Genomic DNA, 110,504 nt, shown 5'->3' with positions numbered 1-110,504 from the left:
TAAAATGATTGTGAAAAACAGTATTTTCTCTCAATTTTCCATTCTCACTCTGTTCACATACAATATTTACATCATATATGTACGTACAGTATAAGAACAACCAGTGTTCATGAACAGTGACTGTTGCTACATGTTTCATTTGAAACTTTGTATTTTTCTATTTGGGAAAACCTTTTCTGTCAGCATTTTTCTGATGTTGTTTGGTATGTACAACCTACTAATGAACTAATTGATGTGAATTGGGTTAATGAGTGAAAATGTGGCACTGTTGTAGGAGAAAGGATGAGAGAGTGAAAAAAGAGTGAGAGTGATGGTTTTGTGACAGTGTCAAAGGAATGCATGTGATTATTGAGAAAGTGTGAATATTGAGTGGATTTGTGTGGGCGAAAAAGATCAAATGGAAGATGGAGGGGGAGGTAATGCTTGAAGAGCAGTCTTTCTAATAAACAATTTAACAGACAATATACAAAAAGAGAGGAGAATAGCTTTGAGATCTATCCTCTAGGCCCTGTTTAAGAAATCTTGAGGTTTTGGAATCTCCAAAAATGATTTCTTGCTCTCTACAATGAAAAAGTGATATCGTAATCTCGCTTGCTACACTAGAAATGTGTTCAGAAGAGTATGGTCATCATTATTGTGGTGTAGGAAAAGCTGAAATCTGTTCTTGGCTGTCTGTTACTAGAAGTGCTGATTACGATGAGGTGAAAATCTAAATTTCATCATTCTTTATTTCAATTACCCATTATTAGTTAATTATGATTGTGAAGCTTGAAGTGTATTCACATTTTTCTGTGGAATACAAGAGTAAGAAAGATTTTGTTCCTTTACCTCTCAATAAAAGCTCCAAAATACTTTCTATATAAAGAACAGCAACATTTTAAGTCATTACTGACCAAGAAAATCTGCACTTTTGGTGTTTGACATGAACAAGCACCCGAATCATGATAGTGATATGAAATTCCAACCTTTCCTGTAGTATCAATCATATATCATATAAAATGTGTTTGTATTAAAACACGTTAAAATACAAATTCAAAACAAGTTCTCAAATTTTTCGTTTTTTGTTGGTTGAACCTTGATTCAAAGTGCAGGAAACCAAAAATACATATTTTATACAGTTTTGATGTGACGTGACATGCAATTTGGCCAAGTATGGTTACTTATACTTGGAATTTGTGCTCTGCATTTAACCCATCCAAAGTGCACACACACAACAGTGAACACACACACACTGTGAACACAAAACCGGATCAGTGGGCAGCCATTTATGCTGCCTTCATTTATGTATTATGAGACAAAAGCACATTGTATTAAAAGAAACAGGTAATACATTATACTTGATGATTTGAGCAGTTTTCCTCAATGGACCTTCTTGAGATCTTCTAAAAAATAATGAGGTCATACTAAATGTATTTACAATTGTGTATTATATATATATATATATATATATATATATATATATAATTTTTTTTTCAGTCATACATAGAAATCTTATGGATCATCAAATAGTGGCAATACTTAAATGATCAGAAGCTCAGATCTTGGTGGTTTTGTTGCTTTGACTGAGGATTGTGGGTAATATGCTGTAAGAAGGTTCTGTACAGTAGCTCTAGTCCCTGTGGCCTGTAAAAAATGTGTTTGAAAAATTGATGTCCTAATAAGGGAGTCGAGATCCAAGGTCTTCGGTTATGAGTTTGGGTTTCTGCTTGCTGTTGGAATTGCTTTGACGTTGGCGAGATGTGAGCGCAAATGTGGAGAATTGGAAAGGATCTGTCACTCTAAAAAAACAAAGATACAAACCATAACATCATATAAAGCATGCTTTGAAGTTATTGCCAAAAATATTAAACAATAAAACATTCTGCATTCGTAAAAAAAAAAAAAAAAAAAAAAAAAGAAGATGTCTGAAGCCTAATATTTGAGGGAATATAAATATAAGGAAATGAAAATACACATTTGAGATTATTCATGCTATAAAATCAGACATGTTGATTGTAATTCAAGTTCAGTCTCTTCCCTGAGTCAATTATACACCTGTGGCTGCTCAAAAGATTCATTTCAGAGACACGATTTTGAAAGTCAGGAAATGATTGCATTATATTTTGCATTCAGATATGATATTGTACATGTAAATTGAATTCTTTAGAAAGCTAGAGCTTTATCACACAGCCTGAGGAGGAAAGAACCTGAAACTGAATTAAAATCAGTTATAGCATAGTTTGACATGCTATACATAATATTAAGAGACCCAAAAGGTATTTTGAACACTTAAATGTGGTCGAATAATTTCACAACCACCAAAATATCTAAATTTTTATACTACTTTTTATATATTTAAAATGAATGAATAAATAATCCTATTTGTTTCTGTATTTAATGGAACGAGATTTTGATATTAAGCATTCAAATACATGTTGAGCCCATTTTTCTAAGTTGAAGATTTCCAGTTGAAATAAATATATTCAGTGGTGTCAGAAGCATGCAATTTTCTTTAACATGTTTTCCCCTATACCTTAATATTATAAATGATCTGCATAGTTTACTCACTCAAAAGCGTTCAAATTCAGGAACCACACTGAAAAAATGAGAAAAGGCCTGGAGTTTGACTATTTGCCTTATTTAATGAAATAAACTATACCATTAATGTTTATATAACAACTTTTTTTTTTCACATAAAAAATGTAGTAAGCACTTTCACAGAAAAGGGTACAAAATAGAATCTGAAACTGATTTTATATGTATACATCTATATAACTTCAGAAAACGCTGATCACCAACTACAGAAGGTCAAACTTTTAACAGTGAATCAGGTCAGCAGAATTGTGAAAGCGTTTCAAATCATGAGATCAAACGGGAATAAAAAAAAACCTCACCATGTTTATTATGAGTAAAATGAGTAGCATCGTGAAAGCTGGGTTCTAAATAAAGACTGTAATAGAATTACATTTCAGATTGAGTGTCTGCAGTGATCAATCTGAGTACCATGAAAACTGCACAGACTTTAAGACAGGGATGATTAAAAGAAACCATCAACTGACAATTACAGATCAATTTAGAGACCTATGAGTTAAATTGTTGACAATTACAAGGTAATCAATATGAAATTAAATTATGACAAAGAGGTCATGAAATCAAGTTAATAAATGACTACACCGCTTTAATCTGAAGAAAAGTTTATTCATGGTTTCAAGAGTAAAAAGTCACATGGTCATTTAGCAACATTACACTGTTCTGGTGTCGCCCAAAATACATGCACTTTGAAGTTGATATACTTTACTGTACAACTATTGTACTTTCTCTGCTTTTTAGATCCACAAAGTGGCCATTCCAGAAGAAAAGGTCATATATAAAGATCATGACAGAGGTGGAGCTCTCTCTGAGTGTGGCGGCTGTACCATGGCCTTTACTCTAGTGCAGAAAGAAGAAACACTGGCACTGGCTTCCAGTCCGTGACACCTTACTGCTTTTGTCTCTAAATTCATCAAAACAGAGATGGAGAGTGTTGGCAGAGCTATAGCAAGACGTTGGTTTAGTTACACATAGAAAATAACAAACAGAGAGCAAAAGTGAAAAAAAATAATAATTAAAAAACTATAGTAGGAGGAGAGACAGACATTAAGAACCTGGCAGGATCTTTAGTGACGGAAAGCATGAGAAAAATTAAAGTGAGTGTACAATCTGGACGTCTTCACGCATACTCTGTGGCAATAATGAAGGTGCTTTTATTTAATTGTGCATCACCTTCATGTACAACAATAAATCGACTTTTGGAGTACAATACAGAGAAGATCTAAAGCAGTGCACCTTTAAACAATTACTAGAGCAGACAAGCAACGTGGTGTTTCGATCACATCAGAGAAACCTGGTCTTTCTTATAGCTTAATCATAAGCATTTTGTTTCAATGAAACAAACTGGAACTAAAAGATTTCAGCTTTCACTCCTGTGAAAAAGGCTAAAAAAACTCACACAAGGGGTGTGTAAGTGTATCTTAATTAAGCATAGAACATAATGTTTAAGTTGATACTAAACAAAAAAGTATGGTATCAAAGTTGGTTAATGCTTTTTTTACATATGTTTTGAATCAAAAAGCTGTACAGTGATCCACATGGATCTTGTTGAACCAAAATATGCAATGTATCCATGTCAAAATTAATAGAAATACTCATAATACAATTCAACATCCAATTTAAAGTTCTAGTATTTACAAATATGATGTGCTATGTACAAGGCACTGGAGCACATCGTGAATATGGATGCATCACTTTAATAACCGCAACATACATCAGTGCAGAAAATAATTTTTTTTTTAGAAATAGTTCAGATTCTACAATCTGATTGATTTTATTCTACATTAATAAAGTTGAGACGTTGCTTGGCAACCATAACTGGCCTAGACTAAAACTATATTGTTCATTTCTTTCTGCTTTTCTTTATACAAGCAATGAGTCACCCGTGGCCATGTGTTACAGTGATTGATCATGGTTACACCTCTTATCTGTGGTCAAATCATTAACACACAGCTTCTCACTGCTTATAGCTTCATGCGTGGTTGGTGATGAGATATGGATATTATGTAGGTACCAGTTGTCTTTTCTTTCATGCATGAACTATGAAGTCCAGAAACAACTGATTTTTTGTTCTAATTCAATCTTCACTTGAGACACAGGGAAGGTCAAATATATACTGTACATCAGATTTCACCGTCTTGCTCTAGCACACTTGATGCATTTAGATAATTCATTAAACGGACTCCAGATGAGATATTATGAGATCACGGAGTCCCTTTGCAATGACATAGAAAAACACTGAAAGTTACTGATAATTAGTTAAATAAAATTCAAAGGAATGATTAAAAAAAGTAAATATTTTTCTTGTTTTTACTTCTCAGCTGTCGTTTATACTTTGATAAACCCACGGGTATTGTTACAAACAATACAATTAAACATATTACTAAATTAAGATTTTTTTGTTCAATAAAAAAATTAATTTACTGGCCCTCGTGTTGTTCCAAACCTATACAACTTTTCCTTCTTCTACAGAAAATAAATAAATACATTTTGATTCCTGAGCTGCTATCTTCCCTAAAATGAAAGTGGATGGGGACCAGTTAATGTTTAACTCCAAAAAAAAAAAAAAGAATAAAAAATAAGAAAAGCATTTTGGTTCAGAAAAATTCTGATGACCATTCACTTTCATTGTAAGGAAAAAAAAACTGCTTAGGTATAATAATATAAATAAGCCTTTTTGTGTTCCGTAGAAGAAAATAATATAATACAACAGAATTGTAATTTTCATGTAAACTATACATGGACCCCTGGATGGCAAAAGTTATGCATTTAGTTTATACGTCGCTGACATGTACTTGCATGAAAGACAGGCAAGAGATACATACTGTATGAACAATTCAACATATTAACTGAATAATTTCAAAATCCTCATGATGGAAGCGTATAATGAGGAAGGTCAACATGGAATACTCAGCATTCCGGTTCCATTAGGCTGCTTCCAACTGGGATAAAATTAGGGAACAAGAAGGTGGGAAGGGTGGATCTAGATCCTCTTCCTCTGAGGGTGGAGTGAAGGGGGATGGATTGTTGAGAGTTAAAGGAAGACAGGGGAGTGTGTATGTGGACGGAGGGGAGGGTGGTGTCTGTGTGTTTGTCTTTCCTCTCACACTGTCGAAATCAATTTGCCCTCCGCACTGTGGAACAAAGAGAGGGAGATGCTGCCAGGTTGGCTTTGGACACAGACACATTAAAGCACAGAGAGCATAAAGCCCTGATGTTCAAGGAATAGTTCACCTATAAATGAAAATTACCATCATTTACTCACACGTTCCAAACATGTGTGACTTTGTTTGTGAAACACCAATATAGGACTGCAGCTTGTCAGGCAAAAGCACCATAAAATAATAACAATTAGTCCATATGACTTGTGCACTACTGCAAGTGTTTCGGAAAGAAGTCATTTAATGATATTAGGGTGAGTAAAACAGAACTTGTATTTTTTGGTGAACTATCCCTTTAATGTTACTGCTCAAAGTAATCTCAATTAATGCACATTACAAATGTGATGGGCTGCATTTGCTAAAAGCAAAATGTAAACAATTGTAATAAACGAATGTATACTAATCAGAAAATGCTTTACTTAAGACCCATACACTTTTATTGTGAAAATGGAGCCCATTTTTTCAAATGCATCATGGGGTCAAATCTAAATGGTGTGTACAGCAAGATGTAAAGTGAACTACAGATTTAAAATATTGGGGGTTGCATGTGAAAAACTGCTTCTCATGAGACTTTCACTACTGAAAAAAAAGTTGGAACAAATGCCACTAAATAAGACAGACACACATGGACAGCAAAAGCAAGAATGGAATGGAAACTTAAATGGAAAAATAAATTATTTAAAATATTTGATCTATACCTCCTTTGAATTGTGTGATGCTAAGGAATTAGCATTAGCATTAGCAGGAATAAAAGCTGGGAATGGTCTTCTTCCCCATAGATGCCCTAGAAAGGTTTTTGTTTATTGACTTATTTTATTCATTTATTGTCTAAAGAAATGTCACACAAGGTGCTTTGTACCATACAACAGAAAAAGAAAGAAGTTCGTTCAAATTGATAAAGAATGCTACAGCATTTTTGAGAGAGTAGATATGTCTCATCTATGGGAAAAGACCATAAATGACTGACTCTATTGCGAGGCTTATGAAACCCATTTAAACAATCAGAGGTTTCTCCTTGTTCAACATGGGTTTAGGTGCCGCTTGGTCACCCGTCCACCTTATGTTTTGGCTAGACCTTCAGAAACATCAGCTATGTTCGTCTGCTCCGGCTGCAGGTCAAGCAAACAAGATTCTTTTTGCTTGCCATAATTAAAATTCTAAATATTTATATGGGATTTTTGAATTCAAACAAAAACAGAGAGGAATCATTCAAATTAAAGGAAACACAGAAAGAACTTAGAGACAAACTAAAACACCTTTTAAATTGTTTCTCTTTAGGGGGCATATGAGTAAGTGAAGAGTTGGGTCTTACCTCGTTAGGAACCGAGACTGGTACTCCTCCAAACCTTGCTGTGAAGGAAAAAAGAACTTTTTTAAGTTATCTGCTTTCTACAAATGTCCAGTAGACGGCAGTAGAAGAATGCATAACATTTATCAACTGTAGTATTGATGATAGCTAAAGTATCTTTATTGTAACCAGGTATAAAAAAGGAGGTCATTGATTGCATCCTGAACAAGTTGAACTACTGTAACTAATAACTGACTTAAGCAAAACTCAATAAATACTGAATGCAATAAAAAGAGGGGACTCCTGGGTAATGAGGAGAGTTAAGATGAGAGATGTTTGTTGCTGGCTTTGTTACATAACAAAGACCTACTTCTGATGTATTTCAATGCTGCTCCAAAAGTATTTGCATGCTTATTCATATATATTTAAGTCTGTAATGTCATTGCAAGTGTAGTTATTTCAGTGAAGTATAGTACACAAATATGTTTTGCTGTGTATACAGTATATATCTTTACCTGTATGAAAATGTAAAGACCTCCACAAACAGGGCAATTCTTTTGTAAAGTGGGCTCAAGCTGCTAAAATAACACACAGTCACAGGCAAAAACTGATTTAGGGTAATGTCCTGGAACATCCTCCATGCGGTTAGCTGGAGAATGGGCAGCTCTAATTGAACTGTCGCCCCACTATATTTCAGCATGTCTGATAAATGCCTTCGGAAGGTGATTTAATGCTTTAGTACTATTACAATTTTTATAGAATGCTATACTTATATCTGCATACATCTGACAAGGTTAATCTGTGTGTGACACTGCACTGCACTGAGAATAGTGTGTGTGTGTTTGGGCATGTTTTTGTGACATATCAGGACTCAACTCTGTATAATGTTTTTTTGAGAAAGTAAAAATGCACAAAGTTTCCTGTGAGGGTTAGGGTTAGGTTTAGGGTTGGTGTAGGGTGATATAATATACAGTTTGTATAGTATAAAAACCATTACGCCTATGGGAGGTCCCCGCTTTTTACAAAAACAAACGTCTGTGTGTGTGTGTGTGTGCATAGCCTACTTGTGAGAATCCTGGCATTGCCATGCTGTATGGTCTCTGTCGGCTGTGTGCTGTGCTCTGCTGCTGGGTGAAGAAGCGTGTAGGCATGCCGTAATCAGGTGTTGGCAACATCATGTCTCTCTCCAGAAGATTTCCTGTGCTGCTGCTCCTGGTGTGCTGCAAACTAAAAACACACATATACACACCTTTAAAGTCACTGTGATGTTTGCTGCTCATTTTACTTCTCTAACGTGACATTTCTAAAAACAAAATGTAGTCCGGGACTTTATTTTATCCATAAAATAAAGGGAATGACTGGATCAAGAAAGTGGACATTGTATACTAGAACGGAGCCGAATGTAAAGCAGAATTTTATTAAATGTATACCTTAATAGCTAATTATGGCATTATGACAACAGTTAACATTATCCAAGTGACACCAGTAAAAAGGAAAAGAGTGTCAGAGAAAGAGCAAGGAATTATATTTTCAAGGTTACAAAGACATTTTTTCTTTGGAATAACATGCACTGATGAATCAACGACAACAAGATTATAAATGTGCACAAATAAAGTAAACAAGGCCAGTTTTGATTGGTCTTGGTCAATGTTAACGTCTTTAATGCACATGCATCAAGCTTTCTCAGTTGTATGCTTTATGGTGTAAAGCAGTTCATGACCGTAGTTGTGCCAGCACAATGGTATTTAAACAGTGAAAGGGCTTTTGTAAACTCATTAATATTCAGACAGACTCACCTAACGTGGAGTTTACTGCTGTCTGGTTCAGGAATCATGCGGGTATAGGAGAACGGGAACCAGCCTCTCCTGAAAGGACACATATAATGTGGAATTTGAAGCAGATCTCTTATAATTAAAAATCTTCTTGTTTTTCTGTACACATCCAATGCACCAGTAAATTTTATTTTGAAGTTAACCACAAGATACGTACATTCTGTTTTTCTCGTTTTCGCCATAGTGCCAGCCGTCTCGGGCTTCAGGCACCAACAGTGTGATGATGTCTCCTTCCGTAAAGCTGAGGAGTGTGCTGTTGTCCCCGGCGGCATGAGAGAAGAGGGCCTGAACGCGTGTCCGTCCATTTCTCTCCAGCCCAGCTGCCATTGAGCTTGACCTGGGCAGGGTTTGTGTCTCTGCTGGGGTTAGAGATCAGAAATCCATTCTGAGCAACTTGTTTTTATAATTATGCAAGAAGAAAAACATTTAATTCAGTACATATCGTAAAATCCAATAGATTAAAAATGAAGTTGCCTCCTTCAAAACGGTCACTTATGAGATTTTATTTTCAGTTACAAAGCTGCCTAATTAGGCAACAAGGCAGCTCAGTAGGTTCAGGAACATATTTAAAATTCCACCTAAAGGTCATGTACAGCATTCACTAAGCGCACTCGTGCTTCTTAAAAATACTCCCCTCAAAGAGAAACTATACCCTTCACCTATTTTCTCTCCATTTTTAAAGCGGTCCTCTCTATTCCCATCTGCTCTGCCCTGTTTTCATTTCCAGCAGTGTTTGCCCTGTTATTGTCCACTCACTACTTTCTCAAGGAGAGAGAGAGAAACACAGGTGCACAGACACTGACACAACTATAAATACAGACGGCAGATTATTAAGTCATATAGAGACACAGGGTATTGAAAAAGACTAAAAACTTCCAAATGGCGTGATCAGAGAGTTACAGTTTGCATTGTTGAACTTAAGTTCCTTAAAGGGAATATTCAACCAAAATTTAAAGTTTTACCACAACACATGCATGAGGTGCTGCTGAAGTAGAACACGCATGCGCTGCGCCTTGTTTACAAGCAGAAGAATCCACATGCATGCGTTGTGGTACTCTGTGAATTGCAGCGGACACTGACAGGGAAGAGAAGAATTGTTGAATAAAGTTTTTTTTATTTCTTTGTACACAAAGTATCTCATTGCTTCATAAAATTACAGTTGAACCACTGATGTAACATGGCTATTTTAATGATGTCCTTTAATGATGGTAGTTCCATTGCTGTCTATGTAGGATCAGATATATATATGTTATATTATATTATATCATAATTTGTGTTCCAAAGATGAACGAAGGTCTTACATGTTTGGAACGACATGAGGGTGAGTAATTAATGACAGAATTTTCATTTTTAGGTGAACTATCCCTTTAACTCACCCAGAGTGTTCTTGGGCTTTACAGGCGCAACCTTGCGGACAGGCAGGGTGTTGGAGAAGGTCTCTCCACCGTGTCTGTGGGCTGGTTTCTCATGTGCGGCTCTGGTCTCCATCCAGCGTTGGTAGTCTTCAGCCCCATGGACCCCTGAGCCATTCACCATTGGAACACTACCTGCTCCCATCATCCTCTGCAAGATGCAAGTCACATTTTTTAGAAACAATTAAGACACCTAGTTTCCATGTATACTTGAATACATACATCTCTTAAAAAAAACGACAGCAAACTCGACTTATAAGATTCCGCTTTTTTTAACCCATGTCTTCACACAGTTTTAACCCCGGTGTGACTTCATATAGTGAGAAAACAACAAAATCTCTCCTATGTAAATCAGAGATTTGGTTCAATCCAGTTGCAAACACAATGATGAACAGAACATGCAGTTATGCCACTTTCAAATTCCAACAACATTGTGTGGTTATAAATATGGTTGTGGTGTAGACTAATTTTAATTCACATTTAGAATCAGTTTTAAAACTTTATCTTTATCGTTGGAGTTACCATTCTTGGTGTGAACGGGCCTTAAAGCTGCATTAGGTAACTTTTGTAAATATATATTTTTTACATATTTGTTAAACCTGTCATTATGTCCTGACAGTAGAATATGAGACAGATAATCTGTGAAAAAATCCAGATTAAAACCCTCCCAGTGGTCCTATTGCCATTTGCAGTTACGGACCGCTCCCGGTAAGAAATCAACCAATCAGAGCAGTGCATGGTCCGTAACTTTGTTTGTGTTCAAAATGTAGAAAAATTTATATAATAAGTGAGTACACCATGAATCCATTTACCAAACCGTGTTTTTAGCTTGTCCTGAATCACTAGGGTGCACCTATAATAAGTGTTTATATTCGGACTATTTTAGATTGCTTTGGGGGTACCACGGCGGAGTAACCCAGTACTTTTGTGATTCTTCATAGACATATACAGAGAGAAGTAGTTCCGGCTGCGATGTTCTTCCATAAGACGCAAGCAGTTCTGTTTATTAACCGCTAGAGCGTCAAAAGTTCCCTACTGCAGCTTTAACTCCTTGCACCAGCTGTGCCACATGAGATGTTACTACACTCTGATAAACTGTAAACTAAAGAGAGCTGTAAATGCCAGCAGGTTTTTGATTATTCTTTTCACAGCATTGTGGTCATTATGAAACTGTATTTTAACGACTTCATCTATGCTGAATTCTCTCATTCCTATGGCCGCGAGTGTGTGTCCCCACTCTCCCAAACACCCTCAGAACTTAATTATACACATCATTAATGCAACCATTTACTAATAATCTAGCTGCAGTTGAGACACTGGATTATTTTGTGGCTCAAATTATAATTTTTTTGGGGGTCAGACTGGGTTTCTAACTCACCATCTGTTGGTTTCCCATGAGTACTGCAAGCTCAGGGGGCACAGGAAGTGGTTTGGCCCCAGGGATGGGGTCTGAGATGGTCAGGTTAGACTTAGAGGTGTGGTGGACACTGGGACCCAGCGTCCCCGTCACTCCTGAGCCCATTTGCTGAGCCAGAAGCATCGCCCGCTCTGGGAGTTTATTTGGGTCGGCACATGCTTGTTGCCACAATGGTATCTTTTGCGTCAGCAAGTCTCTGCCCTAAAAACAAACAAACACCGCCACAACTAGTATTAGCACCCATCATGAGTGATGCGAGCATTAAACACCTGTGAGAGAGTAATTTAGATTGGTCTAGAAAACCCATGTGGGCAAATCAAGGATAACTGACCAAATATAGAGACTCACTGTGAAAATAAACTTAGTGAGGTTTCAGGGGTGAGCTCTTCAATTGATGGACTGATAGGGAGAGAGAATGCGATAAAGTGATCCCTCCTCACTTCGCATTCCTCTGAATCTCTGAAACATCCCTCTCTATCCTGACAACCTCCCCGCACTGTTGGTTGAAGCCTGAAATAGCCTCATTACACTGCCTGATGCACATGCAGTGAGCCTGGCTGAGCTCTACGACCAGTAGCAGTAAGAGAGATGAGGAATGCCTAGAGACCTCCGAATGTAGAGCACAGGAAGTGCCATTTTATCTTTGGACACTTTTCTGTAATTCAGATCATCTGTTTGAGCAGTACAGGAATGTTTATTTAAAACTCTGAAGACCCACATTTCAGAGAGATGTGACAAATGAAAAGTTCATCAATTTGTGTTGCGGCATTTTAGTTTTTTTAAATCTACCTGCATCCTCCACCAAAATTTTGGTTCAGTGGAAAGTTCCTTTAAAACACGAGTGGTTAACGTACTACACACACTGAACTGGGTCAACAGTCTTATAACATGTCAAAACCTTTCATCTAATCTTTTTTACTCACTCTCCTTCACTCTGTACTCATAATACTCCCTCCATAGTCTGTATTTGGCTGGCAAAGGTCAGTACCCTGTCTACTTTGCCCCTATGGTCCTTTTCCAAGTCACAACCACATACCACCCCACCCAAATCAATTATCACCTGCCTGCCTTCCTGAGCACCTGTGGACTTTGGCACAACCTCATTGGGTTCATAAACACCCTCTTCAGGAGGGCAAATTGCCAGATCTTAGTCACTTAGGGAGTATTGCTGCATAACACACTGTATGTTTGTCCATATGTTTTGGTGTAACTCGTTTGTTTTTGTACTGTCTTCTGTTATGTTTATTTCTAATAAAAAGAAAATTGACAAATTCTTATTTTTTATGGAATATTACAGTGTTCATTATAAATAATTTGCTCTTCTTATCAACTCCTCCCTCTGCCAACCCTATGTTTTTTAGAGAAGCCATTTTTCACTCTGATATACGTCACAATAGAAAATGAAATGATGAGCGCAGTTTCCATTTTATCCAGAAAGTTAAATGCTGATCCAAAAGTTTCAAGTCTAGCAGGACAGTTCATGTGTAAAGTCACAAGATTCAGTAGTCACAGCTCATTAAGCTAATGCCAAGCTAAAGCACTGGCGATATTAACATTGTTTTAAAAGTACAGTTTACCTAAAAATTAAAATTCTGTCATAATTTACTCACTCACATGTTGTTAATTTACTCACTCAAAGTAATGAAATACTAACAAAGACCCTTCAAAGTCTTTGTTGTAGCTCTTGGTACTTAAAAGACATGTTGTGCCGGGTTTATCAAAGATGCTAAACAAGAATATGTAACAGCAATTTATATTTGGGAGCTCTGAATACATGTGAATAACTAATAAAACTATAATAATCAGCATAAGAAGACTTGAAATACAGAGCAAAAAAAAGAAGAATAAATATGCTGCGAAATATGTTGATCTCCTCCTTTTGTGTTATATGGTAAAAGTTTGGAAGGACATAAGTGAATGTCAGTTTCATTTTTGGGTCAGCTTTGGTCATTGTTCAACATGTAGCATATTGGCTGCTAACTGGCATGTTGCTAGTTCAAACCCCTCAAAGAGTAAAGCACTACTATTATTACTTTGGATAAAAGCATATAATTTAAAAAAAAGCATAAAAAGTTAATAGGCGGTTTGTAGTGGTCTCAGAATTGCATGTGTGAAAAGGCATCACACAAATGCATTTCTGAGACCACTACCTAACTGCCTATTAGTTCCCAATAAATCTTTGAACCCTTCAAATGTGCAAATTTCATTACATGTTTAAGATGTTTTTTTCCATTTTCATCCCAGTGGTAAAATCTCTTAGTCATCTGAGAATGAGAGATTTTTTTATGCTCTCTTTGTTCCTTCTGCCCTCAGTTGCAGACAAGTGAATAAGTCTCAAGAACCATGACTGGTGTGGGCGACGGTGTTAAGATCCAGCCATGACAAACTCTGGCAGATGGTCATTTTAATTCAGGTCACTTCGCTCTTCCTGTTCTCACAGAAGAGGATAATAAAGTAGTAATGCATAGAATAGACCCCAATATAATCTTCCCCTTAGGTAATGACTTTGTCTAAAATGTTTCTGGAGTTGCCTACAGAGACATTTCTTCAGTATGAATCTTCCTACACGCATACATGAAAACAGTGATTATCGTCTGAACAGTCTGTTCTTGTAAAAGTGGGCCACTCTCTGCCTGGCCCTCCTCTTTTTCTTCTCCTTCACTTGCCATCGTTGCTCCCAATGCTCTGTCTATCACCAACTCTGAAGCGTGGGCGTCACAGTAGAGGAGTGAATCTCGCTTACGTGGGAATGACTGGTCTTCTGCATGTTGGTGAATCCAAGAGATATCACCAGATCTCTACTCTATTTTTGTTCAGTGTGGATGTAATGTTCTAAAAAGAATAATCACCCTTCACACTTGTGTTTTATATATGGGTGGCACCACCTCCTTGATACAATTAGTAAGCAATAAATTGTAGTCTTGATTATAAATCATTTTGCATTGTAAAAAACAAACAAACAAACAAAAAAACACAATTTTACGGCACTAGCATGAGTGACTTTTTGACCCAATCTAAGAAACTTTCCCAATACACACAGTATAGCACATTCTCTAGCAAGCATGATGGAATGATCAGCACTGAAATGAAATGAATGACTTGACTAAATGGGATTTGGGAGCAGAAACAACTGAACACAGAGTGTGAAGTTGATATGAGTATTTATTTTACTTGGCTAAATGGATACTTATAATTAATAGTATATGATCTGTATTAATACATTACATGATTGAAGGTTAAAGACAACATGTAATCAAATTTGAACTTGTATTCTTTTTTAGATGTCTTTGTAAAGTTTTCTAATGTAACAAAAGGTTAACTGACTCAATGACCCAACCAAATATTGATTAAACCAAATGAACCCTACTAATTACTCCGCTTCACATCAAAATATATCACATTGCGGAAGCTAAATGTTTTGTATATGGCATTTCATGTTGTCTTTAACACATCTAAATGTGAAAATAATGGCTAAAATGCATGCTTAACACAAGTTTTATTTAAATTAACTGAATTTCAGTGTTTCTGCTACCCAAATTTTCTTCAGCATGACATGAATTCTCACCTTGGTGTAGTAGGCGTTGCTAGTTTTGGCCGCTGCACACTGACGGTCAACAAGGAAGCAATACCTCCGTCTCTCTTCAGACAGGGCATTCTTGTAGCTCTCAGAGATGTATTTATCCAGCTCATTTTGTTTGCTGGTGATGGTCTCGACGTACTGAGGGACAGGGAAGGTGGTGTGTAGCAGACATAAAAAAATGACAAACAATGCCCCAGTTTAACACAGCCTGATGTAATAAAGGCCATGCCAGAAGAAACCACACATTTCAAATGACAACCATGTAGGCTTGCTGTTACTCTCATTGTATGGAAGCAAATGGGAATGCTGAATCTCAATAATACATAGTAAGCAAAGCTGGTAAGGGCTGAATTTAACTGGCCTAATAAAAAATTAAATTAAAATAAAATAAAACTCAAGTATCCCAACATAAAAATGACCAAGGCTGCTGCCTCTGTAAAGATCACGCCACAACCAAAACAACATCTAACAAGGACATAAACCTTGCAGGAATTGGATGCAATCCAAACTGTGCACACACAGTGACACACATCATAAGGTTATTCAACCTGTGTAGATATTGTAATATCATAGAGTTTTGCTGATTCATTCCCACCAAGTGTTAATGAACAATCACTGTTTGCAAGTATATTATTAGTCTAAAGTTAGAAAAGGTCATTGCATCATGCAAAAATGTATTATGGGTTCATAGTGATGTATGAAAATTAAAAACTTAAATTAAATTTATGCATTTAGCAGACGCTTTTATCCAAAGCGACTTACAGTGCATTCAGGCTATCAATTTAACATATCATGTGCTCCCAGGGAATCAAACCCCCAACCTTGCGCTTGCTTGCTTGCTATCGCAGTGCTCTACCAGTTGAGCAACAGGAACACTGTATGAATGTGTACAATGTTCACACAGACTCTCAATCTTAGAGTTTCATGGGTTAGGTGCCTTGGAAAGCTGAAATGAATAAAGCAATGTCTCATCCAATGTTTAAAACTGATTTGGTACACATCTGGTCTATGACACCAGCACCAAAACACAGTTTTGTAGGTTTATTTAATCTGATGCACATCAGATAGACTTGTTTATAATGCTTTAGCATTTAACTAATGTGAAAAAGAACACGAGAGATGAAAGAGAGGAAGAAATAATGAAATGCAAAGAGCTACAATACCTCAGCTTTTAAATAGGAAACAGATGTTATGTCAAATATGAAAGTAGGTACTGAGTTGTCAAGCTAGTTTATATTTAATCAGCCTGTAGGTAAAACACTAAATGTAAAATGTAGCATTTCCAGGAAGCTCTCTGATCATGAGCGCGAGATTGGTCACACTGCTGAATGCACAAAAACAGCTGAATGCTAAATATTTCGGCCCATAGCATCAACTCCAAAGAGTGAGTCACATCACATCAAGCTTAAAAGACATCTACTTTTGACATGTTACTTTATTTAAAGCGACCTGGGAATTGCTCAGCAAAAAAATTCTAAGTGACAGGAAAGAAAACGCTGAGGGCAAAGCATGGTTGTTACACTTTTCCTCAAATAATATCTCTTCTCTACAGGATCTGACAAAGTTAGAAACTACAAACTTTGCAGGTCCAAACTCTCTCCCAGGTCCTCGCCACTACACCTCGCACATCTGTTGCTAGTGCGTATCTTGAGATCAGGGAGTGAGGTTTACCTGCACAGCACCTACTTGCTGGCTTCCGTTACACTCACCCCCTTAAACCTCACTGCCATCCGGGTCACGGCACCAATGTAACCCCTCTCTCCCGGGTCCTCACCACCACACCTCGCACTCGCGTCGAGGGGGGTTCGAACCTGGGTCTCCGGCATAAGAGGCGGACACAGGAGGCTAAATGAGATCAGGGAGGCCTATAGACTGCATGTTTTGTATGCTAATGGATCAGATATGATGGTCTATCTTTTTCTTTTCAGATAATGACAGCACTATAGCAAAGGATCTTCTTTGTATTTAATGACCCATGGTCAAGACCTCTTTTCTGCTCCTTTTAAATGTTCTTGCAGTGTCTGAGTCATGAGTACATTTACATGTGCAGTTCAAGTAGAACGCTAAGATTAAACTTTGTGCACTTACAAAACTTCAGACATAGAACCAGCACAAGTCCATTGCCAGGTTGGTACAAGTACAAAAATGCACAGGCAATACTCAAATGTATCATATATTTCTGCATCTTACAATTACAAGATGACCCTACACTGGCTAGTCTTCACTTTTAATAGCGAATGCTGCCAGTAATTAATTAAATTCTTCGTTCCTAGTTGTTAAGAAAAGTGGATGAAACCAATGTTTTTTTCTGTCAGAGAAATGAGTGCATTACACTGGTCACAGTAGTAATATTGGCAAAGGGGATCTGGAACAGACCTGTGTTTCTCTATTAATCAGGGAGAATGATCCAAAAAAATCTCTAAAATAGGCCAAAAACCGTTATGGTACCATGTAGTGAGTTTTGTAGTATTCTGTTCATGCCATCTCTGAAAGCAAACTCTCCACAGCATGACGCAGAGCAGGGACCACATGTAAAATTCATCCATGGTTCAAACCGCTAAGTGGAATGAAAACATACACACACCTATAAATAATTGACCAAAGCTATTACAGAAAAATAAAAAAAAACATTATAGAAAACTGACATTTAAGAAATCTCATGAGAGAGTTGACACACGTGGGGAACCATGGGAAGGGTTTACACATACACAGTGTTTTCTCAGGGCTAAATCTCAGCTTTCACACCTAGTAAACTGCTCAAAAAAAATCATGGGGATTGTCTGGGGTATATGAGCTGAGGCTCACATCGATTCATACATCTTTTTTCTTTCTTTTTCTATTTTTTTTTTTTACCTGAAGCCCTTTGCCACACAAAGCTATGAAGCACAAGCTAAACTAACAATCAGAATGTAATCTCCATTTCCAATCTATATGCACTCCTTACATCAGAGCTGCATACTGTATCAAAGAAAATAAGTAGACCTAGATCAGCACCTCTGTTTCTGCTTGGCTCTGAATTCGTTGAGGTCTACCAAAGGCCAAGATTTGCAACATAAAACCACATAATCAGAACATGGTGGTTTCAGGCAGGAGAATTTAAATGGAAATTCAATTAAAAGAAATGCCTATAGCTGCTTAAATATTGCATATAAATTAATCTAACGTTTTATTATATTTTAAGTGAATAAAAACAAATCATCACTTAATTAGCTGGTGAAAGAACACCAAAATGTTTTTCCAGTTTTCATATTGGAGCCACTCAACATGAAACAGCTTCTTTTCTTTCAGTTACAGAAATTCTTTAAATTAATTTCTTTGAACTCAATCAATAAGTTCAATAAATTACATTTTCCTGCCATTCCAATTTAAATTTCTCAACTCAAATTCAGCTTCCCGTTGACCATGGGCAATTGAATTCAAATGTAAACTCACAAATTCAAGGGAAGCTAATTTTTAAGTTATGGATTTTGGCCCACCCTGATCCAGTATAACAAATCAATCATCTCTGATGTTTGGCTCACTGATCCTCCTACAGTTTTTGTTAAAACCCGGAACAGGAAGTTCACGTTAAAGCAGAGTCCACAGCATGTTATGCAACAGTGTGTTCCACGCCACTGTGAGGAGCACACCTACTGCTAATGGCACAACACTCCCACTTTCCCCTGACCTCGCACCTGGTGACGACGGTAGCGAGAGGCGTACGTTCAAAACAAACAGCGATCCCGACAATTCAACCCCCATACAATAAGGCCTCGATGAGCAAAAGCACAAGGACACCACACACAATGCAACCCACTCAAAACAAGAACAATATTGTATGAAAGGACTTCAGCCAAACAGAGTGGGATTTTCTTTAGCACCTAAAAAGCCAAACAGACTAAAACTGGAATCATTTTTTCGGTTCACAGCTTATTGCCTGATTCAGTGCAAAGCAGGAGCATGAAAAGAGCAACAGCATATCGGATTATAAAAATATTCCTTTATCGATATCTCTGAATAAAGCTTGTGAATAACCATGATGTCTGCAAGTTTTTTATGAATCTTTTGTTATGAATAATATTGTTATTGTAGCAAAGCAAAAATATGTCGGAAAATCCTGTGTGAATATCCATCAGCACTTTAGCCAGTGTAAAAATACAATCACACATTCTGATAAAGTTTTAACATATATACTTATATTTAATTTTCTCATTCTCTCTCAAATCTATTCAAAGGTGTATGTTCAAACTGTACTTCCAGAAATAGACAAGTTTACAGAATTCTAAAGTCAGGAACATGTTTGTCTTTAATAGCATTCTGTAAAGAAAAATATGTGATGGAAATTACATTTTACATAAGGCAAATTTCAGTCATGTATCTTAAAATATGTATCTTAAATACAAATAATATTTTATCCCAGCATGAAGTATCAGAATGCACAGACATCACATTTCCAAAACTTTGATTTTAAGACTAATTGATTTATGTCTGTCTTTTGTACACTGAGGGAAATTTTAAAGAAATAGTTCATCCACAAATAAACTCTCTCATTTACTCAGCCTCACGTTGTTCCAAATCTGTATTACTTTCCTCCATGCAACAAAAAATTACAAGATATGAAGACTAACATTTATAATTACATTGAAAAGACTTGACACTCTATTCCAAGCAATTAGAATTAATGAAGACTAGAGCTTCCAAGCTTTAAAAGCGCCATAAAAGTATCATAAACATGGTCAAGCCAAATGATTTGTAATATTTCAGGTCTTCTAAAGTCATACAATAGAGCTTAGAATGATAAAAATAAATAAAAGTTGTTTGGTCTTTGGGAAAAAGTTGTTACACAAAAGAAGGTTTTAAATTTTTTAAATCATATGAGGCAGAATAAATGGTGCCAGCTTTCTCATTTTTGGTGTACCTCCACCAAAATTTTTGGTGTACCTCCACCTGAAATTTGAAGAGCAGCATTGACTCACCTGCATCTCCTTGTCTCCATATTTGGAGGGGTTCTTGCTGCCCTGACTCTTCCTGCGCAGTTTCTTCAGCTCGGCCTGGCACTTCTCCAGACTCTCTCCTTTGCTTCTGTGTTCCATCTGGTATTTCTTCAGAGCTGCCTGCCAGATAAAATAAAAAGGCTCTCATCGCAATCGACCCCTAACAATATCCAAATGGAAAAGACGGGGAACTAAATAGTTGTATTTAAAAAAAATGAATCAAACAACTATTCCAGAAAGACCTCAAGTGGCTAAATGCCAACAAGAACAGAATGAGATTGGGCTCTCTCGAAGTATGCTTTATTTCTTTATTTTCAGCATATCCTGAGCTTTAAAGATTCGAATAAATGTTAAAAGTGTGCCAATTGTGAATCGGCTGTTTCTTAACAATGCTTAACTGACCTGAACCAAGCATCTAAGAACATGAAGGTCATCACGTGTTCTTTACTAATGGGAACTTGGATAAATCAGCCCAATCAGGTCTTTTATTGTCCTCAAAGGGTCTTCCCAGAACCCCCTGCTTGACGGATTCATTGTGTTTCAGACCATACATCTTTGTTTGCACTAGTTTTCACTGCCAAAGCTGCCTTCCACATTTGATTGAGCCTGACGCAGTTTATTTTTCATCCTTACTATGTGTGGGACAGAAAGCATGGGAGTGTAGTTCATTATTTCTGTCAACGCTGGAAATGGGTGACCGAATAAATGTGGCTTTGATTTCTTGCCAAGACGCTGATGGTCAATCTAATGCATATACAAACAAGCCTGTTAGACATCCCAGTAAGAAGACTTCTCAATCTATGATGCTGAAAGTCTCATTTCAGATGCCAATCTGATCGCTCATGCATGTAAAAAGATTTCTCTGTAGTAAAAACACAGATGAGAAGAGCCTTTTAAAGGACAATGGTGTAATGCTGCTAATACTCTTGCTTTCATTACATTCAGTAAACTCAATTATTGCCTTTAAAAAATGTGTTATTTGGATATGGATAAGGACAATTAAGTAAAAAGGGGAAGAAATCTAGTTATGTTACTGGAAGTGACTTTATGCATTTCAATTTAATAAAGAAACAGAGACAGAGACAGTGCTTAGTTCATTGAGTCAGGTGAAAGAACAAAATATTATGGGAAAAAGTTAACATGCTGTGTTTTTGTAAAATTCAGACATTGCGATCGGGAATTTCATGTAAGGGTGAAGGACTTCCTCATGCTGATTTCGCAACTGGTTCAAGCTGTGATGACCAATTGATTCTGCTTGGTTTGTAAGTGTGTGTGTGTGTGTGTGTGTGTGTGTGTGTACATATATACATATCACCACACTGTTGGCAACAGAAAACAGCCTTTTTTTCATCCGTGAAATGTTAGCAGAATGTTGCAAATGTGATCACAACTTAAATGTCTGTGTATGTTTATAAACTTACATTTAAGTAGCGAACATCCAATTCCACTTTTTTCTCCAGTTCTGTGAGTAGTTCATTGTGGAATGATTTCAGCTGAAAATTACAGTAGACAAATACATTTTATATCATATACACGAGCACTACAGTGAAACATACCAGCAATTTTCCTCTCATATGACAAATTAATTCTGCATTTGATTACACATTTCACACCCCAAACTCACTAACACTGCCAAAATAACCTTACAGAACTAAAACTGATGTCCTATCAATAATATACTAATTAACAGACGTTTAGTCAATTTTCAGAGGGACTAAGATATGGTTTGCATAACATCTGCAGCTGTGTGTTTACACATGTAAACTAGTAAAAGGGACTACTGCCCTTCGTTTATATACAGAACGTCTAAGTCGATGTGACATTTTGAGCTGCCACTCCCTTTCATTTCCTTATCCTGGAGGCTAATGGAGCTTCTTAGATACAGCCTGATTGACTCAGTCATGTTGTGAGAAAATGTAATGAGAAAATGTGAGCCTATGAGGCAATTCGATCTTCATCAAGTTAATGATACTCACCATGTCCTCCAGCTGCATCTGGATCTGTCTGTGAACCTCCGCCATCTGAAAAAGCACATCCCCTTGAGAGAGAGAGATAGAAAGAGGAAATAGATTAAACTGTCACTGTAATACTTTTGCACCTGATATCAGGACACCATGCAGTCTGACAAAGGTGCAGGGAAGAGAAAAAAAGAGAAAAATAAAGACAAATGATGAACCAGATGGGCCGTCAGTCAAGCTTAAGGTGCAAGAAAATATCTGATGAACAAAATAGAATAAATTAAATAAAAACACCACAAAATATCAAACCATATAACCAAATAAATAAAAGATCACAGACAAAAAAAAGTAATAATAAAATATTCTTCATAAAAGATGCATACCAAACAAAATAAAATAAAGTATTCATGTAAACAGTAAAAGCATATTGCAAGTGCATGAGAAACAAATCATGTCAAAAAGATGTCAAAAAAAGAAAATGTTGTTAGCACACAATTTTTTTCATTTCAACATCATTTTGTAGTACAAGAGACAGAAAAATGAAGAAAAGAATAAAAAAGGACAAATAAAGAGAGAAGAGGTGATTCATGCAGCCATTTTTTGTGAGTGTGTTGTGTTGTGTCAGGGTACCTACATGCTGCCTCTTCTGTTTAGGCAATGCATTGTAAAAAAGAAAAGAAAAAAAAGAAAAGAAAAAAGAAAACAAAGACCTAGTTTGAGCAGGAACAAAAGTACAGTAGACCTTAATACAGTGTGAAAGAGAGAAAGAGTGAGAAGCTACCCAGGGAGAAGGAGTCAAATCTCAAACACTAAATGCATAAATAACACAGGCCAGAGAGCTGCACTAGTCTCATGAACACAATATCAAGCAGCGTTTCCTACACCGCTGTTAGCTGCTGAATCCATAACGCCACAGTGAAAGAATAAGCCACACAGCACTGTCATTTTATAACACCCATGTTTAATTAATATGATTTTATAACTTATATTTTGAGTTGTGAGCTTGCAATCTACTGTATAAATCAAATATTAATGACTCTTACAAGGCAAGTCTTTTTAGTATGTTAAAAAAGTAGTATTGCTTATATTATATAGCCCCTTTACAGTGGGATCAAACATCTGGCTTCTGAAATTGCTTATTTGTTTGGTTTTTTAACCAATGCACAAATCAAGTGCAAGGATTTAAAAGGCCATAAAAGCTCAAATTGGCTGGTGGTGGCATCATTGTAGTTGTGCTTGTACATTTCTAAGTCATAACAAGTTAGCAAAGCTGCCCTGGAACACAACTTCCATTCATTACATTAGTACTTCAATGCACATTTCCACAGGAGCAGAAATGATTATAGGTGCTGAGACATCTTCCTTCCATGCATCCATCAAACTTGTCTAACTCTGCATTAATCAGGTTTAAACTGGCTTAATAGAATAATACAATTAAAATAACAAAAATGCACACAGTATGTAACACAGGGGCAGCATCAGTGCAGACACTTTGAAAAGACAAGGCACTTACACAACTTTTCTGTTGTAAATGAACAATGACAGACGTACATGTACTCACATGACATCCAATGGGCATGACGTCTCTCTCTACCTCCTCACAAGGTAATAAACACACTTTCTCTATGTATAGAGGTGTATAGTCAAGGCAATACGAATGATAGCTCAAATTGTGCAGCCTATTGTTTTCTATATCACTACACATTAAATACCTTCAATACACACTCATTTATATTTGAAATCCATGCACGTCCCTCATAAATCTGAGCTACTGAGCCAAACAGTGTGTTTTATAAAGCGTGACCCTGCCTGTCTTTGAATCCTTCATGCCTGACCCAGGACAACTGCACCAGCCTGCAGTACATATCTAATCAAGCCTTCCTCTTAAGCCCTGCCTTCTGAGAAATAGAGGGACAGTCTGTTTTATTCAGTGGTTTCAGTTCAAGGTCGGCAGAGGCCATCCAGCCAGTAACATCCATTGAAACCGAGATTAATAATGGTGGATATACACACACACACATTACACATATGCTAATCTCGCTGTACCCAAATTCAGTCTATATATAATAAAAGAGAATAGCAGGAAACGGGAAAAACAGTCACGAACATGACACTTTCTAAGCCCACCGCTGTCCAATAGGAAATCATTATTCAGGAAGAAATTGATTAGATATGATAGTAATGCACAGAATATCAGGTGTGCAAGGGATGTTGTGATTAACAATAGGAGAGAAAAAATGCAGACCTCTACAGCTCAATCTCACAATTTCAGACTTTAGCTGAACAATCAAAGGAACATTTTATTGGTTATTCTTCATTTAAATATCTCAGGTGTTTCTCCTAAAATTCCCTACAAGAAAAAAAACAAAAAAACAAGGCAATTGTCTAAATACAGTAAAGGCCCATCAAAAATGGTTATCATAACAATGACTATAACTATAGCATTCATATCAACACACAATAATGTTCTGTTTCTTATGTTGTCTATCGCTTCCTAGAAACTTAAACTTTAACTTTAGTAAAAAAAATTACCAAAAATCATGCACCTTACAACCCTAGCCTTAAGAGGATAGAGATATGACATAAATGTGGATAGATCATTAGGCCTTTGAGAAAAGGTTCACAGTAAGTTCATCTTAAACTGCCAAGTCTGCAGTTTCAGACACTATTGAGAGCTCTTCTGAAAGTCTAAGCACATGTGAGAAACAACTGAGAAATTAAATATCATCTGAGGTATTTCTTTCCTATGGGCATCAATCAGGTTCACATTAGATTGTATATGTAACATGGATTCCCCTCTGCTTCTGTCCTTGCCCTAGCCTCAGCCGTCCAGATCTCGTCTGTAGGTCGACACACTCTCAATTCCTGTAAATCAGCACAATGGTCCCCGTCCTCATCCTTCCCAGTTCCCACCCCCATCTCTCTGCTGCAATTCAGCCGTGCTCGGCAGGGCTTTAAACCGCTTAGCCGTAATCAGCACGGATCACAACATCTGCAACTTTGATTGAAAGATTTAAATGTATTGTTGTCCGCTCTTTACAGGGCCAAATCAATTAAGAGACACTCTAAAGAGACAATGTAGCATCTAGTCAGCACCCTGTCACATGTGCCTTAAAAAAATGTTTGGCTTGTTTGACAAATCATCAATTATCAGTACTTAGTAAGCTACATGATACAAAAAGAGCTTAAAAAGAGAATGATTTTTGATTTGCAGTGCACATGCAGGTCAAGTCTGAAATGAAGCAGCTTCCGAAAACCATTTTATTTTCAAAATGATGCACTGCAGATGGGGGGCGGGAATAGGACATTTGGGACACAAAGAATTTGTTCCCTCGACTTAATTAATGAATTAATTAATTCACTCATTTCCCATTATTTAACTAAATTAAAACGAGGAAACATAGTCATGATTTCATTAAAATGAGGGAATTAATAAATAGAAAATCAGTACAACATGGTCGCAATTTAACTAAAACAAGGGAGCAAAGTGATGAAATGTGGCCACAAATTTAATAAATCGTGGGAATGAATTCTTAAATTGTGGCCACAATATCTACTTTTTCTTCAGCGCGCAGGGCTCCAGCCTTTTTAAGGTAAGCATGATATAGGAACGGATTTAAAGCTTGATTGGATTGTAAAGTGTCCTTTTCGTACTAGAATACAAAACCTTTACTTGGTTCGCCCCCCCCCAAAAAAAAAACCTTTACAAAGACCTATCAGCAGTCATGATGCAGTATTACAGTGGTATAATTTGTATGACACAGTAGAGTCTCACTGGGTCAACCTAACCTTTCCAGAGAGATGAGCCCTATGCGCTCTCATCAGAGCAAGAGGGCAAAAGAGAGAGAAAACCTACTTATTGGACGGAAAAGATTGCTACTCTCCATTTTTATCCTTGTATTCTTTTTCCTTTTCCATTCGTCTGTTGTACAGTCTCTTATTAAACTAGCCCCACTCTCCTGTCCATCTCTTGTTTTTCTTAAATTATTTCACTCTTTCTGTGACCTTGGTAGAAGTAATAAACATCAATACTGAGGGGAATTATACAGCACATAGATGTATGTGACAAACTTCAACACATTTGGACTGAAGTCTCCTCCACTGAATTCTCTGATACACTCTGCTGCAGAACTTTTATCATTAAATATGATATTAATTATTACTATTCTGTTTGCGATAGCATCTGTTGAAGCAATCAGCTCTGTGATTCATTCCTCAGAGGTGTTTGAGCCATTTGCATTTCTCTTTTTGTATGTGTGCTTTGTTTGTGTGTGGAGCGAGAGATACCCAGAGGGTGAGACAATGGCTTTCAATGTGGTGAGGAAACACTCAAACTATGTTATGACACTACAAATTCCACCGACTTGGAGTGAAAATGAAAGTTTGTCTGTGCCAACCTGCTGCTTCGCTCCAAACATCAGGATGGAGTCAATCACATAATAAAGTGCTATTTCTAGGCTTCCTGTGGTGAGCTGGAATTGAAGGCTTGAGAATGGAGAGAGAGAGAAACAGCTGTGCATATCCATACAGAAGAATATTCCCACAGTTTATAAATGTCTTGTTTGATTAGTAATGCATAATATTATCAGAACGTTATTGACATCGGCCGATAATGGCTTAAAACGAAATATCGGCATGGGCGCGGGTAACTCACATGTGCTCATGCTGTGATAGCAATTTTTTTCTCTCATTAAAATGATCATTATTCAGCATGGTCAGAAAAGGCTAATAGTTTTGCAAATTTACCGGATTTATTTTCACTGTAAATAAATAAAATGAGGGACTTAGCCTTTGGGCTATTCTCCAAACATAAAGAGCATGCATTGTGATGTGCCACAGTGGCAAAGAAGCTAAACATACAAAGTCTCAATGTTTGGACTGGAAATCTGATCTGTGAGGCATATTTTGAGGGATTTATTTGAATAGCTTATCAAAAATGAGACCGCATGTGTTGCTGGAGCATTTTAGTTTGCACCAAGATTTGCCAGCATTAGGCCTAATTATACAAACACCCCAGAGTTATTTTGTGACTACATCGAGAGGAAGATGCTTGCGGATGCAATTAAGCGTGTTTAGTCAGAAAACACACTTGCCTTTCTGCAAATATTTGTGTTCAAGCGAGAATATCCAGGATTAAGAATAATTATCTGCATAAATGGTTGTAATTTGATGGTAAACTCCTAAAGCTAAAACTACAGACGTGACGACAACCTACTGGTGTCACACAGCCGTGACAACTGATACCCATATTTAGGCAGAGGGAAGAGGAAGCTGTTTAGTATTCCACACACACTCGTGCAGCATTGAAGAGTCAGACAGGGGAAGCTGTTTTTGGAAACACTGACATCACCAAGGAGGCATTCTGGGCCTCTAAATTCACAGCACGGGCCGCATTCACATTACTCTTGCTCTCTCATTCTCTCTCTAACGGAACTTCTCCTGTTAAGGCAAGCGTTTCATCTATTTTTAGCTCATGGCTCCCTCTCTCTCCTCAGGCCGGCTGCGTTCCTGCATCAGTGTGTGGGCTGACTGCAGGCGGTGGGTGATATGATATGCACAAGTGCTGCATTGAAGAATCACTGCGTATCTCTTCACAGCAAGAGACTCCGAGTTATTCAGAGTAGAGGATGCAATGAGGAGGAAGATAATGACACTTAATGTAATCCCACCATTATCCAGCATCCTGAGAGCAAAGCTCTTGTAATGATATAATGTAATTTCATACATTTTGATCACTTCCGCTCATTTCATTCTAACTAGTCGCTTCCTGAGATTTGACATCATTGTAGGTGCTAATCTAGTCCTGTTTACTTGGTATTCACTTTCATCTCAGGTGATTCAGTATGTTCTGATGAATCACATTTGACATCAGGTTGTAAAAATTTAACCAACCAGTTGACATTATTTTGTAAATCAACTAGTCAGTGGATTGCATGAATGACTAGCTGACTTAAGCCCCGTTCACACCAAGCACGATAACTATAAACATAACGATAAAGATAAAGTTAAAAAAATCGTTCTCCATATTAAAGAATAGCGGAGTCCACACCACAACTATAACGTTAAAGGCACAGAGAAACGATATCGTTGGAATCACTTTCAGAACAATTTTTTATTTTTTCTGATGAACGATAAAAACATTGCCAACCAATCAGAATCAATCCTGCTGTAACGTGCTCGAGAATTTAAAGCAACAGACGCGCGTCCGCTTAGAATACAAAGACAATATCATTCGCTGGTGTGGACGCTCTCGTTATCTTTATAGTTAACTTTATAGTTATCGTTCTTGGTGTGAACTGGCCTTTATTCTTAAAGGGATATGTCTCTCAAAAATGAAAATTATGACATAATTTACTCAACCTTTAAGTGATAAACAAAAATATATGAAAATCGTGAATTTGCATTTTCATTCAGCTTTTCTGCTTTTTATACACAGTCTCATCAGACTGTAAATAACAGAAAATGTAACCGAATTTCTTTGTTCAGAACATTGGTACGATCAGGCCTTCAGTGGGGTCTAATGTTATTTTGGAGGCCAGGGTTTTTCAATATATCTTCCATTTGTGTTCTACAGAATAAATATATGTGTGTGTGTGTGTGTGTGTGTGTGTGTGTGTGTGTGTGTGTGATATGAGGGCGAGAAAATTCTGTATAATTGGGCTGGGCAGTGTCTTATACTTATTAAAAAAACAGTGTGAGATGCAATGCAATTTGAGAGATTATATTATTATTATTTTTTATGTTTTTGAAACTAAAATACATAGAATATTATATAACCTTAATAAATACAAATAAAAGAAACCAGCTTATTCTACATACATAAGTCAACTGCACTAGGTTGTTGGACAAAAAGTCGACATCCATAAGCAATAACACAACAAGTGCACACATACCTCAGGCATGTGAACGGTTCTACCCATTAAGCTTCAGATCGTACATTATTAATACACATGTGGCCGCATTTGTGCAACATCCTTTAAAACCCTTTGGTCCATCTCATAGACATGCTAAGAAGTCAAAGAAGACAGGAACATCTTCACATGGGGCTGACTTTGACGGGCAAAAGTGTTTCACTGCGACTGTGCGAATGATTTTAAATATTAATGGCCATCATCATGATGGTCCGAGGCCTGTGAAGCCTCCAACCCTCAAAACTGCTTTCCTTATAGCATACAATTATACTAAAGCCAGAAATATGTCTGTATCAATTATTAACACTGGGACCTCACCCACACACAAGTCTGCATGTGTATAAATTTATAACACAAACTCTTTCTGCCTGTGGCCAAGCTGGATAAAATCTTTCACTTCATGCCACTGTCTTGCTTGCTCATTCAAAGCATCTAAATAACACTGACATTCAACATCTGCTTAAAGAACAGAGTCAGACCTGATCCTAACAAAACCTGTCACTCAACCATGAACACACACTTCTTTGTCTTGCTCATGCAAATCAATCATAGTACTCACTCAGAGAGCAACCAGACAAAAGGAACAGATATGTTTTGTGGTTATGACGTGCATCTGGAGTGCTCTTGGGTCACGTGAACGGAAAGACTCGATGGCAACTTTTATTAGTGTTGATAAAATGTAAGAAAAGAATTGACTTTATAGGGAAACATAGACACATGCACAAGCAACAAACTATCAACAAATGTGAAGCACTGATACTTATGGGATGCACATATATTTAATCTCTGGCTGATGTTTATTGATTAGGCTGTGTCCCATATCTGCTGCTACTATAATAAAAAGAATACATATTTGCAGATGGTGTCAACATATCATGCATTCCTAGTAAAAGCTGCATGATGATTCTAGTGTAGTTCTCTCATGCTTGACATTCATTGTAAAAGAACAGGCACAGATGACATGAGCATTACTGGAACAGTGGTAAAAACAAAAAGATAATCAATCCATGCATGCACATATTAAATGCACTATTGAGAGAGGGGGAGTATAATGATGTCTGACTTATGTAACACTTGAATACCAATAAACCGAACAGCAAAATAAGTATTAGCACACAAACAACTATTTGCTTGGGTCACACCTTATTCTGGATTTTTATTAATCCATGTTTATTCCTTGTCACCATCATAATAACATATTATTTCTGATATCTACCACAGTTGCAGTATAGTAAAATATCTGTCAATGGACACATTCTAGTATGGGAGGGAATACACCTCATACCAACCAGTATTATTCATTTTTGAAGATTATAATATATATTTTCTGTATTATCATGAAGGTACAAATCAAACACAGACATGCTTTCATTTGACTAGTGATTTTAAAAGTCTCTGGTGAAAAGCCTGAAAGACATAAATCCTCATAAAACTTTTCTCTTTAAACTTTTCATACACAGATATTGCTGCTTTTTGTTAACAATGCTAAGACAGCAGCGCTCTAGATATAGCTCTCTTCCAGATTAAAATATAATCTCATAAAGACTCCAGCTCCGCCTAGCTATACCGTTTTGATATTGAGAATGTTGGAAATCAGGTAACTAATTTCAGTATAAGATGAAGCTGAATTCATTCAAATAATAGCCTTTTACTGATCAAATTCGAGCCAGGATTCTGAGCTTCATTGAATATGTATTCAATGAGACACCAACCAGTGAAACTGAAAAGATGAATGCTCAGAAAACTTTTTCTGAGATGAGTGATGGCAATGATGGTAGTTTAACCAGCTTTCTTGTCCCTCTGTAAGCCTCTCCCCTCCAGTCCTCTTTTAAAGAGAAAATATTTGCTGCTGCCAATCTGATGTGCTTTTAAAAAAGATTATGCTGTAGATTCAACAGCCAATCCTATCAAGAGTCTCACATTCCACTGAAGTCCGTCTGATCAGACTCAAACTATACCTCGAGTGAAGCACTGGACAAACAACCGGACAACAATACTTTGAGCACTGAGGCTCAAACCCACACTGTTCAATAAATTTCCCCTTTGAAATCAAAAAACATACCTAACCTGATATAGATCATATGATATTCAGACTTGAATGCTCTTTTCAGCAGGATACAAATAGAAAAGAACAACTTTTCCTGGAAAGGTAAATAGAATTGAGGTATTATTTGTATATTCTGATAAGAATTTGGTGCACCCATTTTACTATTAGTTGCTAATGTGTTTACTTATCAGTTAGTCACTGCCACACAAGGCACAGTCACTTATAAATAATCAACTGACAGCAACATTTCCGAGGAAAGAAAAACATACTTGTACTGGGACTTCAGATGTGTTTTTTGAATGTCATCTCAAAAAATTCTTGAATATTATACTTTTCATTGACATTGTGAAATCATTCATGGGGCATAATTCATACAATGTCTGGAAGGAAAATAAGTGATTTGCAGATGCTTTCTTAATGCACAAAATTCATAGCGAATTCAAAAAAAACATTCATTTTAAATTAATAAATTGGAAACAAAATTTGTAGCGTTTTATGTAGCAAAGTTGGGACAGATGTCATCTGAAGCGGAATGTATGCTAAAAATACATAAATGATTTAATATGATTTAAAGGTACAGTTAATGCACAACATTTGTAATTTGCACAAATCACAATTAAAAATGAATCTTTTTGGTTCTAATGCAGAGTGGAATTGCAAAGTTTATGGTTGTGAAACAGCAATTTTGCATATTTTACTGCAAAATAATTAGAACACACTTAAGACTGTTACTGAAAATTTGAGATGTGTCAAGAATTGTTTTCCAGTCTCACTATGACTCCCTAAATCTAAATACTAGTTCCTACAGATTAATAATTTTTCATAGAGAGACATTGAAATAAGACAACAGGATAGAATGAACAATGCAACAAATCACCTATAAGCAAATGACTGAATCTGCAGAGTGTGTACATTTGTACAAAGATAGTGTGTGTTATATCCAAAGATACAGTCTTAAATATGCTGTACTATTGTACTCATACATCCAAAGCCATTCACACTGAAACCATCAAGTTTTCTATTTTACAAACCCCCTTCCCAACCACAGGGGGCACTGCAGCTACAGTCTATAACTCACCAAGATCCTTAGAGCCGTGACTCTCGCTGGCCATTTCTCCCATCCGCACCAGTGCGTCGAAGTAGCCTTTTGCTGCAAATGTCACACCTGGAAACATGGAAGCATTGGGGACATAAGAATCGGGAGTGTGCTAACGTGCTAACCCGAAGCTTCCCTCAACCCAAAGGTGCCGCATCTATGGAAACAGGAGTGGTGGATGGGAAAGCTTTAAGCTCTATATGTTCTATGATGGCTTGGCCGGAGAACTGGGGGAGGTGGGGGTGGAGCTTGTGATTGGTGAGCAATGAATAGCAAAAGTACCATTACTTTCAAATAAAAAAAAACAAACAAAAAGCTTGATACCCTTCAAAACTTAACATTCACACCAGATAGCACATTACTGAGAGCAATCACTCATTCTGTGTGAGGTCCCAACACAGGGACAGCTGTGGTTCTTCTGCTTCACCAGGGCAGAGAAGGGCTGGCTCTCAATCAGGCTCTCTTGAAGCCAGAGGATCATGGCAGTTTAGTGAGGCAGGACGGTGCCAAGAAGCACAAAGTGTCTTGGAACACAGTGAAAGTTAGAACCAGAAGGTACAGAGCAAGTGGTTAGCCATGGTTAGCAAACATAGTAGTAGAATAAGACAAGTTCAGCCTTGACTTCATAATTTCAAAATCAAGTATCTGTTAAAATCAGGTAAGAATCCTATAGACCAACACATCATATTTATTCTGATGCAAATGTATAAGGTTGTGAGGGACAGAAGTACATCAAATTTGTTGTAATATAGTATCCAATATTTCAATAATGTTTTTGAGTATGCTTTGCACATTTGTTTCATGCATTGTTGCAATTATACTCCAATCAAACAAAGTTGCAATCATGGATCTTGTAATTTTCATTAAAAATTAAGGTGATCATTAAAAATAGTGTGTATATTTTATTAGTAATTATTTTTTGTTAGTTCATAATCTCACGTAGACAGACCTTCAGACTGTCGGCAGAAATTCTGGGAACCTTGGCAGCTTTGAAAGACCAAAGCCCACCCCGGAGGCCAAATGACTGACAGGTAAAGCAACCAATCATGTTTCTTTTTGTGCTGCATCATATTTAGGGGCGTGGAAATGTCCCGACAATAACAGACCCAGTGTTTCCCACAGACTTACACTCTATGTGTGGCAGCACTTCCCCTGGGGGTAAAATATATGTTTACAATTTAAATATAAAACAGCAGGCTTACTGAAAGTGCAAGTTCACTCTCTGCCAGCAGGAGGCACTTAATAGCGCCGGAAATAGCGGTTTACCCAGTAACGGCCTTTAATAAAAACAGCACTGTGCTCATGAACGCTACTTTATCAAGGCATTATAGGAAAGATAAAATGAAAATGACATCAACATTTTTCTGAATACAATCGCTTCCATTAAAAAATGATGCATTCATATAAAAACACCCGTGCCATGTTTTGATTTTGAAACGTGCAGTGCTCATGTTTGTTCAACAAAGTCAAAATACTTTCGAACGTCTATTTGTGGCAGTCAGTGGCGATATTGTGGTAGGCCGCCACAAATAAATCAATGTGTGGGAAACACTGAGATCGGTGTGTAAAACTCTTGGACATATTTTAAAGATTATAAGATGCAAACTTTAAATATTTCACATAATTCAAATCCAGCGTTTAGTTGATCCGGAAAAGGGCTTTCTGTCACAGCTGTAAACACAACAGCTTTCTTCTGCCATGACGGAGTTTGGCATCACTGTATCTTTGATTCCAGGTGGAACGTTTTAAAGAAGGCAACACACACACACATCTCTCCCATATGTTATAATAAATGATCTGTGGGGTATTTTGAGCTGAAACTTTACAGAAACATTCTGGAGATACCCAAGACCAATATTAAATCTTGTAAAAAGGGGGCATAATAGGTTCCCTTTAATGTTCAATTATGTTTGACATTTGAAAGAATTTCTGTTATGTTGAATTTCTATTGTTATCATTGTGCAGAAGAGTAGAACTTATTGTTAGGTTGTGGATAACTGCATGTACTACTACTATGAGTCATGATGCTTTGTTCAGTGAGCAGTAGCTTTGCCAATGCTAGAGCAGTATTAAACTTTTTTTCCCATTTTAAGCTGTCTAGCTGTATACAGTCTTTTTGTGAAATGTTAAATGTCAAAGTAAAATACAAACAGGCCTTTACTGAAAAATCGCAGAATTTGAGAATCAGCTTAAAATAAATTAGGACAATTCAATAATCATAATATTAAGTTCACTGGGTCATAGATCAAATTATTAAGATTTTACATGATTTTAATTGATTCCATAAATCAAGAAATCAAGCCCTAAAAAAACTACTCAAAAATATTAATATTGTTTCATAGCACATACTATTTTTTCAGTGTAGAAATGATATATCTGTTCCCATATTTAATTTTTTTTACATTTTATATCACTTTTGTTGCCATCTAACTTTGGCATCATTAAAACACTCAAATTTAATAAAACTCTAAAACACTGTATTCTTTAGGTAATCTCAAAATCAATATTCACGTTTTTATACTGTACATTATAATGCACAGAAATGTGATGCCCAAATTCAGTTAATAACATTTTATAACATTTGATCTTAGTGTTTTATTTTTCATTTATTTAGACATAATAATGTAGCATTTAATATCAGCCATAAAATTAAAGTCCGCTTATTGTGTATCAAAGTTACACAATTCTGTACCAGAATTTTAATATTGGTGCATCTCTGTCTCAGTACACAATGAAAGTACGCAAGCATTGCATTCTCAGCACTGCCACATGTAGAAGATCTGCTTCTGGCCTCTGACATTTTGAACAAACTGTTGTACTTCTATCCCTAAAAGCCTTATTGACAATGACATTCACATCAAATTCAAAATGCCACATGACCATTCCAATTCAGTGCAGTTGGAGTGTTTCGGTGGAGGTAGTACGGTTACACCAATGGCAGCCCAATTCCAAATGAATGTATAGACTTATTTGCTAGTGTCTGTGCAAATCCCAGGCTCGGGATAAGGTGCGTCCTGGTTGTGAGGGATTAGAGGAGGAAATCTGGGGGCTTTGGTGCTCCAGCGGTTAGGCTGAGTGGTGAGGGGGAAAGGAACGAGAGAGGCAGCAGAAGGAAAGAGGATTACAGAGGTCTGAAAAATAGGATAGAAAGTCTCTCCAACCAACTCTAAAGAAACATTGATCAGCCACAGGAGACAATCCAAAGTTAAAAACCACCGAAAATGCCAATCTAGACCCAGTTATCACATGGCAGGTCTGTATGTGATATTCTCTAGCACAGTGCAGACAGAAATCTCCAATGTTAAGGTCTTTGGTCACTAATTATTCTTATTCTTAATTTTTTTTAACCTCCTAACCCTTTCAATCCTTCATTTCTAAGAGTTCTCCAACACTTCCAAGAAAAAGGCAAAGGAGGACTTTAGGCTTAACAGCTGCTTATGAACAAGACATCTCGACATAATCATGTACTCCAGGGCATGCAAATGGACCTCCAAAAATCTCTGTTGAACAATTGCAGCCAATATTTTTCTTTTTTTTTTTACTATATGACATGTTAATGATCTATTAGTTTTACAATTGGTTTCTTGCATTTGCCAAGCAGTCCAAAAACTTGTAAATGCCCAGCGGCCACCATCTGCACTAGTCATTAGTGGGTACTATGGAGGGTTTCCACTCTGCTGCCTGCAAGACCTGGCATATTTACAACTCAAGCAAATCCCCATGATGGATTCTGTGAACCTTCGTAGCTGCAGCCAAGGCTGATCTACAAGGATGGTAGCCCAAATCTCACTCAAGTTGGGTCTATTTTTAACCTTATCTATCAGACTTCACACTCTCGCACACATACACACACTCTCGCGGCCTCTAGAGCGTTGGTCTTTTTCTTGTATTTTCTGCCTCATAAAATATAAGATGAACTCTGAAATGGTGAGGAAAGTGATTGGTTCTCTGCAGTACTTTGCACAGTGCAACTCTACTGAGATTCGATGCTCATCCTACAGCTTCTGCCCTGTCTGTGGAGCTAAACTGGACGCAAGAAATCTGTATGCATTATACTCTGAGATAAGACAATGTGGCAGCATTATTTACCTGAATATAACACAAATCGCATTGGGGTAGCATCTGTAGAACACCCTAACAATGCGTCCTAACCAGAAGCAATGCAATAAAAGGGAAAAGTGATTTAAAAGTTCTTTCATATTTATCACAGTTTTTCTAACAAGCCACGATCACGACTTATCTGTTTTATCTGCAATTGTTGTTTTTCTATTTTTACGGCCTCACGCCAAGTAAACCTCACCCAGACTGAAATCTTACTGGACACAAATACCACTCCTCATACATAATAAACATACATATGAGGAAAATCTGTGGAAGTTGTAGTTGCGATTGGCTGTGTTTTGTGACCGATTAGGTGTTTGGTTTGGCTGTTTGGTTTTCGTGTTCGGAATACACATAAACATGCTTGTCGTCTGGTTAGAATTTGCCATGGAAAACAGTTTTTTCAACAATGTTAAAAACGAGATATTGTTCGTAAATTATTATTCTCAGAATTAAGCATTGTGCAAGAAAGAGGCAATGCAGAAAAGGATATTTAATCGTTGCTCTGAACACCAGACTTCTGTGCTACTTAGTGTTGTTTGTGCCATACTTCGTCCTCCTTGTAGTGACGTATCATTCTTGTCCTCAATATACATCTTCCGTGTTCCCTTTTTCGCTCCCTCTGTGGGACTGTGTCTGTTCCCAAAGCTCTCTCTGGCCTATTTACGCTCATCCTCTGTTCCATTTTACTCTCCCTTTCTCCCAGTGCATATTTTTGCTCAGAAACGTCTATGTCTTTGTTCTTGCCCAGTCAACATCTCAAAAAAACACACATGAAGGTCCACACATATAACAGAAATACGCCATCAATTGTCATTGGTTACATATAAGCTATGTGACCGCTCTGGAGATGCAACATGCATGAACCGAATGGATGTTTAGGGGATTTCAGGGTGCAAATGGGTTTAGACGTGTAACATTCTATGACATCATCACTACGAGGGAACAATTCGTCTTCCGCCCCACAAACAAAAACATTAATTCTTAACAAACATTCGACAAACATTTAAACAACATTCTACTAGAGTTCTATGCAATAATGTGAGTTTTTATATTAGAAATAACAAATCCCAGATGTTATTCAGAAAGCTGTATGCGACCAAGGAGTGGCGCTGCCTGTAGCCATGGATTTCAAGCAGTATCTTCTCATAAATTAAAGCAGACCAATGAAACAAGAGCTTGAATAGCTGGCTCATTGCCTGCAAGAGTGATAAAGAACAAGCCACTGATGTACTCACTGGAGAGGGCCTTCTCGTAAGTCTTCCCCATGGCAACAAAGTTCCTTAAGCAAGGGTTGAACTGCTCCATGATGGACTGAAACAGAAATAGCACAGCTTTAGTCAGCGCAACAGCAGAAAATTAAACATCTGTTTCTACATTACAAGGAGGGGTCTGTATATCGGGGATAAGTGTGGATATGAAGATGCAGAGTATGTACAGATACCAAGAAAAGATGGATAGAGGGAGAGAGAGATGGCCAGATCTCTCATGCCCCCAGAACACTCTCATTAGTGAAGGCATTGTGTCAGTTGGGATTTGTCATTCCTTTGTTGCTGGTGGGCACAGGATTGTGGGAGTATGTGGAGATCTACCCACAGCCTGACTCACCTAATCCAGAAATTAAGAGTTGAGAGTATTCATTTGTGCTGAAACTCCTCATTAGAGGAGACCTCTTCCTCTTCTCAAAAGAGCTTTGCTGGTCCATTCAGAGTTAAATCTCTTGACCAATTTGTTCCGGGAACATTTTCCCCAGAGTCACTTTGTTCCTGTTTCTACAGGCTTCATCACGGCTTTGAAAATAACAGGGCAGCGTATAAAAGGACAGAGGAAGGCTTCAAAAAGAGTATACCAGAAGACAGAGTCTAAGACAGTTATGAAGAACAGAGGTAAAACAGCAATAAAGCACTGTATACAATCCAAATACTGGCAGCTGTGGAGAGAGAATGAAGCTATATGAATGAAAGCCTCCACTCTAGGTTTAACAGAATTGGAGTGAAGTTGTTTATGTACTCAATTAAGGTCCACAGCAAACTGATTGCTAGGGAATATCCTAAATCCCCACACCCTGTGCTCCAGTTACAATGAAAGCAGGTTTCCCGTGAAAATAAGGACAAAGACAGACTGCTTAAATCTGTTGCTGCAGTGCAAACTGTGATTCAGAGGTCTTCAGAAATGGACTATGTAAAAAATAATAATAATAAATGAACCTTAAGGAACATGCAATTAAAACATTTTCATTTGCCAATATTAAATTACAGTATTTGTACATTAGTTCTCTGTGAATTTATTTATTCATTTATTTTTTTTACTTGTAAAATATTTTGTCAGCTTTCACTGTCACATCTTATCTACCAACATCTTAACTCACAATTATTTCTTATGTAATTCATCATCTGCTGCATGCAATCGTACAGCAGAGTCTGTCCAGCGGTACTAGTCTTGATTATTAAATCAAGGAAAAAGGGAATGCAGACCAACAAAGAAACCCCAGCAGAAGATATGAGAAGGAAATAGATTAGGTGCAAACACAGCTGGCATGTTTTCATCAAGGAAGGATTTACACAGACGCAGTGTGATTGATCTCACAGCACCACATTCCTGTGAGATGAAAGCACATGATCGCATTCATGAAGTGAAATAAACTGGTATTCATGGAACGACCAGGGTGCTTTTTGCATGTCAGGTTTTGGCAAAACATAATGCTTAAGTGTGTAATTTAATACATTTTAATGCCCACTAATTTCCCACTTAAGTGCTGAGGTAAACCAAACCAATTATAAGGGAGTAAATGAACAGAATGCAATGCACGGCAAACCTTAAAATCTCATCCATTCTATATGTACATGGGAAAGATTAAAAATCACTAAGCAAGTAAATTTAACCAAATTATTTTCCTCTCCACAACAGTTTCCAGAGAGCTCTGTCCTAGAGAAATCCGCATTATACATGAACCAGTGCCAAGCTGATGTCCTCCCAACATCTAATCATTAAAAGCATTAAAAACACTCCACTGGGAAAACTGTCTTTCCTCGATTAGTCCCACAGCAATCAATCTATGTTTAACAAGCATGAACGAGAGCAACCAAACTCCCAATTAGGTGTAATTTCCTTCCCTGTGTGGCTCTGCCAGACACGAAACACAGATTTCCAAGTAATTCTTCAGCACTTCGTAACATTCATGTTCACTAAGATGTAATTAATTAACAGACTTAACAGAGCAAGATTTCATATTACTGCATATTCTATCAGCGGAACCTTGCTCAAAAACAGCTGGGGGAAATAAAGGTGCGCTCACATATTACAGTATCAAGTACAGCACTAAATATGAATGGTTTTATTAGATAATACAGATGGTCACTAAAGTAAAATATATATATTTTCCCTTAAAATAGTGCAGAAGACTGAATGAAGCACCATTTCCATAACAGATATCCAACCACATCAGCAGAAATAATCAGCCAAAAAATGTTCAATGCATCAATTCTATTGCAACTTTTATTTAACTTAACCATTAGAATTCCTTTATAATCCGAGTTTAATAAAAGACTAAGGAGCATTTGAGAATATGAATGAGTCATGAGTTCAGATTTTCTACATGCACATGCACACAGTTTGGCTTTGTCATGGTAATATGTTGAAAAATGGGAGAACGGTTATTATTTGATGAACTAGCAGGGTTGTAAACAAGCCTCATTTACCACAAACACACCCTTATGCACCAAAACCTACCTTGGAGCTATATAAACCTGGTACAACACAAGCCTGTGATGTGAAACTAATGCAGCTGCAGTCTCAGACAGCTTGGAAAAGATTGATGAATATAATCAACTCTTGCATCTGTGTGTGTGTGTGTGTGCCAGTCTAATAACAATCTATGCTTCAATGTCATGTGGTTATGCAAAAATGCTTCTTTATGTCTTCAATATACATATTAAAACATGGTTAAAGCAGTCGTGTGGCCACTGATGTAAGCTTTGGTCTGGTTAAGACTTCCTGCTGTTCTGCGTTATGTAATGTTCTTGAGCCTTACAGCTTCAGGATAATTGAGTAGGGAAATGGATAATGAGGATGTGTATTAACCAGTGTGTCTGAGTATGTATTTGAACCAAAATGCTAGAGTTAATTTTCAGCGGCTAACCTTCTGTTCAAAGCATTACATTGCACTGTCAATAAAATTGATTATTCAATGCTGGAAAATACCTTAAAATCTATTCTGAAAAAAGTCCAATCGCTACAAGCTTGCTACAAGTTGAACCTGGCTTTAAATACTGCACTGTATGTATTTTTCCAGCTCGACACACTTTCGCTTGTTCAGAAAGACCCCTTGCACCCTGAAACACTGGAATTTACATATTGTAAGATCATCTAGTAAACAACACATATTAGCTTTATAACACACACACGTTTGTTTTTGTGAAAAGTGGGGACATCCCATAGGCGTAATGGTTTTTATACTGTAGAAACTGTATATTCTGTCGCCCTTCACCAACCCTACCCCTAACCCTAACCCTCACAGGAAACTTTGTGCATTTTTACTTTCTCAAAAAAACCTATTCTGTATGATTTATAAGCGTTTTGAAAAATGGGGACATGGGTTATGTCCTCATAAGTCACCCTCTCCTTGTAATACCTGTGTCATACCCATGTCATTATACAAAGTTGTGTCCTGATATGTCACAAAAACATGCCCACACACTCAGAGATGTAAACGCAGTATGCAATTCGTAAACCTCCTCCTACGTCTCATGAACAGAAACTTCTTTTTCATACGTATGTATTTATACCACATAAAATTTTGTTTATCATGCAAAAGTATTTCTTAAATGTATACAGAATACCAAGATATTTTGAGTTGGTATGAAATGAGAATTCCACATGCATTTTCAAAATGTACATTTTATTGTAAAAATAAATCATTTAATATTTTAAATCCTTGCAACTATTAATCATAATGTCATGACTTGATCTTCAGGTGAAAAGACTGATGACCTCTCTAATAATTTCACCTACTTAAACCCCGTCTCTTTCTTATAATCAACAATCTTTCAAGCTTGAATTCAGCTGATTGTCTCCATCCAATCAATAATTGATTGGCAGAACCAAGTTCCGCCCTACATTTTTTCTATTTCAATAATTTAACTCAGATGTAAGTCACAGTACAGACAAAAAAATTCTCTTTTACTTCTGTTTCATCGCAACTTTAAAGGATTGATATTTAACCACTTCCTTCATAAAAACACCAAGCTTCAAGAAAACGCTGACTCGAGATCAATTTTACCCTTTTACCACACTATGACAATAACAGCAAGAGTATTAGACTTTAATCTGGGTATTCTCCCGAGGCTGCAACCATCTTCCCACGTGAACAGATCTTTCCTTATCAAATGCCGATGCTGCAAGACATTTAGTTATAGCTGTCTCACTCCTACAAGCTGCCATGGCGCTCATCTTACCCATTTAAATTTCAGATGAGCCTTTGTGCGTGTGTGGGTGTATGTGTGCCTGTGCCAGTTCACCGTGAACATCAGCACTGTGTGCCTTCCACTTCAGAGTGAGCTTGGAGAGGTGAGATGGAGAAAGAACAACTTCCTCGCCCAAATATGGTTGTGTCGGAATTCCCCCCGCATTACTCTTTGCTACAGTGCATTCCTATTCCCTGCACGTTTGGATCGTACCATCTGATCACAGCAGGAGGGGGGGGGGGGTTTGTGCAGCCAGCTAGAGCTCATTACCTTTGACTGAAGGAACACTGTGTCCCCCTCCATCCCAACACCTTAATCCATTCACAGAAATGCTAATTTGAATTTCAGTGAAAGAATACAATTATGAATCCAACTGAGACGCATGTGCTGGTGCATGTGCCTGGGTATAATGAATGTATATAATGGGGCTGTGTGTGTGAGGGTTCCTGCACACAAACACAGTTTCATCTATCTGCTGGTGTACCCTCCCGTGAGATCTCGAATGAAATGTCACAGCAAAGATCCCAGCATTTCCCGATTATCTCCTCCTGTCTCAAACACACACATACGTAAAAACAATTCCACTTCCTCTCACCTTCAATCAGTGTCTCTTATTCTACTCTATTCCTCCTCTTTCCCTCTCTAACTGTTAAATACAACAAAAAATGTAAAGTATATAAGAAATTATATTTTGCATGTGTATTTTAGCTTCATTATGATTTTCCCCCATTGTGAGGTTTCAGTGATAATTAAATTCTGATCACTATAATGCAAAACACTATTTGATATTACTATATATACCATCCCATTTATAATCATTTAAATAAGCATAAAATAATTTCACTATAACAAATCCTATCATGACATAGTGCAGTTTTATATATATATATATATAATGTGTCTGTGTGTGTGTGTGTGTGTGTGTGTGTGTGTGTGTGTGTGTGTGTGTGTGTGTGTGTGTGTGTGTGTTTGTGTGTGTATGTGTATACATATAATTTTTTTTTATATGAGATGAATATTCCCAGACATTTTTTTCACCACTCTGCTAGACTGCTACCACATCATTTGCAGGGCGAATTTGCAATTTGCAGGATGATCCAGACAAATATAGACCCTCATCGCTGTAACCTTACACGTTTGTGCATCAGGGATATTAGAATAGCTTTCTCTCATTGCTTGCCAATTCCATCCTCTGTCCTTTCTCTGGTACCCACTCAAATCACTCTGCCTGGCAGGCATGACAGTAGTATGTTTGCCCTGCTAGTATTTATTGATAACAGGCATGACAGAAACAGATTGCTCTTCAATCGTATTATATCCATCATGGCTGTCAGAGGACCACATTAGCCCACATTAGATTGGAATGAGGTGGGATGGACCCAAAATATTGTCACATAAGCAAATCACCTTCATCATCAAGAGAAGCGTTGATTGAAGACATGTCTAAAGACCAAAATACCTCTCAGACACCTAAGTACTATTGGTTATTTTTTATCAGTAAACCTGATGTGGATTTGAACATCAAGCTGCTTAAGTAATTATTTTGATTAATTCCTTTATAATCACACAGATTTTGTGTTTCTGTGTGATTTTTATATGAAAGTACAAAAACATGTTGTGCCTGCAAGGACACAATAATCTGGTGTGACAACATAAAATCTTTCCCTCCTCTTTTTCTCATTCACTCTTTCATCATCACTGACATTCAAACAGCTGGCCTGCCTCTCACCTATGAATCATGCAGAGACTCTCTCCATCTCTCCATCTGGGTGCACACATAAAACTCTTTAATCTGGTTACTTCTAACCCTTAGATTGAACCACAACACCACATCAACCACAATACAGTCTTCTGTTGCATTAGAGCACTGACTAAAGCCCGGTCACGCCATTATGGATAACTATATTATCATCCACACCAACTTGAGATAATGTTCTGTTTATTAAAAGCATGCACTGCAGTTTTGTTGTCTGCCGCTTTAAATGCTCAAGCTCTCTGACGCAGGATGGATTTTGATTGGCAGTCAATGAACACTTATTTAGAGTTTTTATAGAACTAATATATTAGTTTGATTCGATTTGATATCATGATGCATCACTGTTATATCAAATTTATTTTGTGCATTTTTATTAAATAATATAAGCAGGCTATTTTTTTTATAATTACAAATTAATAATAAATCAAAACAATTGTTAAGAACTTAAATATTAAATATAGCTTCAAAACATGCAAGCAAAGGGGGGGAAAGACAATTACCAGCGATAAACAAAAAGTTATTTCGCTATCCAAGAGTGCTTTAAGTATACAAAAGTTTAGAAGCAATCATAGTTATGGGTTTTTCTTTTTTCCTCAGCATTATTGCTGTTTTATTATTACTGATGAGATCATAGACAGTGGCAGCATTAATAGGCTGCATTCACATTAATCCACAGACCTATTTCGACATATCAGATATTTTGTATGTGTCTAACAGCGCATATCCTGTGCAATGAAGCCTGCAGCGATGTACCCAGATCTTAGATTTAAAAGTAGTGGGTAATTTTTTTTATGATGTCAGTAGGCTATAATCAATTATGGTCTATTACTGCATCGATGCAGAATTGTCCATGTCACGATGCATCAATCCAACGATTAATTTAACACTTTTTCAATGAAGAAAAGCAACAACAGGAGGTCAGTTTGGTTTTCAGCAAGATTCCAGAAAGCAAGACACACAAAAAAAAATATGGCATGATGAATAAAGGTGGCAGACTCATAATGCGGCTATCTGTAAGTAGGCTTCTGCATAAAGTTGTAAGCTTTGCCCTTTACGGAGCTTTTATGATCGCCTTGTCTCAACTAAGAATCCCATTCCCTTTAGAGGTACACAGGCGGTCAAAAACACAGATGAAAACACAGTCCAACGGCTTTCGTCCAACATTCTGTTAAGATACCATTTGTCTTCTAGCTTACAGCAAAAAAACGAACAAAAATATTTAAGAACGGATGTTAATGACATCTATATACTTTTAAGGCTCTCCAGATGACTTGGACTGACATAAGAGGAAAAGTTGAAACTAGGACTTGTTATACAACACCAAAACAAGGGTGCAGAGGGACACATACTGAGCCTTTCTAATTGATTTGCACATGAACTGGGAAATCCAAACACTAACTGGCTTCACCTAAAACTCACAGCAAGCCTATAAAGAAATCCCCGCTCAACCCTGACAATACACTTCATTTTACTGAGAACACACACCTGAACACAAAACAAAAACACACACACACAAATACACATACACAGATAATGTTGATTTCGTAACAAGGTAGAGATCCATCAAACAAAGAATCTTCTCTGGGCAGCAATAAGTAATCGTTGTCATTAAATGTGGCTTAAAGGTTTTTTATTGAATTATCCCCTAATATCCACAGCTGTTTGGATGGAAAAGGGGCAAATAATATTCCTCTTTTAAGAAAATATGCATGAGCATTAATTAGCCTGATATCTACATCAAGAGAAGTGTTGTCCAGTAAAAGGCCAGTTCAAGCGTGGACATGTGGTCAAGGTGTGGGCAGTGCAGCATGGTACGAAGGAAACTGCCTCCAACAGATGACAATATCTCTAAGGTCTGACTGTCCTACTCACCGTGGGCAAAGACAAATCTGAACTCACTCAAAACCCCTACGCTTTGGCAGAGGCACAACTGGACCATTTGGACTGCGAGACACTACCCCCACCCCACACACACACACACACACACACACGGAGACATAGGCACATGCACGCACTGACAAACATACTCCATCGGCCAGTGAGACACTGCCCACACACACTGGCAGATGCAGGCTGAGTCACTCGTAAGTGCAAACGGGTGGATTTCGGCTCCCAGGGTGATGTGGGATTACTAAGCAGCTGCCAGCCGTACACACAAACATACATATCGACACACTCCCAAATCCACAATTGAAGTTGGACAAACAATTGCTGACAGATCGAGTTTAACATAAGACATGCTACGTTAAATAATCCATTGGAAAAATGGCAGATTTACACATTCTACACCTTTCATGTTTGTTCATTAAACAGTTTTATAAATGTTTTCTGCTACTCTTAATAGTGTAATGCATCTTTACCCAAAACATTTTTAGGGTGATTACATTTCTGTAGATTTCTACAGTGCAGAAAATGCAACAAGCATTAAAAGCACTTAAAAATTAAAAGCATTCAAAAAGACAAAGCAGCCAGTTACATGAATATACAGTAAAACTAATTTTCTCAACTAGATTTGCAAAAAAAAGGACCTAGATTTTACTTTGGACATTAAGTATCAACCCAAAACAGTGGCAAAAAATGTTATCGTACAAAAGTAAAAATTAAAAAATAAAAATTTCAATAGGCTCAACAATATGCAAAAAATGAATAGTACAAATTTGTTGACCCCATTGGTTTGAGTAATCCATCTATTTTGGCATCTCTCAAATTTGACTACTTTTCTGCAGAGTTTTAGTATAGTTTTACCAGACTCTCGTCCTTTGATGTCAACATGAACAACAAAAGATACAGGGACCATTTCCTTTGCCCTTTTAAAAGTTGAAAACAAGCCTATTTATTTTGCCATCTCAACAATGAATGATTACATGGTATACTGTATTTTAGGATTAGCATTTTACAGTGTTTCGCCCTGCTGTCTGTGACAGAACCAACCCAAATTTCTGGGTCACGTCTCTCCAGTTAAGAACCGCTGATGTGAAAGATTATGCCTGATGCTGTCAAATGGCCCATTACTTCGTTCTTCCATCTGTGAGTGCAGTTTATTGCTCCGCTGCATCCGCTGTCTCTTTATTTCTTATAGTAGAAGACCCCACTGTGGCCTCACAAAACCCATAATTATACAAATCACAGAGTCTAAAGAAGCCAAAAGACCCAATGAGGAATGAATATCCTTCCACTTAGAGCCTGAAAGGATAAAACAACCTCAATGCTCAAAGCTAGAGGTATTGGTCATGACTTGAGTTTCTACTTCTCAACGCTACAGGACATTGAAATAATGATACCCAGCAGAGGTTTAAATCATTTTTCTATGAGCTGGCTGCCACAGATTACTTTCTAAAGTGTCTCAATATAGGTTTTGAAGTAGCCAGTTCTATAAATTAGGAGTACATCCTGCCTAAAATCATCCTATCGTTTTAGGGAACATTGGAAATACGTAAGCTTGAGGTCTTTAGTTAATCCTGAGACAATCAATCAAGTACAATCCAGCAGAAAAATGTCAATTTTCCTCAAAGGTCATAATATTGGAAATGGTTTTATTGTAAATACTCTGAAACTTCTGCCTTCGACAAGAAGATAATACTAATGCATGCAAAATAATCCTGAAGGAGGATTATGTGGTCAAGAAACACCCAGTTATTAAACTAAAGCTTTTCTTTCGGCTGGTTACACAACTTTTTTAAGCTCATGAAAAATGTATCTCCACATTCGATGTAAGTACATACAGTACAAGACAACTAACTTCCTTCTTCAGATATTATCATGACCTCATTTTGACTTCAACCTTTCCAAGTTAAAGCATCATCCCTGTTAGTTTACATATGTATGCACATCTGTCAAATGTGCTTTCCATTTTCCATAATGGAAAAATTATGTATCATGCAGTGTCACATACATAGTTCATCTAAAGCGATTTTAAACCATTTTTCTCAACATATTGTTTAATTTTAATGTAATTATAAAATTGTATTGATTCACATTATTTACTAGGCTCTTTGTTTTACACTGCAAAACTATTTAAAGGTACAATTTGTAAGATATTTGCTGTAAAATATCCCAAGACCACTAAGCTAGTGTTATATATTTTGTCCAGCTGATTACTAACAATATCTCTAATGTTTTCAACTACTTGTAAATCATGAGAAAATTCCCATTCTAAACAGTGACACGGTGCAGTGCAGTCGCCTGTCAATGACGTTAGTTACCCTTTGTTCCCGCCTTTACTGACGTAAACACCACATGACAACAGTGTCGTGGACAAATGCGGAAGTAGCTTCGGCACAAACTTCAACTAGAAAGAGATGCCGATCTCTCTTGTGTTTTACTCGACAGGTGAGTTGTTTTGATTCGTATCTTTACAGAAAACGTATGCTATTATAATGATCAACAGGATTAGTATTTTGGGGCATACATGCCAAACGCGGGGCATCGCAGATCTAGACCCGTGCGAGGACACGTCTGATCCATAGTCTGATTACATCTTTGCATTGACGTTGTATGTAATCTACTCGCACAAGTCGGTGAACTCGCGTTAAATCCATGATTTATCTTTCCATCTGATTGATGGCCGTCAGCGGTTGGGTAGAAGACAACAAATCCCATCATTCCACGCTCCTTCTTAGCATCATCAAACCATGCGATTGTTATTGTTTTGATAGTGTGCCCTCTAGTGGCAGGTTCTACAACCTGTACCTTTAACTGTAATAAAAAGTATAAAGGTAATTTTAAAATTAATACAATTCTCCCGTTTTTATCTAACTAAATAGATTAATGTGCATAGTGCAATGTGCATGTTAGTTGTCATTGCATATGCATAGGACAAAATGTACTGCACATACCATGATGTCTGATTTTCACATATCACATTAAAATATAGCCTTAAAAAGTGCATTTGCTACATGGTTTCTGACAAAAACACTCTGTTCTCTTCTCTGCACAATTTTTCCTCTACCCACAAAGAAAAAAGTTAAAAGCTTAGAAAAAATGCCGCCCCTGCCCAAGAAATAATAGTGTCCCTTCATTCACTAGCCAAGGATATTAGCTCCATGGGTTGGAATTAACAGCCTAAACATTAAAGTCCCTTCACAGATGTCGGCAGGATTGGACTAACACGCTTCACTGGGTCAGTCTCTCCAGTCACCAAGGTTTAGTTTGGTGAGTCAGGTGGTTTCAAAAAGGTACGCTACAACAGACATGAGCTCCACAAGGGAAACACTGGCAGAAAAAAGAGATAAATGGATGTTCTTATTCGTGTGCAGTGGGGATCCATGCAAGTGCATTAGTCACTCTTCCCTGACGAGACTCAGATATGCTCCATCTGTTTTACACAATCAGTTTCATACCACATTACCAACCGAGAACTCATTTAGAGCAAAACAAATCCACGGTTACAAACACACACACTAACACCTTCAAAGACAGGGCAAGTATTAAAATATTAAGCTTATGACAAAGTCCAAAAACAAAGGAACCAGAGAACTTGAGGAAATGTCCAGAAGCAAACTCATGTAATGCATTTATCGTCTACAAGCATAAGTGATGACATCACTCTAGGCACCCAGAACTCACATGTGTTCCAGTGAGTTACAGGTGAGATGACAGATTCAAGTATTTGGCTAAACTGTTTCTACACTGAAACCAGCTATATCTGCTTTTAATTACATATAGCCAATATAGTTTGTATTATTTAAAGGGACAGACAGTTCACTGTAAAATATAAAATATGTCATAATTCACTTAGACAGTCTCAGTCATCATACAATTTTATTGCAGTTGATGCAATACTAATATCAGTCCCTCACATTCTGACCACAATCTCCATTTGTGTCCCAGAAAAGAAACTGACACCCTTTGGAACAACAGAAGTTTGAGTATGATGACAGAATGTTCATTTCTGGATGAACTGTCCCGTTAAGCAAGTTATTCATCAGCAGACAAATTTTAAAAGGGAAACCCCTACATTCAGATTTTGTTTTAAGTTTACAACATTGATGAATAAATCTGGTACATAATTTATAGAAAATACCCAATGCAGATTAAATATAAACAGAGGTTGCCTATACAAAAAGTGAAACTCACCTTATATACGTTCTCCGTTATACGGTGCACCTCTTCGGTCCGGGACATTTTGGAAGCTTGAGTCAGAACCATAGACGAGAATTTGAATTTCTACTGCAGGAAAATGTGTCCGAGAAAACACAGGATGAGGAGAGGAGGAGAGGACACCGTATCATTCAAACAGAGAGTGTCAGAGGCAGAGGAGGATGCGGGAGCCTTTATATGGAACTATCCCACTGATGCCCACGCGCAGCCGCCGGAGTGGAGGGAATCCACCGCACGCGCTTATCCTCGTCACTGGAACTGCGCTTGATATTTTTTAACGGACTCCGCCTTTTCTCTTTTTAGCTTTCTACGAAGCGAGCGACGCGACGCGACGGAAGAGCTTCTTGAGCGTTCGTGTGACAGAGCTGCAGACCTGAAATCATTTACTACCAGTTTTGGGCTCGTTACTAAAAAAAAAAAAAAATGTAATATGCTCTTACTAGTACAACATTGTGCCGCGTCCCTGCAGTGTATACTGTTGTCATAATGGATAAGGTTCAAGTTTGGCTGGACGCTAAGCAGTGTATATGAGTTAAGAACATTCTGTTCCTCGATCATGATGATTGTGTCCCTGGATGTGTTGCTTTTGATTCATTTCAATGAACTGAATCTTTGAATCCCCTGTTCACTAAAAAGATTAAATGGGTGAGAATTTCTCCAGCTTTCGTTCGCCAGTAGACAAGCGTGTGTATATTGAAGGAGTCATTGAATCATTAATTGAACCGATTCAATAAGAATCAACAACCAACCAACCAAATCAAGTTATTATCCTTTCGTCCATAAAAAAAAAATGACTGATAGTATTTACTGGAAGTATATCATTTTATTTTGTCATCATCTGGCTGTAGAAATTATACAGCAGTGATAATAGCCTAAATCAGTTATTGAATAATAATTATAGATCTAAAATAAACTTCTATAATATAAAATATTTTTAATAGTGTTAATTAGGTTTTTGTCATTTAAATTGTGTATGGACATCAGTCATTTTTATTCAGAATTATTTTATTCACATTTATTTATTGAAAAGTCAATGCATGAAAATTAATTTGAACGATTAATTTACTTAAAATATTTAATATTACTCGAATTTACATATTTAACACCATACAAATAAGTTTAAAATGAAATTAGACCATGTTAGAACAAAATTAGAATGTAAGAAAAACATCAACATCTCCTCTATGCATTTCCTTATATTTTATAAACGTGCTATTAGAGACATTTAATGGTGGATTTTTATTTAAAGATGTCAAATCTGTCTCTAAATCAGAGGTTAGATGATGTGTATCATCATGACTACATCACTCTTAGTGCAGCTATCACCCAAGGACTGGAGGAGGATCAGATGAGATGAGTACATCAGTGGGCACTGCGCAATTCATGCGTGGGTCTGTGCGTGTGATGTAGGCAAGGATTCCTTTATGTAGCCTATCTCTCAGCAGCTCCTACCCACACCACCAACACACTCTCACGCTCTGTAATGGAGAACTACAACTACACAAACCAAGAATACAACCACATTCATGATTGAGGGCTGCCAATGTAATCATATAAGATTCCACCACTGAAAAGCCCCAACTGATTATCCACTGAACTGATCAAACACTGAATGTTGTCAGAATATTTATGATAAAAATTTAGTCATTTTTAAGTCACCTTTATTTATGTGCCATTTTATACAACACAGATTGTTTCAAAGCTGCTTCACAGTAATAAACAGCAAAATCAGTGTAGAAGTTAAAAGGTTCATCAATCATGAAAAAGCTTTAATTTTAGCTATAAGCAGCTCAGACAATATAGTGACATTATTAAGCTCAGTTCTGTTAATTTTTTTGTGTTCCTATTCCCATCTGACAGCATCAATACAATTATTATCAATAATCTACTTACCCCAAAATTTGTTTGATCTGGTCAGTCACATTTTCTATAATAATTGGCTTAATCTGGTTAAATCACATTTTAATGTGTTTACATGCTTCTTAAATGGGGGCTTAAAAAGACAATTTAGCCCTCATTTAAGCAGCATGTAAACACATTAAAATGATTCCTATGACCAGATTAAACCAATTTTCTTTACTTTTTTATACAAACTTTTAAACAAGCATCAAAATCAAAAAGTCTTATTAGTTATCATTGCAGAAATGAAAATGTATTTGATTAGACTGCTGTCAAAAGTAGTCAAAATGCAGTGTAATAAACAAAGGCATGTATAGCATGAGAATAATGTTAATTTCTAATTTCTTCTAAATAGCACGCGGTAACATTTCAATAGTATCGTAAAGTTAACCACAATATGAACCTTAATCAGAAACTTTTATGCATGTAAATGTGGTGGTAAAGGCCCTGACAACATCTTTTACAGCTGTTCTGGTGAAAAAAACCTTCCAATTGCAGTTGAAACTCTGTTCCAGCACATCTGCATGTTATTTTCAAATAAACCCCAAGACCTTGATTATCTATATTGTGTTGATTACAACTAGAGCTGATTTCCACAGGAAGGTGGATCCCGAAGAGCAGAACTGAGCACCCAATGCTCCAGTGTTCTCCTGTTTTAAAGGTCAAGCAAAAGAGTAAACTGCATTTAATAGTTTGTGTGCTCCTTATTCGCAAAGGTCAAGAAATCCAATCTGATACAAAGGACAATCTCTTTTCTTTGTTTCTTTTTCGGGCCAGCTGCACATATACACCTCATGGAGGCTACTAGCAAACGCATATAATATTAGAAATGCTTCATGTCACAGTGGAGGTCTTATCTACGGAATCTATCAAGACCTAATATAAGCAACAAAGCAAAACAAAATATCAATACAGACATTTAAATCCAGCATCTCGTTAGAACAGCTGGATGTGATTAAGAGAAGCATCTTTTGAGCTCTTCTGTGTAAAAACATGGAACTTTTAAAACTGGGATGAGAAAAGAAAAAAAATAATTTAATTCAGATTAGATGAAGTTAGAAGCTGATCCATATTTGAATATAGACTTATAAGGAAAACATGAAGGATTTAAAACTGTGTTAGGAGTCCTAACTCATATTATGTAGGATATCTTCACTTTATTGTTTTCAGAAAGCAAATTTTCTGTCTTTACCATACATTCTTTACACCTCCCTTGTTCACTGGTCAAAGTCAGATATCAGACAATGTAACAGTATGAAACTGCTTCACATTGAGCTCTGGTGGAGCCATTCAGACTCATGGGGCAGCCGCCCACTCCCATATAGTGCTTTGTGTCAGGCGAGATAAGAGCAGCCCCACACAGCTCAAACCGGCTGGCTCCAGACAATGGACTTCCAACTAAGCAATTCAGGTACTTGGTTTTAGGTCGATACATTTCAAACAATGGTTGAATTTAGGCTTGCTCAAGAAAATCTGCACACTAGTGAAATACGTACACTGTGACAGTTACCTGGGTTGCAGCTGTAAATCTCAAATAATATTTAAATGAATTAATTAAAAATAAACGTTGATCCCAAATATATTGTTCAAATGTTTAGGATCAAAAATGTTTTTTATAGAAGTCTCTTATGCTCACCAAGGCTGCATTTATTTTATTTAAAATACAGTAGTAACTGTAATATTGAGATTTTTTTCTTTTTCAGCAAAAGTTACTCCAGTCTTCAGTATCAACTGATCCTTCAGAAATCATTATTTATATGGTGATTTGGTGGTCAAGAATTTTTTTTTTTAATAACTATTTGTTTATTTTGATTAATAGAACTAGTAGAATTTGTTGAAAACAGCAGAGCAGCATAATATTTTTTTTGTATTTTTTGATAAATATTTGAAATATATATTTTTTGTAACAAAAGTATTTACTGTCATCTTTGCTATAAAAAAATAATTAAAATATTACTGCCCCTAAACGGTAGTAGTATATCATGTGGATTTCTATATGAATTATTAAAGAGGTCTCATTTGTGTATTTTGGTTAATTTAATTAAGATGTGACATACCCAAATCCGTTTGGAGAAATCCATGATAACTACCTGCAGCCAAGCAAACCCTTTGATTTGGCCAATCTGCCAGACTTGGCCCCAACACAGCTTGCATTACACTGCATTCTAGAGGCCACTATATGAACTCACCGCTTGCAGGCACAACAGTGATGAAAACTATTACATACAGTTTATTGTTACAGAACTACAAAATTAAATAAGAAAGATAGACCATAAACTACCTGAACAGTGAATTCACATAAGTTTTCAGAGAGCTAACATAAAAAATTGAAAAGACCTCAAGTTCAAATTAATCAGTGCATTAAACACAGACCAAACTATGACAGAAAAAACTATGTTTTTTTTTTTTTGCTCATATAGATAACTTCCTTGTATGCTATGTATGATTCATTAAAACAAAACAGTGTGTGCAGCATAATGCATTAAGGATTTGACCATTTTCCTCTCAATAAGAAGTGTACACTAGTGGTTTTGTAAACTTCAAATTGAGATTGCTGCTGTTTAATACCTGCATTTTCCTTTATCTATCTATAAATCAGTTTTCTACTACTTAAACCAGGCTTGTCACAGTTATAGTTTTTCATGGCATCTTTCAGCACACTGAAAAGTTTATAAATGGACATTCATAATGGAAATGCTTCAGTTTATGTTCTTTCTGACTAAACGTTCCATTTAAACACTAATTTTTGGGGATCATTTTTAACAGAGATTGTTATAATATAAGTGATGCATGCATTAGAAAGTTACAAGCAATGCCATGATATGCCTTTGATATATAATTAAAAGAATATCAGACAAAACTGTAGAGTGATTAAAAAGCCCAGGCACTATTAAGAGTATTTCAGAATAATCATCTAAACTACCATATTTTCCGGACTATAAGTCGCACTTTTTTTCATAGTTTTGCTGGTCCTGCGACTTATAGTCAGGTGCAACTTATTTATCAAAATTAATTTGACATGAACCGAGAGAAATGAACCAAGAGAAAACATTACCGTCTCCAGCCACAAGAGGGCCCTCTTGCTGCTGTAGACGGTAATGTTTTCTCTTGGTTCTTGGTTCCAAATAAATGCGACTTATATATGTTTTTTTCCGCATCATGGCGGTTTTTTTTTTGGACTGGTGCGACTTATACTCAGGTGTGACTTATAGTCCGAAAAATACGGTAAATGACATACAGTATGCAGTGTATATACAATTAGAAAAATGGCATTATTGTAGATCTGCAACATATATGAGAGGGAGGACTGTCAACCACTCCCTGGGACGAGCCCTTGAGGTCTCCAATGGAATGGCACGAGAGCAGACGTGGAGGTATGATAAATCTGTATTTACAGTGCCAACATCTCTCGCTCTGGCTTCTTTTTCACCCTCTCCTTCTCCCGCCCTGAAATATTACAAAAATGTTTTGTTAGCATTTGCATACTGTGCACTGCATGTATAGTAATTACCACAGAAATAGAAAAGAAGAAAACACACACCTGGCTCTTGCTCTGGAACCTCTGGTAGTTCTTCATCGGGCACCTCAGGAAGTTCAAGGTCAGCTTCTCCCTAAGCACACACAGGACATGTATAAGGTAGATAAAATCACAACATCAGTAACAAGAACTGTCAGAAAGTATTCATGTACACACCTGAGTGATGGCTTCCAGCTCTGCTAGCACAGCATCCTCATCCTCCTGGGTCAGAGATCCTGCCAGCATCTCATCAATTTGCTGCACATACACAGACAACCAGGAATGAAGAAAAAACACCATATATATTGAAATGGCAACAAAAAGATATACAGAATGTCTGTGAAAGATCTCCAGCTGCCTCTCTGCTCCTCTAGATTTGAGTATGAAGTGCATATGGTGTAGACTGGAAAAGATCAGCCTTTATGGATTAAGATTTTTTTTTAAATGATTAGACTTACCATTCCTCCTATAGTAACACATGGTTAAAACAATTAGAGTATCATGCTTGAATGTGGTCGAATTCAGCAGGTGTCAATCAAAAAACTTTTACTGCCATGTGCTCACATAAAGATCAGTGAAAGATTGTGCTACACATATCAGTCTAAAGAAAAATCTGACATCCCTGCAGCACACTGAACATTTTTTCTTGAAAAAAATTTTACTAAGAAATTGCTAGTAAATTACACAAATAATAACAAGAGATAGCAAGTAACATGCTGAATTAAACATTACATTTTTAAGTAGAAAAGAATATATATTTTCTTGTTAACATAAATTAATAATATTGGTTTTATTTAAAACTTAGAAAAAAAATGTTTTTTTACAGTGTAAGAAACTTTTTTTTATTTATATATGAAAGTGTATTAAAAAAAAAATTATATATATATATATATATATATATATATATATATATATATATATTATATATATATATATATATATATATATATTTTTTTTTTTTTTTTATACATATATATATATATATATATATATATGAAGAAAAAGTTACTAATGAAATGGTTACTGATCATTATGAACTCTTTGAACAGAATGTCAGATTTTTTTGGGACATGCCAAATATTTTGCATGGTTTCAATTCAGCTTTTTACTCAAATCATTATGTTGTCAATATAATTTATAATGAAAAAATGCAATAAAATTAGAAATTAGTATTTTCTTCTGACCCCGCTGTATATCTGAATGAATTCCTATTTAAGGGTCTTATGACTTTTACTGATTGTTAAAATATAAATTTACCCTTTGATACTCAATGGAATCCTGTGTTTCATCCATGATCCTCTCCACCTCCTCTAAGGACAGCATCTGGTTAGAGAAAAAAAGAATAGAGATACAATGGTGTGCATGTTAAATTCACCAGTACACTGTACTAAGCATGACCAAGAATATCATAAGTTTCTCATTATGTACCTCATGCATTTTCTTCAGGCAATCATTGCCAACTTTCAATCCTTCAAACACTTTCATCTCTATTTGTGCAAACTCAATATCTTGTACCTGTAAAAGAAAAATATTTCTGGATGTGATGTGCATGAATAATAGCAGACACGCTGAAAGAAATATAATAATAATAATAATACAGAATGTGATGCAACACATGACATATGCAATATTCTCTAATAAATTTGATTTACCATCCGCTCCAGGTTGCTTATCTGATTTTCAGTTTTGTCCAGTAACTGATCCTGGTAGCGTTTCTTTTTGAGGATTAGGAGTGCTTTCCTGAACACACAGAACACATTTTTAAGGATTCTGCTTGTTTTGGAGACTAGACCCCCTAGATCTAGGGGTACCAGGAAGACAGGTGTGATCAGACTCACTCTTTCTTTCCATCGTTCAGTAACTGTTTGGCCAGCTGTCGCTCTTTCTCCATCTGAAGAGTTATCTTCTTCTGATACTGCTTCAGTTTATCTCTCTGCTGCTTCAGTTGCTGCTCACACACAAATAATAATACAGAAAAATGTAAGCAAAAAATATACAAAATGTACAGTTATGGTCCTATGGCTACATTATACAACACAAAACTACAGTTTCCCTTTTGGAGTCGATTTGTCAGTCTACATCAGCACACAACCCTGGTCGTACAGTGAAACCCACCATTATTAACTTCTATTTCTCTCACTAGAAAGATTAGCCAGTTAGCAGTCTAACACACCAGCACAGCTCTGTCCTGCTCGGTCACCCGAGTTGCTTTCTTTTTCCCGAAAAGATTTCCCATGTCGATGCCGCATCCCCGCCGCTATCTGTCCAGACAGGGGCGGTGTCTCTAAGATTGAGAAAAAGTTAATTCCACAGGCCGTGTATCTGTCAGTCCATAACAGAAACACTGAAGTCTGAGCTGTGTAGAACGAAACTCCAACACTGCCTACCGGAAGTCTCGTACTTCAAAATAAAAGCCAAGTAGAAAATGCTTGTTTACACTACATACCTTTACTGAGGAATAATAATAATAATATTCTGACAAATTAGATTTTTTTTTTAATTACTAAAGGTCATAGGCAGTTACAATTGCTCAGTTAGAAGAATAAAACATAGTCAGGGCAAATATTCCAAATATATTTATTGGTTAGATTTAGTGCAAAATAAAAGTATGCTAATGCGTCAACTAAAGCTTTATCTGCCATATTAACTTATTCACTGAGCCGTTCTTTCAGGTCAGATAGCAATTAAGCTACTGAAAATTATATTTAAAAAAGTTAGATTTTTCCTAAAAGTGAAAGTCGTCCATCATCATCTACTTCATCATGACCGGATGTGGACGTGGCATACATTCTCAGTTCTTCCGGTGCGCGTGAGGAAGGGATTAAACCTCCGTCTCACCGCTTTCTTTCCGTGAAAGAACGGCAGCCCTGTCGCGTTTACCGGCGTTTAGAACCGGAACGGCGTTCTGACGACTCATTCGTTAACTCATCGAGCTGTTTATGAGGTAAACTGTCAACTGGCGCTTTATGTTTGGTTATTTATTTTTCTGCCTCTGTTAGCTTAGCTTAGCACATTCAGCGTCGAGTCATTTATGAGTTTAATTCATATTTAATACATGAAAGTGACACATTTTTCTATAATTCACACGACATTAGGGCCTATTTAGGTTAGATGTGTGTTGGCAGACCCAGTGGGTCATTTCCTGATCCTGTTTTAATAGCCAGCAACGATAAACATCCGAGATTAGCTTAGCAAGAGGTGAGAGAGAGTGAGTGGATTTAATGTTCTCATACGCCAAATAACGTCAGTGATTTTAAACATAAAAGCAGTTATTAAATCTTAACGGGTGTGATGTAACTTAATGGCTCAGTTAATGGTATATTATTCCGTTTTAATCGCACATGTGTCTTTGCTGCAGTGCATCTGCTTGGCTATGTTATGATTTTGTGATTTTGTTTCTCAACTTCTTGATTGACATTTCAACTTCGAGTGTCTTAATGTCATTGTCATCAACTTAGTTTATATATATGTGTGTGTGTGTTGTTATTATTATTATTTTACCAATTTAATGTCCCTCTCAGTTGCTTACATTTCCCAAATTTGTATGTATGAAAGTGAAAGCATGATCCTGGTTTCCAGACCCGTTCGAATCTCTGTCGCAAAGTGAAAATCACCTTTTTTTTTTTTTTTTTCAAAAAGGATTTTCACCTACAAATCAACACACTAAATAACTTTCATGAAAATATCTGTGCAAACTCATTAGAAAGAGATTTTCTTTTGTGTTCCCCATAGTAAATCAGTAGACTTGATTTTCAGTGTTTGCTGGTTTCCCTTCATAAAACGTAACTTTTCACCCAAGTTGAGATCATGTACATGACACATCAGAGTTCCTCTGTGTATATTCTGGTCATCCAGCAGGCCTGTCATTTCATTTCAGACAGATGGATAGAAAATGAGCATGTTTTTCTCTGGAAGTCCTCGCACATGTTGTGCTGTATACTATTACGGTGTCCATTGCCTTGAATTATTCAAGGCTGTGTTGTTTTAGCACCTCTCTGCTATACTACTTGCTAGAAATGATGAGTAGTGGTTTTAAATAAGATTTATGAAGAAATCTAGATTGCTGTTAAAACTACTTTTCAATCTGCATTTTGTGGGTTTTTCGTAACATCTGCTATTAAGAAACCAAGTGTGCTGGCAGTAATTGTCATTTGAGTCCACATCAGTCCAGTCAGCTTCTGTTTCATGGATGTTTGAGAAATTGATATGTGGGAGACACTATTAAACACCATTATATAAGAAGCTTCAGGAGTTAGTCGAATAAACTGTTGGACTAGTGAATTGAAGAGTCTCAGATGTTTGAGGTGGGTGTGGAACGCCAAATACGTCAGATGTCCGTTATGAGGTGTGAATGTTATTAGGGCGTGCTTTCTTGTGAATGTAGGTTATATTTTTGTTGAGTATCATCATCAGTTTTTTTTTTTTTTAATAGTATCAAGTCTATTTAGACCTAAAATTAAGATCATACTTCAATATTTCAGTTTAAAGTTGACTTGTACTAAAAATGCGTTTTTTTACTTTCTCAATGCATATTCCTAGCCTCACCTGAATAACTTTTTTTTTTAATTGTTGTTCAGAGTGTAATAACTTCCTAGATTTTTGAAAGAGTTTTTAATTTTTAGGTCATGCAGGCTATTGGTTAATACTAATTAATCCAAGTAAATGGATTGCATTTGTGGGGCGGCAGTGGCTCAGTGGTTCATGTAGGTTGTCTACAAACCGGAAGGTTAGTGGTTGGATCCCCAGCTCCACCAGACCAAGTGTCGAGGTGTCCTTGAGCAAGACACCTAACCCCAGCTGCTCCTGATGAGCTGGATGGCGCCTTGTATGGCAGACACCGCCATCGGTGTGTGAATGTGTGTGTGAATGGGTGAATGTGAGGCAAATTGTAAAGCGCTTTGGATGGCCATGTGGTCTGTTGAAAGCGCTATATAATGCAGTCCATTTACCATCCAAGTAGCTGTTGATGTCATTTTGGACTTTTGCAGTTAATACTGCCTTTCAAAATCCTGCCAATAGTTAATGCAGTAGTTTATATTTTTCAAAGTTGTAAATAAATATCTTTTAAATATATTGTTTCAGTAAGAAATGTTTCATTATGCAAGTTGTGAATATTATTTTAACAAACTTTATTTATGATTTGACACGTAGATGAGATGTACATTTACAACTAATACTTCCTCTAGAGTACAAAAGGTATCACTTTTTCACTTTATACAGGGGTAAGGTCTGCGCTTACATGGGTTTTGCAATCATGAATGAATAATTTTAGATTCTGACATTAAAAATAGTGTGAGAAAGCTCCTTTTATTTGTTTACTCCTCAACCTCCTAGTGTTGTTTGCTTTTAGAAACCCCAAGCTTTTCCAGCTTGAAAGGTGAAACCGCTTTTCTGGCAACTTTCTCTTTTATGACAACATTTGCTGCACTGAGCTCAAATGATGAGTCGGGAGTTTTGCTGTGCCAGCAGTCCAGCGGCACATGTCTTTAGACCCCTGAAAGCATCAGAGAGACTAACAGAAACCTCTTAAGTACTTCTTACAGCAGTACCTCTTAAATATAGATTTACTCACTCACTGTCTCTTCATACTTTTCCCTGTTTCTGCCCTGTCTTCAGAGTTAGGGATGAACTGAGAATGAATGTCAACCAGCAACCTCACATGGCCTCTCCTTACGGGCAGCCTCAGCCAGGGTATCAGGGCTACCCCCAGCCTGGATATGGGGGTGGCCATGTGCCATCGGGATATCCGGCTCAGTACGCACCTTATAACGGGCCGGGCTCTGCATACCAACAAGGTCCACCACAAGGTAAGGGTGGGTGAAAGTACAAAATGTTTGTGACTAGTTAAGGAAATGCTTTTATGACAGGTTGTTGTCATTTATTATGACCTTCAGTTCAGTCCGTAAGATCTGTTAATTTATCTGCTGTTTTCTCGGAGTGGAAGTGAAAAAGAAGAAAGTGACAGTCAGATTTCTCCCTCCCAGCCTCATCTTTTATTTTTTTATTTTTTATAACCTCTCTTCTCCTGTTTTAACATTTCATTTTCATTTTTACTGCTCTCTCTTTCTTGTATTGCAGGATGTTCTCCTTATGCAAGCTTTCCCACTAAGACTCTCGCAACAAACTTAGTTTCTGACCTGTCCTCCTCCTCTCCTCTTGACCTAGGTAACTGGTTTAATTCTGCTTAGCAGCCTGTCCTCTTTCCTATTCCCTGCGATTTGTTATTGACTGCAGAATATGGGACAGCTAAGCAGCACTGTTGCACATGTAGCATTCGAAACAGAGTTAGGCACACAGCTGGCTAGTAACAAGCAACTGCAAGTTAATATATGGTTTATGATGATCTATAAGAAACTCTCCCATCAGAAATGTTTATGTAATGCTTAAAAATAATGTTTTGCTAAAGGCCTGAGTAAAATAATCCTATTAACATGAATATTTTTTTTTTATAAAAAGGACCAGCAAACAACAGAAACAATTATCCATATTTATATAATTGCATTATATTTTTGATGCATCATTCGCTTAAATTTAATTTTCCTCAAAGTTAATCATAAAATAGGAAAAATAATATGTGTTGTTGGGATAATAAACTATTCAGTTATTTATTTTTGGTCCTGCTAAAGGTATGAGAGGACCTCCCACATCAGGGGCACCACCCGTCTCAGGTGCCCAGAGCTATTCTCAGTTTGGGCAAGGAGAAACTCAGAATGGACCACCTCCAATGGGTGCTCCACCACAGAGGTCAGTGACCCATCATAGCACATTTTAGCATTGTTTTCAGTTTTGTGGCTGATATTGCTTAAATGGGTTATAAATAATTACCACTAAATATTTAATGAATGCAAAGAAAGTTTTATTTTAATGGCTTCGCAGCATTGTCATGTTTCTTAATTTGATCTTTTTTAATTGCTTGTTTAGGCCTCCAGTGTCTCAACCTTACACACCAGGTGCAGTGAATCTGTCTGGTCCTCAGCCCCCGTTCAGCCAGCAGTTTGGAGCTCCACCTGTCAGCATGCAGCATATGACCAATCAGATGGCCAGCATGCAGGTTGGCTCCACTGCACCCTCCCCTGCAGGCCCAGGTTATGGTAAATAGCTCTTTAAAACTTTAACTTAAGGTCTAAAGCATTGCTGTGACTGACAAATTGTTTTATCTTTTTTTTTATAGCCCCACCCTCTGTGTCCCAGGCTGCTATGTCTGCTCCCTACACACCTGCAGCTCGTCCTCCTTTCCAACCCACTTCCACTAGTCCCTCTCAGCCTCCGCCTGCTGAAGCTGTAGCTCAGCCTCCTCCACAGTCCTACTACGGAGGTCTACCACCTGCCCAGCAGCCTTTCCCAACTGCTGTCCCACCTTACTCCTCCACTGGCCCCGCTCAGCCCCAAGCTCCACCACCTGTTTCTCCACAGACCTTCCCTCAAGCTCCACCTGTCTCTCAGCCTCCTTTTTCCACAGCCCAGGTGCCTCCAGGTCCCACCCAGTCATACGGAGCCCCACTTCCTCCAACACAGCCCTCTTTCTCAAGACCATTGCTTCCCACCTCCCAGCCCTCCACATTCCCTGCAGGTCCACCACCCACCTCGACTCCATCTCAGCTTCCAGGAGTTATGCAGCCCCAACCACCAGTTTCCCAATCCTCACCTTACCACTCAGGTCCTCCTCCAACTTCTACTGGGTTTCCACCACAAGTTGGTGCTCCACCAAGGCCTCCTTTTGCTGGAATGCAGGGCCCTCCTATGGCATCTCAAGGACCTCCTCTGGCATCCCAGGGGCCTCCAATGGCACAGGCTAATCATGTACCCCCTACACAACCTGGAATGCCACCTGGTCCCATCAGTGCTTCCATGTCAGGACCACCACCACAGCCAGGAATGCAGGGATATCCTCCTCAGCAAAATGGTGATAATCAATGTTGCTACTGTTTAATTGCAAACAATTCTAAACAATATATTTTCCTGTATTTTCAGTGTTTTTAATAAAGCGATACAGGTTTAGAAGGGTACAAGTGTAAAAAATCTTGAGGTGAACCATTTAACAGGACTAATTAATGGACAAGTCTTTGGTTTTGAGAACTGATTAATTTGCTATTTATATATGTATATATTATTTCCCTACTAGGTGCTTTCGGGCAGGTCAGAGGTCCTCAGCCTGGTTACACAGGACCATATCCTGGGCAGCCAAGCTATGGAGCACCACCCGCTGCACCTGCTCCAGCGCCACCTTCCACGAAGAGGCTTGATCCTGATTCTATTCCAAGCCCGGTATGAACAATCCAGATCTGACATGCACATAAACACAAGGTCACGGCCCATATTAAATATACGTTTAAATATTTATCCATCATTTTCACTACTACTAATGCACTTGCATCCACACTCTCTCTCTCACACACACACACACACACACACACACACACACGCACAGGCGTACACTGTCGATCTGTAAAATAAATATCCATGTTAATAAGTGTGTGTGATGTGCTTGTGTTAACAAAGGCTTCGCTCTGGAGTCTCCTGTGTCTGATATGCATGCACTATGGTGGCTATTAGTAACAATAACATCCAGATTCATGGATTTTTCAAAGCTTGAAGATTCTGCACGTGCCGCCTCGCAATAACTGCACACATCTCTCTTATACTGTCTGCTAAACAGTGTGATTAATCATCAGTAATTCTAGGCTCGGAAAAAAACAGAGGAACTGTAACTGTGGTTACACTTCTGTTTATCTTTTCTGCTCTTTCTCTCTTTTTCCTTTTGTTTTGGCTTCTCTCTCTATCCCTTTCCTCTCTTATAATTTGCTGACTAAATTGTTAAAATGTAAAGCAAGCCTCTGACATGCCGCCTGTGCAGAAAACAAGACATAGAATAGACCCAGACGCAATCCCAAGTCCAGTAAGTGCCTCGTGTCTCTCTGCTGTTCTGTGTTGTTATACTGTATCCAGATATTTCTGTTCTTCACTCATAGGGATGCCAATGACACGGTCTTGATAAACATTTTTTTTTTGTTCTTGTAGAACTGACATAATAGCTTGTGTACAAGACCACTTCCTTTAATGAGATTTAAAGGAGTAGTCCACACAAAATTTTTAATCCTATCGTCATTTATTCATCCTCATATCGTCCAAAACTATGACTTTCTATCTTTTGTGGAACACGCAAGATCATCTTTTTTGTCTATGCAACGGAAGTCAATAGTCTGGTTTCTAGCTTTCTTCAAAATATATTCTTTTGTTTTACACAGAGAAAACCATTCTGGTTCTTAACCACATAAGGGGGAACCAATGATGACAGAACTTTCATTTTTGGGTGGACTGTCCCTTTAAGTCATAATTTCTTTGATTCTGGAAAATGACTCTCATTTAACTTTTTACTGGTCATTGGTGCCCACCCAAAACAGTTCATATCTACACTCCTCCTGCATGCAGTAAAGTAACAGAGTGCATGATTGACATGTTCTTATTTATGGTTTGTTGGGCTTTTTAATGTACGCATTCTGGCCCATAATTTAAAGGTATATTCTGGGTTAGAGGCTACTCGTGCTCTGTCAATGGCATTATTGGGATGAAAGAGGGCAGTCATAGAGCTGCAGGGCTGAAGTAATTTTGGTTGACAACCTGGTTTTTCCATCTGCTTTTGGGTTTTTGGAGAAACTAAGCTTTGTGAACAACGAAAGTTTGATTTCTACATGTTTTGTGTAGAATCACAGATATATTTTATGTCGTAGAATAACATGTAAAAATGTAAGCTAGTGTTAACCACAGACTTTATTTCAGTGTTAAACCAAAAATCCAAACAAAGATAACATTGGGACAGTAAGAAAATGTTTGATGTTAGAGCTAAAGTGATTGGGACAGCATGTATTGGGCGTTGTCGGTGAAACTTATTCAACCCTGAATATTCCTTTAATCTGGTTTAGATGATCAGATGTGGCGCTAAACTTAAAAACTTACTGATCCTGTTTGGGTTCGTTCTAAATTAGCATAAAGAAAAGCGTTTTATTGGTTGAAAGGTCAGGGTGTGGTTTTTTTCATGAATAAAGGTGTGTCAGTCTTTCATAGGCGGGTGTTTTTTTTCACTCAGATTCAGGTTATCGAGGATGACAAAGCAAACAAGGGAAGTGAACCTTTTAGTACAGGGGTCAGAGGTCAAGCCCCACCTCTTGTCACCACCAAATTCCAAGTTAAAGATCAAGGTAAGAATATATCTATTAGGTACTTTTAGACATTTTTTGGAATCAAACAACTTTGAATTACTTCTTACTTAATACCGTATAATGCATGCTATTTATTTATTTTTCTAATGTAAAACAGTAGGCTTTATTCCATGATGTTACAGGTCTTGATAAAATATGCATTATATATCTCCAAAGGGAATGCGAGTCCACGCTATATCCGTTGTACAGCCTACAACATGCCCTCCAATTCTGACATGGCCAAACAGTCCCAGGTGCCCCTGGCTGCTGTCATCAAACCCCTGGCCCCTCTGCCTGCAGATGAGGTAAAAGGCCACATTCTATGAGTGTGTACGCCTGCATGTTGTCGATTCCATGTGTGACATCATTCATTCCTTTTTACTGGCAGACACCACCGTATCTTGTGGATCATGGAGAAAGTGGTCCCATCCGCTGTAATCGCTGTAAGGCCTATATGTGTCCATATATGCAGTTTATCGAAGGTGGCCGTCGTTTCCAGTGTGGCTTCTGCAGCTGTGTCACCGAGGGTTAGTAATGCTCCCATAACACGCTTATGTTGTATTCATCCTAATCGACATTTAATGTTTTGGTTTCTGTTCTCCTTTAACACTCCTAGTGCCTCCCCATTACTTCCAGCATCTGGATCACACAGGGAAGAGGGTGGACTGCTATGACCGACCAGAGCTCTCCATGGGCAGTTATGAGTTTATGGCTACTGTGGACTACTGTAAGGTACAGTATATGTTCCCATCATGCCATTACAGTCTTAAGGAAATTCTGTACTGATATGTATGGGGTTGTTAATTTTTAATACTATTTATTGACAGAACAACAAGATCCCTCAGCCACCGGCCTTCATCTTCCTGATTGATGTGTCCTACAATGCTGTAAAGAACGGCATGGTTGGAATCGTATGTCAGGAGCTGAAGACACTGTTGGACTACTTGCCCAGGTGAGTTAAGATCCATCAGAAAAACACAGAAAAGTCATTCATATCTGTTGAGAGATTGTTTTTTGTATGTAAAACAAAACATTTTGTGTAATTTTGACATTGCCTATTATTCCTGCAGAGAGAACCCTGATGTGGAATCAAACATTAGAGTTGGCTTCGTCACTTACAACAAAGTGCTTCATTTCTATAATGTGAAGGCCTCTCTCGCCCAGCCACAGATGATGGTAGTGTCAGATGTGGCTGACATGTTTGTACCCCTACTGGATGGATTTCTGGTCAATGTCTCAGAGTCCAGGGTGGTTATTGAGAGGTAGGCTTCAGTGTTTTTGTTTCAGTTTTGTTGTAAAGTTTTTTTTTTTTTTTTTTCAAGTATCGTATTTTCCGGACTATAAGTCGCACTTTTTTCATAGTTTGGCTGGTCCTGCGACTTATAGTCAGGTGCGCCTTATCAAAATTAATTTGAAATGAACCAATCGAAAACATTACCGTCTACATTACATCCACAAGAGGGCGCTCTATGCTGCTCATTGCTCCTGTAGCCTCTCCCTGAAAACATAGAGCACCCTCACGTGGCTGTAGACGGTATTTTTGGACTGATGCGACTTATAGTCTGAACAATACGGTATGCATTTATTTAATTACATTTTTATTTATACTATATTTTTTTTACTGTAATGTAGTGAAATATTTCAGTTAAAGGTACAATTTGTAAGATATTTGCAGTAAAATATCCAAAAACCACTAGGCTAGTTTTATATATTTTGTCCAGCTGATGATTAACAATATCTCTAATGTTTTCAACTACTTGTTAATCATGAGAAAATTCCCATTCTAAACAGTGACACGGGGCAGTGCAGTTGCCTGTCAATGACATTAGTTACCCTTTGTTACCGCCTTTACTGACCGAAATGCCACATGAAAACAGTGTCGTGGACAAATGCGGAAGTAGCTTCGCGACAACTTCAACTAGAAAGAGATGCCGATCTCGCTTGTTTTACTCGACATGTGAGTTGTTTTGATTTGTATCTTTACATAAAACATATTCTATTATAACGATCAACAGGATTAGTATTATGGGGCATACACGCCAAACGGGGGGCATCGCGTCTCTAGACCCGCATGAGGACGCGTCTGATTCATCGTCTGATCACGTCTTTGCATTGACTTTGTATGCAATCTACTCGCGCAAATCATTGAACTCGCTTTAAATCCATTATTTATCTTTCCATCTTGATGGATCTTGATTTCCATTGATGGCCGTCAGCGGTTGGGTAGAACACAACAAATCCCATCATTCCACGCTCCTCCTTAGCGTCATCAAACCATGCGATTGTTAATGTTTTGATAGTGTGCCCTCTCGTGGCAGGTCCTACAACCTGTACCTTTAAAAAAATATATATAATTTTTTTTTTTTGTGTGTCAATATAATGCATCCACATATCAGTATCTTAAAAAAATAATAATTTTGAATTGTAATGTGTGTGTGTGTGTGCATATGTAGTAAGTACCCTGTAATGTATTATCGTTTTTTTCATTTAAGCTAGTATAAAAGCTAGAATTCCTGAATTTTTCACCATCAATATATTGATTATGAAAATGTACGTTGCCCACAGTTTGTTGGATCAGATCCCTGAGATGTTTGCAGACACGAGGGAAACCGAGACTGTGTTTGGGCCTGTCATTCAGGCCGGGCTGGAAGCACTCAAGGTATTTGTTCTTATTGTGTGAGTGTACATCATATGAATGCATTGTGATTGCCTTGTAGTAATTAAATGGACCATTTCTGTATACAGTGTTAATGGAAGAAACTTTTAGTATAACATTTTATTTTGGTTTGAGTGGTTTGTGTCTACTCAGAGTGGAATCGTTAAATAACCGTAACATTTCTAATTTATCTAGGCTGCAGACTGTGCCGGAAAGCTCTTTGTTTTTCACTCATCTCTTCCCATTGCTGAGGCTCCAGGCAAGCTGAAGAACAGGGAGGATAAGAAACTAGTGGGAACAGATAAAGAAAAGGTGCCTCTTAAATCTGTTCTGCTCATTGCATTGTGTCTGTCTCTAAAAATATTTTGGCATCATTGAGATTCTGAGGACTGTGGGAACATTGTTACAGAAGGCATTTTAATGTGGTGTTTATTGGGTAGTTTTAAAGAACCCTTTCCAGCACATTGTGAAGTTTCCATCTCCATTTCTTTTGCAGTCATTATTCCAGCCACAAGTTAGTTTTTACAACACCCTTGCCAAGGAGTGTGTTGCACAGGGTTGCTGTGTGGACCTCTTCCTCTTTCCCAACCAGTATGTTGATGTAGCAACATTAGGGGTGGTCCCAACTTCAACGGGTGGCTCCATCTACAAATACACCTACTTCCAGGTAAGATAGACCTAAACCACCTAGCCATTAATACCATACGGGACCAGATCAAAGAAATCTCCTTAAACAAAAACAACATTCACTATGTTTTGTCTCAGGCTTCATCTGACCAGGAGCGTTTCCTCAATGACCTGAGGAGAGATGTGCAGAAGCCGATGGGCTTTGATGCAGTGATGAGGGTCCGCACCAGCACAGGTAAATGCACAGCTTTATACACAAGATTTTGAATTATTGCTTGTTTTTTTTTATTTTTTTATGTTCTTCACGACATATTTATACACACCTGTTGTTGTGAATGTGAAGGCTGTTTATTTCATTACAAATACAGTAAACAGTAATATTGTGAAGTAGTATTACAACTGAAAAATTGTTTTCTGTTTTTATTCATTAGCAATTACCTATTCATAGTTTATTCCAGTGATGGGAAATCTGAATTTACACCGCTGTTACTCAAGTCTGCAGTATCTTTGTATTTATTTGAACATTTTAATAGAGGTGTTCCACTTCAAAAGCCAATATAGGGCCATTTTCAAACCACAACAGATCAGTAAAAAATGTATAAATGCATTTTTTATGATTTTATTCTACAGCTCTCTTAAGATATAGCAGCCATGTTGTCTTCAGCCACTTCATGTTTTTTTTTTTAAATTGCATTTTTATCATCAGTTTTTAATGAATATATGTACAGGAGTTGAACTTTTGTGTGATGCTGTGACAGGTATCCGGGCGACCGACTTCTTTGGTTCCTTCTACATGAGCAACACCACAGATGTAGAGCTGGCAGGACTAGACTGTGACAAGACCGTTACCGTGGAGTTCAGACATGACGACAAGCTCAGCGAGGAGACTGGAGCTCTAATGCAGGTGTGTGTGTGTGTGTGTGTGTGTGTGTGTAGTATTGCACTCATATGTGAAGTGTCAGCTACACTGAGTTGAGTCATCTCAACATTTAATGACTTCAGCTGTGCCAGCCTTTTTGTCTGTACTCTCTTTCTCTCGCTCTTCTTCCAGTGTGCAGTTCTGTACACCAGCTGCAGTGGCCAGCGACGGCTGCGGATCCTTAACATGGCAGTGAACTGCTGCTCTCAGCTGGCAGACTTGTACAGGAACTGTGAGACTGACACCATCATAAACTTTTTCGCCAAATATGGTGAGTAAAACCACACACATCCTCTTACGGTCAGATAAACACCTCACTGCTTCCTGCGCTAGCATTCTTTGGGCCACCTCTGTGACAACAATGTAAAATTGTATTCCGTTTTATTTTATTTTTAATTTATTTTTTATCTTGTAATTCACTTATTTTTTTGTCTTTTTAGTTTTGTTTTCAAAAGATAGAGCTCCCTTCCAGTGTACATACAGCATTTAATACACAATTGGTTTGGTGTTTTTATTTTTATTATTATTTTTATTCACATTTATTTTGTTTTGCCATTTTGTCTTGTTTTTAGTGTTTGTTTCTTTGGTTTGTTTTCTAAAATGCTAGTGCTCCCTTCCGACATCAACGATAATGCATCTTTGTTTTGGTCTTGGTTTTTTGTTTTTAGTTTTGATTTCAAAAGATAGAGCTCCCTTCACAGTCTACCTACATAATTTAATAGAGCTAGCCTGCAAAAGTCAGTAATAAATTATGATTGACAGCGATCAACGCCTACTTATTTAGCATCTCAGTGGAGGCTGAAATGTTAGTTAATCTTAATATAGGCCATATTCATGTAAAATTTTTGAAGATATAATTTTTTTGTGTGTGTGTTCTGGACCTTTGAGTTTAAAGATTGTGTTTGTATGTGTTTACAGCATATCGGAGTGTACTCAGCAGTCCTATCAAGAATGTACGTGATAGCCTGGTGAATCAGTGTGCACAGATCTTAGCCTGTTACCGCAAGAACTGTGCCAGTCCATCTTCAGCAGGGCAGGTAACTATAAAAAATTATAATGCGTTAACCAACACATAAAAACACAGTGTACTGTTCATACAAAAACTATTTATTAATGATTAAATATCTTCATTGTTTCTGTCATGTCCTGCATTGTGTATCTTTTCTTATTTTTACTTTCTATTTGTCTGCATACAGTTGATTTTACCAGAATGTATGAAGCTACTGCCCGTGTACCTGAACTGCGTGTTGAAGAGTGACGTTCTCCAGCCCGGGGCGGACGTCTCTCTGGATGACCGTGCCTACCTGAGACAGCTGGTCAGCACTATGGATGTATCTGAGAGCCATGTGTTCTTCTATCCTCGTCTGCTTCCGCTGGTGAGAGACAAACGCAATAATATCAGCCCATTTGATATTGTAATTGAGCTGTGATGATTATGGCGCATTCTCGGTTTCTCTACAGCAAAAGTTGGATCTTGAGAGCATATCTCTGCCTGTGGCAGTGAGGGACTCGGAGGAGAGACTGTCTAGGGGAGGAGTCTATCTGTTAGAGAATGGACTGAATATTTTCCTTTGGGTGGGGGTCAATGCCCAACAGGAGCTGCTTCAGAACATCTTTGGCACGCCAGCCTTTGGCCAGATAGACCCCAACATGGTACAGCCCCTTATAAATGCAGAGAAAATAATATGCATACATAATGTAAATAAAAGATTAGGGTTTATTTCTCATACAGGAGCAGTTGTGTAGCTCAGGTATTACTTATGATCACATGAAACTTTACCAAGGAGGCTTGGAATGTTTTTGCATGTTGCATTTTGTTTTGAAAAATATGATGTGAACATTGGTGATTTTTATTGTGTGTTTTGCTGCTTTAGACCTCTCTGCCGGCTTTGGATAATCCTTTTTCAAAGAGACTGAGGGAGATTATTGAGTCGGTCAGGGCACAGCGCTCACGATACATGAAGGTAAATACGTCACAGGGCTTGATATTATGCCATTTGTCACTTGTTGAACTTTTTTTTTATATTAGTATCATCTCAGTACAATACAATTATTAGCAGTCAGTCCAGATTAATGTCTTTTACTTCTGAGGGAGAAGGGTCACTCGTGATTTATAAGATAAGTGTTAAAAAAAAAAAACTTTTGGTTTAATTTATTTATGTAGTTGTTGCTAGACTAGACATTTATGGAACATTCTTTATACCAGAGCTGTACAGCACACACACACAAAGTGTACAACTTTTACCTTTATGTGATATTTATATTTGATGATTTAGTCCTCGATGTAACTAAATGATGCACATTTTATGTTACCTGAGAAAAAACTTTTTTTATATATAATATAGCTAATATTAAAAAAATTAATCAGTTGTTGTTCATGAACTCCTTTTTTGAGGTCAATAATTTATTAGGCTTATAATATAACATAGAAAATGTATTTTTCAAAAAAACGTGAACATTAATTTTTAGTTATCTTACTCATACTAAGAGTTTGCACACTACACCTGTGTGTGACTCTAAATGTTCAGAGTTTTGTTTCCGTTCTGTTCTCATTCTCCACTTAGTAAAGCCACTCTTGTTTAAAGATGTTGTGATGATGTTATTATGTTTGCGTTAGCTCTCGTGTTGAGCTATTTCGTCCACAACCGTTTAAAGCATTTGATTTCTACAGGGACTGATTTGTCGCACATCATTCTTTCTATGAAACCACATTCACTGGTTCTATAGTGACGACAACACTGTAGCGGTTTATTGCAATTATTTTGCATTTACTAGAGTTAAATCAAATGGCTTTTTTGCATTTGTCCTGTTTGCGGCATATTATTTCTTCTGCGCACAGCTTAGAGGGAACATTGCCTACAGCTGATATTAATGTTTTTTTCCTCCAGTAGTTTACTCATTTTCCCCCTTATTTTTAAAGTTGATATGTAAATAATCATTGTCTTTCAGCTTATGGTGGTGAAACAGGAAGACAAGCTGGAGCTGATATTCAAACACTTCCTGGTGGAGGATAAGAGCAACAATGGAGGGGCCTCTTACGTGGACTTCCTGTGTCACATGCACAAGGAGATTCGTCAGCTCCTGAGCTAGGAGCATCAGGTCCCCCCTTCTCTTCCCTAGGCTCTGTACCCAGAAGCCCTTTAACTTTTTATTTAACATAATAAACAAAATCCCTTTGCCCATCATCTTCTCTCCCTCATGTATAATCTCATCCACGTGACTCTTGAGGAAGAAGCCACCTTGTAACGGAAATGTTGCTCCATCAGATTACGGTGTTCTTTTGGTTTTAGTGGTGGGAGTTTTGACCCAGCCTTCTCCTCACTTTCCGATGATAGGCTTGTGAGACTGTGTGTGTGATGGAAGAGGAGATCTGCTGTTGTTACTGCTCTACAGCTGATCTGGGATCAGGTTGTGAAGCCTCAATTAGAGCTTAAACTGCTTTGTGGAGCGAACACCTTCAGAACAGCTAGCCGGTTTTAGAGTGTTTTTGACTGTGAACGTTGATGTTGATTGTACCGGGTGTTCTTGTGAGAAACTCTAGCACTGATTAATGGTCTCTAGGTACCAAATGACAGAAAAATAACCGCATTAGAAATTAATCTAGACCTACTCCGAATACAGTGAAATGAAATCCCTCATCTTTCGATTCATATTGGAATATAAGATGTTTTAGAACAAGTTAGATCCATGTCTATCCAATTTTTTTTTCTCCTGCATAAATTTTTCTTGCCTTACTGATGCCGTTTCTCCTTTTTCATTTGTTTTTCTGTTTGTCTTGTCTAATTTTTGTCACTGTCACCTTTTTAATGTGTGCGGAAAACCTAATAGACTCTAATGGAGTTTGAAGTGTGCTGTTAATCGTTCAAAAACTCTGAAAAAAACATTCTAAATAAGTCTATGCATCTACTTCTCTTTAAAAGAAAGCGGGGAGCTGTTCAAGAGCAGGAGCTGAATATTGTGCTGCTTTTCTCCATGCCCAATTCTTATAGGAAGCAGATATGGCTAAGAATGATGCATTTGTGACGTTTCTGCTTCCTGATGAAGAATATGGATCCCGGAAGGATGCATGGACAGGCAGTTGAAATTCAGATGAGCCTCTCCGGAGATTGGGAGTTGTCAAAACCCTAAAGATGGTTCAGTAATCAGGCATACATTACAGAAGCATTAAAATTCAGTTCCCGATTACATTTTATTTATTTTTTTCTTTACTGTATGGTCTGTTGTAACCTGTATACTACTTGACATGTGCTTGTTCATTTATCAGTTATGATTTAATATGTTCTAAATCAGTTTAAAGGAGCAAGTGGCGTCTCTCTGCTCTATGGTATTAATCATTGTGCAATGGAAGCCTGTGCTGAGCCTGAGAGTGGAGTGCAGGACTCATTTAGAAACTGACCATTTCTAAGCGAGTGACGTGAAGCACATGCGGAATTGTGACCTTAAAAGCAATCAACACTGAATTACCTTGTCATCGCATTTATTACATGTACAGAATTAAAAACCACATTTTAAAAATGATGTCAAGCTAGTGTGCTTTGTTGAACCTTTAAGTGAACTGCATGAATTCATCACCCCCCCCCCAACCCCCCCCCCCCCCCCCTCCCCTCAATGCTACAGAATCTTTTACAAGCTCATCTTAGCCCTTTGAAAGACGTTTTTATCTATTATTACAGAGCTCTTTTATATAACGGGGTGAGCTGGTGTGTGTTTTTCAGAGGTGTATCCTAGTGAGGTTCTCTTTAGAACCGAGGGATCAGCCTGTTTTTATTTATTGATTTAATAATGTTTTTGTTGGCCACAGACTCCTCAGTGTTTTTCAGAGTCGTGTCGTCTTGTTTCATCTATGCCTCCTGACTGCAAATAAATGCCTATATCAATTCATTGACTCCTGCGCTCTTACCAATCCATCTGTGTATCCACAGTGCAATATATTAGATTCAGAATTCAAACTAGACGGTCAAATGCTGCAGAAATGTGAGGTTAAAGCAGAGTAAAATGCACACTGTGATTTTTATCAGTTCAACATCCTGGCCTCATTTTGATGTATTTGTTGTGGATGAGGAGGATCTTGTGTCGTGATCTCTGATCTTAATCTGACCTCAAAGCACATTCCATGTCCAGAGCATCAGACGCGCTTAAAATAAAGCTGCATTATGCTTTAAGCTGCATTATGAAACCGAGTGAGCCAGACTTTAGGGGGAGTGATGTGATGATTGCATTAAAGGTGTGTTCATCAAGTCTGTCTCAGAGAGTTAGAAGTATCGTGATGGCACCCTTTGTGCAGTCAACCACTATATATACTACAGTTGAAAAAAAGATTGGGGTCCTTATCCCCCCCACAACTAACCCCTAATTTTTCATCAAAAGAAAAATCCTGAAAAAAAAAACAAATGTTTCGCCGTTTCCACAGAACTATTAAGCAGCACAACTGTTTGACCTAAATAAGAAACATTTCTTGAGCTTTAAATTAGCATATTCGAATAATTTCTGAAGGATCATGTGACATTGAAGACTAAATTATTAGTCAAATTTAAAATGCCTTTTTAAAATTGTAACCATATTTCACAATATTATGGGTTTTTACTGTATTTTGATCAAATAAATGTAGCCTTGAGTAAGAGAATTTTATTTTAAAAATACTAAGAAAATCTTAAACTTTTGAGCAAGTGTTCATCTTTTTATTATTTTTTTGTTTGCTGCTAGTAATTTTGATTTCTATTCTTCGGTTTGCCATTTTGATAATACTTAAATATATTGACATAATTGAATGCATGTGAGCATTATAAAATCTTTATTACTTTTTAATAAACCGTAATCTACCAGTGCAGACATGATATTTTAAGAGCCAGTAAATTAAACCCTAGCAGCTGCTCTCTCTCTCTCGTGTCATGTCTATAACAACTCCATCCTGACATATGTACTTTCTCTGCCAGAGTCACATATGAAGGCTTTGTAAATGCTTGTGTACTTGTAAGTTGACAAAAATAAAATTTTGCACACAAATACTATTGGTAACTCATTTTGCACTCCAAAAAAAAACTACCTCTCTCTAAAATGGGAACAAATCTTATCTCAACACTGCCTGCCTCGGATTGACATTAGCAAGCTGCAAATTACAGTTTGTTGTTGTGACATAGGGTATTAGCTATTTTGATAAAAAAGGAATAAAAAGAGGGACAAGCCTTTGAATGTATCAAAAAATAAACACGGTGTAAATCTTCACTCATCAGGTGTTTTCATGGTGTTTCTATGTAGTTTATTTGATATGAAGTTCTTTCACTATATTTTTCAGCCTCTCTCCTGTAGTTTTGTTCATTAAAAGGTTTTCTTAAACTCCATGTGTAATCAATCAGTATATTAGTATTAGAGAGGGCAGAACAGGGCTTAATAACATCCCACTGAGCATGTGAATGACCTATACAATAAATTACATGTGAGTAGTATATTACATTGAAGTCAACTACATGAAGGACTTAAAGATAAAATAAGAGGCTTACATTATTATTCATGTTATTACATTTTCTTGGAAAACCACTAATAAAATGTCCCTATACTGCCCAACAGATGTCACAGAAATTTGTCTAGACAAATCAAACTGGATTGGGAAATAAGAAATGTAATATTTAAAATATAGAATATAAGATGTATATATATTTTTATAATATTCAAAGTGTGTAGGTTTTTTTATTTTATATTTATTTATTTAGATTTTTCATTTAGGGCAGTTAAAAGTCCATATATATATATATATATATATATATATATATATATGTGTGTGTGTGTGTGTGTGTGTGTGTATATGTGTGTGTGTGTGTGTGTGTGTATATATGTGTGTGTGTGTGTGTGTGTGTGTGTGTGTGTGTGTTAAAACATATTAAATCCTAACAATCCCCATATCTACTGATTGGCTTCATCACTCTGTCTCCTCTCCATCAGTAAGCTGGTGTGTGGTGGGCGTTCTGGCGCAATATGGCTGCCGTCGCATCATCCAGGTGGATGCTGCACACTGGTGGTGGATGAGGAGATACCCCCTGTCTATGTAAAGCGCTTTGAGTGCCTAGAAAAGCGCTATATAAATGTAAGGAATTATTATTAATTATTAAATATATTTTATAAAACATATAAATGTAATAAAATACAAAGAGTTTCGGGCTGTTAAAAAATATGTGTGTGTGTTAATTTCTATATATTTAATTTATATTTTACATATAAATTTTGTGTACTTTTAATTTAAAACCGATTAAGTTGCAATAGTGTTATACAGGGATATAGGACTAGATTTTTAATGATTGTTGGAATACAACTGCTTTTTTTTGTCTTGCAATACGTATATCGCATGCACATCTTGTGGTTGGAGCTTGTATGTTGTGTCCAGTGACTCCTGCTTGCCCTGTGACGTAATGGAGAGTGAACCCCTGGAGACTGGGGCTCATTGAGACATCCCTGTTTGTGTGCAGCAAATCAGGGCTTTGACACCTGCTGTGAGATCAGTCACAACCCACATCAGACATTTAGCATTAACAAGGCCCCAGCCACCCTCATCCGTCTCTCTCACACACACCTCACGTTCTGCTTTGAAGCATGCCTCTCGAAGTCCAAGCAGAAGTGATTAGCCCCTGTCCCGAGGGACTGATGTTTAACCGGCCTGCTGAAGGGACTGTGCGTGACTGCTCTAGTGTCTCAGCTATCTGCTCACTGATGCCGCTAGCAATCACTGAACATTTCTTCCTCATTTTTCAATACATAGCCTATTTACAACCCTAATTGTTAAAATGATATCTGAAATCATATAGCTTTAACTGAGTTTAACTGAACAATTTTATAAGTGAATCAAATTTTGTACTGTTTAATAGCATCCTGTGTGTGACATTACACTTCAAAAAAATAAAATAAAGAATTTTGGCCAAATTTCTAGTTATGGAAATGACACTAAGTTTTTTTTCACTATTATTACTTTTTATTATATGTGTGTGTGTGTGTGTGTGTTAAATATTGTTTTTTGAAAATATTGATTTAGAATAAATTTTATATTTTCTTTTGTTTTTATTGATATTTTTTAATTCACACACAAAATAATAAAGATATACAAAACATAAAATCTAAAACTGAATAGAAAACATATATATTTACTTATATTTAGATATAATATTTTTGTGCATTTTAAAAGTAACAAATCTAAATGATATTTTCCTAAACATTTTAATGTGATCATATAACAATAATCGAGTTTTAATATGAATCACATGACTATAAAAGTGCCTGAAGTTGAAGAAATTCCGATGAACAATAAGTAAATAAACTATTATAATTATATTTGTATATGTATATTTACACTAAAATGATTTCAGATTTTGTATCGCCATGTAAACGCTTTCCCCTGCAGTGAAAAAAAAAATGCTACATTTTTTTATTTTTTTTTAGATTGTCCTATAAAAGTAGACACTTTGTCAATATAAAGTCTTTAAATTAAAGCAAGCCTCTCTTTCCTGTTAGGAATAATTTGCAGAGTTTGTCCAGCAGGTGTTGCTGCTGGTGTCGGTGACAGTGTGGAGGATAGTAAACACACACACACACACACACACACACACGCTCTTGTTCTGTCCTCGTGAAGCCTATTTCTGTCATAACAGAGATATAACCGAGCGTTCACACGGAAACCTCAGATCTGCGTGTCCTCGATTAAGACCTGGAGATGAACTTTAAGATTCTTCTTAAGAAGACAGGATGAAAGTAGAGTTCCTGCACCATCTGCGCGTGTCCGTGTATCTGTCGGTCTGCAGGACAGATTTCTCCACCCACGAGGATGACCACCTGCCCACCCGAGTATCATCACCTCAGTTATATGGGTCACAGATGTGCATGCACGCGTATGCGAGCCGTAGCTTCTCCCAACCCTGAATCCAAAATAAGCCAGAATATATACTTCCACATCTTTTTTCATATTCAGTCAGAGAATGAAGAAAAAAAGCTCGATTTCAATAGTTCTCAACCTTTTTGACTCGATTATAGAGACATTAAGTATTTTATTTTCTTGCTTTTGCATTTTGTTTCTCTGTAGTAGCATGAATTCATTATATTTAATAACTTATTACTGTTATAAATGAAATTGAAGTGATATACATATAATATTAACTAAAGTCTGCGTATATATGAGTATGTATAAAAGTACCGTGAAAAATAAGCACTGTGGACATTATGTATTTGTTTGGTTATTGACTAAACCTGACTTTTTCTGAGTTTCAGATCTTTATGATGTTATGCTTCATTGGTATCAACTTCCTAAATACCTGCATACTCAACATGCATGAACACAGCCTTTGACTCATTGCTAATTTAGGGTGGGACCAATGATATGTGGAAGGTGGTCTGGAAACCTGTTAGAAAACAGCAATAGTACTTTTTAGAGTTGTTGATGCTTATTGCTTATCATTGCTTATACACACTTGTCCTGCTTATTATAGCTTGGGCACAAAACAGATGAAGGAGCAAGTTTGTGATCCTGCAGAAACAATACCGACACGCAGTTTGTTGCTGAGGCATTGCAGGTGTGTGCATTTTAATCAAAGAGAGGTCAAAGAGCTGCGATATAGATAGCTACAACAGAGGAGGAGAAAAAAGGAATAAAGAAGAAGTGGGAAAAGAAGGCAAGGAATGCTGCACTCCCCCCAGTCCCTTGGCTCGTCCATCACTGCGTTCAGCCCCTGCCGAGGACTTGCCAAGGAGAAGCCTGGAGCGCGCCTCCCAGCGCCTGACCTCAGATCAGTCCTGATGCACTGGGTGCAGGAAGCCACAACGTGGGAGCGATAACATGAAGTCATTCAGAGTCAGCTATTAAAGGGACGTCTCTACTCTAGAGCAAAGTGCTTGGATTGATCCACATTGTCATCACGCTGCTGCTCCGGATGCTCGCTTTACTCTCAGTCTCAGCGGCTCCTCACCCTGATAGCACACATACATCACAGAGCTATCTCTTTGACATCTGCATTTCCATCTGCAAGACTAGACTGTTTTCTCATCTGCAATACGGACGTTTCCTATCAGATGTCAAATAGACGTTAAGAAGATGTTTTTAAGATGCTTATGATTTAGAATATGAAACTGACATCTCAAAGGTGAAGTGATCTTTATCACACATCTTGCAGGCTTACGTGTGCTATCTGGGCATCAAGGAGACCAAACAGCTCGTGACTCACGGTTTCACACACTACCGTGTCACCTGCCTGCACTTTTTGATACAAGAAAGCACGTTTCTCATGCAGTGTGGCAGAACAATATAAAAATCCTCTTGACTGATGTCCTTATAGTATGACTTATTTTCACGCATCTTTATAAACTGCAGTGACAGGTTTTACCATACATCCTGATAATTTAAGGAACATTTTTGTAACTTTAATGTTAGGACACACATTTAATATAACACACATAGCACGAAACAGACTACTACTGTGTTTAGGCTTGGGGTCAGTAAGGTTTGTTTTTCATTTGTTGGAAACTCAGAAGTAAAGACCAGGAGACTGTTGGGTAATCTTCAGCAGAATTCTTTATTGAGAACGCTCTGCGTGATGCTTGTAGTCATCAAAAGTCTCATTCAAGGGGGCGGGATACACAGAGGTGGAGACAACCTAAACAAAGCATGCAAATGCAATACAGGGATCGGCCTGATACTGGCCATTTTCCCATCTTTGATCTGCTCAGCATAACAGTGTCATTTAAATACAGAGGTGCCTGACAGTATCGCTGATACCTGTGCATTGAGCTTTAAAAGCCTAATGGCAAGGAATAGCACAAAGACAAAAGATCACTATCTCAGACACTTGATTTTCCTGATTTGATCTTCTTGGATGTGTCAGGTTTATTACCTCAAAATGTCTATTATTATATTGGAACCTAGATTTAACCATTTATAAATGTGTAATCCCACACATTTAAATTAATATTGTTATTTGGCTAGGATGAAGTAAATTGATGAAAATGACAGTTAATACATTTATAACGTTCCAAAAATGTCATTCTTTTGAACTTTTCTATTCAGCAAAACTTTTTTCAGCATTGATGACAATTAGAAATGTTTGTTGAGCACCAAATTAGCATATTGGAACGATTTCTGAAGGATATGACACTGAAGACTGGACTATCACAGGATTTAATTACACTTTAAAAGATTGTCTAATATTACTGTGTTTAATGTGTTTTTTAACAAATAAAGGCAGCCCTGGTGGGCATAAGACACTTTCAAATACATAAATAAAAAATTTTATTCATGATACTGGACAGTTTTAACAGATGTGCTCTTTATTCGGCTCACTTGCTTCCTCTTTTGCAATAATATAATGCATTTTCATATTCTCCTCCCATCATGTCATTCAAAACAGAAACCAATATCCCTGTTAATGAAGTTATAACTTTGTGGGGGAAAAAGGTTAAGATGGAGGAAGCTGATCGGTGAGTCAGTTTTCACCCACAGTTGTTTTTTAGTTTGAAAGTGAATCATTGTAAAAATGAGTAACTTTTTTTGTTAGTAATAACAATGCTAAATTACTGTATATGCAGTACAAGACGAGCTAGAAGAAACAGATTTAATGTCAATAAAGGGGTACTTAACCATTATGATTGGGCTTATGGGATACATCACTTTTTTTATATCTCATGCTTGATAGTATCATGTGTTGTGTCCTTTATCCGGATGGTTATTCCTGAGATGTCATCATCAGGCAGCTTCCCCCAGAACAAACACAAGCTCCACCTGAGTCATCCATCTATTGATGTCTGCTGCATAGAGGACAGCTGTAGAATCACTTCATGTTGGGTCTGTATTTCCCTCTCAGCATGGGTGCAAATCAAAAAATAAAATGTGTTGATCGGTCCAATCAGTCTTTCTGTCTGTCAGTCAGTTCTGACTCATGTCAGAGTCGACGCTGTTAACAAGCTGACTTTTTTTGTAGTATAATCATGTAACCGATGGCTAACTAAAGCTTCTGCTCTTCACTGTGATGAATATGAAGCCTCTCGCCTTTTTGTTTCATTACGAGAGGATTCTGAATATAGAAGCATCGTCTCATCAAAACATACAAAAGCAGATTCACAAATATGAATCCATGACAAGAAGTATGGTATAAGTTCATGGAAAGAGAATATTTTGTGGCCTTTTCCCCCAGTTAAAAATCCTAAGTTTTTTAATTTAAGATGCAGGAAGATACAGGATGTTGTTTTCCTGTGGTTACAGAGCAAGAATTGGTCACATGGACTTTACAGCTCAAGTGCCATTAGCAATAACGGCAGTGTGAAGGTCGCGTACTTGAGCTAGCTGAGATCATGCAATTAAGAGGAATTTGATTAGTTATTTGTATTGATATTATTGGCATGGCCTTGGTTATATACGCAGAGATTTTGTGTCAGAGATGGAGAAAGTCATTACATTTTATTAAAAGGCTATGGAACCAAACATGTTATGAAATGTAAAAATCAAAGATGCCTCCTTAAATCCAGAACTAGAAAAAATAAAAATAAGTAAACATTGTGCAAACGTGACTGAAATCTTGGTTCTGAAATCTGTCTTTTTGATGTCATAGGGATGAAAATAATAAATGAGGACACTGACCCAGGATCAGTTTGTTAATCAGAAGCTTGGCTCATCCACTCATGAAATAATAAGGATGGAGAAGATTCATAATATTAATACAAAACACCAATAAGTAAGAGCTGGATGATCACCTAATGTTTGTGTCATCATAAGATGCCTTTAAAGTCAACACGAAAATTAAAATGGACCCTATTTATTTTCTTAAATAGATTTCTGATCATCCAGCTAGACCCACTACTGAAATGTGTTTGGATGTCATTTCAGGTTTAAAAGCACATGAAAACCAGCCTGTTTAATTTTAGGAGCCAGAAAGAGGATTTAAAACATTCATATAAAACTAACCCTAATGAAAAAAGAAGTGTGCTATTAGTATACTTCTTTTAAACTAAAAATATAAAAGTATGCTTTTAGTTGACTTTTTATGTACTTCTCAGAATGGGTTTTATGTACTCTTCAGAAATATACTTAAAATGACATTTAAGTATACTTGACTTAACTTAAAACAAAAAGAAAATTCTAAATATATTTGAGCCATACTTGTGCTCCTAGAATCCATGTTTTCATTATTACATTATTCATTATTCATTATTAATAATTACAGTCAAGCTTTTTGGGTGTTGATCGACTCCATCTACGTTTTGATTATCATTCTGAATCCAATTCATAGTCTATTTTCAGCTTTTTGTTCAAAATGTTATTTCTTTATTTTTTATGAAACTTATCCACATTAAAAGTGTTTAAAAAAAGAACACATAAAGCTACAATAAAATGTTTTCGTTTACAAGCAGATCTTTGATCTTTGGATGTTTTGTATGCTCAGATATTCATATAACAAAATATATACAAATTAAAATCTAAATAGGGACATAGTATTATACTTAAAGTATGATGTAAAGTTCACTTAATGAAAACTTATCAGTATACTTACAGTATAAAACTACTAAACTGGTTGTTTACTGAGAGTATACTTTTAAGTGTAGAAAGTATTTCATTAGTAAACTATCAGTAAACCTATAAGTTCACTTTTAGTATAACTGCAGTACAAACTACAAGCATAGAGGTAAACTTGTTGTGTACTCAGAGTTTGCTACTGTTATATTTAAAGTATACTTTAAAGTATACTTTTATATGCTAGAAAGTGGGCCAATTTAGTCCCAATGTGTACTGAAGCAGTTCACTTAAGTCTACAAGAACACTGGTATTTGTATGCTTGCTACATAAAGTATACTTAAAAATATACTTAAACTTTACTTAAGTATACTTAGTTAAATAAACTTGAAGTATACTACTTTTTGGTAAGGGTAGAAAATAGTAAAACCGTTCTTTAAAATTTTAATATTTCACAATATTACAGTATTTTGATCAAATAAATGCAGCCTTTGTGAACATAAAGGACTTCTTTCAAAAACATTTAACAATCTTATTGACCCCAGACTTTTGATAGTTTACACGCAATGTATAAAAATATAAACAAAAAAAACCCCACTTAATTTGACCAATACTGACTCAAAATTACTACAATAATAAGCAGCCTGGCCGACTGATCTATGATTACTTTTCAGGTTCAATAATACAACGGGAAAATGGTGACACTCATTTGTGTAATATTGTGGATTTGTTCATGTGTTGTACATTATCATTTGTTGTGGATGTGCAGAGAGATGGGGAATGTCTCTCTGGGTTCTCTGTGGGTGTAAGGAAGAAATTTGATCTGTCATGTACCATCAGAACTGTAGCGCATCTCAGAGCAATGCAGCGACCCACGCAGCTCACACATGCAACAGATAACACAACCGACTCTTTCTTTGTGTCCTGATGAAATCTCGCTGTCTGCATTCATGCAAAAAGTACAAGCATGCACACAAGGAGTAATGAGGATGTAAAGTGTACATCACTGTTTATGTCTTCATGCCTTATTCACATGTACAGTCAAAACATCTGTCAACATGACTGTTCCACTTATTTGCACGGCCTTCTTCAATCTAATTAAAAAACATGCTGTTAGTCTTTAACATTTCCATTTATTTGCACACACACACACACATATACATCCTCACACGCAGGTTGCTTCGAAAGCCTCCTCAGCTGACAGGAAGACGAGTCATACTGACTTTAAAGAGGCCTTGAAATCAGCATAAAATCAAAGTGATTTATCATTAACCTTCATACATATTCCTCTGTATTGTCAATGATTAATCAGTTATTGCAGATAAAAAAAAGTCTGTTAATAAATTATTCTAGGTTTCAGTTTGTTAATTCAGCCTTTCTAAAATCTTTAACAGTAGTTAGAGATCTGGTAGTTTTTTACATTTTATCAGGCAAGTATGCATTTATAAAAAAAAGGGCCAGTAAAGACATATCAAATAAATCCTGAAACAATATCACGGAGCACCAAATCAGCATATTAAAATGATTTCTGATGGATCATGTGACACTGAAAATTGGAGTAATGCTTTTAAAAATTCAGCTTTGACAACACAGGAATAAATTACATTTTAAAATATTTTCAAACAGGAAATTGTAGATCATTTGTAGATTGAAGAAGGCCTTTTGACTGTTAGTCTAAATATTGATTATGGCAATGGAATGCATAGCAGTAGATTAAAAGTGTTAGCAAATGTCAAGGCGCTACAACAAGTGGTTATTGAATATTGCATATTTTTAATAACATGCTACAGGTTTTACGGTATTAAAACCTAGTCCACCTTTGAAACATTTTTTTTTTCTGCTAATGTAAGCCCAGGAAAAAATATTGTTTGCTTGTTGTTTGGACCACATTTTACATCCGAATATTTACTTTTGTGTTCTGCAGAGGAAAGAAATGCAGGTTTGGAACAAGATGAGGGTGAGTAAATGAAAACAGAATTTTCATTTTTGGGTTAAACAATCCCTCTAAGACTTGCATTACCAAATGGAGATGCACGGTCTGTGTCAGAGAAGCACGGTACGCTCACATCTCATCAAAACAATTCAAGAATCACAGCCCAGTGTGCACTGTGATGGAAGGAACGCTCTCCAGAGAGAACATAAAAAATTGCATTCATTTTGTCTTTCTGCATCTATCCACTTATATCTGGTTTCATCTGTGTGCCTTTCTCCTTCCATCTCATGCAATCTCTCCACACATTTCTTTCTGTCCAGCAAGGCTCTTTCCATTTCTCTTTAATAATTCAGAGCAGAAGAGGTGTGCGTGGTAAAGCTACAGTGGCCAGTTCTTTATCTGAGATGCCTGAGATGATCTCCACCATGCTGCACATGTGGTCTAAATAGCATACCACCACACTACTCATACTATTTCTGTAATGTGCAGAAATGTGCAATGTATGGCTACATTTGGAATAGGATATATATACTGTAAAGCCACTGTAAATAATAGATATAACCATTTATTTCTTGGCAGTTTGATCAAGTGATGAGTCAAGAAAGATGTTATAATTGCAGTGGATATTACTTCCAGTGCATTTGTCCTATTGTAATGAAAGATGAAGTCAAGTGCATTGCATTATGGGATGCAGTATTCCACACAGTGGCTGAATTCGGAATAGCACACTTTCATACATTTCCATATGGTCTATCTACAGTGCATGTGTACCTTCTTTGCTTACAGAAAATACAGAAAATGCACAGTATGCATATTATTTAGTGTAGGATGATGATTTTTTAAATAATTAGTAAAATCTTGTTCCACAATAAGGTGGTATGACTTCACATATCCTTATATTCTTGCATTTTTTGTAAATTCAGTTTCATGTAAAATGTTATTTTTAGCAGTCCAAAGAAATTATTAGTTTAAAGATACAGTATATATATATATATATAAAATAAATATTTTTCATACAATCTAGTGTAAAATATCTTGTTTCTTGGCAGTCCAGTCAAGTAATGAGTCAATAAAGATGTTAGAGATTGCAGTGGATATTACAGGAGAAATGGAAATCAAGGGTTAATTCGGTTGCATTGCATCGTGGGATGCAGTATTTCATGCATCTTGCTTATTCCATAGTGCTCATTTTTGCAGATTTGTCATCCAGTGCATACAGAAACTGTGCTGCATACTGAATAAAGAGTAAGTTATTTATATATGATTATATATTTCGTAACTATTCCAAATTTATGCAGTATGCAACCAGAGAACACAGCATAAAACCCTGATGCAATGTTTTTTGACTCAACCTTCCATTTGAAGATTGACGAATGAATAAGAAGTGATATCATTCCTGATTTTTAACACCTTTCTTGATGCATCATTTGATTAGATGGTTACAGTATTTTTAGAGTAAATAAATACAGCATAGACCAGGTTTACAATTTTGGCATATTCCATACAGTTAAATTACTATTAGTAGTTTTCACTGCTTTCTTCCCTTCTCACTCTCTCGTTATTTCTGTTTGTGTGGTCTTATCTCTGCTGAGTTCAGGCTCAGTATAAAGCGTAATCTTTCTCGCCCTCCTCCACCGCTCGCTTTATTTCACCTCTCTCCTCATCTCTCGGCGGTTTGCTGTGTAAAGCAGGTCAGTTGAGAACGGGGCGTTGAGGGGGAAGATGCTAACACAAGCTGAAGTGTGCTGCACTGTTACATAAACACTGTGGGAGAACCTCCGGACACCTTCCCACAGGCCTCTGCTCACTAATGCTGAAGCTAACATTATCATGTAGTGCTCAGTTCTCATACACCCCCTCCCCGGCCCGCCGGCCCGCTTAATTCAACTGATACACAAACCCTGTCACTCACGGGCTCCGCTCGATTATATTCGAAAGAACACCACTTAGAGCACATTGAGTCACTTTAAGTCACTTCTGGCGCATGTCTGAACCATAAAGCAAGCTTAAGAAATGATACCAGAGAATAAAATGCATTCATGCAAACAAATCCATACACAAACCCCTCAAAGGGGCTGTTGGGGGGTGACACATGAATTATACTGACAGAATTTTGGATGCAGCTAAGGAAAATCAAATTGAAATATACTACAGATGTTTCTATGAATCCAATGAAATCAATTGGAGAGGAAATGAAAATGAGAAAAATTACGCTTTATACTGAGCTTGAACTCAGGGGAAGTTGTGGCCTAGTGGTTAGACAGGTTGACTCCTAACCCTAGGGTTGTGGGTTCGAGTCTCAGGCTGGAAATACCACATCTTAGGTGCCCTTGAGCGAGGCACTGAACCCCCAACTGCTCCCCGGGCGCCGCAGTATAAATGGCTGCCCACTGCTCTGGGTGTGTGTGTGTGTGTGCGTGTGTGCGTGTGTGTGTGTGTGTGCACTTTGAATGGGTTAAATGCAGAGCATGAATTCTGAGTATGGGTCACCATACTTGGCTGAATGTCATGTCACTTTCACTTGAAAAAAAGTTTATTAATGAATAGAAAAATAAATATATATTATATCATGATACTTTTTTTCCAATGAGATGACTGGGGGAAAATTATATTTATATTATAAAAAAGTTAATAATAAATGTTTCAAATATGTTCTTCGAACTTTCACTTTTTTGTTTATCAAAAATAATGTTTTCAGATTTCCACTAAAATTTTTTGCAACACAACTGTTGATAAAAAATAACAATAAATGTTTCTTGAGCATCAAATCAGCAAATGGAAACTAGTTAGGCTGCATATTACTTGCATATTGGCTGTTCATTAGTACTTATAAAAGCACATATTAATGCCTTATTCTGCATGACCATATTTTAAATCCCTCAATCCTTCCTCATACCAGACTTAACAGCTGTCTTACTAACTATTTCTAAGCAGAAAATTAAGAGAGGCTAATATAGCAATTAATAGCCTTGCCGTCTAGTTGATAGCTACTGATACGAGATCAGTCACAACAGTTGGGATTTGTGACACACTGAGCATATGATAAGGGCCAGCACTTCATGCTACGTGTGATAATGTGCTGCACTTGTGAGCGGAGGTGCAAGAGTGACAGTGATTCTGCAGGGAGCATGTGGAGACTCAGTCATCAAGAATGACTGATGACTTCAGCGTCTTCCTCAATGACAATCAGAGCCAGTGACATTAACAGCTGAGAGAAGCTCACTCTTCTGTTGTTTCAACCTTTCTCTCTTATTGTCACTTTCAGTCTCTTTCACACTCTTTCTATCTCAGGTATCCTTGACATTTAGGTTAAGTAGAAACTACATGTGCCAACATGTTTGCAACACTACCTGATGCAGTGTTAAAATGGTTAGGCCTGAGTGACTGCTCTTTAACATGATTCAAGCAACCTTCATTCAGGGATTTATAGTGTTAAATAAAATCTAGTGTTGCATATGCCAAGCAGCTGGACTGTGCATTATCAACTGTTAATTTTCATCTGAGAACACATTGGAATAATTTGGATATGAATATGTTTTAGAAACCTAAGAGGTAAGTAAAGAAACCTGAATGATTCAAATAAGTCAAATAAATACATGATACATGTAATTATTTTAATGAAAAACAAAATATATATATATATATATAAATAATCACTTTTCAAGTAAAAAAAAAATAGATATACATATTTAAAAGTATTATACACACACACACACACACATAGTGGTTTCAGGCTTTTAAATGTAATTATTTGTATAATTTAATTAAAAATATTAAATCAATATGTAATTAATTATATAATTAAAAAAATTTAACATACTTTATTTGCAATCTTTAAAAAGTAGTTAAATAAAGTACAAATGCAGTAAAAAAAAAAAAAAACTAAATAAAATAAAAAAACAAAGAATTCAGATTTAAATAAATTTATAGACATATAGATGCTTTTTAAAATCTTGTATTCAATGCCGGATTTCATAAACTGAAATTAACCATAACCATAAGCCACATTTGTTTTTAAGAAGAGTTTATGAATTCACATATCGAGTTGCAGTGAATGGTGTGTGTTTCCATGTGTTTCCAGCTCTCCCTCCATCTCCCAGACTAGAGCTGAACTCTTTGCTCCTAATTTCAGCCTGGTGAAAATAAGTTCATTGATCTCTATTGATTGATGACTAATTTATGTTCCTCCATCCAGAGTGTTATGTCTTGCAGCACGAGTTGCAGTGTGGGGAGTTTACTTCACTTGGCTGCCATTGTAGAGTCTGCAAACAAGTCAACTGCAGTGGATTCAGATCAACATCAGAACTGTAATCACTATTAATGAAAGAGTTTGGTCATTTCATCTAGATGGCCTAATCTGGGTGCTTTGGATGGTGGTTAATTCTTGATAAAACCTCATCTTATGTGTTTATTCATCTGATTTGCTCATGAGTTCTGCCTCTAATATCATGATATATTGTTGATTTGAAATATATTATTGAAATAAAGTCTTAACCAACAGTTTTGGATTTTGAATGAACTGAAGGCATTCTCATGGACCACATCGGATTTATGTTTATGACAGACTAATGGATGAAAGTGCTGAATATTTCAGATGAACAGTAAAACTGCATCAATTATGAATGTGGCTTGTGTTTAGTGATTGCACAGGTCAATAAGTGTGAGTTTACAAAGGAACATTAATGATATAACAACACATAACAGCAATTTGTTTGTAGAACTGTTTTTGGAAAATAAGCTTCATTTAGGAGGCTGTAACTAAATGTATGCAAACTACTGAATGCTAATCATGACATGGGCTCAACGATGTTTCATCATCACTATAATGACTTTTGCCATGACTTCATCATTGTGGGAATAAACGTTAATACTTAAATCCAGGGAACTGTTCTTAGCTGGTTCAAATCATATTTAACAGATATAAGTTTCCCTGTCAGAATAGGTTCTTCGTTGCCTGCTCAACTTTCCTGTGGAGTGCCACAGGGTTCTATTCTCACACCCATTCTATTTTCTTTGTTCTGCATTTACTTCCTTTGGGCTCTATTTTCAGAAAGCACGGTGTATCATTTCACTGCTATGAAGATGAAACCCAAATTTATCTACCTTTGAAACGAAATAAACATGCTGCTCTAGAATCTCTTTTTGCATGCCTGGATGAAGTGAAAACGTGGTTTCTCTCAAAATGTCTTATTTCTGAATGAATCAAAAACTGAGGTTCTAGTCTTTTTTAGCTATGCCTACTAAATATCTAAATTTAATATTTTCTTTCAGTGAAAACTTTAGAGATTGATATCCATGCGCTCATTACATCTCGCTCGGACTACTGCAACTCTCTTTATCTTGGCATTTCAAAATCCTCCACCGCTCGTCTCCAACTAGTACACAACCCTGCCGCTAAAAGGATAATTTAAATTTGATCACATTACTCAAATTTTTAGATCGTTGCATTGGTTACTTGTGCATCTTAGAATTACGTTGAAAATTCAATACAATGCATACAATCCTACACAAGATCTGAGGTCTGTTGATCAAAGACTTCACTTTCCCCAGAACACTGTTAAAGCATAGAGGGGATAGAGCAGTTGTTATTGTTGTTGGCCGTATGTGGAACAGCCTTCCAGCCTATATGAGACCGGCACAGTCTTTAAATGTTTTTAAACCATCTCTTAAAACCTATTTCTTTTCTTTGGCTTTTAATTTATAGTGAGTTTATGATATGAATCTGTGGGTTGCCATGTGTTCTATGTCTTTGTTTGTTCAGCACTTTGGTCAGCCATGCTTGCTGTTTATAAATGTCCTTCATAAATAAAACTTGAATACTTAAATGTAATGGTTCTATATCATTTGTTTTCATGATAAAACTCCTGACGCTTTAAATGGAGAGCAGAGTTTCAGATTTGCAATCTGAGAGAACACACTGTCCCGGGAGCGAAGGAATAGAAGCACTTACAAGGTGAGAACGTGACAAGCAAATCTTTTTGAAAGTGTGTTTGGAGCATGCAATGGGGTTTATAAGAGCATTATGGCCAGATGATGATATATTTATACTGAGTTCAATCTAGAGATTATTTATGATTTGTAAAATGTCACTGAACTGAAGTGAGTTTATATGTATTTTCAAGTGTTCCTGTGGTCTGGCATGCTGTTATTAATCTACAACTTTTTAAACAAACTCTTTAATTTTATGTATCTTCTAACAACATGAAAACCACTGATTATTACATTTAAACAGTTTTTAATGAGAGCCAATGTGACAGAAAGTCCTATCACAAAGAAATGAAATGAAAGTCATTTTTGTCATGATATCCAGAGGACACTCCTCACTTTAAAACACATTAAAACTGGAACAAAAAAAATTCAGACTGTCCAAAAAAAGAGTACAATAAATGTATGAACATGAAGTACATAACCAAACATAGAAATTAAACTTCAGAGAGAGAGAGGGGGAGGGGGGGGGGGGGGGGTGGGGGGAGGAGCTATTTTGGCTCTCATATGTCATTGAGTCTGTTGGTGATACAGAACTACACACATTTCTAAGCATTAAGGAATTTTCCATTTGTAATGGATGAAATTACCAAAGTGTTGATAATTCTCAAGGATTTAATAAATATCTAATAAATAAGTCTTTACTCTCTTTTTTTTATCAATTCAACATTTCTATGTTGAATAAAAATACAAATTTCTTCCAAAAAACTGCTTTCTAGATTTCTAAATGCTATTTTTTAACTGTTTATTCATCAAAGACTCCTGAAAAAAGCATCACAGGTTAAAAAATAATAATAATTAAAAAATGATACATTGGTAATACATCAGCATTTTAGAATGATTTTTAAAGGATCATGTGACACTATAGACAGGAGAAATGATACTGAAATTTCAGCTATACTATCACAGTTATGATAGGATATATTAAAATATAAATATTTACACAATATTACTGTTTTGCTGTATTTTGATCAAATACATGTAAGTAAAGCATTGATTAGCATGAGAGACTTATTAAAAAAAGATTAAACATTAAAAATCTTACTGATCCCAAACAACTGAACATAATATATGTATATATATATATATATATATATATATATATATATATATATATATATATATATATATAGATAGATAGATAGATAGATAGATAGATAGATAGATAGATAGATAGATAGATAGATAGATAGATAGATAGATAGATAGATAGATAGACAGATAGATAGATTTCTGTTTTATATATTATTATTAAAACATTACAAACAGATAGGCTACGTGAAATGAAATTATTGTGTTGCGTTATACTCTATAATACTTTGTATAATATGCTGGTACTTTTTTACTTTTTATTGAACTATTTACATTATTTAACCAGTAATATGTTCTTCGTTGTATATTATTAATTAAAATGAGGCTTGCTATCGTTAATGCGCACATATTAATGAAAAAGATCTTTCAGTCTGTCACTCTACTCGTGACTTTGCTGCTTGCAGGGAAGTCTCGCGATGTCTCGCGTTATTTTCTCTCCACCCCCACCATCCAGCCCCTCCCCTCCGCTCTTTCCGTCTGTATCTCCCTTCTTTCTCTCTCTGGAACACATGAGATTCTCCTCCCGAAACCTGAACCGCAGCAGCAGAGGCATCGACCCCCCTCCCCACACAACATGGCTACAATTGTAACCTCGACCAGGTTTACGGACGAGTATCAGCTTTACGAAGAGCTGGGGAAGTAAGTTCGCGCGACATTGTAGCGGTGTGACGTCAATGGCGCAAGTTACTCTTGTTTGTTTCGTTCCATTCTTTTATTTGGATGTTGACAGCGGGGGAAATGACTTGCAAGTAGACTCGTAAACCTCTCCGAAAGCCACGGACAGGGGGCTTGATGGGATCAAGACAAGAACCGAGTACAGCACTCCGTTCTGGACTTGATCCGATCTAGCCCCCCAGTGCCCTAATCTCGAAACGCGTTTAATGTCAGGTTTAAATAACTGTCGTGGTTTTGAGGAGCGTATCTAGTATAGAATGTTAAATGTATTACACACTGTGTTTTGTGTTCACGCCTTGTTTTATTTTAAGGGGTTGCTGATGGGTAGGAAGGTTTTCTCGGTTACTTTGGGTATTTGGCTGCCACTTTTCCTGACATTAGCAACGTGGATTGTTTTATGCTGGTAACCAGAGGTTAAATTATATTGTCCTACAGCTTCTTATAATTATTGCAGCGTAGCGTACTTTATAGTGCACCCTAGATAATATGTAGCCGTGCACTTGATGTTACAATGAAATATTTTCGCGCTCACGGTTAATCACACTTTAATATCTTTGGAGGGGACGGATAAATAGGAATTATAAAATCAATAATTGAGCAATGACGCCTTTCTTAGTATTCAATCTCACTTTTGGGAAGAAAATTAAAGCCTTCTGACATGCAGATGTGAAGTGCTGTGCACGCCGCCAATTTTTTGAGGCAAATGTCAGAATTCTAGTAGTTGTGTTAAGTCAAATTTTCTTAGCTGGTTCAAATCATATTTAACAAATATAAGTTTCTCTGTCAGATTAGGTAATTTTTATTTTCATTGTCTGCTAAACTCCTGTGGAGTGCTGCAGGGTTCTATTCTCGCACCCATTCTTTTTTCTTTTTACTGTATTTACTTTCCTTGGGCTGTGTTTTCATAAAGCATGGTGTATCATTTCACTGCTATGAAGATGAAACCCAAATTTTATCCACTTTTGAAATGAAATAAACATGCTACTCTGGAATCACTTTTTGCGAGCCTGGATGAAGTGAAATTGTCACTTTTTGTGAGCCTGGCAGAAGTGAAAACTTGATTTCTCTCAAATTTTTTTATTTCTGAATGAATCAAAAACTGAGGGTGTAGTCTTTAGCCCTAGTGAAGATCCAGGGAGCAGAATTAAAGCCTTCTGACATGAGGATGTGAAGTGATGTGCACGCCGCCCATTTTTAAAAGTATATGTCAGAATTGTAGTAGTTGTGTTAATTTTGTGCAGACATTAGACCATTTACACTTCTTTTTGTCATACTTGGATATATAAAGTCTTGCAATGTCTAATTTGTGAACGAATCGGTCTTTTGTGTCGAATCTTGTCACTGAATCGGTTGAACCAGTTCGCAAAATTAGTCGGAATGATTCGTTCCCAAATTTGACCGAATCAGTGCAAGGATTCTTTACTCACTGTAAATTATTACTATCGTAGAATCATGTGAATGCAACTAATTTCTAATGGAACTGCTGTGACGTTTTCAATGACTGATGGCTATTTAGAGATAGCGAGAGTCAGGTGCATCTTTTACTTTTGAGGGGAATTAAGCTCTGTGTGTTCTTCATTTGCAGGGGTGCCTTCTCCGTGGTCCGGAGATGTGTGAAAAAATCCAATGGCCAGGAATTTGCTGCTAAAATTATTAACACAAAGAAACTCTCGGCGAGAGGTAAGGTGTTCGATTCTGCGTACGCTGTGCAGTAGGATGAAGACACTTTTTATTTTATTTCACTCAGTGTTCACTGAAGTTTTGTGGCTTTTGGTCCTTGTCTGTTCATTTGAGGTTCAGGTCTAAAATCTACCAACAGCCTTGTCAATGGACAATTCTTTTAGTGAAATTTTTGGAAATATAGTGCGAAATGTAACATTTTGTGTGTATTTCATTTCCTGTAAATAAACAGTTATTTCACTACATTAAATTTGTCTTTTAGCAACCCATATGACCACTATTTCTGACTTAGTATTTTTTTTATATATATCATTTATTATATCATACAATTATTATTTTCATTTTTATATTTTAACTCATTTTAGTCAGTCATTTTATGCTTTTTTCATTTTTGTTATATAATATAGCTTTTTTTTATTTCAGTTAGTTACCAAAGCATTTCATTTTCACAGTGTATTTATATTTAAATTTTATTTCAGCTTTATTTCAATTACTAAACAAGATTTTTAAAAATTTTGGTTTAAGTTAACAATAACTGCACTGTAGCAATACCAAACAGTATACCAGAATTCATGGCTGTGACTTGGACTAAAGGCTGTTGGCTATTTAAAAAGGGACAAGTCCATTAATACGTTTAGCTTCAATAGGAAATACGTCAACATTGGAAAGGAAACTGAACTCCCCTTGATGGCTGCTCGGTACAGACCTGTTTAGCTCTGTAGCTGTGTGTTGAAACCCGGCCTGCTGGGATGGTCACAGTCCTTCATATAGAGCCCAGAGTGTTCATGTTTTTCTAGAGGAAAAAACATGCAAAAGTGTTTGCCTTTGGCTCTGTCCAGCCCTGTTTTTCGTCGCAACTTGAAGAGATGCATGAGAATGCGTGCTGTGCCCTGCAGCACAAATCTGGCAAATAGTCCCACCTGCAGTTTTGCAATAATTTTGTGAACCTTTTTGCGCAAGCATGTGTTTATCAGTACCATGTGGTGTCGCAGAACTTACATGCTTTGTTGTGCAGCTCCTGTACACGAAACCTGCTTTTGATTAGAGAAAAAAGCGATGGCGCTTAAAAGGGAAAAAGGATCTTTTTTTTTTTTTGTCATTTCAGTTGAAGAATGAAAAATTGATTTTTCCAGGAACAGACAGATTTAAGGTGTGTTTAGAGGCCCTGCGGCAGTTGCCATAGGTTGGATATGTTCATTGGCACATGTTCATTTCTCTCATTTTAATGTTCAGTTGCTACCCTGATAAACAGGAAAACCGTATTGTGGGAATGTCAGAAAGGCCTATAAGCTGAGTCATAACTGAGGAGGATTCTGGGTCAGTTCAGCTGATAGTAAACTTTAATTTTTTTACTGCAGAGTGAAATTCTGACTGTGTTGCAACATGCATCCAGCCTGAAGCTGTTCTGAGCCATTGATGATTGGTTGACATGGAAGAGAATCATGTCCAATGAAATGAAATAAGCATTATGTGATTGTACCTGGCTCAGTAGGTTGGAGAAGCGTGTTTGTCATAATGGTGGAAGGTTAGTAAGTGAAGTGTCTGGTGCAGTACGTCTTTCTGCCTTCCTCGATTTGCTGATTTGCAGTTTTCCATGCAGTTAATGTGAAACTAAGTGGGGCGCATAGACAGTGAGGGTCTTGTTTATGGCACAGCCGTTTTCTTTGTTGAGTGCTCGTCTACAGCAGCCCGGCCAATTAAGAGACCAGACTGCACTTCAGCCATCCTGTTATCAGAGCAAGAGGGGCGTGACAAAATCCCTTTAACTGGTAATACGGAGATTCTGGAAGGAAAGGTGTGGTTCTTGTCCTCCTGGTGTAACACTATATTCCATTAATCCATGTCTCGTTTGAGAGAATGCTCGGCTCAGTGTTCCCTCAACTTTCGCTGATGTGTGGGCATTTAACTCTAGTTCATCTTAAATAGATTAATTTGCAGGGGATGGGAATCTAATGATTTGATTAAATGCAATGATCCAGATTCCGCTTAATGAGTTTTGTTCCTTAGCGTCTGTGATTCTTAGTGTTTCTGAGGAAGTGGCAAATAATTGATCATAAATATATTATACCAGTTTCTGCATTTTATCTATATATTTATGAACAGAAATGCTAAGTATACAATAATGTTTCATTATTCATTGTACTTTGAAGACTTTCTGAAGGAGTAATGGTTTTGCCAGCACATGAATATATAATATAATATAATATAAAAAACATGAATAGTAACAAACATCATTTAATTATTTGACTCTAAAAAAATATATTTATATTGATATTATATATATATATATATATATATATATATATATATATATATATAATATTATTATATAAATATATTTTTTAGTATACGTTTTTTTTAATCCTTTAGTTTATTTAAAAATTCAGGTAGATTAAAGTTGTGTTGGTGAAATACTTCACTCGTTTTGATCAAGAACTTGTTGCAGTAGCTAGGCAACCGCTTTACTTGGCCTGTATTTGATTGGTTGCCACAAACATGGAGATTTGAATTGATAGTCTGTGTTGTGGATGAGAACGAATGAGAACGGACAAAAATCGCCCATAATCCCTTACTGCCTGGTGCCCTGACGTTCACCACCCGTCTGCAGAGAAGCAACACGTGAGGCTGACAGGGGCTTAGCGTCTCACTCCGCACACTTCGTGCCCAGATCTGTCAAACAACCCCACTGCTTTTCAAAAACTGAGGTCAGTGTGGTTCATTCGTTTGTAGTGACCTCGGCACACACAGACCCTGTGCCATATGCAGGAATCCATGTACTTATTTTCACAGTTGAATATTTGTGTGATTAGTTCTGTGGCCGGGTCATATGAAGGCCTTATTAACCGGTGGGGGAGGGCTTTTCTGAGCCAAGGAAATGCATGCGTAATGACAGCAGCTGTGCGCATAACGCTTGCAGCTTGGCTTATTTTCTGTCTTTCGGAAACACAAAGGTTGAATGGCTGTAGAAATAGCAGCAGAGGTTTTGTAGGCATGTGTCCCCCCACTGGGGTGCAAACGCTTTGCAAAGGGTCTTCGCTGACTCATGTTCTATAAAGAGGCGGTGTCATAGTGCACAAATGAATATGGCCAAATTACATCTGTTAGTTTGAGAATTGGCAAAAAATTGTTTTGGGGGATTTTCTGCTGTTTTTTTTTTTTTTTTTTGGGGGGGGGGGGTTGTTTATGAAGTATATTTAAAAAATATATATATGAAAAAATAACCATTATATAAATATCTTATCTTATTAAATAACTGACCCATGGGGAAAGATTAAAGAGACATCTTTATATTTTATAAAAAAAAACCATTATGTATTAAGATAAAGTAAATATATTAAGATATATTAAAATACAGCTCAAAGGTTTAATTGTTCAGTAATACAGAAAAAACTGTAAAATAACTTTTTGCATTTAATGATATAGTTTTTTTTTTTATTCCAATGACAGCAGCATGATCCTTGAGAAATCATTCTAATATGCTGATTTGGTTTGTCAAGAAATATTTCAGATTATCATAAACTTTTAAAACTGTTATGCTGCTTAATATTTTTTGGAAACTGTGATACCTTTTATATTTAATAATAAATAACAACAACATAAATGCCTTTTCTGTCACGTTTAATCAATTTAATGCATCCTTACTAAGAAAAAGTATTAATTTCTAAAAAAAAAAAAAAAAAAAAAAATATATAGATAGATAGATAGATAGATAGATAGATACATTTTTGAACGATAGTGCGTATTATTTATATAAATGATAGAAAATAAAATTCAGCTAGCATTGGTAAGATGATACAAGGATGACCATATCCCACGAATTTCGAAGTGCTTTAGGGATATTCAGTTTGTAGTGTGACAGCTACTTTTAATTTCATAAAGAAAATGATAATTGTTTACTCTAAGAAAATTACCCCCCCCCCCCTTTGAAGTGTCTGTCTTTCACATCTATGTAACTGTCCTCTTCTCTCTTACCCTGCGAGGGGGATTGCTTTTGTATTGAGGTTAATCCACTTATTTAATTGTATTTCAAAGGCTCAGACCAGAGGGGGTTGCTATAACCATCACTTACACTGCACTATTTTTTTTTGTCTGTGTGCTCATACTTTCTGTGTCTTTGCAGACATACGTTGTTTAAACGTCACTGTAAACAGTTCCGAAAGCTGCACAGGAGATCCGAACGGCTCCTCAGATCGAATGGATTCAGTTTAAGCCGCTATTGAGAGCACTTAACCTCCCTAAGGCTGACTTTAGCTCCAGTCCTCTAAATGACTAGATGCTTGTTTTGTTTGACAAAAACCGGCACGGTGTCTGAATTACCTCAGAATTTTGTTGTGATTCTCTGGGATTGTAACGCCACAGTTCAGTTGGCAGATGTCCAAACTAAGAGCTATGCGATTCCTATCCTAGTGTTTGCACACACAGACATACACCCACAATGCATATATGTTGTGTGTGTGTACACTTGCATTATTCCTCTGAAATGGCTTAAAAGGGTGTGACCCCTGCAGTAAAATGATCAAATAGTGTTGTCTGAAGACTTGTCCTCTGCTATGTGAATTGCTTTGCCTGCCCTACGACATCATACTTTCCCTCTGACTGATCTGACCAGAAGCGTTATACCGCATTTGCATGTCGTGGGCCATTAAGATCACTGTCAGTTATCCTGCATGCATCTTCTCGACTGCTCGCTCCCCAGCGCTTCATCATTGGCGTAGTCATTTCCAGCTGCCCTGTTCACATTTTTTGCCATGCTGCAAGTTCCCCTGGATGAGATTGCAAAAAACACAAAGGAGGCTTGTGAAGTAGCACATGTGCTTTGCAGATAAAGTCTCTTTGTCACAATGTATTTCTCTCAGGCTGATGAAATTGGTCAATATTTTTGAGATTTTGCAATATGATTTGAATGTGTGTTCACTGTCATTGTATTGTTTATGGGCTTGGGAACCAGGACAATTTCTTATTCACAACAGATTGCAATTTTTAAAGAATGTGTCAACTAAATTATTCTTATGAGCCAGTATTTTCAATGAGACGCATCTTACAGCTAATTGTGAGAGTTAAATCTGTGTAGTTACTGGCTAGCTGTACTTACGACATGTAGATAAAAAAAAAATTTTCAGCATTTTTTCATGAATATTTTTAAATGAAATCACTACTGGTCAAAAAGTTTGGAGTCAGTTTGTTGTTCTTTTAAACTTTTTATTCATCAAAGAATCCTGAGGTGATCTACAAAAATATTAAGCAGCACAATGTTTTTTTATTTTTTTAAACATAGATAAGAATAAGAAATGTTTCTTGAGCACCAAATAAGCATATTAGAATGATTTCTGAAGGATCGTGTGACACTAAAGACAGAATAAAGTAAAATTCAGCTTTGCCATCAAATAAATTAATTACATTTTAAAATATAGGCCTATTAAAATAATAAAAAAAACATATCACAATATTACTGCTTTTATTGTACTTTTGATCAAATAAATGCGTCCTTCTTTAAAAAGAATTCTAGAGAAATCTATGTAGATAATCTGTGTACATTTTACAAGAACTCTTCTAAATATTAATTATTAAATTAATCATTTTTTTACTGGGTTTTGAATCCTTAAAGGGATAGTTCACCCAAAAAGGAAAAGTCGCCTATTATTTACTCACCCTTAAGGCCTCCTAGGTGTTCAACAACAAATCCAGTTGGAGTTATATTAATAATTGTCCTGGCCATTCCAAGTTTTATAATGGAAGTGGGCGGGTGTTTCTGTTCAACAGTCCAAAAAAAATCCAATATAGTGCATCCATCCGTAATAAAAAAAGAGGGTCCAACACGGCTCCGGGGGGTGAATAAAGGCCTCCTGTAGTGAATCGATGTGTTTTTGTAGGAAACACATCCATATTTATAACGTTATTACCACTTTTCTGTAGCTTATGCTAATTGTTGTACGCGGAAGCTGTTCTGGGCAGAAGATGTTATCATAGCACATGTGCTGGTGAGAGTATGCTAGCCTCGCGAAAACCAACATTTGTTTACAGGAGCAAAGATAGCTAAGTGTCCTAACTTTAGTGTCTCCTCTTGGCTTATATCGAAATTCTCCGGCATTTTTCATTACAAATCCTCATTTTGTACTTCTAAATAATGAACAGTGTTTTGTTCTCTCCTCTTTGCTTCCGTGTTCGTCACTTCTGAGCGGTGCATACTCTACACATACGTCCTACGTCATCTCCCCGGAATGAACGTGCATATGACCGTTAGTTAAAGCTAGAGATTACGGTTTATACAGTTTTAAATATAGATCTTTTTCTTACAAAAACACAGATTTGCTACAGGAGACCTTTATTCACCCCCTGGAGCAATGTGGGACCCTTTTGTTTTTTTTTTTTTTTTTTAAACGATGCACTGGATGCACTTTATTGGACTTTTTTTGGCCTGTTGAACAGAAACACCCGCCCACTGCCATTTAGAGAGCCAGGCCAAATTTTTATACAAGTACGATTGGATTTATCTGAAAGAAGAAAGTCATATACACCTAAAATGATTAACTGAGTAACTCATGCGCTATCATTATCATAAATCATTGATGGAAATGTAATTGAAATGAGATCCAGAAATTATGATTCTATTCCCTAATTGTGTATACCGGCATTATATCAGCTGTCTGCCTCTCTGGTCTCTAGATCTCGGCATCGGCCATAGAAAAACCCATGCTGGTCTTTCACTATTGCAAACACACAAAGTATATTCAACAATTGGTTGTTATCAGGCAGTGTAGTACATGATAGGAACACACACTGCATGTTTGAAGTCAATTTTCCTAGTGTGTTCAGCATGTATAGGACAGCCCAAATCTCAATCCCCCTTCTTCTGGGATCATCGGTCTCTTTGTTCGCTCTCATTCTGAACTCCATTGTGTGAAAGTAGAGGTGCTACAAGCACAGATAGAAAGACATCCTCACTAGAGGGAACGGAGTGGCATTGTTCTACTCTTCTCTTCCTTCCCTCTCTTTCTGAAATGGGAGCGGAGAGTGTTCCAGTCACACTCATTTTGCACTCTTTGTTCTGAGCTGCTGCGTACTGTGCCTTTAGTAGAACTTCCATCGATTACTCTCCCTCCCGTTCGTTCCTAATTTCTTTCCCATTTTGTTTCACTCCACATCCCTTCTGTTCCTGATTTCTTCGGCTGTGATAGCCTTATTAAAATCAGGTTATTGCGCAATCGCCTTGCGAGGTCTGCACACTTAATGTAAAAAAGAGGCAGTAAAATGAACCGGATGCGAGTCTTTAGGAGGCAGAGCTAGAAAAATGTGATTATTCACCTGTTGGATGTGGGAATAGTTTTTTGTGGTTGCTCAGAAATGTTTGTAGTTTTGTCAGAAATTAACTTTATTAAGTTAAACTATTATTTATTTATTTATTTTTTGAGGCTTAAGAGGGCAATTTTAATTTAATAAAATATTGTCCATGTCAATATTTGATTGACCTCCTATGAGTTCATGATATGAACTACTGGTGGTACTTTTTTAACAAAAATGAATAAACCCCAATCTAATGTCAGTTATTCAAAATAAAAACACTGGAGCCCCTGGAAGTTTGTTGGTTTTATATCATAGCCACTTATTTATATCATAGTTCAGTTGAATCATTTACATAAATAACTTATTTAATGACTATTTATTGTTGCTACTGGCTAATTATTCAAATTAATTAAAATTACTTATTATAATATTTATTTACCATTTTTACTCATTGTATGTATTTTTAATGTATTGCATTTATTTTTTATTATTACAAAAATCAGCATTAAATGGATGCTGTGATGATACTGCACCCTAGTTTTGATATCCTGTACATTATTATCTTTTAACTACTACATTTCAATTAAATTATTCAACTGAAATATTTAATATAAATGGACTCTCAAATTAACATTCATTTAGTTAACTATATAAATGTAAATCTGTATTTATGTTCTTGTAAATATAAACTTTGTAGAACTTTTTTGTGCGCGTTTTTTTTTTTTTTTTTTTTTGAATACCGACCAGCAACATTTGATCAAACAAAAGCGTGAGACTGTGGTGGAACTATGTGTTTGACCAAATAATGGAAGTTGAGGAAAGTGTTTAGGAAACTTATTTGAAACCAGTCATTATTTTTTTGCACATTGCACCTTAAAGAAAAAAAAAACAGTTGGTTTTACGTCTTCGCAGTGCAAATATTCAGGATATTCATGTCGTTATTGGTAGCAACTGGTTAAATTTCTGCACCTCGTCTGGAACCTAATGCATAAATCCTTCTAGGTAGAGAGACAGGAATGAGACAGGCAGAAACCTTTGCCAAGTTGGTCTGAAAGTTAAACAAACCTGCTAGATTGAGTCAGGAAACTTTAAAGTCAGTCAATGTATCTTTTGAAATGTTGACTGCCATGCAAATGGTCCTATCTAATCAGGTGAAGACGTGGGCTGTAATAAAATGTTAATGGTCAGTGTAGCTGCCAAGCTGATTGCATGAGATTGTTGCTAAGTGTGATATGATTCTGCTCTAATGAGAAATGTTCAATCCACAATTAATGGATGAGGTACTCTGACCGACAGCCATGAGGAACCAAAAGCGAAAAGGTTACTTCCTGTCCAGATAGTGGTCGGAATAGTTACCTGAAGATTATCACGTACACACTAGTGTTTTCTCTTTCGGTGACTAGTTTTGGTAATGTGAGAGAACCTTTATTCAGATGCAGTATGACAAAATATTACATCACTGGATGAGTAATTGTATATTCCGATGAAGGCATTTATCATGATATATTTGTTTTTGTTGAAAATTTAACACCATGATGTTTTTCAATGATCTAATGAAAAATGGAGCCAACTTTTTTTTTTTCTTTAGCATCTATACGTGCAGTTTAATGTTACGTTTAATGATTACATATCATTAGAATTATTATATCAGTAATTTTATATTATAGTGTTATTTATCATGATATAGTTTTTTTCCCCTAAAAATTCAACACCCAAATAATTTATATGTTAATTAAAAATACTATAAAAATGTTTTTGGTTTTTGTTTTGGAACCCAAATGACAGATCATTCATAACAAATGTATTGTATATCTGTAAAAAACATTAGATGTAAAATATCCACTGCATATGCAGTTATCATATCAGTAATTTTATATAACCATAATGTTAACTTATTTTTTTGCTGAACATTTTTCCATATGTTACATAACATTGTTATTTTTTTAATAATCTAATGAAAAAAGAAATACTTGTTCAAATATTTTTGGTTTTGGAAGTTTTAGAACTAAAATGTAACATTATTTCATAACAAATGACAGATGTGTCTGTAAAACATTATAAATATGTCTAGATATTAAAAATATATCCGCAATTACCACATACAGTTGAATTAATAGGGCCATAAAATCTCGCCACTTTAGCAGTATATTGTTTTGTAATTTGCTGCATTCAGGACCTGGGCTGCATTTCATGTTATCTGGCTAAAACTGTAGCTAGTGAGTTGGCGCTTGTGGGTGAGTTTGGTGCCATTGAGTCATTGATCTTTTCTTACAGCGTGGTTGAGTTAAGCCAGGGTCCTCGGAGATCTGCACAGGCCCTGGCATGCCGCATCGGAGAGCTCTGCCTACCCACACACTCAGACGCAATGGAAATGCTAAATCAACTTGCTAGTTCAGCACAGAGTGAGGGACCCAATAGAGGATGACTTGTGACACTTTTTAGCTGTTTGAAACCAACTTGGAATAACAGAAATGACACTGACGCTGAGGGAATATGTGAATTCATCTTGATCCAGTGCATCTGGCCTTTTGGGATTGTGAAGTAAAGTGCATTGTTGCACTGCCCCAGACTAATGTTTGGTTTATTTCTCTCTCTCAAGTGTTTGTAAAGTAATCCTCACATACTCTTCTGACACTCCAGCCTCCTGTGGATAAATATTTGCCTACTGCTCTCTGTTGTATTTACTTGTAATGGGCCCTTACTTTTTACTGTGTGTGTGCTGAAGCGTATTTCATGTGGGCTAACGTACTGCTCATCTGACATGGGTTTTATCACCGGTTTGCCTTTCTTTGTCTTGGAAATTATTTCAACTAGGTCTGGGTGGTATTATGATATATATAATTTGATGGTGGAAATTGTACCCATTGGTTTGTATCCATCAAGTTCCCAAAAACTTTAAAATGTTCTTTTTCTGTAAAAGTTTGAAATGTTTTTGAACATTGCTTTTTCTAAGGCTTAATTTATTTGCTACAGCAAAACAGTAATATTGTTAAATTATATTAAAGTTTAAATGATTTGTTTTCGGTTTAAATCTACTTTAAAGACAAAGCTGAATCTACAGCAGCCTTTACTGCCGTCTTCAGAAGTCCTTCAAAATCATTCTAATATTCTGATTTGCTTAAGAAACATTTCTTATTATTATGATAAAAACAATGTTAAAAACATTGGCTGCTTAATATGCGAAATATTTTGGGGGAAACCATGATGATTAATTTTATAACTTTGCATCGAATAATATCTTTTTATGTGCTTTGATCTGTTTTTGTTTTCTTTCCTGTCATTCTCCTCTTTTTCTTTTGATGTGTTGGTTGTGTTGCTGATCTACGGTGGGTTTTGTTATGCGCAATATTTCTGTACAGACACACACACACTCACACTCACACTGTTCTGAAACATGCAGTGTCACTGAGCACTCCTCTTTCTCTGGATGAACTGCTGAGCTAAAACACACATTTCCCCTCAATCTTTTTTTTTTTTTTTATCCTGTGAAGCCGTCCTCTATCTGTCCCTTAATCACTCTATCTGAGTCCTTCACAGTTCACACAGAACAAAGCTTAAGATCCCACCTGCCTCTAGAGACCCAGAACTGCCTCCGCTCCCAGAACACAGAGACCCATTTCTAGCCAGGGCTGTTATCATTCAGAATTGAAAAAGTTTTAAAGTTTTAAAAATATATTATTAATTTTTTTTTTTTTTTTAATCTATTCACTTCCTTCACTCTAATCAATTCGAAATTCAAAATTCTGAATTCATTTTAATATGCAAATTTGTTGCTCAAAAACCTTTCATATCATTATCAGTGTTGCAAATAGTTGTGCAGCTTGTGGAAACCTTTTTTTTTTTTTTGGCCAGAATTTTTTGAATAAAGAGTTTAAAACACCCCTTATTTGAAATAGAAATCATTTGTAACATTCTAAATGTCTTTACTGTCACCTTTGATGAATTTATTCTGTCCTTGCAAAATAAAAGTATTAATTAAAACAATTATAATAATACAACTTACTTTACTAAGAAACTAATTGGTTAAATTAATTGGAGCAGAGTGGAGGAATGGCCAGAATTCCATGATCTGGTGATTTTAATCCTGAATTTTCAATTCAGCACTCAATGAAAATCATCTCTCAGCGGAGTCATAAAGAATACTGCATTCTCTACTCTGATTGCCATGTATTACAGCAAGACTTAAGGGCATTGGATACTGAATAGCAGTGAGTCTTGGTCTAATTGATAAGCTGAAATCTGTATTGATCTATTTAAGCAGAGCGGTTTTAATGGCTTCATTTGTGTAGTGTTGTGCTGGGGGTTAGAGAAAAGCCCTGCTCCAAACTCCTTCATGTTGTACTGTGAAAGTCTTGCAGTACTGTTAAGGCAGGACAGGTGCCCTGAGTAATTTAACGTGCTGCTGTATTTGCCATGAAAGTGTAGAGTATGTGGAAGCATGTTTTTTCCCAGCCAGTATTTTTTTTTTTTTTGTACTTCTACAGCAACGTGAATTATCCTGAATGGATTCCCTGGAATAAAATGTGTACCTTGAATGCATTGTAAAAAAAAAAAAAAAAAAAAAAAAAAAAAAAAAAAAAAAAAATATATATATATATATATATATATATATATATATATATATATATATATATATATATATATATATATATATAATAATATTATTATTATTATTATTTTGTTTTTATTATTATTATTATTTTTTATTTTTTGCCAAATGCATAAATGTAAATAAATCATGCACAATGAATCTAGGAACATTTATTGAAATAAATGTGGTCCGTTTAATTGAAGCGATATGTTGGACAGGAAATCCATTAATCACAAGACGCCCTGTCCTATCTTGTATTGAAAGGGTTAGTTAAAACTACTGCTTGTAGAAGCAAGGCAGTGTAAGTCCTTGTTTAGCAGTTATCGCTCCCCCGCACCGTCTCTGAGGTTTTCAGAGGAGAAAACCTGCCTTTGGCGGTTTTAATGAGATGTTATCTGTGGACATCTCAGCTTCAGGAATGTCAGAGGAGTGGAGAAGAGTGAATTGTTTCTTGTTGAGTGTCATTTGTGGTATCCATCTCAGTCATTGTTATGAATACCTTTTACAACATTACCTTGCTAATCTTTACCTGAATCTGGAAGAACCAGGAGGTGAAGTATCTGTGAAAGATTTCACACCTGTGCTGTTGTGTTTGTGTTGCAGCAGCTCTGCAGAAAATGGCCCTGCAGGGTTATGGGATTGAAGTTTTCGAATGGGTCAGTGGGTCATCATGCAGTCATTTTAGAATATATATATATATATATATATATATATATTATTTTATTTATTTTTCTCAGAAAGGCTTGTTTTCCTATTTGATTTGATTTGATTTCTTTAAATTTTAAAGTGTTGTTTGGAAGGGGTTTGACCTAATTTTGAGAATCACTGGGTCGTGAAACAATAGTATTGGTAAATCATTTATTTATTTATCCATATTTTCCTTCATTCATTCATTCAATTACTTAATTACATAATTACTTTTGTTCCCTTCTGTGGTTGCCTATCTTGGCCTGGACACTTTCACTTAAGCTTCTTTAATGTTTTTTGTTTTGTTTGATGATGATGGTTGTTTTTTTTGTCTTCATATTTGTTTTTCTAATATTCATATATTAAGAAAAATCAACAGAAAATATCAGTTCTTTAGTGTGAGAATATCAGTCACGAGGGGAAATAACGCAACACTTTGAAACAGTTTCTCTTGTGCTTCACTACAGCATTATCAGCGCTGGGGTGGATTATTATGATCGGAGCTGGATCATTCAAAATCAGTTTAGCAAGAGTAAGGAGTAAAGCAAAGGACTTTAACAAACAAGATAAGGTGCGCTCATGGAGATTTTCAAGTTTTTGCTGTCATACCTGATAGGACTCGTACGTGTTTGCATTCTGAGTGGCCTATTAGCAGTGATCTTATCTCGTATGTAGTTATTTGTCAGAAGAAAGTGTGTGTGAAGTACGGCAGACATGCTCTCAGCAGGGGATAGTGTTCACAGACTCTTTGAAATTCGTTTTGAAAAGAACATTCTGCTTTGAGATTTGAAAAACAGCGAAAAATGGTACTGTTCTCTTTAGGATTTAGTAAAGGAAAATTGACCGCGTATGCAGTGCGAATATACAGTGCAAAATGTGTCTTTTTATGAGAAGTCTTGCCAGATTATATCATTTTTTTTGTGTACTGCAAAAGGCAAAATTGTTGATTGAGTATTTATTGGAAAAGCTTCTCTTTTTAGTTTCCTAAAATTCCAAAAAACAAAACATCATGGGACTCGTATGTGAATCTTTTTGTAGTGAACTGAGTTTTTTTCTCTCTGGTGTTTACATTATATAATCCCTCTGATTTAATGAATGCCACTTACAGCATCACACGCGGGTTGCTGTTCTTTGGCGTGGGGCGTCCGCCTTGCTTTTGTTGTGCTGCCTCATTAAACACGGAGTGAGCTTTCCCTCCTCGGTTCTCTTGCACCGTCATGATTCTTCAAATATGGCTCTGCTGGTTCCTGCGAACAGCTGTTCCCCAGTTCCTGATGGAACATCTAATTTGCTGAAGATCAGAAAGCTCGTATGCTACACTCCAGCTGTCTTGTGTTGTTGCCCTGTCTGGATTTATTCAAAAAGCACCCCCACCCCTGCTGCAGGTATGAATGACTGCGTAGGAGCGAAAAACAGTGGACTAAACAGTTTGTGTGTGAGTATGCACAAGCTTATCTGTGTTTGTGCTTTAGGTCACTCCCAGAGAGCCTCATTTCTCCAAATATATCTACGCTCACGTCTGAAGGGACACACACCTTCTCCCTGGGCTATTCTTAGGGCCTTTTTCTCAGGTCCTGTCGTTGGTTCATCTCATCCAGGCATAAATTCTGATGCAGTCTAGTGGTCAAAAAACGAAATTGCTCAAAAATGTCAAATAAAAATAAAATAAAAAATGTAATTAATTGTACTTTTTTATATAGATTTAATGCAAAAATTAGTGTAGTTTGCTAGCAATAGAAAACAGTTAGCAGACACCAAAAAATGACACACAACACACACACACACACACGCACACACACACACACACACACACACAACACACACACACTCTCTTCTTTTAAAAAATTTGTATTTTATATTATTATATATTATTATTTTATTGTATTTTATATTATTATATATTATTTATTATGTTATTGTATTTTATATTATATATAAATTATATTTAAGCATATATATATATATATATATATATATATATATATATATATATATATAATTTATATATAATATAAAATACAATAACTACTGGTACTATATATATATATAGTACCAGCAGGGTTTAGAGTCTCAATCCCTTTTCCTTTTCTCATTTTTTAGTCTTAAGTTTTAATAGTCTAAATAAACTTTTACCACTGCAAAGGACATTTTGCGCAATGGAGATGTTCTTCGTGGATGCCAATAAACAACCGTTTTTTAGGATTGTATAAACAAAGTATAATAACCATATTTTAATCCTACTGTTCCAGAGGTTTGCCTCACCTTGAGAGTTCCTCACAGCCGATGGCTCCTCTTCCTGTTTCTTCGAGCCTGACACTCCCATTCTTCTTCCTGCATGCCCCACTTTCTCTCTGTCCTGCGTCTCACTCCTTTCTCCTCTTTCTTTCTCCAGAGGGCTACATTTGAATAATTCAGTCTTGTTACATTACAGAACGGGTCTGCGTTTTCTGAGATGACTATCTCCATCTCTTTTATTACAGTGTGAACCAACAAACGGCGTGCCTCATTCACAGGTGCGCTTATAGAGCCAGCCGTTTAGGTGTAATCAGATGCTATGGGACGCATCTCTGCACGCCTCCCTGATGCAGTTAAAATGCAGATGAAATGAGCTGAATTGGATTAAGCGGATTTGAAACATGATACAAGTTATGTTTGGTGATGTGTTCAACGGCTCATTGCATCTGTCAGATTGTTTGTGGAAAGATGATGCACCCGGACGATATATCATACACAGATTTGCATGTTTCTCTGTGAAGATATTACAGCTGTTGGCTTAAGTCATTAGATTGCTTACAAGGCAATTCTGTAGAGATATTACTCACACATTCTGATTTACCTTCAGTATTAAAATTTTCCAGTTAATATCTATCTCCTTTAAACTTATATAAATATATAAATATATATATATATATATATAGGTTATTTCTCAAATTAAAAATGTTTAATATGTTCTACAAAAGATAAGAGAGAGAGTAAATTACATAATTTCCATTTTTGGGTAAACTGTCCCACTACATTTTAAATTTCCATTGACTGACACTTATGGAATGTTCAGTAATCAAAATGTAACTGTCAGTGTTGGTGTCATAATATTTGCATGCAGAATTGTGATTGGGTATCTTTCTTTATCTATTTGCATACTGACATGCGATTGGTCTTTTTTGCATACAGTTTGACCACTTTAACCATTTATAGCCAGCTCTGCCTCACTTATGGTGCTTTTCCACTGCATGGTACGACTCGGTTCACTTTTGGGGGGGTTTTCCACTGGGTAGAGTATAGCCGAAATCACAGCTCAGGAATTGTCTATGTCTTGTTTTATCTTAAGTGTATTTGATTTCATCAGATGACAGCTCAATTACAAATTAGGATTTTTGAGCAGATTAATCTTGGAAGGGAGAGTTGGTGAATATGTAGTCTTAAAGGGACGTGTTTCAGTCATTATTTAATTTTTAACCTGTTGTCTGACAACAGGAACAGTAAAATATATGAATTAAAACAGTTTTATTGAGAATTTGGCTAAATTAAAATACCATTTGTTAGCACAGAGAGATATAAAAGTAAAAGGTTATACGACGTGATGATGTCACAAATATGCAAATTAGCATTTAGCGACTTTTCAAACTGGTTTTAGTTA

General features: G+C 36.7%; 3 protein-coding genes and 1 pseudogene across 18 annotated transcripts; 2 read left to right on the top strand and 2 right to left on the bottom strand.

Annotated features, from left to right (window-relative positions):
• Positions 1-1,513: 1,513 nt before the first annotated feature.
• LOC113055982 (brain-specific angiogenesis inhibitor 1-associated protein 2-like) lies at positions 1,514-49,921 on the bottom strand. 11 transcript variants are annotated; one of them, XM_026222396.1, is made up of 15 exons: positions 49,638-49,921; positions 37,583-37,658; positions 32,226-32,312; positions 22,824-22,835; positions 22,208-22,269; positions 21,653-21,724; positions 20,214-20,351; positions 15,244-15,396; positions 11,640-11,879; positions 10,226-10,412; positions 9,007-9,205; positions 8,814-8,882; positions 8,082-8,244; positions 7,042-7,079; positions 1,514-1,778 (listed from the first exon to the last, which is right to left on the bottom strand). In XM_026222396.1, exons 1-15 carry the CDS (start codon positions 49,707-49,709, stop codon positions 1,655-1,657), a joined length of 1,692 nt encoding a protein of 563 aa, XP_026078181.1. In that variant the 5' UTR covers positions 49,710-49,921; the 3' UTR covers positions 1,514-1,654. The 11 variants fall into 11 exon arrangements, with proteins under 11 accessions (XP_026078181.1, XP_026078180.1, XP_026078182.1 ...); XM_026222395.1 differs by having other exon boundaries at positions 9,007-9,208; positions 49,638-49,709; XM_026222402.1 differs by lacking the exon at positions 1,514-1,778 and adding an exon at positions 3,157-6,838 and having other exon boundaries at positions 9,007-9,208; positions 49,638-49,918.
• Positions 49,922-54,726: 4,805 nt separating this feature from the next.
• On the bottom strand, positions 54,727-57,506 carry LOC113055981 (charged multivesicular body protein 6). Of its 2 annotated transcripts, none has more exons than XM_026222393.1 (8): positions 57,251-57,506; positions 56,916-57,025; positions 56,730-56,817; positions 56,506-56,592; positions 56,335-56,400; positions 55,255-55,335; positions 55,102-55,171; positions 54,727-55,007 (listed from the first exon to the last, which is right to left on the bottom strand). In XM_026222393.1, the coding sequence occupies exons 1-8, from the start codon at positions 57,311-57,313 to the stop codon at positions 54,952-54,954; spliced, it is 621 nt and encodes a 206-aa protein (XP_026078178.1). In that variant the 5' UTR covers positions 57,314-57,506; the 3' UTR covers positions 54,727-54,951. The 2 variants fall into 2 exon arrangements, with proteins under 2 accessions (XP_026078178.1, XP_026078179.1); XM_026222394.1 differs by having other exon boundaries at positions 57,193-57,334.
• A 348-nt stretch (positions 57,507-57,854) lies between these two features.
• Positions 57,855-73,993, top strand: LOC113055979 (protein transport protein Sec24C-like). 5 transcript variants are annotated; one of them, XM_026222389.1, is made up of 25 exons: positions 57,855-58,021; positions 60,700-60,884; positions 61,156-61,242; positions 61,704-61,821; positions 61,999-62,168; positions 62,249-62,980; positions 63,200-63,342; positions 63,905-63,973; positions 65,162-65,273; positions 65,451-65,578; positions 65,662-65,800; positions 65,890-66,005; positions 66,101-66,225; positions 66,344-66,535; positions 67,839-67,932; positions 68,125-68,241; positions 68,426-68,596; positions 68,695-68,791; positions 69,315-69,460; positions 69,608-69,746; positions 70,394-70,512; positions 70,672-70,851; positions 70,937-71,128; positions 71,350-71,439; positions 72,425-73,993. In XM_026222389.1, the coding sequence occupies exons 1-25, from the start codon at positions 58,017-58,019 to the stop codon at positions 72,563-72,565; spliced, it is 3,807 nt and encodes a 1,268-aa protein (XP_026078174.1). In that variant the 5' UTR covers positions 57,855-58,016; the 3' UTR covers positions 72,566-73,993. The 5 variants fall into 5 exon arrangements, with proteins under 5 accessions (XP_026078174.1, XP_026078173.1, XP_026078176.1 ...); XM_026222388.1 differs by having other exon boundaries at positions 60,694-60,884; XM_026222391.1 differs by lacking the exon at positions 61,156-61,242 and having other exon boundaries at positions 57,856-58,021; positions 60,694-60,884.
• Positions 73,994-92,397: 18,404 nt separating this feature from the next.
• The window catches only part of LOC113055978 (calcium/calmodulin-dependent protein kinase type II subunit gamma-like), a 44,071-nt pseudogene continuing 25,964 nt past the window's right edge, over positions 92,398-110,504 (top strand).

This window comes from Carassius auratus, chromosome 37 (genome assembly GCF_003368295.1).
Source record: "Carassius auratus strain Wakin chromosome 37, ASM336829v1, whole genome shotgun sequence".
NCBI classification, from domain to species: domain Eukaryota; kingdom Metazoa; phylum Chordata; class Actinopteri; order Cypriniformes; family Cyprinidae; genus Carassius; species Carassius auratus.
The sequence above is the reverse complement of the archived record's forward strand: the minus strand, read 5'-3'. Positions and strand labels throughout refer to the sequence as shown.

Coding starts and splice junctions, on each gene's coding strand:
- LOC113055982 (XM_026222395.1), bottom strand. CDS start 49,709: ATGGTTCTGACTCAAGCTTCCAAAATGTCCCGGACCGAAGAGGTGCAC. Junction 32,313..37,582: donor TTACGAGAAGGCCCTCTCCA/GTGAGTACATCA, acceptor CCATGTTTCCAG/GTGTGACATTTGCAGCAAAA. Junction 7,080..8,081: donor CAATGCCAGGATTCTCACAA/GTAGGCTATGCA, acceptor TTTCCTTCACAG/CAAGGTTTGGAGGAGTACCA.
- LOC113055981 (XM_026222393.1), bottom strand. CDS start 57,313: ATGGGAAATCTTTTCGGGAAAAAGAAAGCAACTCGGGTGACCGAGCAG. Junction 56,401..56,505: donor GCCTGAAGAAAATGCATGAG/GTACATAATGAG, acceptor TTCTCTAACCAG/ATGCTGTCCTTAGAGGAGGT. Junction 55,008..55,101: donor GGTTCCAGAGCAAGAGCCAG/GTGTGTGTTTTC, acceptor GTAATATTTCAG/GGCGGGAGAAGGAGAGGGTG.
- LOC113055979 (XM_026222388.1), top strand. Junction 63,343..63,904: donor CTGATTCTATTCCAAGCCCG/GTATGAACAATC, acceptor TAAAATGTAAAG/CAAGCCTCTGACATGCCGCC. Junction 65,801..65,889: donor CTGCAGCTGTGTCACCGAGG/GTTAGTAATGCT, acceptor TAACACTCCTAG/TGCCTCCCCATTACTTCCAG.